Source organism: Tinamus guttatus, unplaced genomic scaffold (genome assembly GCF_059628265.1).
Source record: "Tinamus guttatus ecotype Peru unplaced genomic scaffold, ASM5962826v1 Tinamus_guttatus_pri_ptg000472l, whole genome shotgun sequence".
NCBI classification, from domain to species: Eukaryota; Metazoa; Chordata; class Aves; order Tinamiformes; family Tinamidae; genus Tinamus; species Tinamus guttatus.
This window is the reverse complement of record NW_028289006.1, coordinates 7542636-7686814: the sequence shown is the minus strand read 5'-3', so window position 1 is coordinate 7686814 and position 144179 is coordinate 7542636. Positions and strand designations below refer to the sequence as shown.

General features: G+C 36.8%; 1 protein-coding gene across 2 annotated transcripts; it reads right to left on the bottom strand.

Annotated features, from left to right (window-relative positions):
* Window positions 1–44990: 44990 nt before the first annotated feature.
* Window positions 44991–96533, bottom strand: KITLG (KIT ligand). Of its 2 annotated transcripts, none has more exons than XM_088532936.1 (10): window positions 96269–96533; window positions 72097–72210; window positions 63466–63528; window positions 58717–58896; window positions 56600–56762; window positions 55639–55734; window positions 49345–49454; window positions 48835–48911; window positions 47602–47685; window positions 44991–46353 (listed from the first exon to the last, which is right to left on the bottom strand). In XM_088532936.1, exons 1-9 carry the CDS (start codon window positions 96281–96283, stop codon window positions 47646–47648), a joined length of 858 nt encoding a protein of 285 aa, XP_088389062.1. In that variant the 5' UTR covers window positions 96284–96533; the 3' UTR covers window positions 44991–46353; window positions 47602–47645. The 2 variants fall into 2 exon arrangements, with proteins under 2 accessions (XP_088389062.1, XP_088389063.1); XM_088532937.1 differs by having other exon boundaries at window positions 44991–46350.
* Between the last annotated feature and the right edge of the window lie 47646 nt (window positions 96534–144179).

Here is a 144179-nt window from a genome sequence, read left to right as displayed (position 1 = left end):
AACATTTCCTTAGTTAATATTAATCTTGGCGTTATAAGAGGGTGAGCACAAGAGATACTGATATTCATTTACAAACAACATTATTTCATTAAGAAAATGGGAAATTGATCAGTCATATTTTCCTTATTCTGAAGGAAGGATCCCTCCCAAAACTTAAGTGTATATAACTGCTCTAAATAGCTTGTCTCTTCAAACACCCATCCAAAAAAAAAAAAGGGAAATCCAGTAACATTAGCTTTCCTCTTTTTTTCATTTTAGATTTTATTACAAAATAGCCATTAAATGTATGCTCTCTCTATATATATGCACACATATATTTTTATATAGATACATATGTATAAATGCCTGTTTTTCTGTTATTTTAAAAATATATATTTTTGAATGTTTTTCTAGTTCTATAAAATGAATCCCAAACTAAAACTTTAAGCTCTTTTAAAACTATTAGCATTCTTTCTCTTCTTGTGGTAAGCAAATATTCGCTTTTAAATTTTAACAATATCAGCAATGATTACTTGAGGTTAGTTGTCACCTGGGATATTCTAGCTGAAAATCCTTCACAATACATCAGAAATACTTTCTGCACTGACTGCATTAAACAGTTGTTTCTTTTTTGAACATGTCCAATTCATCATATAGAAAATTTAGATACATAAAAAATACAGATTTTTTTGTCCAAAGCAATGATAGATTAATTTGAATTCCCGAAGCTAATTTTAACTAAATTGTTTAATTAGTGGAGAAAAAATGGTTTATGGTGATATTTGGAATAATAAGTAGTTGCATGGTAAACAGGCAATATGATAGTTATGATCTCCTGGGTCAAGTATCTCCTATGAACAACTTTAAAAATGATTTATTTTCACTTCTTGCCTTCCTAAATGTTTATCTGTCAGAATATGGGTATATTCATGGCCATATTCTGTCTTGGACAGACTTAGAGAATCATATGCCTTGACAAAAAATAAATAACCCCCACTAGGTACTATCAAGCCTGGAGGAACGATTTCTTGACAGGAAGGGAATTCATTAGGAACAAAACAAAAAAACAAACAAACAAAAAAAGCTTTACTGTGCAGGCAAATAATACTTAAAAGAGACATGCAGGGTTGTGCAGTGCTGAGACATAAGAATAACCAACCTAACGCAGAAGTAATCCTGGTTTGATTTATTTTTTTAAGAACCATGGACCCCAGGAAAGTTGTGAGTTTTGGTTATTTCAAGCATGTATAGTATACATTTCCTAGCAGCTAGAGAAACCACCACCTTATTGCCTCCTGAAGGATCTGACATGGGTTGTAGAATCTGCAGCTAGCCTGATCTCATTCCTGCTTGTCTCACACAGTGAAGTGCAAACAGATGTCGCACTGTGTTCGGATGCAGTTCAAAACATTTTGGACACATCAGTGTGAGATGCTGTCCAGGATAAGTAGCTCTGATGAGAAAAAAATGAAGTATTTTGTTGATGTCATCTGCTGTTTATTAGTACATTAAGACTTTGTCTCCAAAAAAATGCAATCATCATCAAAAGTGAATTAGACAGAGAAATAAGTTTTATGAACATCTGATTCTTGAAGAGCAGTTCAAATGCTGTGGGTCATATTGTACACCACAAATAAATACTCTTTGTATTAATACACATTTTTGTGTGGGGTTAGCCTCTGAGTATTCGTTCAAAATAAAACCCATTTGGAGCCTAACACGAGTCTTTTCCTATCAATCAGCCATAAAACCACAATTAACCTATAAAGAAGTTACTGTCATTTCTATTTATTTTATTTTCTAATAATTAAGACATAAAACAATTCTAAATGCATATGAAGGGGACATTTAGATTGTATGAACTAATTGTTCTGTTCAGTTTTGGTACATTCTATATATAAGCAATTAAGATATTTGACATTGGGGCTGTTTGCTCTAATTATGGCAGACATCTTGTTGGGCTCTGCCAAAACCTCTTACTGTTTTTCACAATAATACTCATAAATATCTGAAATAATAAGCTAGAAATGGAAAGTAAATAACTACTTTGTAACAATTCTGTTTGTCACCAATCTTTTCAGTTATATGTCCTTTTTCCTCTGCAGGATATTGTAATGCATCAAGAGTAAAGTGGTCTACTCTCAGCCATGCAGCATCACTGCTCAAGTCCTCAGAGCCTGGGCATTCACCTAAATTGTGCAAGTAGATGAACAAAGTTATTAATTATGATTTTAATAGTCTACAGCTAAGGCTAAGTAGTTACAGATCAGGACTGATGTTAAATATTGCACAAATATTTAAATTTAAATATTTAAATATTTAATTGCACAAATTTAATCACACAAAACAGAATAAAAATATTAGCAATTTCTGAAGGCAGTGACTCTTTAAGCACTGGGACAGATATATAAAATCAACAGTGCCAAATAAGCGGTGATATGGACATTAATGAAACAGAGACTTTTACGGAAGAATTTATAGGGGAAAAGAAAGTAATTTTATCTATATTTACAGAGATTCTGAAGTGGCTTTACTGCACTGAATGATGATAAGAAATGATCTTTTAAAATTGAATGAGACAATATAAGAAGGGAAATAAATACTTGAAAATGAAAACTTAAGCTTTTCTACTACTACATAAACAGCTACTCTCATGAGAAAAAAGAAAGAATACTTGGTACTTGGTAGAAGCATGTGTATACAAGTAGAAGAGATGTAGAAGAGATGTGACAAGGACAGAGAAACAGACTGAGGAAATTATTTTTGAATTTGTATTTTGTTTCTGTCATTTTGAGCAACACAAGGCTGTTTTTGTCAAGAACAAAGAACAAGCCATTGCAATGATTAGCAATGGCACTCTTTCACTTAAGCGTATCCCCTGGCCATGAGTCCTTGAATTCTTTTGGGTCATTTGCTATATTCAAGTGAACATCTCCAGTGTACTCCCAAGGTATCTGCCTGATACACCTTCTCAAAAAGGGGACTCTATTGGATGGAGCTAGCTTATTTCTAGGCCTCCTCTGAATAACTATGGTCACAGGATTAACCCTTCAAAAGCACAAGAATGTTAATGGAAATTGATTCAGACTTTGAAAATGTCTTATCTCTCTTTGTCTTTCTAGGTAGTTAGAAAAATACAAGTAAGATAAAAAGCACTTATATGCTGATTTCTGCCTCAGTTTTCTTGACAATTCTGAGCATGCTGGACAAGTTTGCCATCAGTTGGCCAATGAGCCCTTGCAGTGCTGAGATGTCCTTCTATATTGCTGATATCATGTTAATTTGAGGTTTATCCACTTCCTACCTCTCCTTGAAGAACTCGCATCTTGTTTTCTTCAAGACAATATAATCTGCAAGTTCTCTTACCTTTTGGAACTTAAACATTTTTGAAGTGCAAAGTGTATACCTTACTTATTAAGACTCTTCTGTGTTTTCTGCATCAAAAGTCATCATGAATTGATGACCTTCTTATAGCACAATCTTCAGTTCAAGGATTACTCTTTACCCATCACAAGTTCATAATAGGGTAATGGCTATAACGGTATCTCCAGAGCTGAGCAGCCAGAGTCAGGCAAAGCTTATCTGAAACATAGGAAGATCTGTCACAAAAATCACTTTGTTACATGGGCTTCACCTATTAAGGTCTATTACAGACCTTAAAGTCCCGTGTAAGTAATCTAAATGCTATATGATATGAAAAATGGCATTTGGAGAAAGAAGTGAAGACTGTTGTTGAAAGAGGATCGTTGTTGCAACTGAGACAAAAGGAATAACGAGAGTCTCTACAGGGCTATAATTCACTGATAATATCATAGAACTCTCCATCATCTTTGAAAGATCCTGGAGAACGGGGGAGGTGCCGGAGGACTGGAAGAAGGCCAATGTCACGCCAGTCTTCAAAAAAGGCAAGAACGAGGACCCAGGCAACTACAGGCCCGTCAGCCTCTGTTCCCAGAAAAGTGATGGAACGGCTCATACTGGCTGTTGTCTCCAGGCACATGGAAGTCAAGAAGGTGCGCAAGAGTAGTCAGCATGGATTCACCAAGGGGAAATCTTGCTTGACTAAACTGATAGCCTTTTATGATGGAATGACTGGCTGGATAGATGAGGGGAGAGCGGTGGATGTCGTCTATCTCGACTTCATCAAGGCTTTTGACACCGTCCCTCACAACATCCTCCCGGGCAAGCCCCAGAAGTGTGGGATAGATGAGTGGACAGTGAGGTGGATTAGGAACTGGCTGGATGGCAGGGTCCAGAAGGTTGTGATCAGTGGTGCAGAGTCTAGTTGGAGGCCTGTAGTTAGCAGTGCCCCGCAGGGATCGGTCCTTGGTCCAGTCCTGTTCAATTTATTCATCAATGACCTGGATGAAAGCACGGAGTGCTCCCTCAGCAAGTTTGCTGATGATACAAAGCTGGAAGGAGTAGCTGATACCCCGAAGGGCTGCGCTGCCATCCAGACGGACCTGGACAGACTGGACAATTGGGCGGTGAAAAACCTCATGCAATTCAACAAGGCCAAGTGCAAGGTTCTGCACCTGGGGAAGAATAACCCCAGACACCAGTACAGACTGGGGACTGACCTTCTGGAGAGCAGCTCTGCAGAGAAAGACCTGGGTGTCATGGTGGACAACGAGTTGACCATGAGGCAGCAGTGTGCTCTTGTGGCCAAGAAGGCCAATGGGATTATGAGGTGTGTTAAAAAGAGCATCTCTAGCAGGTTAAGGGAGGTGATCCTGCAGCTCTACTCAGCACTGATGAGGCCAAATCTGGAGTATTGTGTCCAGTTCTGGGTCCCAAAGTACAAGAGGGATGAGGAGCTGCTGGAGAGAGTCCGACACAGGGCTACAAGGATGATCAGGGGCCTGGAACATCTGCCCTATGAGGAGAGGCTGAGGGAGCTGGGCCTGTTCAGCCTGGAGAAGAGAAGGCTGAGAGGGGACCTGATCAGTGTCTATAAGTACCTCAAGGGAGGCAGTGAGGAGGATGGTGCTGGCCTCTTTTCAGTGGTGGCCACTGACAGAACTAGAGGTAATGACCACAAACTGAAGCACCAAAAGTTCTGCATGAACTTAAGGAAAAAAATTTTAACAGTGAGGGTGACCGAACACTGGAACAGACTGCCCAGAGAGGTTGTGGAGTTTCCTTCTCTGGATATCTTCAAAACCCTCTTGGATGCAGTCCTGTGCCACGTGCTCTAGGTGACCCTGTGTGTGCAGGGGCGTTGGACTAGATGACCCGTAGAGGTCCCTTCCAAGCTTGAGCATTCTATGAATCTATGATTCTATGATTCTAACTCTGAGAAAAAAAAAAAAAAGTAAGGCTTTGATGTCTAGATGGAATTGGCTATACTTAAAGAAGAGGGGAAGGAATGCTCCCAAAGGACAGCAATTGTCTTGATTACTGATGGATTTGAAACCACCAGTGAGGACAAAAATGTTGAAAATGTTTTTTACAACTCGCAGAACACTTCCCTTCCAAGAAATATCAGATGTGCTGCAGACTATCCTTTAGAACAGCTTTTGCTAATCTTAACTTTATTGCTGGAAAAGTAAAGATGATATTCTGTCAGGATTTTTTACAAAAGATCTCGTAGTTGCTTGAATCAAATGTTCAATGGAAAGGAATGATTGCTGGAATGTGTATCATTTTCTAAGCCTAAGTCTGGCACAGGCTGTATCAGGTATCCACCTCTCCCCAGAGCCCTGCGAGTCCCTGTTTAGAATCTGTGAAACACAGGCAATGCTGTTTACGCAGAATCCCGTCCAGTCCCATCCATTCCGTTCTATTCCATCCCATTTAAATATAGTAGTCACCTAATAGTAATCTTTCTCACCAGTCAATGCTGGATCATCTCCAGTGTTTTCTACCTCTTCCTTTTTATCTTGTGTAAGAGTAAGGGGAACTCCAGAAAGATTCTGTTGACTTTTTCTTCAGCTCTTTTTCAACTTGCCTTTTATATTGGAAATTTTCATGGCGTATTTAGTTTAATGTATGTCATAATTAATGGAGGCTAGCCAAGGGTTTCATAATGCTGCTTAATCTGTCCTTGACTTCTTTGTACCACACCTTGTTTTTGCAGATTTTTTAACTGATCCTAACCCACAGATGCACAGAAAATCATGTAGTAATGTGCTCACAGACAATAAATGGAGGAACTTTCTTGACAGTCAGTTTTTCCGTCTGCAGTTCTTTGTTTCCTTAACAGTTTGCCTGGCTTAGAGACACTCACGACTCTTACACAGTATTCCATCTGTGTGAGTCAAGGCACTTCAGTTAACAACATTATACCTGGAGGTCTCCTTTGTTGTTAATGGAGCAGCAAAACATGTGTCATATCTTTGATTAACCTTCCTTCCTTAGTGCCTGTTTAGGTGTAATTTCAGTGGCTTTAATTGGCTGTAGGAATCTGAAAATATGTAAATGATGAATCCTCATGCTTTTTTGGGGCCTTGGTCCCCATATAAAGTAGGAGAAAATCTGAAACTGATAGGAATCCGGAGATAAATTCTCTCCTTTTTATTCACAAAAGAATAAAAAAAAAATAAAACCAGATTCTTAAGTCTGGATTTGTTACAACACAAAATATGGAACTTCAACATTACTTACAAAGGAAAACTCAAATCTGCTGATCCAGAGAAACTGGAATGAAGTTTAAAATAAACTAATACCCTACGACTGGTGTCTTTTAACATGTACCCTTTCCTTCAGCCTTACTGCTTTTTCCAGCAACTTTCGGTAGATTCCTGGTTTTCCACATACTCCACACAGTTCTCTCTTTCTTTCGCTTCTGAGTCTTAACTTTAGACTTACGTCCTGCTTCCAACCAGCCCCTTGCTCCTTTCAGGAGGCTCCTGGTTTCCTCCATGCCGCCGGCTCCCTTTTGCTCTCTGTGCTTGGCTGCTTGCCTTTAGCTGCCTCCCAAGGGTTTTTCCACACCTCAGTTGCTCTCAGGGGAGGAACAAACCCTTCATCCCTCTTCCTTCCCAGAAGAAGGGAAATTTGTCAGAAAGATGGCAACCAGGTCAAGGAGCTTTTCTCCTTTTTACCCAACCATAGACTTGTAGCAAATGAGTATCAAATGATAACACAGACATAAAAGGACACAGTCAAACTGTCCAAGATAGAAAGAGAGATGAAGCCAGACATATGGCTTAACATTGACTCACAGAAGAAACTTTGCTTGTTGAGTAGAACAGAGATCATTTAGATGATGCTGCCATGTGTTTGAATTCCTCTTTTCTTCTTTTTTTCTTGCCCTAAACAAACAGGTATAATCATAAAATTATTACAGCTACAATAGTGACTCATTTTTCCCACTTCAGTAAGGGAAAGATGGACTAAAGAAGAGCTACATAAATCAAAAAATTAATTCAAGAGTACCTAAACAAAGAGGGAACTACTGATCTCTAGGCCATTCAATTTAATTTAAGTATCAACAAAATCTACTGAAACAAATAAACTAATAATTTCTAAGCACATGATTAGAAAATGACAAGAGGGTAAGTAGCAGCCAAATGGACATCTCCAAATATTATATGTTAAAAAAACAAAAACCAACCCCAAAAAAAAACAGTCCTCTGACTAGGTAGAATTTTTTCTTCAGAGGTGAGAATCTACAAAAGTCATTAATCTTGTTTGACACTAATCTCATGACATTCTTATGAGGAAAGAAAATAAGGACTAGATGAAACAGTTACACAGCTGACTGGAAAAAATGTGTTTAGGAGAACAATCATTCATGGTTCTTGGTCAGACTAGGACCAAATAAGGTAGCTATCTATAGGAGTCTGTCCTGCACGTATGAACATTCAGTAGTTTCATCAGTGACTTGAATGAAAAGTTGCATTTTTGAGGCAGTTTTGTAATTCAAAATCATATTGACAAATCAAAGAAATGGTCTGGAAAAAGTGTGTTACAACTCAAGACGATAAATGTCTAATTCTACCTTCAGGAGGAAATACTTGGCTGTGCAAATAGAGCATAAGAAGAGAGGAGGCACAAATACTTCAAAGTGAGCTGTACAGTTACCATCAATCGTAAGATGAACATAAGATAACACTGTCATGGTGTTATGAACAAAGCAAATACCATACAGTAATAAGTAAACAGAAATATTTTCCGTGAGATGTAAGAAGTAGTTTTCTGCTATCTGGTGCTGTATGGGCAGAAGTTCAGAAAAAAAAATGCAGGGAATTGTTGAAAGAACTTCATCTGTTGAATGCAGAAAGAAGAGTGAAGGAAGGCATAGCAGTCTTCGTATATGCAAAAGAAAGCAATAAAAACATAAATTATGTATGTAAACCACAGTCAGATTAGACACCAAGAAAAACTAATCAAAAAAAAAAGACTGAGGCAAAGAAATAGTTCTCCTATATTTTAGATTTTCTATATCTTGGAGAAATTAAGAAAAGTTTGGACTAGTGTTTGGCATGGCTATGGCTAGGGAAGAGGCCTTACATGAAGGTGAGGAGAGATTAGACAGAAACCTACATAGTTAATAAATTTTGTTTCTCTTTTCCCAACCGCTATGTCAAAAGAAAGTTGGAAAAGTTGGCTCAGTGTTTTTAAATATCACATTTTTTTTTCTCTAATGAGTTCGTGTTGTGAAATAATATTGCAAGTCCTTTTTTTTTTCCTTTCCTTTCCTTTCCTTTTCTTTTTTTTTTTTTTTTTTTTTTTTTCCCTTAAGGGCTTATTTTGAAATACTTTGTATACAATTGTTTTGATGATTGAAAGAGGAAGTAATTCTCTTAAGTTATTTTAAGAGTATCATCTACTCTCTGGAAGGGTTTTAAATACATAAGGAATGCAAAATCTAGTTACAAATTTATATACTTGCAGAGCTCAAACTTGCTTGCTTAAGAGCTGTTTCCAGATGAACATAGCTAACGGGAAGTCAGAAAAGACTTACTCATGTCACTATGGTCTAGCTAAGTCTCACTAGCAAAAGGTAATGCTGAGCAAATGATCATAAAATGATCATTTAAAGGTAATACTTTTAAAGTGGAGATAGCTTTTAGAACATCTAACTTTCTTGGCTATTAATTCTAGTTGCCCTTTAACATATATTTGGAGCAGTTAATTAAGTTAACCTGACAATCAGGTTTCCAAATAAGTAGGTCAGTTGGGACTGGTTGACTGAAAAGTGCAAGTTACGGTTTCTGGCTTGCTTCAAAATTTTATGTTCTATAATCAAGGAAAATAAAAAGGAAAGCACAGGAAGAAGATAGATTTTTAAAAACTTTTTTTTTTTTTTTTAATACAGTAAATAGAAACAGGAATGTACTGCTAATAGTAATATGCACAAGCCTGGTTCTACTACCTTAGGGAATCTTACTTTTGTGAGTATTGTCCATTCTAATAAATACTTATTCTTTGTAATAAAAGATATTGCCCTGCCTGTTGAACAGTGACCTCTATTCCAACAAAATTCATTTTTTTTATATATATAATTTCACACTGAAGCCCTTCACAACCTATTAATTTGTTAGGAATATTTATGGTGAATATCACTAATGAAGTCTATAAGACATAAGCTTCATTTTTTTTTCTAATTATATATGTCTCTAGTGAATATATTTTAATCTCATGTCTTCCTAAAGACAATTATTTATTTTCATTCTTCAAATTCCCTATATGTTAATGATTAAACTTTAGCATCTCTAGTGTATAATGAAAACATAAAAAAATGAAATTTAACATAAATTTTATACAACAACTTCTTGTAACACCAGGGAAGCAATAAAAGAACATTGCTTACCAAGTGAACTATGCACCATACTTCTACTTAAAAGTTCTCATGAGGATTGTTCATAACATGTTATTAGACATTCATCACACTGGAGTCCCAGTAGAGACAATTACCCTTTTGTTTCCATCAGAAAGCAAATTATTCTTTTATGGAGATGATTCCTATTCCTTAGTCATGTTCCCATGTTGGATATAATTTTGGTATATATCAGTTTGCAGCAAAAGTCAGAAAGAATATCAGCAACTTTTGCACTTACCCCTAGGATACCTGGGAGACCATTGAGACAATGAGACAATTGTCAAATTTAGGGAAAATTCATCTGACCTGAGGCCAATCCCCTCATTCCCTGGAACTCTCTATAGTTCATTTTTACTCTAACATGATTTTTAGCCGTGAGTCACATATATTTGCCAGGGAAAGGGGTAAGTAAGTCACCAGAAATAAATGTTCTCCTGTTATGTAAAAAGTGGTGTGGCCCACCTTAGCTGAATATTTTCTGATCATTTATATGAAGTACACTTGGCTGTAATTTTCTCAAACATATCTGAGGGAGCTATTCAGTTTTGCAGGGGAGTATTTGTTGAACTGGAAAAAATTTAAGAAAAAATATATTAAAATATTAATTGGAGGCATTGGAGTCCACTTCTTCTCCTTCTCAGGTGAATGTCCTTAAGGTCTTACTCTTACATTCTCTTGTCCTATGAATATTTAATTCTACCATGCAAAGTAGAACAGCTTCAGTGAGAATAAGAAACCTAATTCCTCAACATGCAATAACTATGATTGTCACCCAGCATGGCAGATAAGATCTACGTAAAGTAGTTCTCCCAGAAATGGGAGTTCTAAAAGTGTTGGTGTAAATTTTAATTGGTCAGTCAAAAAAGTAGTCAGGAAGAGGAGCAGGAAACACCCTGGGAAGGTGGAGAAAAACAGGGAAGCAGAAATAGCCTCTCAGGGAGGGTAGGGCAAGATCAGTTTTCTCATGTGATTCTGGTCTACAAAAGGCTTGAGAATTGCTAATCTGGTGGTCAGAAAACTATCTGGGAGAATGAGACTGGCATTTCATGCAGAAGAAGGAGCTGACCTCTAATCTCTTGTTTCCCAAGCAATAGAGAAGCTATTGGGTGTGCTTTTATTTATGGATAGATATCTTAAGGTGAAGAGACTGCCTACAGGATTTGTAAGGGAGAAGGGAGACAAATAATTGGTTTACAAATTTTGAGTTGGTTTAGGCATGTCTCAGCAAAGGTGAAATGGGGTACATCACCTCTAAGTTTCCTATGTATTTTATTGTCTTGGGAATTGGGTAGTAACTGTAAAGTGATTTAGAGGTTTTGGACTTACGTGTTTATTTCCCATTTTCAGAAGTTGTCTTTTGTGGTTTTAATCCCGGGGCTATTGTTTAAGTGCCTTTGCTCTAGCCCATGAGAACCAGCAGATCTGTCTGTATGCCTGTAATATAGTTTCAAGAGGAGCACCAAAGGTGAACTCTTTGAAACAGCCTGCTTGTAATGCTTTTTTGACAAATGGTGTTTAATCAAACTGCCTGTAAGGCAAAAGTACAAAGAAAACAAACAAACAAAAAAATTGTTAGAAAATTCATTTATGGGATACAAATTTCAGAAACCTGGAAGTTTTTCAAATAACATTACTGATACACTAAAACAGGACACAATGCTTGCCTTGACAAAGTTACTTTCTGAGATTTACAGATCATGCTGAGTGTTATTAACTACCATAGTGTTTTACATAGCTTTAAAGAGACCTTAAAAAAATCCCACCCCCCCCAATTCTTCTATTACAAACAAAAAACACAAGAAAAAATAATAAGATACAAAAGTTTGTAACAGTTATTAACTTGAGGGCCAGTTGGCAACAATTTTCACTCATAATTACTTAGAAATGGGAGTAATATGGAATAATTTCCCAAACATTTCTTTACTTCCAGGCCTGCCTCTCATCACCTACTTTGGGAAATGGGCCAGTAAGGACTGGAAGCACATCTGATCCTGGTTTTGCATAAAAGAAAACATATTTTTGGAGCGTCAGATCTTACAATTTTAAGTTGCTTGGTGAAAGTCAGGCTGTGACATGTTGAGCTCTGGCTTAACGGAATTCATTTGTATTTCCTAAAGCTGAAACTGATGTTTCTGTAATTTCTCACATTCCTCTAGAAGGGCAACAGTGAATAGCCAAACCATTCATGTAAACTGTGCAAAGACCAAGATTAACTCCTGGCTCCATCTAATTTAGAGGACAAACCTAAAACTGAATTTTCACAAACTGAAGAGCTAGCCTTTCCACTAGTTAATGCATATGAAACACAGCCAATCATGAAAATGGGGCAAATACAGTTATCAGTTTTAATTCACACAACAAGAAGTTAGAACAAAGTAATGAAAATATGAGCTACTATAGTCCATACAGTTTCATAGCTATAGGAGTTGCTATAGTCCTGGTCCATTTTAGTAGGGCTAGTTGCCATAAGCAATCTCAGTCTAGAATTGAGTAACTTCATGAAAATCTTGGCTCCAGTCAATCAGCATCTTTCAGCAGAAATCATTTCACTGGAAAATTCTTGCATCAACTTTAATTATGATAGATTAAAACTGTGATACTTGTTTGGTAGACTAAGTGAAATAAGTCTGTGTTTGGTACTGTTTCAAATTCTGTCCCTGGTTATCTGTAGTGTAATAAACTGGAATATGTTTATGCAAGTTTGGGCAAAATTACATGATTCCAACACAAAAGAAAGATAAACAGAGGAAGAAATAAGAAGGAAATGCTTACACAGTAAATTGTAAAATGTATCACTGGCATCAGCCTTCAAAGAGGAATATATTGGTAGTTCAAGCTGAGAGTCTTTTCCTAAGAGGGATGACCAGGGACTTGTTCGCTTTCTGTATGGGTGGGATTTTTCAAGAGAGAAAGAATATAGGCTCAAAGACTAGTTTTATTTTTTTGGATTCTCCCTACAATTAATGAAAAGAGACCCATTCAAATACCTACTCAGAAACCCAAAGCTCTTGTTCTGAGTTAGCTCTTGGAATAGCCCATCTCTTTCCATGAACTATAGGAGGAATGTTGCAAGATCTGTCTGAATTTAACCTTTGTGTACAGTCCTACAACTTTTATGATTTCTGGAACCCATCACACATTCCAATTGATCAAAATTTTATAGAGAGAGGGCAGATTTATTTAATATTTACTTTTTAGAAAAAAAAATGATTGTTTTCTACAGGAATTCTCAGACTCCCCCTCAAGTAATATTGCTATTCAAAACTGTAATCAGAGTTGTTCACAGGTTAAAAATAATGGCAAGTGCAGTCCCAGCCTTCTATGGGATCCCACTGGGAAATATAAACACTTTTGTGTGATTTCCCTCCAGTACTGCTCTTTTTTTCTTTTAGGGTTGGCTCCTGGCTTCCAGCTGCTGAAATGAATGGATGGGTTTTTTTGTTTAACATTTTCACACAGACAGACAGAAAATACAAGTGCAGATCTATCAAAGGAATGTGATGGAATACAGCATCTCTGATAACATTGTGTAGTGAAGTATCTATTCCTTGACATGTCATGGGGATGAGCCTTCTCTTCTTAGGAAGAATACTTCTTTGCCTGTCAGGTCTACTCCGCAGTCTCTGAGAAAGCACGACATAAGCTAGTAGTCAAACATCTTCTTGTTGTTTAAAGCTGATGCCCAGCAGCACATCCCTTCTATCATGCCTAGATAGTGTCGGCAGTAAGTAGGCTGTTGTAATTTGCAACTGGTTGTCCTGGTGCTTCAGTTAGATCTTTGATGCAGCCTGCAATGTCAGTGCTAGGATGAGTATAAAATACAGGTGTTCCCAACTTCAGCAGACTCGACATCAGTATTCATCTTCTTAGTGAGCTGCTGGGAACAAGCACTTTCAGGACTGAGAATAGCAAGAAGAATCTGCATTCTGTAATCTTTCAAAACACTGTGGAGGCCTTGGGCACACGCATTTCAAAGAAATAATGAGCTATCCTGGTTGTGGACTCAAGCCTGGGATTTTGTTTTCTTTTGTTTTGGTTGTTCTTTTTCTTCTCTTTTTTCTTTTTTTTTTCCTTTTTCTTCAAGATGATGTTCATTGAACCTCAATCTCATCTGCAGTAAAGAAGGTACACTTTTCTGAAATTGGTGGAACTGTGCCAAATTACAGCAACAAAATATCTGACCCTCCATTTCATAGATACAGTTATGCAAGTTATTTGTTAAAATCAAAACATCCTCAGATTCTAAGAATTCCCTGACAGATTTAGCAGAAATATGACAACTTAGCCTGTCTGGTATTACTCCGATTCACTGTTCGGTTAATTGAGTGTGCCAAAGGAATCCCCAAACATAAAAGCTGTTTGACTTTTCTCTTACAGCTAGAGATGTTTTCTTCCCTCCTGCTTCTTCTCAAGTAGAAAAGACATTCATCCCTGTCCCATCGGTTTTATTCCCCATGGTGTAAAATGTGTATCTTTGCTGCTGTACTTTAAAATAACCCACCATATTTACACACCCTCTCAGGATTGTTGAAAAATTTGCAAAACTAAGGTAGAGATCAGCAAAATGCCAAAGTTGCCCAAATTCCAAATTATCATCTGAAATAATCAGCAATCGCATAACTGCAGAAGTATCCAAATAGGTGCTGTCTTCCCTCTTGACCTGACCTTACGCATACTTATCAGTATTGTGTTTTGAACGTATTGTATTCTCTTGATCGTGGTGATGAGCCAGCCTAGTAGGTGCTCATGAGTAGTGTGCTTTGCTAGTTCTGGATATTTCTCAAATTGAGCTTAGAGTAGATTTTTTCTTTTGGTGCCCCAGAAAAACAGATACAGTGAGAATGAAGACTTTCTGATGTGATTAAAAATACTTGCACAGGAAGTGAGAAACCAAAGTTTAATTATCTTTCCTGCCTGAGGGAATTCACTTATTTAGCTTCCAATAGAAGCATGTCCTCCATTCACCAAACCTAAGCTCACTGTTAGATCTAGTCATGAGTCTGTGCTTGAAAAGACAGTAGATGTTTGATGGGGAATTTAGATGATTATTTTTCTGCGGAGAATTTTCTTTCTAGGTGAGTCATGTGCACTACAAGAATATAATGTTATCAACATTTCCAAAGTTATAACTCTTTCATTTCTAACTAACTGCAGAGTAATCAGACAAGATTCTTAACAAGAATCTTATTCTAATCACATTAAGGTCTCCTTGTTATTTCCTTTACTCTAAAAAGTATATTAAAGAAAATGAAGTATCAGCATCACCATTCTCAGTTAAACAGCTTTGACCTCAAATTTCCCTCACTCTTATCTCCAGTTTCTACTTAAGTGACTGGAGTTTTTTTTCTAACTTTTCTGACCAAGTGTTCAGTCTACCTGTTGTGAATTTCACATGTACACTGATACATTCTTCATAACTATCATTGACCACTCTGGTTTCTAGGTAACACCACTGGAAATGTAAGAAAATCTTTTCCCTTCTAACCTACCTAATCAGATGCCAGAATATCTCAAAGATATTTAAGCAACATTTTACCGTTGATTGTATTTTACTATTTAGGAGAGCCTTTGTAAATATTAGCAGCACATTATTTCTTATTTTAAGTGGTCTTCCTCAATGGGACACCTGAAGTTGTATTATTTGTTGCGTTGAACATGGTTTCCAATGTTCAAGCTGTCAGCCATTCCATCCACTTTACTGAGGGGTAAAATGCAACATGATATGTGATTCTGCTGCTCTATTCAAAAGCAGGGTAGGTGATTTTTTTGTTTTTTGAGTCTTCACAAAGTCTCATCCTATTTAACATATATGGATTGACCTTGTCTAAAAACAATTTCTTTAATCTTCAATACAAAACTGCAGGGTCCTCTTATTTATCTCCCTTGATTTCAGTGGAGTTAGATGGAGAGCACCCACAATCTATATGCGTTTTTTTGTAATGTATTATTCAGGATGTCTGCCATTAGCTACAGTGTATGTATTACAATGCCAAATATTGTTGAAACATAGAGAACCGTCACTTCTCCACTATGTGAGTACAAATAGGAGCTTTTTAAGGTCCCTTCTGTCAGGGCTGCTGGTAGAAATTTGCAGAGTGTAGCACTCCTCACTTGAAGTGCAGGGTCTTGAAAGATCAAGATTTTTCCTGTATTTCAGAATCTTTTAGACAGGACAGGCTAACTGTGTCTGGCTTATGGAAATGAGAGAGTAGCTGCAAATGTAAGAGAGAGGTGTGAGATAGGACCACAGTGTGAAAATGTCAGGGTGGTAGTAGGTACAAATGGGAAGGTTGCAGGCTCCTAATCCCCTCACATTAACGCCTATTTCTGTGCCGCATTTTACAAACTAAGCCAGACAGATACAAGTGGCATTTGCTATAGTATTTTTTACAGTGACCCCTGTGGTCGTCCTCAAGGCTATATTCCTTGACCACTCCCACTCATAACAGTTTGAGGGATAAAATTTTACCTAAGGGAAAATATTTGGACCATTTAGGTATTGTACCCTCCAAGCTCTCTTCAGTAACACCTTGCATGATGCATGCAGAATTTTGAATGACCTCCCGTAAAGCTATTGTCCACATTATCCACACTGCCTGTTCAGAGTCCTGCAGGAGGCTTCTTTTCATGAAAGGAGAGGGATGCGAAGGGCTATAAAGCTATTTACAGCTATTGAGATCTCTAATCAGACAATGGGCTGTATTGTATGAAGAGACAAGACCAGTGGGCAGTTCTGCAGCTAGATCACTGACGAGAACAACCACTTGGAGGTGAGAGAAAGCTGAGAGAGGAAGAACAGAGAAAATGAAACTCTTCTATCTCAAACAGGGCGTGATCCAATAGGCTCATAGCAGATTCACTGAAGGTAAAATATCCATGAATGTTCCTGAAGAGTTTGGCAAGAAAATCAAAATTAATTCCCAGTGCAAAGAAGATGAAGGAAGAGAATAGCATTTAAGCTTCTGACTCTGACATGAAAAAGGACAATATCAATAAGCTTCATCTCTTTACAACACCAGACAATCTGGCACTACACACTGGCCTGACTGGGATACCATCTAATACAGTAAGATACTTCCTTCCAAAGGCGCATGACTTGGCAATCTCCTAGAAGGACTTCTTATGATTAGGGCATGGCAAAATCATGCCACCCAACTCAGTGAAACAATGACATCTTCTTTTTTCATATTGTCTCCAAAGAATTCAGGTTAAACCTGGAATTTAGAGAGTCAGGATTATATGGGTTCCTTTCTTCCAGCTATCCATCCAGGTCGCAGCAGACCTCCTGCCTACTCCAAACGTGCAGGAGGCAACCTCACAGATCCACAGATGCCCATACCTGCCTCTGTCTTTCCCTGCAGCGGTGAGGCAGCAAAGCTAGCAGAGAAATTTTCTGGCCAGATTGATGGCTCTGACAATTAAGAAGCATCTGGGAATCGTAGCAGGCAGGTTGGGCCTACAGCAGAGGCCCATAGGGCTTTTCTACCCTGTTCCAATGGACATCTTTTCTCGATTGCTTTCATAGGGAATCTACAACCTGCTTGTCACAATTCATAATTATAATTCATTATCATGAGAGCAGAGAGGAGTAACAGCCCTTATTTTTATTAACTGCTCTTTGGCCACAGGTTACTGCTGAAGGTGGAAACGACTCTTCAGCTGCCTTGAAAGGCCAAGTAGGAGCATTGCCTTGGCTTCCTCCCAACAGTCTGCCCAGACCACAGCCTGAAGAGGAACTCTTGATACATAAATCTCAAAGACTTTGACAGCATCCAGATGGATTCCCAGTAGGAAAGGGTGGCTCTTCTTGGTGTATTCTCATTGCTTTCTGACTAACGTGTCCTGGCCTATATGTAAATATTGTTTCTGTCATTTTATTTTAGTTTTCCAAGAGGGCAGACAGTCCTTGAAGTGCTGTCAAGTATGGACTAGTTTTCAGTTTGTACTTGCCAAAAGAAAAATATTTTCATATTTGTCAATAATAAAATATTTCTGTGCTTAGAAATATTGTGCCTGTTCTCTTACTCAGGAGAGCTTTTAGCTTCCCACCTTCTTCCTCTTCTCCCTACTCCTTACAGAGTGTAGGAGCCAGCAGAACATGCGTTGCTCTGGGCAAGGGGATGTTGGCTTCCTCTGCAAGCTGGGGCTTCCTATGCCTCTCGAGTGATGTTCTTAGGAAGACAAGGAACTCCAGCAGCATCTGTGTTTCTGGGCAGCAAGCATTGAGAGCCAGAAGACTAGCCAGCCTCCACAAGTCTTCAGCACCATGGAAACCAAATAGTAAAAAATACAGAAGACAGTAGATGGGCTGTTATTTTTGTTTATCTACGTACTTACTAACAAGAGAAGGTTTTTGATAAAAGGGAGCAGGGGAGACCTTGCATGGACTGTGCAGCCTTAAACCACTGTGGCAGCAGTGGAGGGAAAACCTCTGCAGACAAAGAAGAAAAGGGAAAACTGCTTCAGAAGGTGCAAAGGACTTTTTGGAGAATGGCAGGGTGCACAGGGCACAGGAGCATCCTTGTGGGGGGCCAGAGCAGACACCCTCCCCTGGGCAGAGTCATGCTGGTGCACCAGCCCTACAGGAGAGGAGCACCCAGGACCTTACTTTAGATTTTTTTTTTTTTTTGGCACACTTTTTTTTCACAACATCCTCCCAGGCAAGCTCTGGAAGTATGGGATAGATGAGTGGACAGTGAGGTGGATTAGGAACTGGATGGATGGCAGGGCCCAGAGAGTGGTGATCAGCGGTGCAGAGTCTAGTTGGAGGCCTGTAGCTAGCGGGGTCCCCCAGGGGTCAGTCCTTGTTCCAGTCCTGTTCAATTTATTCATCAATGACCTGGATGAAGGCACGGAGTGCTCCCTCAGCAAGTTTGCTGATGATACCAAACTGGGAGGAGTAGCTGATACCCCAGAGGGCTGCGCTGCCATCCAGATGGACCTGGACAGACTGGACAACTGGGCAGTGAAAAACCTCATGCAATTCAACAAGGCCAAGTGCAAGGTCCTGCACTTGGGGAGAAATAACCCCAGGCACCAGTACAGACTGGGGACTGACCTTCTGGAGAGCAGCTCTGCGGAGAAAGACCTGGGTGTCATGGTGGACGACAAGTTGACCATGAGGCAGCAGTGTGCCCTCATGGCCAAGAAGGCCAATGGGATCCTGGGGTGCATTAAGAAGAGCGTCTCCAGCAGGTCGAGGGAGGTGATCCTGCCCCTCTACTCAGCCCTGGTGAGGCCACATCTGGAGTATTGTGTCCAGTTCTGGGTCCCAAAGTACAAGAGGGATGTGGAGCTGCTGGAGAGAGTCCGGCGCAGGGCTACAAGGATGATCAGGGGCCTGGAACATCTGCCCTATGAGGAGAGGCTGAGGGAGCTGGGCCTGTTCAGCCTGGAGAAGAGAAGGCTGAGAGGGGACCTGATCAGTGTCTAGAAGTACCTCAAGGGAGGCAGTGAGGAGGATGGTGCTGGCCTCTTTTCAGTGGTGGCCACTGACAGAACTAGAGGTAATGACCACAAACTGAAGCACCAAAAGTTCTGCATGAACTTAAGGAAAAAAAAATTAACAGTGAGGGTGACCGAACACTGGAACAGGCTGCCCAGAGAGGTTGTGGAGCCTCCTTCTCTGGATATCTTCAAAACCCTCTTGGACGCAGTCCTGTGCCACGTGCTCTAGGTGACCCTGCGTGTGCAGGGGTGTTGGACTAGATGATCTCTAGAGGTCCCTTCCAAGCTTGAGCATTCTATGATTCTATGATTCTATGATCACTCAGCTGAGAGACGAAATATGTCATATGAAAGCTATGCTATTTCATGAATGCAAACTGTCTTATACCAGCACTGGGAGCATTTTAATGTTTGGGGGCAGCTGTTGTTTACTTTGGTTAGCTGTACCTAGGATTATTGCCACTTTGCTTGAACTTTATAGGAAGGCCAATATAAAAAACCTCCATTAATATTTCTAAAGCAACTTTCAATAACTAATTTTGAGGACATCATTTTGCACATGTGTTTCTAAGTCTACGTATTATATTGACTCTAAAAATAAGTAGCTAATTATTGTAAACCTCAGGTGGCATTTATTTTTCAACAATAATTCAACAGTTTTTCACAATGCTTTATGAGTCTCATAGTTTTACTCTGACAGACTTTTTAAGAATAGAGGTTGGTACATAGCTGTTTCTGTACTGGCCAGGGGCTCTATGTCAATCTTTGATCACCTTTTCTGAAAGAAAATATGTATGTTTTTAAAATATATATGGGATGGTCATGTGCTTCCCATTCTTACAAACTCTTTAAACACATTTCCTGATACATTATTTTATCCCTGTATCAACTGGGCAGTAGGGGCAATAACTGGAATTCCTTTCACAAGACATTTTTATTGAAGAGAAATCCCACAGTGTTCTCACAGTAAAACATATTGATTCCTAAAGTGGCTTTTGCTTAAACATACTCTATTGGCCATATATTTCCAAAATAAAAAACAATAGGCTATTTTTTATGGTGAGGATTCCAGTGACACCAACTTGGGCTTTCTTCAGCCATATAAATTGGAAGTAAACCATATGTTTTTATTTAATCCTATTTATAGTAATGAAAATATGACAGAGTAATGGGTGAGAATCTGTGATCAGGGGAAATTACAAGCAAATATAATGCAAGTAGCATTGTATTTGTTGAGTAGAATCAAGACTAATGATGGAACGAAAAATATTCATGCTCACCATAGCGAAGCTGAGATGCAGATTTAGAGAAAAAATGATCTTTTGTCAGGAATCAGTTCATATTAGGACCTCATTTAAGTTTGTCTTTCTGATCATCTGGAATACTCTGCATTAACAGCTTCCAAAATAGCTTGTTGAATTTAAATGGATGAGTGTTCTTACTGCCCTTGGATCCTTTGGAGAAGCATGTTGGGGACCTGGATGCTGTCAGCACGGCCTCACAGTTGCTTTTGAGCTCTCTGTACCTGCAATGTCAGAACACTGTGAGGTCTGGAAATGCAATCAAATCATCTTCTGTCTCAATCCAAGATACATAAAGAAAATCAAAAGAAGCATTTGTTTACCTAACCAAAATGCACAATGCTGTTTGTGAAGGTTGTTCAGAAAGAAAAAGAAACAACTTACATCTACTTAACATTTTAGTTTTAAAGGTCCATGTCACCCTGCAGAAGTCAGCTAGGGAGCCAGCAGATGCTTCACAGCCTTTCTGTCTGAACCTCGCTTTGCATGCAACCCTACTTTGTCCAACTGCATTCATGGAGGTGGATCCTTTGCAGTTTCTGCTTCAAAAATGTTGTATTTCTCTTACTGAGGTTTAACAGATTGAAAATTCTCTCATCATGACTCCGGATTTCAGGCAAAATTTCAACTTCACTGCCACCAAATTAGTCTCTGCTCTATCTAACCTGGAACAGTTAGTGTCTCTTGGACACAGTCCAGAGCTAATCTTATTTTCCCATATAGTAAATTAAGGATCATTTTCATGGTTAGCTAAGCCAGTAGCGAAGTCATTCACTGCAGGGCAAAAAAACATTTCCTACTGCTGAATTAATGACTGATATCTCTTCAGCCATTTGCTCTTACATTTCTGAGAAACATACAGCTTGCAAACATATTTTACACTGACTTATACATTATACTAATACTATGTCTTTTTACTGACTTTTGACTGAAGGTTGGTTTAAACACATCTGAGATTAACTGGATATTAACTGAGATTAATTGGATAATTATGTATTTGGAACGGACTTCTTAAAGTGATATTGTGATATCTGAAAACATTATACAGAATGACAGAATATGTAAATAAAGACAGTTTCTACTGAGAAGTATTCTGTGCCCAGTTATTAATTTCTGGTTATTTATGTGGAAATTTTTAAAAAAATATTCTGTATTACCTTGCAGTCTAGAGGACACACTTTCCATAACATTGTCAGTGAGTGTGTTTTTGAAAGACAATCCACAATAAATTCTGTGAATTATTGCCCTGGATTTTAGTAGCAAATAAAAAATAACAAACAACATCAGAAGATGCCTCTCTGTGCCTGACTGTGACATTTGCCACAGATAACATTTGTAAACATTTTGGTCATGTTAAAAATGTGGCACAGTTTGTTTAACTGAAAAGTATCAGCATCAGTTAGAGCCCTTTCTACCTTACTGACAGCTGATCTCTGCATCCCTCACGCTGCTTGAATACTTGGCTACAGCTCTGGGTTTAGCAGCTTATGCATAAATACATTACATAGAGATGAGAAGTGGCAACCTATGCAAAACTTGCATCTAGTTTTCCATCTGCTTTGCTTCTATTTTGTGTCTTCTCCCAACCTCACAAGGTACTCACAGGTTCTGCCTCACTTTAGGCAGAAAGCCATTTGCATATGCAAATGCAAACAGGATGACACCAGGGAGAGGAGGCTACAATTCGATTATCTCTGCTAGCTAAATGCTGAGAAAATCTGTGATCTGTGGGGATTACTCAGAACGTCTCAGGAGGCTGTAAATACCTTACGCTGAGAGGAGTCACTTTGAATATATCAGCTAACCTTCCTGCGTGAAAAGATTTCCTCTCTGTCGCCTCCCCCTCCATTAAATTCTGGCAAGCTCTTTACATTATCTAAATCCACGAGCGTTTCTGCAGCTTCAAGAGACAATCTACAGAATCCTGAGGAATCTGCATTAACATCGCTGGGGTTTTGCTCCTTTTTGGCTTCCTTGTAGATGGCTCTGTAGATTGTATACTCTTCATGCCAGCATGCTGATGGATGTTTCATCATTCCATATAAATATTTTCCTACTTTTTTGCATTATGTTAAACATCACAGGTAGAGAATGGGTATTTTGCATCTCAACTGGAGTGACCATGAGAGCCCTTATCAGAAAGGCCAAAATGAAATGACTGCTTATATTTTAAAATTTGCTTCCATTTAGCACACTAAAATAATAATAATAAAAATGCTAAGATTGCCACGTCTACTTATTCGTTATTTATAAAGTTGTGTCTGTGCCATTTTCCCTAGATATTCCATTAGGAAAGGATGTGGATGTCCTCAGCTAAATTAGTATCAAGCTAGAGGACACAGCTTTGTTCTAATTCAGTTGCAATAAGGTGCAATTGAGGTAATAATTCTGAAGTTAAGAAAGACAACACAATCTATTTTTGTGGGGCCACAAGGATAGAATTTTATAGAAAACTATTCCCAAAGGGAGGCCTGTGGGAAAATTTGTAACAAACTGGCTCCCACCATTGTATTGTCTGGCAGAAAAAAAAAAAAACAAAGAAACAAAAAACTAAATCTGTTCCTTTCGTTTTAAAGAAACACGTATCATCATAATACTGTTGTTTAATCTCTGTACATTACAAGTAGCATATGAATAATAATAAAAAAATCCTATTCTGATCACAAGCAGTGCCAAAAAGTCAAAAAGTGAGATTGCTTTCTCCAAAGAAAAGTTCTGAAATGACACAATGATGCTTCAATTCACTGCAAAGAGGCTAATGCCCCTGTGCCTTTAAAAATCTTTTTGAGTGACCTTCTGTTGCTTCTTTTACTTTCAATTATTTTATTTGAAAAAGCAGCTCTAACGTAAGGATGTCCACATAATAAGACATCATTCAACATTAATGATATTTTGTGTTGCTGTAGATTTTTTTTGTGTCAGGAATTTGAGTCAAATTTCATCTACCCTTAAAAGCAAGGTGAGAGATTATATACTAAATAGATGTAGAAGGAAGTACAGAAAAGGAAACATTAAAAGAGATTCTCCAGCTTGTATGTATCTGTAACATCAGTTCATGGTTATTAAGACAGATAATAAGGAATTCATGCTGTAAATTATTTCAGAATACATACAGTAGATATTCAAAATTTAAATGATCTCATTTACTAGATAACCAAATAAGGAACAAAATATTCATTTTAATTCACAGTCCATATCTTTTAGATGTTTCTCTTTATATATTTTTTCTAGCAAATGGGGTAAAAACATGACTAGAGCCCTACCTGCTATGAAATGTAAAGAGATTTAAAGCTGCTCCTTGAGAAGGGCTACCCTCACTGGGAGCAAGGCCCTTCACCTCTATTAAAAATGGATTAGGAATGGAAAGGCAAGAAAGCAACCATCTACACTAGTAAAAAGGATCACAGAAAATAAGGCTTGAAGAGAAGCAAGGAGTCATAAGGCTGATCTGCTGCCCTAGACTCAAATACCATGTCATCCCTGGTGAGCAACAGAGATGGGCCGCAGGGCAGGAGGATGCCGAGGACACAGTGAAGAATACAAGAGACTGAGCAGCAGCTGAGACAGTACCCATTTTTACATATACTTGAAGGATTTGGGAGCATAGGAAAGATTTTGCCTCTCCTCAAGTGCTGGTGATCGAAGTGGTTAGAGAAAGGACTGATCTAAAATCAAAGGAACTGCGTAGGGGCTAGGACACAGCACTGCCCTGATTTATGCAAGATTTGAGAGAAGATGTCTAAGTCTGAATATGAATTTGGAACACAAGCTGTAAGTAGTGACAGAGCCCTGCTGAAAGCCAGCTGGCTTAGAAGCTTTTGGCCCACCAACAGGAGGCTTCGCAAGGTATCGAGACAGCTGTGATAGGCAGGATGGTGGCTTTTTAGATCCCTTTTCCTGCCCAAATACTCTTGGCTGATTTTTACTCCCTTACTTTGTCAGGGCTCTACAAGGAAAATATGTCTCAGCTAAATAATACTAAACTGAATTTAAAAAAAAAAAAGACACTCTTTTTCATTATTTAGGTTGGTTGAAAAATGATTTATTAAAAACAGTTTTCCTATTTAAAGAGATTTAGTATTATCTTTAGGCAGTCTCAGAAGGGTATTCTTTATGAAAAGATACTAAATATAGTAAAACAGTAGTTAATAAGTATTTCTAGAAAGCTTTTTTTATATAAATCAAATTTTAAAAGAGGAAACATTAACAGAAATTGTGGCAGAAAATGCAGTGTGTTACACAGTTCTTGTGCTATGGCTTTGTAAGAAATATATAGGTTCCCAAATCCTATTTGGTGTTGGATGTGTCATCTCCAGCTCGGAACAAGCAGACAGCCAGTGCATAATTCAAACTGACATTGACTTCCCTCTCTGGTTCCTGCTCAGGTAATGGCTTTTCATTAGTGCAGAATGAATGTCACTTCTCTCTTAAATTCTCGTTCAGAACAAACTAATTGCTTCTCGCTACGTGAGGTAACTCAGGAAATAGTTTGCTCTGAGAACTATTTCTCTTAGTCTTGCTATGGACAAGATCATGCTAAGTCTGAACCTCCTTGTCTGTGCATTCTTTGACACTATCTCAGCAAGTTTTGAGATCTCACCTCTCTCTGCACACCTTTGCTGTGTGTCTCAATGCATCGACTGCCTACTATAGAAACCATAGTGGAACCTACTATAGAAATGTCATTCTGTTGGGCTTTGCCACATTCTTTGTACTATTTTAGGCACTTTTGACAGAAAAATCACAACCAAATGATACTTAAGACTTTGGATGAGATGGGTACTATATAAGATTCAAAAGGCATTCAGAGGAGAGCTTCAGGCCAAGTGTTTATTCAGTGTGTGCATAGCTTGTGTGCTTCAAAGACCATTGTCATCTGTGATGAGAACGTGACCTGCTCTGCACAACTTGGCCAGGACTTCAAGGGATGTTCCCTGGAGACAATGTCATTGGCAATGTAGATGTAGACAATTTATAATCCAGTGAAGTAATGCATGCTTTCAGTGACAAGTACCACTTAGCAAGCTGGATGCTTTTTTGTGGGCAGCTTCAGGGTATAGGAGAATATGCTTTGGGACTACATGCATCATGTAGCATGGCTCAGACTGGCAAAGTCACAGGCCATGAAGACCAGTTGCTGCAACAGAGAGCAACCACTGTGCCTCAAACATGGGCACACCTCTTTTTGAGAACAGAGCCTAGGCTGGCTAATTTTTGTGACTGCTTAACTTCCAGAAAGCACAAAGCTCTCTACAAAGTAATAAGTGTGTGCTGGATCAGGTGAGACAAAGCAGAAAATTCTCCAAGGAAAGTATATTTTCCTACAAATTTGATGACTCACTTGTCCCCTTGCAAGGGAGACAGACAGATAGAGGAGTGAAAGTTAAATCTAATTGGACATAAGAGAGAAAAATGGTTCTGTACCAAAATGGGAGCCATCCCATAGGCTAAAGTGAATAATTACATTTAAAACTCCCATACCCAGGCATTAATGACACAGATCTGGACCAGCCTGTTCCCTCTCTCTCTCTCTCTTTCTTTTTTTTCCCCTCATTTGCAATACCACTGAAGTGAAATTTAATCTTATAAAACTTCTTTTGTATGTCTATTTTCTAGATTTAACTCTGTATATATGTGAACACCCGACAGGGGTTCCCAGTTCTCCTAAGATTGTGAACAAATTATTTCTATTTGGCGTCCTTAGATTAATAGCCAATATACTTTAATGGGAAGCACATTTTGGGTTGCAAACTTAGAATTAGTAAAGCCATGACTGAAAAATTGCTCATTTGATAGGCTGAGTTCATACTTTTGAAAAATACTGCTCCTGTGTGTTTCAATGCCAAGTTTCATTTAGTGAAAAATGGTATCATCTTTAATTAGTATGACATGGATTTTTTTTTAATCAGATATGTTTCTGTGCAAACTAAGAGCTCCAACACAGTCCTTGCATTCTTTCTGATTAAGATATGATGATTTAGCTTGTCAACAAGGAGCAATACTTGAATGAAAAAATTAATTCTATTCAAAAACTATTTATTTTTAGTGTGCCCATATCCTCATCTAATTTTACTAAGCTTCATTCATTCAATAGAAGTTCCTAAAGGCCTTTTTAAGGTGAAGTTGGAATGTGTGATTGGGAACAGTTAGAAGTAAATTCCTTAATCTTCTGTAGACTTCCTTTCCTATTGAATTGGATCTATCTGTAGTTATCAGTTTAATGCATTATGCATTCATAGAAGAAACATGTTAATTGAAAAAGAATCAGACTGTGGAAACAAACAAACAAACAAAGAAATCCTTTCTAAAAAGGAAAATACATTTATGATGTTGACATATATAATCCTTGAGTTGAGCCAGAGTAAAAAGAGTTAACAACCTAAATATGTCTGGAGGCTACTGTTGGCTCTTCCTCACAATATTCCAGAAATGTTTCATATGGAAGAAAACAGATCTGATATGTTTTTCGAGAGAAAACCAAAAATAGAAGGATGAAAATAGATGGAGAGTCTTTTGTCATAATTAGAATCTATTAGTCCCTAGGGTCTGAGAGCTGGAGTTTTCTGGAAGAGAAGCAAGTTTTCTAGGGACAGCAATAGAGAGGAAATAGAGATGACAGGATCTCAGATATGAAATAATGTAATCAGTCAGAATAATAGGAAGTGTGAAAACATTTTTTTGACTCAAACACTTTTAAAGAATGCATACTATAGTGTGCTCTGTAATTGCCTTTCATCTTTGTTTGTTTGTTTGTTTATTTGTTTGATTTTTTTTTATTTTTCCACAGGGAAGGTTGAGATTTAATGTTTATATACAGTGTATATAAATAACTGAGTAACTCCATATGTGAATGCTCTTCTACAAAAAGCTGTCAGTTTTCATGTTAACACCTTATGCTAAGCAAATTAAAGTTTCATTACAAATTTTTTTTTTTGTATTTGAAAAGAAAGTCATGTCATTGTCTCTGTGAATCTAAGCCTTCCTTTTCCACCTAGCCTGCTCTCTTTTTCTCTATCTTTTTTATTCTTTTTTTCTCTTTGACCTGTTGATCTTACACAACACTTGTAGTACTAGGAAGTACAGCAAACGCCTGCTGTCTGAGACTTGATGTCAACTTTCTGCTGCCTGCATCTTCCCTGTGGTGAAGTGGTATCTCCAAAACCAGCTGAATAGATCTCATGACCTGCCAGAGGTGAGGTTGTCTCGCGCTTTGCTAACCCTCCTCCCTGGTTCCTCCTTACACCAGCCCTGCTGCATCTGCTGATACTGGGGCTTGCTAGGTCCTCCTGACCACTTTCACAGTGCTGGAAAAGGTTACATGTGCAACATGGATAAAGAATTAGCAAAGGAGAGCAGGGTATAGAGAGGAGCAGAGCTGTGCAAGGAGTGCGAAGAAATGGTGAGGAGCAAGGTTTGGTCCAGCAGCTGTCTGGGACAGGGCAGAGGATGGCTGGCAAAAACCTGCTGGAAACTTCCAGAGACTATTTTTTTATTGCTTGTGTTCTTGTTCCCGTCAGGATGGAAGCTGTGTGCATTCTCTCTCCCCGACTCCTCTGACTTGTTTCCCAGGGGAAGAATTCATTTCCTCACAGATTTCACTGGAATAAGTCAGGACTTGGAGATGGGCCGAATGGACTGACGTCTGCAAAGTGTCAGCTGCCCTGAAATATAGTTATGGTCCTGTGAGCTTAGTGAAAGTGGGGGCTAGGATAGGATTGCAGAAAGACCTTGCTTTTGTCTTGAAATACTGATCCTAAGTGTTATCTCACTAAGTGTAGTGACATTTTATGGACTCCCTGGTGTATTATTTTGAATCAAGTTTGAGTGTTTACAGCCTACCTCATCTGGAAATCTATTGTCATCCCAGTGTTTGTCTTATCTGCCCTACTTCTGTGTTTGCGACTTCTAGAAGTAAGTGATGTATAGGTATTTTTTATCTAAACAAAAATATATTGAGTGACTCATAGTTTCCAAAATTTTGACCCTAAAGTGACAACTACGTTGTAGAGTGTCCTGCTCTGGAGATCTTCACCCTTTGCCATCCATGTGCTCTAGGTGTTCCTGCTTGAGCAGGGTGGGGTTGGACTAGATGATCTCTAGACATCCCTTCCAACTTCAACCATTCTGTGACTCTGTGACTCTGTAACTGACTGGTATAATTACAAAGGAATTGAAATATGAATTAAAGAGAGTTAAAGTACTCAAAATCTCTAATCTCTGCCTTGTCTGATTTTATAAGTTATGTAGAGGAAAAGTATTTGTGATTTTCAATGGGTGCTTATGGGGATGGGATGCTCGGTAACTGAATATGGATTTAGACATCTAAAGGAATATCTGATGGATTCTTGCAATCAAGCTTGTCAGTTAGAATGTGAGATTTCTCATCATGATATGATAGTGAGTTATACAATACCCAGATATGGTCACTTACTGTGTCTGTATCTATAGAGATGGTGTATTTATATATGTAATTCTAGTCTCCTTCAGTACAAAGAACAGGTTGAGTAAATGTTTTGGGAAATAACATTGCACACGAATATTTTGCTGAAATCTCATTCCTCATCACTAGTTAGTGCTCTTTATTTATATTTACATTATTAAAGAACAAATTTGATCTCTGTCACTTTGTTTCAATTAGGATGGAAAAAATGATTACACATGTTCTTAGTAAAATATCTTTTCACAGCATAATTTTCATTTTATTTCTTCCCACTGGACCAGAGAAATGAAAACCAGAAAACCATCACATTTGGTTGCTCAGAAATGCTCAGATATGCCACCTGAGGGTTTCTTGCAGGAAAAAGCACTGGCTTCTTTTCTTCCTTTTTTTCTGAAGTCATTCTTTAACTCACCATCTGCACCACCTTCAGCTGATGATATCCTCAACCCTACACTTGCTCGTAGATTAGATTTAGGGAAACTTGAAGATATGTCCTTGAACAGTAGCTCCTTTTGTCTGCATCTTATTTTATTCTGAGCTAACTGTGCAGTCATGATGGAATACAAAAGTAGATAGAGACTCATGAAAATACTAACCAGAGTGTAGTCTCTAATATCTCAGGACTTTGGCATTTCCTTCAAAACTGGCTGTGGTTTTACTATCAAAAGTTCTTAGTTGGCCCTTTGTTGAGCCTGAACATGTGCGCCTGGGAAACTCAGCGGCTGTGTGACTTGTTCATCTTGGTTAAAGACTCATGTCTTATCACAGATGTTTGCTCCCTTCTGCAAAGATGGATGTTGTAAAAACTGTATTTTTTGAAATGCTATTGAGACTAGCTAACATTGGAAAATAGATCAGAACATAAATTTTGATACGAGCTACCATGGTAGCTGTCCTAGAGTTGTAGAGTGGCTTTCTATATAGACACTCTTTTCCAGAATATCTGCCAGTGGTTTCCACTGAGGAGGCATGAAAATCAGAATTTTATGGAATATGTTGAATTGTTGTTACATAAGAAATTATCCAATGTTTATTCTAGGAAAAATACATTATATTGAATAGATATTTTCTCTCTTATTTTTGCCTCCTTCATTAAAGATTAGTCTGCTCACACATTTTGAGTCCATCTTGCTACTTAGAAACAGTAAGTTACTTCACTTAGCTCCTCTTTTTTCTTCCATGTCTCCTATGGCACAATTTGTGTGATACACATATCTTCATGTAGTCTTTCTTCCAGTCCAGTCACTAATAGAGGAATGGAAACCAGGCTCCACAGGGATTAAAATTAAACATTGCGTGGCAAACATCTGAGTAGTTTTAAAAGGAGGCAGAACGTATTTTTTCTCGGAAAAAAGTAATGTTAACCTCTTCTATGCTTTCTACAATCAAATGGATCACCAAAGAATGCTTGTGCTCTGAGAAAATTAATTTAATACCTGGAAAAACCCACAGGCTCAGGGTTCTAAATCATGGCATGTCCACTCATGGGTCATACAAGCAGCAAAAGGCTTTGCCACCAAGTCATGTTAAGTCCCCCCATTAAGAGATTTGAAACCCTTTGTTTTTCAGTCTCCTCAGCAAATTACAGAAAACTGTTTTATGTCTCTGTGTCTATGCAAAAAGTAAAAAACCCACAGTAAACTGATTTCAGGGTAAAACAGATTGTGTGTTGGTTCTAAGCCTTCCAGTCACTCTTCTCAAGAGTGAAGCAATATAGTGCATGATATTCCAACATATTTCCTATTTAAATGGTAGAACATAATTGCTGACTGCATATCGATACCATACATTTAATGAAGGGTGCAGGACAACAGAATAAGGGGAAGAGAGCAAGATGTTTTGAAGAAATGACAAATTGTGAGTATCGTGCTATTCAAAAAGCATGAACATTGTTCTCCTCTATTTTTGCTACATCTTATTCCATTTCTAGGTGCCTCATCGTTTTGTGTTTCTTATTTGATCTTCTTCCCATCAGTTCGGTGTGCCTTTTCCTCATCCTGGCCAAATAACTCAGATGTTAATCCTAACACTGCCACTTTCCATCTTAATCTTCTTTGAAGAATATATCTTTGACATTAGAGCTGCTAAAAGTTGCCTAGTATGGGACTGCCTGACCTCCCTGCATCTCTTCCAAACTCATGTTCTGCATCGTGTGGTTTTGGATTTAAGTTGGAAAGAAGGAGGAAATATTTGCTGATTGTACTACTTGGGGTGCTAAATGGCACTGTTTATGGGTCAGCTGCTGGCTTTTTTTTTTTTTTTTCTCTACTTTTTAACACATAGTAAAAAATGCCTGAGAAAATAGATGTTCACTTACATCTCTGCCAATACTTTTTCTTTCTGCTTTCCAAATGTAGTATAGGAAAAAAAAAAAAAAAAAGAGCAAAATAACCCACATCCACCATTCTGCTGTGCATCTGCCAACAATGGAGAGTTTGTTCCTTCCTCCTTCTGCAAATCCTGTCCATGGATGTCCTGTCCTGTCAGCTCTGCTTTTTTATTCCTTCAGTTGAGACCAGCCCATGGTGTCCAGCCATTGCAGGCTGGCATCTGCACAAGAATGAGACATGTTCCAGTGTGCTCTGCTGCGCTTGCGTGCCTGGCTGTGTGCGTGCCTGGGGAGGAGCAGGCCACTTGCAAAGGGCAAGTTGACACTTAGCTAACATATTCTGAATTTTGAATACTGGGAGGTATGCACATGTGGAAATAACTGGAAGCTTAAATTTGACTTCAGGACAAGTTGGCAACCCACAGCCTGCAGATTAATGACAGACACCTCCCTCCTTCCTGCGTTGTACATCAGCCTTGCATCTGCTTGCTCTGTATTTGCTCCATCGTACATGCGCTAACAGCTTTTCAAAAATAATGGGAGCACGATTATTTTTCCTCCAGGAGAAAAAAAGTGAAAAAGTGAAAAAATAAGGAAGTCAGTAAAGTGTGCACTGAATCAGACTGCAGTCCTATGAGTGCAAGGGTTTTTGCTGCCAAATGCTGTCTTACTTGCCTTCAGAGCTGTCTGCATTAATGAGTACCTCCAACTGGAGCTTATTTACATAAAGTATTGTTCTCATGTCACTGCCATGGAGAGCAGCTCCTTGCTAGGTGAGAGAGGAAAAAGAGAGAGCAGGCTGCAACTGGATGCGTAGAAAACTCCATTTAATGCAATGTTGGGAAGGATAAACTATTCTGCTGATAATGCCAACACAGGAGATGTTATTACATGGGTGCATCGGAGGCAGGTGTGGATCTCTGTTTCATTAGTTCCCTCTAGCTGATCTGCTTGCTTGGTTCTCAGCCCTTCCTAGTCTACATGGCCTAATGGGAAAAGGAGGTGATCCAAATCCTAGCGCAGAAACTACAGATGTGCTCCATGCCCAGGCTTGGAAAGCACTTCTGCTCATTCTCTCAAGGCAAAATGCAGTGGCTACTCCAGGTGGCTGGCACTGAAAAACTTCATATGGCTACTGAGATCTCCTGCCACACCTGCTATTGCCACACTGCTCTTGTCCCTGTCTTGGACCAGTGTGGGGTGACTCAACCACCAATGTTTTAGACTTGCAGGAAGATAAGCAAACACAAAATAATCTGAAACCTTGTATCGTCCTCCCCACAAACGATTAGTAGTGTAAGTTCTGTCTTTAAAGACAGTCTGAATATAGTTTGAATAGGCTGCTATTCCAAATTGTGTTTGAGTCCGATGCTGTCACTGATGCTAGACTAATCGTGGTCTAAATGCAAGAGAAACTGAATGTAAAACCTTTGAGTATATCTAAAAACAAAGATTTATTTGCAGTTCTCTACTGCTGAAAAGCTGAATCAATGCATTCAAAGATGACTCAGAGAGCTCTTTAATGTTTTGTTTTTCTGCCCTAAAATATAAAACTTGATGACTTAAAACTCTAATGTCTGGAGACCAAAATTCAATACCATTTTTATTTAAATGAACAGAGACATAATTACTATATAACTTATATAATGTGCATTTACTGAAAATGATGTCATAATATCTACTAATGTTTTGAGAAACTCTGGTAATACCCCTAAATTATGCAAATACACTAAAAAGCTGAGTGAATAATTGTTTCTCAGGCAATGTATGTTTTCCAGCTTTGTGGAGCCCATTTGACCAATGTGTTTTGATATTTTTCAAGTGCTAGCATTTACATTCCACCAGAAATACCGCTGGACTGATGGTGACCTGTTTATGTAGGGAAATTAATTTCTACACAAACAAGGTTTAAATTAAAGCAGAAAAATATTCCTCATTAACTTAATTATGCAGTTAATTTGTATATACTTTTGGGCATCCAAATTAAAAATGAGATTGTTTGTAGCAAATGAACTTAATCCCTTTTCAAAGAGGTTTACATATTTGGAAGCAGACAATGATATTTCCAATCAGGAAGGTCCACTCCTGGATTTAATCATGAATAGCTATTCTGAAGCAACTGCAAAGAAAAAAACTTTTCTTTCAAAGGCAAAGTTTAAATTTCTTTCTTATGAAAAATGCTGAACTATTTTCCAAAACTGCCTAGGGTTTAGAAGTCATAAACGATAATCACGTTTCATAAAAAAATCTAAGAAGGAAAAAGTGCTGTGGATATTTTGGTTCAAAATGTGTGATGGGCTCTCAACAAAAAACTTCGGTAGCACATCAGGTCAATTTTGGTAAAGCTGTAGGATCTCTGATGATGGTCACAATGTCTTCCCAGATGGAAAATTCTCAAATGGCTCTGTCTAATTTTGACAAAATGCCCTCAAAGCAGAAGGTATCTCAATATACAACATAATGGTGTTGATGTTATCTGCTGTGTGCTACACTTTTTGACTTAATTTCACCTTTTTTTTTTTTTTTTGCAAAGATCCCAGCTTGTTTTGTTCTGGATCACTACTAGCTCTAGGACAAAGTTATTTTATTTCAACATTTTGGAACTTTGAACCATAAGAATAAACAGGCACATCTACTACTGTGCACTTCAAAAGAGATACAGTTTCTCAGGAAGCACTCTGGCCCACAAAGCACATGAGCAACAGGAGCTTAATCATCTCTGTATTGCATAGGAGAAAAGTGAAACCTTTGGGGGAGTCTGATACAAAGTTCAGTGAATATTGTTTAAATCAAAAGCAAGAAGAAAAAGAAGTAATAGTTTCACCCTATTTCCTAAAACAGTCACTTTGAAAATATATTGCTAATTACAGACTATAGACATACACCAAAGCTATATGTAAGTTGATGAGTCCAGAGGACAGTCGCAAGTGGTGCCTGCTGTAAACATGGTCTGTGAAGAAAGACTGGAGGAAGTGAGGTTGTTTAGTCTAGAAAAGACTGAAAAGAGGCATGTTAATAGTTTTCAAGGATGTAGAAGGCTTCTGTAGAAAGGAAGGGAATATGAGGAAGGAAAATGAGTAACTTTGAATGCAGTAAGGGTGTTTAGTAACTAGGGCATCAAAAGACAAGTTTTTAATGCTGAAGATAGATATTCACTGAAATAGACATAGGGACACCATGGGCTCCGTGCTACTAACAGGAAAAAAAAGACCTACTTCAACACTGACAAGACACAATTGACCATACTGGGCAGAAGGATGGACTCTAGACTTTTTTTTTTTTCCCTAAGATACTAAAATGAGAATTTGTTTAATTTTAAACACAAGAGTCTAATAGAAACTTCCTATAACATAATCCAGACAGATAGTACTTCTAAAGACATGGGAGAGAAAATGCTACAGATACTTGTAATTCGATGAAAGAAAACAGGTGATTCCTCACAAAAACGGAAATGTCCATCTTTTATTACAAGCTTATTATTATTAAGCTTATTCAGCTTTTTTTTTAATCTTTGATACACTACATATACTACATGTTTAATATAATGAGGTTTATCCAGACTCATTTTCATATGTTAAACCTGATTCACATAACTAGATCCACATAACATTAAAAACTAGGTCATTTCAAAAATTGGTTATCTTTTTTTTTGATGAAAAGCATTAAGTATCTTTGTATCCGCTTCTATGTGGAAAAAAAAAAAGGTTTATTATCCTTAGAGTGATGGAGAAAAGGTCAAATACAGAAATAAGCAAGCAGAAGTTTCATGATATATTTTAGAGAAAAGGAGGGCAAAAGACTATAAGGTTTAGAACTTAAAAAAGTGAGGTACAATATTCCTTGGAATTAACAAAATAGGCACTGTTTGGCTGAATTCAATGGGAAAAAAATCAATTTATGGACTTCAGAACTCCTCTTTCATATCTATTTCCAGCTGCAGCTGGAATTGGTGTGGATTTGGTTATATTTGTCTAACTGATTCTTAAGGTTTTGGCTGCTATTAAGAAAAAAAATGCCTGGAATTGTAGAAAAGCAAATAGTGATTGAAATAACTGGCAATTAGGCAAGAAGGGAGGGTTTCATGTTAGCGATTTTCATAAATCCAACTTCTAGGGAGTAACTCCAAAACTAAAACTTATGCTTTGATGTTTCTGGAGAGCATATGGTCTGACCAACTAGTTGAGTGTTGTCTCAGTTAACATACTTTCTCTTTGGATGGATGATTTGCCAGCTCTTCTTCTTGGCACGTTTGCTTGTTTGCTCTTAATAACAGACTGTGGTCAGATGGTCGCCACAGGCTATTATGTGATTTCTCATGTATTCAGGTGTCCATTGACTGCCCATTCCTTGAGTTTGTCTCTTTCATTCCTGCAAGGGCAGAAAAAATGATGAGAAAGGTGCTATTCCCTTGTAGCGACATATCTGAACTACCTTTACTAAATATCCAATAGATAAATGTTTACTAAAAAAATATATTGTTTACTAAATAAACCTTTGGTAAATAACAACACTTTCTAAAGTGTTCCAAGTTGGTCTGCCTGATTTTCCACTGAAATGGATGAGGAATACTCACCTGAGTTGTTTTGCTAGCTCTGCTTCTGAGAACAGTAACCTCAGGCAGAGGCGCTGTGATAATCGGTGGGAAAGTGTAATGCTCATAACCTCTAGAGACTTTTCAACACTTTTTTTTCTTTTTTTTACTAGAGTCATAGTTTTGGTTGATTTCCAGAAGTACTAACTTCCAAAACATATGCCGAAATATACGAAATAATACAGCTTGTAACAGAACTGGAAATAAATCATGAAAAATCAGTCATGGATGAAGATGAAAAAATACATTCAGAAGCATATTTGGTGACTTTAGAAGCAAGTTAATTATCTTGCTGCTAAAGCAAAGAAAATTTTAAGACTTGGAAAAAATGGTGTTGATCAGGTTAGGTGCAAATTGTTAGATGGGATATCAGCTATTCTTCAAAGTAAAACTTGTGTTTTCTTGTTTTGCTGCTCCCTCCTCAAATATATTTCTCACTTTCTGTGAGTAAGCAACATCTTATCAAGTAGACATGTTCTGATAGCTCAAGTTCTTTATTTAGATGCCAGAATCACTTGATAGCTCCCTCTGTCTTCTACAATTGAACTCTGTCCTTATGCGAGCACTGATATCACTTTGGAGAACCACATAAAAAGAAACTGAAGTCAGAAAAGTTTGAAATGGAAATGAGATTTTTTTTTCTTTTTAAGTAATGATAATTAATAATGTTCTGCATAATAGATTTGCTTTCATTTGTCTTTGCATTGAGATTATATGCCTCATTACAATGCTCACAGTCCATCATAAATTGGCAGACTTAATTCAGAAAACTTTGGGTGAAATTCTGTGGTTTACTTCATGCAAGAGTTTCTTCTAATTAAATAGTTGATGTGAATTAATCTACTGTTACTTTCTTTTATTTTTTAATGCCTACTTTTTCCTTCTTCCAAAGATGTTACAGATTTCCAGAACTTGGAAATAAATATTTACTTACCTTATTCAAAAAACTAGATGCATCTAAAAAAGAATTGACCCAAGCCCTCTAAAACCTGACTTCTTCAGTGCAGATTTGCTGTATAACATGACTTCCACTGTTTCTTTAATATTGCTTTCCTATATTCATGGGTTGTTTACTGTAACTATTTTCAGAGCTCTAAGGATCTAACAGAATTTAGAAAAAAGTAGCTTTTGAGAAGTCTGTCTAGCTTTTTACTAATCTACTGTTTCAGTCTTACTTTCTAGCCTTAAAATGCAGAAATGTCAAATTTTGCAATATATTTTTAAGCAGCACACATGATATTTAGACGTAGCATTTACAAAACCATTATTAAATTTGAAAACAATCTTGGGCTGCATTTCAGTCAGGCTGACTTTCTGTATTGTCACTTATCCATACAGTTTCTTCAAAAAGTGTTAGTATTTTTTTTAACATGTATCTTCCTGCTCTAGCTACAAATATTCTGACTGTTTTTTTTTTTCCTCTTAGGAGCTATAGTGCTCCCCAGATATAGGTTACTTTAGGGGGACGGTTCAACCATTGAAGAGAGGCAAGTGTACCTAAAGGTTCATAAGGCTGTACATAACAACACTCAGGGTGCTGAGCGACTCCTGCCTCTGCATGTAACTGGCTGCCAGGAAGGGTCATCAGGGCACTATAAGGTGCCCTTATTCATCTGGGAACCAGAAACTTGCCTTCCCATCTTCATGCACACACGGAGGGAAAGAGGTAGAGATCTTCCTTTGGTTAAGAAATTGTTAATCCTTATTTGTTAAACTATCTGCCCAGAAAGGAGGAAATCACAAATCGAAATCCTTCTCAAACCTCCTGCTTGGAAGCTGGGAGCAGGGTGATGCTCCTATTGAATTGGGAACGCCGTGCAAAATAAAGCACAGGTTTCCTCGGAGACTGGAGCAATAGAAAACTAAATCTGCCAACACCATATACCTGCAAGGCAACTCTGCTTCTCTGGGCAGCTCAGAGACAGTGGCTGCTGGCTGCCCTTTGAGGACCCGTGCTTCCCTGTTGGCATCTGGCAAGCCAGAGCATGCTAATCTCAGCGAAAGGCAGATGCTATCTGTCCTCAGAGCTGTCTGTCCTTGGTGATGGACATGGAGGTGAGGGGTGGGAAGAGAAGAATGGGTTGGAGAAGCAAAGATGATGGGAGGGGAAGGAGAAACCCAGCAAAACAAGCTCATGCTATATTTAGTTCGAGCACCAGCAAATTCACAGCTACGAGAGGTTGAACTTCAATCAGCCCCTTTAGACAGCTTTGTCCACAAGCTCTACATGAGAACTAATGGCACAGACAAGCAGCTGATTAACTTGACCAGCTATTGCTATATTAAATCTGAAGGCCAGATATTTTTAGGAGACGAGGCTGACATATCTGCACTATATATGCACACACATACATATATACATATATAATTTTTATCTGGGGAAATGCTTGCAGCATATTTTTGTGCTCACAACCCATGGCTGTAGAGGGGTGCAGAAGACCATACAATCAGAGCAACAGTGCCTCAGTCATAGCTGCGTCATGTCCAAGATGGGTTTGTTCTGGCGATCTCAACCTTCACTCAAGTTACAAATATCACAGCTTTGCAATTAAGCCAACTGGGACAATTTCAGCAGTTTAAACTTTAACTCAGCAATTTAAAGTGTTTCCTTTCTAAATACTAAATCAAATATTTACTGTCTACATAAAAGCTATTACTGGTGAGGATGCCAGCTCAGCTGTGCTACACAGGGCTTAATTGCAGAACATGAGTCAACAGGAAAACAGAGCGAGGCAAGGAGTGAGGTTGCAGCAGGGACGGAGTATCTGCAGGGCATAAACATGTATAAAGAGGCTTTATCTTCAAGACAGGAGACCTGGGGCTCTCAGAAGCTCTAGCTGTGGTCCAGGCTAGTATGCTGAGTCACACAACCCAGAGCCAGATTTTGAAGCACAATGAAATAACCTTGGTGGCCTGTATGGAAACACAGGCTCATTTTAGGTGCCTTCAGATTTGGGTAGGTGCATATGTCTGGCAAGGACTGGGCAGGTGAGATGGTGGTACCAAACTGCAGATGGCTGAGGAGCACAGCACAGGTTGGACAGCCAAGTCAACCTTTTGATCAGTGCACAGGACCTGGCAATCTTGAGGCTCGATCTTGCCAAGCATGGGGATTTTGAAGAGATACAGTCATTCCTTTAGGATATATGACTGAAGTTCACAGGAGTTATCTCTAAAGTTTGCTAAATTCAAAGAGCTCCTCCCTCTTTCTCCCCTGTCCCACACACATGCACACACTGCATTACAGGAATGTTAGTACACTTGTTTGATCTTTGTTGTGTACCAGCAATTCTATTTGAAATGTAGTAAACACAGAATTACAGCAAGTAACAGCATTATTTGTTTGCAAAACTGTCTGATGTGAAGGTTAAAGCACTTAGAACAAAATCAAGTACACATAGGTCTTGCAGGATAAGGCAATTAGATTCTCCTGGAGCAATATGAAGAAAGAATTAAACTGCCAAGTAGTACGGCAATTTCTGCGGGGTACTTTCTACCCAGTTTCTGGAAAATCAGTCATTGTTTCAAAGAAGTCACTGCATTATTCTCAGGGATGTGTTTCTAATGCTCAGATGCTCTGTCTCTCCCTTCACTGATGCTATTAATTGGTGTAGAGGCGCATCCCCACTTTGTCATTTCTAAAGGTGAAGGCTGTTCTGTGTTTTGTTAATGATGACAGCATTGCCAAGAAAAAGGAAGGTCTAAAATATTTAACTTTAAGAACATGACAGATTAAATAACTTGCAGGGTCCTAATAATCATCAATCACAATGCAGGAGATGACAAGGCGAAATTTCTAACATGACATTTTGTCACTTGGGGTAGTCACTTAAACTGACAAAAGCTATACATTCTGCTCTGCTGCTTCTTTACTCTAATTGGGCCAATTTTACTATCATGCTATTATCTCGCACAGAAGAACTGGTGACAAACAAAGAGGCTTTTGTGATCTCAGTGGAATATTTTTCCGTGAGCTCAAGAAAGTATCTTCTTTGCCAGAAAAGAAAGAAAATTGTCCCTGCATTTTGTGACTGGCCAGAAGCCCAAGTCTCACATCTATCTGGAAAATTAATCTGTATTTTTAGTTCCTGCTTCCCTATCGTGGGATCTTGCAGAAAAGGCCACAAGTCAGGGGAACTATAATTGTGTTTGGGATTTCTCCTGTTACGTGTTGAAGTAACTTTCCCCAGGATATGATCGAGGAAAAACATGGATAAACTTCCATTCCTTGATTCTACATTTTTGGCAGTATGCTTTAAATTAGCCCTATTTTCTACTATGCAGCAGCACATGTTTTTTTTTTTTTTAAGCATGTAACAATCTGAAACTTGGGTGTTTTAGCACATGCCTCACTTATAGGGCATCTTAACCCCTTTTAGAAAAGTTTGGACTTCGGAAGAACATTTACCAGAAACAGCAGCATGAAAGAGGCAAGGAACTGAATCTATGAATTATTGATGTAATGTAAAATCCTGTAACAACCCATCTCATTAGAAACAAAATAAATCTTATTTGTTACCATTCAGAAACTTTGGGTAAAAATACATTTACTAATGCACATTTGTTAACATGAAATAAAATTACACGAGTCCCTGGGCACATATCCAGCTGATTTAAATTTCTGTAATTTCACAGAAGTGTTAAGCTGTTCAAATGTATTGCTACCAAGAAACAGTAGGCTATAAAACAAGCGTTGTTTCTCTGATTGATGGAAATAGGAAAATGTCACTATCGATGCTCTCCATGTCTGGAACAGAGATTTCCTTTGTTTTCACCCACTGAATAAAGTGTTTATATTCATTGTTTTGGAGACACTGAATTTGGAAAACTGAGGCTAAATACTTCTCTCAATTAACACATTGTAGGCTTCACAGTTCAGATTAAGTATTTGGCAGGTGGGAAGAGTTACTTACCGTTACTTGAGACATGAAGTCAAAAACTGTAATCTCACAAAAAAAGGTTATGAGGCTGTCTCTTTAGCTAAGGAGTTTGGTCTCTTTTTTTTTTTTTTTTTTTTTTTTTTTCTCATTTTTAACGCTCCTACCCTCTCCCCTCTGTGTGTGTTTTACAAATATCACGCTTCTGGCTCTGCTGAGAGCTTACTGTAACTGTTTTGCTGAGCACTCTCACATGTCATTCCCACACATCCTGCTGTTATTTTTGGCTTTCCTAACTTCCAAGTCAACTCTCCTTCCTTGTTCCTACATCAGTTCTGATGTCTGCTGAAGGATGCTCATCTCCAACCTCTGCAGCTACTCCTTGTGAAGCTAGCCCTAGCTGATCCAAACATCCAGTCTGCCTCCATCCCAGACACCCCAATGGTGTGACCTGGGCTTATGACTCCTGCCTCAGTACAAGTGCAGGGCCCGGCTGCCCTTTGCTCTCTCCATGTCTCCTTCTGGCCCATCATCTTTGGGCATCATGCCTTGTCTGCACCACCAATTGTGGCTCTATGACTTGTTCATGCTGTTGGTTCTGTCCTCACCAAATCTGTTTTCTTTGCCTCACTGGCTCTCCTCCGCAGTCTGCATTTGGTTCCCACAGCTTGGTCACTCTTTCATCCAGAGATCTTTATCTCCCTCCTGTGTGGGCTGAAAGGAGGGAAAGCAGGAGCTGCTCTCTGAAAAGCCAGAGTAAACTACTGAAACCTTGAGGGTAGGTTGCCCTCCTATACGGATAAGCTCTGGTCTCAGCTGAAACCCTATTACTTGCAATAAAATTTTCTAGTCAACAACTGTCACCTACTGCAAAAGAAGTGCAATGATAACAGAATCACAGATGGTTGACGTTTAAAGGGACCACTCGATATCACCTAGTCCAACCCTCCTGCTCAAGCAGAGACACCTACAGCACATGGCACAGGGTCACATCCAGGCAGGTTTTGAAGATCTCCAGAGGAGACTCCACAACCTCTCTGCGCAACCTGTTTCAGTTCTCTGTCACCCTCACAGTAAAGAAGTTCTTCCTCATACAGAGATGGAACTTCCTGTGTTTTAATTCATACCCATTACCCCTTGCCCTGTCACTGGCCACTACCGAGAAGAGTCTGGCCCCATCTCCTTTACATTCTTCCCTCAGGTATTCACACATATTGATAAGATCTTCTCTCATTTTTTTTCTTCTCCAGGCTAAACAGGCCTAGCTTGCTTAGTCTTTCTTCATACGATAGATGCTCCAGTCTCTTAAATCATCTTCGTTGCTCTAATCATCTTTGTTGCTCTGAAGTTTGGACTTTTTAGTAGTACATTAAAATAAAACCCAAGAATGCCTAAAACATGGCCCAAACAAGTGTGAACTCATTTAGGAGCTACAAAAAACTTATCATTCAGATGTTGGAATAATTCTCCTAATCATTAATGCACTTTGTATCAGCACTGGTGGCTGATAATGAAGGCATGCTTTCATGGAACAAAACTTTAATATGCATAATTAAGAAATGAAATGACTACAAAGGAATATGTAGAGCTAGAAATACATAGAAATATGTATTTTGGCAGAAAACTCTTCAAGGAGATGACAGGACTTCAAAAAGGTCATAAACAGGACTAATATAAAGCAACATACTCATTATCTGGCAGTGCATAATATCTTTATTTAGAACAATAAAGTATATGTTTATAATGTAAATTCCAAATTTAAACTGGTATAAAAAAGGATCAGGGAAAACATCTATCTTTAAGAGGACACATATATACATACACATCACATTTTATAAACTTTGTTGATTACCTTCAATCAGAATGTAACTATGTAAGACTGTGCTGACATTTACATCAAAATATATGAATTTGCCCATGATGCAACCAGCAAAAGTCTGCGTCTCTATCACTAAAGAGTCTGAAGTTTTCGCGTTCCATCGATTTTATAACATAATAGTAACATGCCACCATTGCTGTAGATCTGTACTTAATAAGACAGTTGAACCAAATTCCTGAATTGAAGAATGTTGGCTAATTCTTAAATGTAAATCTATCTCAAAATAGCTATAATTTATATGTGGTTAACTTTTCGTTTCAATAGTTGTGTGCTGTGTACTGAACAGTTTCAGCATATTACACAGACAGCAACAGAAAACAGAGCTGGTGAATGTCAGAATCTAAAAAAAAAAATGTGCAGGTTGTAGACATACTCCATAGTATAGCACATTAGTTGTTTATAAGCTTATTTATAAAATGACCTTGTGATTAAATAAGTACCATTAATTTATTCAAGTAAACACACATCTAAAATAGCACATTGAGTTACTCAGTATATCACTATCTGCTTTTTATTCTCACAAGGCCACTACTAATTGCATGCAAAGTTCAACCAGTCCAAAGGAAACTTAAAAATGTCAGTTTCTCACAAAACCACAGATATCTGGACCCAAATTTGGTTGACTTCCATAGAAATAAAATGCCTCACTTTCCCCAATTTCATTTTAAGAGAAAGGGTATTTATTTTCTATCCATGATGATGCATGGGCTGTGTCTCCTCAAACTGCAGGTTTAAAATTGGATCATTCTTCAGAAATTAAACAGTTTAGAACCGGATAAAGAAGTAAGTAAGGGACTATTCCTGCTACCACTGCCCACACAGGAAAATAACCTATTCTATTGATTTCAAAGATCCCTCACAAGTCAGTAGTCTTTCAAAATTTCACCATGTCTGAAGTAAGGGTCATTGCAGTGGGTACACAAAGTGGGCAGAGAAACCTTTCAAACAATTTCATAATTACATTTCCAAGTGCCATGCAATCTATTCTATTCAGAAATGTCTAGAAGTGTCCCTCTGCTTTGCAAAATTATGTTCATATCAAATGGGGTTGGGAACACCGGAAAAACCATGAGCTGTCACAACAGTTCTGCTAAGCTGATGTTATGTGGTATTTGTTCATTTGATGCATACTCATGGTTGTGATGTGAGGTCAGAATTTGCCTTTTGTACCTACGTATCCTTAAATTTGCTGCACTTTCTGGTAGAGAGGAAAGTACAAGACGTTATTTAAAAGTGATCACAGCTGTTGTCACAGCTCCAGACTGCTCCTCTTGAAGCACAAGCATTTTGTGGCAGTCTATCTGTGGTTAGTATACTTCAATTCACACAATCTCTTATCTTTTCTCATCAAACAGCAGATTCCATATTAAAGAGTCTAAAACACCATGCATTTTGAATATCAAAGTATAATTTGAGGCACACCAATGTGCAATGTTATTGTATATTTGATTTTCTGGAAAATACATATTTAGGAAAATAACATTCTTATGAACAAAGAATATTAATACTAGATGTTTAAATGAATCTATGAAAAACATTATAAGATTTCAAATTCATAAAACTGATCTGGGAACATACCATATAGCAACATGAAAAGTTTAGTATTTTTGTAAATTATATAAGGATAATTGTTTTCATGTACTGTGGATACATTTCCTTTCGTCAAAACTTGTAGGCAGTTATTTTCCACATTATCAGTAAGGTGCACATTTCCTATCAAATACTGGAGCATGCTGACTGACATTTGCTTCAGGGTAATTCTTAAATAGGCTTGAAACATAAAGTCTGTGGGTCTAGCGATTAAAGAACTACACATTGTAATATAAGATTGAGCTACAGACAGAGAATTCTGTTGTTTGATTTTTGCAGAGCTGAAACTTGCTTTTCAAAAGTTCGGAGAACTTTTTCATTTCTCATTGAGTGGTGAGTGCCCCAGTATCTTCCTGTTAAAAATAAAACCAAACTAAACATATTCTGATATAGAAGCCTATAAGAAGTTGCAAACCCCAGAGCTCTGCTAACATGGAATTTACACAGATTGAACTTGGGGACTCTTTATGACACTCAAGCAGTATAAAATGGCCTCAGTATGAATAAAAACTAGATCCACATGATCCAATCCTGGTCTCAGGGAAGGCAAGAGAAGGTTTACTATTGATTTCAGTTGGACTAAAATTCCAGGTAAAGTAGCCACTTTATATTCACATATAAATTCTGTGGTCAAACTTAGTATGGTTTTGAGTTTTCTTTTTGATAGTATAAAAGACAGATCATTTTTACCAGTAATACACATACATATATATGCCTATGATACTCTTTTAAATTTGGTTTCCATAAAATTTTGTAGATGATGATTAAAACATCCACAAGGATTCTTAAAAAATTAAGCAATTATATACTTTAAAGATAAATTCAACTTTATGAAAAACACTAAAGGAATTTTTTATTATTTTAAGTTACTTAAATTAAAACTTATACTGACCTAGTTACTGGCTGTCAAGAGAGTTTGTCATTTGAGGTGAGCATCCTCTACATTCTGAAGTACAAACTCCTAAGATAGATAAATGATTCATATCTATTATCTGGAAAAAGTCGGGACAAAAAGATGCACAAGTGCACTTGCAACTTCTACTGTCTAGGGTTTACCTGAAAATGCGTATCTGTACATCAGTCCTGTACATATTCTGTGTATGCAATAACAGCAATAGATGCAGAAGACAAGTGGGAAAGTTTTTCTGTTTCAAGAGAATTAAGAGTGGAAAATGACAGAATATTAAAGCTTATTAATCATTCAAAAAATGCAAACATTAATTACAGCTGATGTAGGTAAAAGCTAAACACATCCTCTGGATCTTTCATTTTTTCCATGCTATATATGTAAAGACAAGATATCAATGGCGTGCATCTTCAGAATTTAAAATGCATATCATGGGTTTGCCTTTATTCTGATGTTCGAACGCAGTTCAGACTCTTCACTCTCCCCTCCGTTTCTGTGACTGGAGATTTCAGCATTGTTCACATATCCAGCAGTTACGCCTAATTCCTGTACTATCTCCATGCTGTACTATCACCTCCTGTTTACTTTTTCTTCATCCAGTATTGCTTCTCCTGAACAGAGACCATCAACCCTGATGAATTCTTGAGGCTTTCTGGGCTGGGCATACAGCCACTGGGCACCCAACAGAGACCACGTCGCTGTACACAAGACCTTTGCCAGACATAAACCCAGTTCCCTGTAAGTAAAATGCTGGTTCATGGCTTGACTTTCAAGTTGTATATACAAAATTGAAGAGTATGTTATCTGTATCCATTTCTGCGTTTTCTGTCAGTTCAGAGAACTCCACTTGAAGACATCAAAGCAAGGCAGCGGACACAGAATTTAAATTAAGGATGCAAATATATTTATGACTTTGAATGATCAGCCATAGTTGGAGGCATTTGAAAGATGTTTTCTGTTCAGGACTTTGTCAGAATCATCTGCAGATATTAATGTAAATAAAAATCCACAAACGCCACACAAGGTAGATATTCACATAAGATAGTCCTGCTCAGTGCACACTTAATGTTGTTCAATTTAGTGTTGGTTTCACAGTAACAAACACAAATTGTCCTTGTTTCTATATCATGTCTATGGAGTCATGGGCAGCAACAACAGATGCAGACTTAGTCTGTCACTCCAGAAGGAATACAAATGTGCTTAAAGCTGCTTCATTTATGAAGCGAACATGGAACTGTTACCTGCTTGGAGACAAAAAGGGGAAATCATAATTCTGCTGATTAGTTTTCCTCTCTTCAACAGTGAACAGTACAGCTTTTAAAAAAACAAAGGCTTTTTTATTAGAAATTTGGAAATCAGTATATGCAGTGGCACTTGCACAGACATTCCTTTATTTGGAAATAAAAATAATTATTATGAGACCCCTCTTAAACTTCATGCTACTTATCAACCCTGATCTGAAACGCATTTGCCTGCAGAAGCCCACTGACGTCATCTAGCTGCAAGTCAAGAGATTATAGTCACGTGTTTTTACTGAACTGCTATATTTGTGCATTTGGTACCTGGCAATCTTTGACAATAAATTCCCTTTTATGCTCAACTGGACAAGCCAGCATCAAGTTCAATTTATACCTTTTTGAAAGTGAAATTGCTTGTCCCACACTGTGTTGCTTTCCTTCTCAGTAAGCAGATGCCTTTGTGGCTAGAATAAAATAGCTGGGAGACTGATGATGGCCCAAATCATCACGACGAACGCTTTGAGACAGAGTAAAAGGTGAAACCAGGCTGGCTGGCTGTTTTAAATTTGCTCACCTAGGTCCTGAGATAATAGGAAATATTCAGCACTTCTTGAAACTTCCAGATGTTCATCAAAGATTCCCTAGGTTAAATACTGCATTACTCCCATTGCAAGAACTCCCTTGACAGGGAAAAGGGCCCTTCTGCACAGATGCACTGGGAATGAGAAAACTCACTCACATTAGCAGCTCAACTGTATATAGAAAAGCAAGAATGATGAATCTGATAAGGCTGTCAAGGCTGCAAACTGTGCTGAGTAAACACCAATTAGCAGAAGGTCAGCTCATCCTTTTGTACATATTGTGGTCCTGTGGGAAGCTTTCTACTTGGCCTGTTCTCCTATGCTCACCTGTTATTTTTAGAATGTTGTTTTTTTTAGATCACTCTGCTTTGAAACAGCTATAGGACAAAAGCTGAAGAAATCTCAGCATTGGCTGACACACCAGAAAAAAAAAAAAAAAGAGAAATTATAGCTGTCCTCCATTTTTGGAATATTTCACTTTGTATCATCCAGGCTAAAATCCTGAGGCCTAAATTCATGACACAGGATTAATTACATTAGTAGTTAAAGATCTTAGGAGCAATATAAGTCCACTGAATGCAAGTTTTATTTCATTTTTCCTAAAATGGACTCCAAATTCCAGTGGACAAAGGTTATGAGCCTGGTAGTAACACTCTCAAGCATAAGAACTTACCAATTCATGAGAGGGTAACAGTGTTTAGGGAGAAAAAGCAACAGCTACACTTGTAGATGGTCTTTTTCTTTTTGCTGCAACATACTGAAATAAAAAAATAGTTATTTTATTTTTATGAATTGCACTTGAAGAAAATGTAATCTATGAATGTATTACTCTAGAAAGTTGGAATACAGAAAATTTCAGCTCATACATATAAAATAGCTAAGTTTGGGAACTTGCTATTTTATAAGCTTGTCTATTCCTAGCTTCAACAGTGGGCAACACAAGACACTTCACACTAAAATGACAAACCTAAAGTACAAGGTCTGTATCTCTGCCACGTGCCTTAGACATGCCTCTGATTCCTCACAGCTAAAAACTGATTAAAGAAAAATAAAACATTTTAGCATGAGGTATTATAACACTGAATATTCCAAGTTCTTTTCTGAAATTTGCAAACTTCTTGGTCTAAATCATGTCATAATGCAAGTCTGACTGTCTTCAAGTATTATTTCTGGCATTTATTTGATCAACGGAGTTATACAGAATTATTTCTGCTTATAATCAGACAAAACAATGCTTACATATAAAGAAAGCAGAGAATCATTGCAGAATGACCTTACGAAGTTGCCAGGGTTTGAATACATTCTCATTAACTTTCTATGAATATTAAAATAAACTAGGAAGAATAGATCCTAACACGCATAGGTCCAGGAAAGTGTCAAAAAGGGAAAGAACCTCAAAAATGCTAATATAAAACAAAATTAAAATGAGTTAATTGCAGCACAGCCAAGAGATTTACTGCCATTTATTCATGTAATATCAACCCAGCTTTGTACCATAAGCCAAATGACAAAATTCACTTATTTTTGTTGCTTCCCTTACAGGTCTCAGCAATCCTGGGTTCACTTCACTTCTTTGCTTAAGATACTCATTTGAAACTACTGTTTTTCAGCACTTCTTCTTTCACTGATTTGTGGAAGTGAAGACAAATAAGGGAAAGGTATTTTTCCCTTAATAAAATGTTACATATGGAAATCTTCACACCAACACTTATATTTAGAATAGGAGCTACTTCAAGGGACAAGCTGTAAGCATATTTTCTATCTCTTCAGCAAATATCCTCATAATGTGTTATTTGTTTGGTGTTTTCTTGGATTTGTCTAAGAGCACGAGAGTGAGACTTTCAAAAAGCAAGTCTCAAAGATAAACTAACATTTGGATATATGTGCATAAAGTGAAAGAAAATACCTTATCTCATTTTCTTCTTGACAGTCATTACACTGTGTAGTTTCATCACTTTCTGCTCTGGACTTGGGATGTGTTTTCTAGGAAGAAAATGAATTAAATACAATTATTCTAAAACACTGTTTTTATTAGTGTATATTTCAGTTCACTTTCACATTTTCATTATCAACATCACCTTGCAAAATATAGGCTAAATCTATCCCTATGCTGGTATAGTTTTATAGTTAAAGCCTTTGCATTGTAGACAAAACCACAATGTGTAAAAGCCACAAAATCTGCTTCCAAAGATAGTTAGGAAACATAGATCTAGCATATTTATAGGACAGAGTCATACTTTGCTGGTGAAATTCAGGAAGAGGAAAACAGACCTTGATATTTACATGTCACACAGTTCAGAAAAAATCAGAAGTGCCTTCTGTTTTCATATGCATAATCATTTTGTTCTCCCTGCCTCCTCTGTTATGAAATTTAATGTGTATCACTATGTAAACAATTAAATGTAGTATTTCTTACCTTCCAGTATATGGCTCCCAAAATAAAGCCAATAAGAAGAGACAGAAGTGATGTCAGTGCTATGCTGATCCCTTGCAGGCTCGGACTGCTAACGAAGCCAAGTGCTTCTTCTGTAATTACAGATGTTCTCGTTAGTGAAAACAGATTTATGGCAGAAAACTATCTTCAGGGCAACACTGTTAGTAAAAGCATGTCCATGCACCACCTACATAAGAGCATCTTACACAGCTGTAGAGATACTTTCAACTGCTGCATTCATGAGGTGTATTTCATGACAAATTCTCACGGGAAATTTTGGGGGCTTTTATACCGCAAGGATGTTCTTCCTATTTCTGAGTGAACTGTGTTTCATAGTGTCAATACTATCTTTTTTTTGTATTTTTTTTTGTCAGAGCATTTTGTCTTTCCCTGTCTTAAATATGTTGGATTTATTAATTTTGAAAGATCTTATTGTGTTAAAAAAAAAAAGAGCATATATCAATCACTTCTAAATAGTCACTTTGTGCATTTGTTTAAGATCGATAAGGCACATACCACTGATTTTAAGTAGATGCTTTGCCTTGACACTTGGACTAGTGAACCACCTACACAAGGCCCCTCAAGAGAGGTTAATTTAACAACATAAGCCTGACTCCACTTTTAACGCCTGCCCGGAAAGGTCCTGCTGACTTCAGTGAGATCAAACTCTTGTAAATTGAAGTCTGGCTGTGTGTTAGCTTGTTACTACCATTTCTTGATAGCTTTTTACATCTTATACAGAAGGGCCCAAAGCCTATATAAACCAGCTATTCCATTCCCCTCACAGGGAGCTGAATGCATGCTGAGAGTAAAATCTGGCCTTCCAGTTATTTAATCAAGGGCAGGATGTGCAAAATCCTATGGAGTTACCCTAGGACCATGTTCTGAAATGCAAAGTGAGCCACAAGAGACTGCTGGTACAAACACCATCCACTTAGATTTGGTGACTGCAACTCAAACAGTGGGTGTATTGCCAGATTACAGGAAAAAAAAATCTTCAAGCTATAAGCACTTGAAAAAATCTAGGTGATAGAGTAAGAAAATGGACTCTGACAGCACTGGAAACTGCTATGCAAGCGACTCATATAAAGAACAAACAGTAAAGCATATATGGTATGATAAACTGGGTCAATCAATGTGTTTATAAGATATTATTGAAAACACTTTTGTTAAAAAAAACCCTTTCTCATTCTTAACTAAAAACTTATTTTTATCTCTGAGATTATCTGCTTGTCATGCTACTAGCTTGCACACAGAATTCTTTTTATCTCCCAAATTAAGCTGTTTCTAGAGTCAGTGCAGGCAAATCTTAAAAAAAAAAAACTGTTTAAAAATTCTAGATAATGACTATAGTGACTTGAATTTTACTTGCATTCAGAACACTTGTCAGATTACAAGGAAATACCAGTCAAGCAGAACGGATGCTAGCTTACCGTGAAGGACCTGACTGTCTAACGAGTGGGGGAGGACAGCAGACAAAGTTTTATGGAGAAAAACATAAAGTGAACAGAGGCTATTGATTATTCTTTTTTTTTGTCTGCTCCGACATTAAAACCAAGATCAGAAAACAGGAGGAACATATCCTTCATCAAACTGTCTGTCTGAGGTTGGGCATTGGGCAGTTTTTTTTTTTTTTTTTTTGCAGACCTGAACTTCAAGAAATCTGGGCCAAACTGAAATGGTATGGAACTGGTCTGAAAATCTTAAATAAAAACTGCCTATTTTTTCTTTACCTGAAGAACAACCTACTCTGCAGTACCAGCCAGAAAGTAATGGCAAGCATGCTGATTTTTATGTGAACTTCAAGAAAAATATTACACAAAGCATTCAGAGATATCGGTGAAAATCAAGAACCCTCAATTTTGGAGTTTCTAGTGGAAAAGCTTCCTATACAAAGAGATATCTAAAAAAACTGCTTTCTGATACTTTCAACTATAGATGCTTTCTTTAGCATCTTTGGAAATCTGAAAGAAAAACACAGTTATTGTTCCATGTGGGCATCTGGAAACCCAAGGCAGAGCCTAAACACAGTCAAAAAATGAAACAAACCTCAACACCCAAAGTTACCTTAGAAAGCAAGCAACAATTTTTTTTTATATATATATAATCTGATTGCATTTAGGCTAATTTGAAAGTTAGTTTGACAGAAAATCACCAAACCAAAACTACCTTAAAAAGCAAATGATAACATATTATTTACATTCACTTTCAAGTCCAGAATTAAGTGTCTTGAAAGATCTGGAGAGAATTAAATGAGTCATGGCAGGTTTTATCATGTGCCTTTTATTTATAGTAACATCTAAAACAGAATAGGTTGGAGAATTTTCAGTCTGGAGAACCTCCCAGGGATCTGTCTCCTACTGAAGGAAAGAGAATTAAGAAACGCAAGCTGCTTGTCAACAGTCTTTTATCTATGCCATAGGAATTCTGTCCTAGATTGGAAACTAGAGTTTCACAGATTCCCGGTGCCCACAGCAGTAATGGCAGAGTAAGGGAAGGACCAGAAGGAACCAGATACATCAGTACATTTGAGAACCTCTGGGGCAACACTACAGAAACTGCTGACTTTGCAGTTCAAGTTATTTCTTTGAAATAGACACTATCTCACACTGCTATAGCGGGGAGAAGCAGGCCAACACAAAGTACTCCTTTTGCACCTTATAGAAGAATCCCTTAGGAAATGAGTTCATCTCCAGTAACTTATGTATAATTCTTCACGGACATTGTGATGTTAAACTGAGAATACGAAATATTTATACTGAAAGTCTCTCAGCTACACAATTAAGTTACCGAGCAGATCCCCACCTTAAGCCATGTATGCAGGTTTAGCAGGCAACTATGATTCAAAACACTGGCTAGATTTTATTGCCATTTATGTCTCAAAGGAATTTCAGTTCTCCTCACTCAGCTCCAGCACAATTACCACCAGATTTTATCTATACAAATGCAGAACAGCTCTCACCTGTTCATTAGTATTTTCATGAACTAAAAAGGTGGAACAAAGGCATACAGTGCAACAGCAATTGTATTAAGCCATAGTTTAATATTTTTTAATTTTTGTGCAATTATGGAATGAAACTAAGGTATCTTTTCCTTAATTACGAAAGTCTATGTTCTTCCTAAAACACTTACAGAGAGCTCTGTTTATAGAATATACACATTCTTGTACTGTTCATTACTGAAGAATAAAGCCACATTATTATGAGAAAATTGTAGGCAGAAATGAAAGAAAACAACACTGAACTTTCTATGAAAATAGGAACAGTACTGCACTAATGTGAGTGAGAAGAGTTAGTAATAGCTAGTATGTTCAATTTTTAAGCAGAGCAATATGAGATTCCTTCATTAGGAAGAAAAATACCATTTATTCATCTTGGTTCAACCACAGAAAGCAGAGATCATCACAACTCAACTCCTCTCATCCTGATACTTGTTCTTTTAGGAACCACCTCATCTGAATTCTCTAGATGATATACAGCGTAAAGATTCCTGAGAAGTACCAACAGGACTTGGACCAAAACAGTCACTTGGAAATTAAATTGGGCTAGACTTATGCAGTACAGAGAAAAACGAAAAGACTAAAGAAATTTTGGGAGGCTGGTGGGGAGAAGTATTTATATGTGAGAAGCTGACGTGGGAACAATCTACAATCAATATTAAAAGGTTGAAAATAGCACTACTGCCATTTCCAAAAGATAAGAAAGAAGGAGACCACTTATTCAATTCTGCATGTAGTTTGGGAGAGATTTCTGATGTAGATTTTGTCAGAGTTCCGCTCTGCTATAGCAGTTCAATTTCATCACTCAGTAATAACGATAAACCATGAGATACAGATGCTGAAATAAATGTAGCTTCAAGAAGAAAAAAAAATAATGTCGCTAATTTAAATGATATACAATTCCTATGACAGCTATTATTTCAAATGATTTTATTAGCTGATTCCCTTCAGGTTTTACTACAGTTCGAGTCATCTGATGCAACAGAGACTTTATTAACAAATTCAATATTTATTATTCAGCTGGAAGAATATGTCTGTGAGTGATGAATGCTGCTAAACAGTCTAGGAAACATTAATTTTATAGTTTATGTTAAAACTCTTTTCTAGTAAATACAGTCACATTCCTTTAAATAAATTTATCCCAGTAGTTTATGTGTTGATACACTTTTTCTTTCTTTTAATTTTCAAGTTTCCCATCTTATTCAAAATTAAAAATTTGAATGTAATGGTGCTATTTTGCGACCAGTACCAAAGAAGGCAGATGGCGTCCCCCTGTGCTAGGGAACCGTCACGCAGAAAACAGTAAGGATTATTTTTTGTTGTTCCTTCACAAGAAGGCATGGATTAGCACCAAAGGAAAACTTTCTCAGCAATAAAGCCAAGACAAACCTGCAACCAATATTGAAGACCATTCTTAGGGAGTAGGAAATTCCAATAAAGATGTCACATGTCCCATCCTCAAAGACTCAAAATAAACTAGTAAAATGTCAGCATCCAATGTCCAAGTTAATGTGTTTTAAGCTGATTATGAGTTCAAACTGTCCCCAGACACTCAGTCCTCATGTCATTCGTACATAAGGCTGTTAAGTGATATCCAATTTTCCAATAAATTGCTTAAGGGAATGATAATCAGTTAAAACACACCTGTACAGCATATGGTCAGCCAAGCAATTTCTTTGACTTACTGCATTATTTTAATTAGGCTTTTTTTCCTACTTGATTATCGGTTGTAGTTAAAAGACAAGATTAAATAAACCTGCTTCTATCCTCCCATTCCCCGTATACCAGCACAGGTGCCATCTTAGAGGCTGAAGCCCTGGCTTCCGCTGTGCTGTCTGGCATTCCTCCCCTAATAGGTCAAACTCCTTTCATCTGAACTTCTCCTGTAATCTACCTATCTCTTCCTTTTGGCTCCGTGATCCATTCCTATAGCTGGAGGCTGCACTTGAATATTCTTCCTCTCGTAGCTGCAATGAAGGTTATTGCATGTTCAGACCTGAGACAGGCACACACGCACTCTTTAGCTCCCTCCTGGTGCCTCATAATTGGCTGTGGGCAATCGCAGCCAATTCTGTGACCTCCTGGCTAGGAATTTATGCTAGTGAGATTTGTCTTTTCCAGAGAGGTGGGCTGGCAGCCAGGAGTTGATGATGGATTTCATTCCAGACTTAGACTCAGAGGATTTGGGGGAGCCATGACTTAAAACCTCTTAATTAGAAAGCAATCAGGGAGAGCTTCAAATCTGACAATGATTGTGAGCAAGCGAGCAGAGAGGGTGCATGGTGGTAGAAACCCAGAGAATAACTATCACTTCAAACTTTCCCACAAGAAGAAAGAGAAGAAGAAACCTCTTTTGTCTGTCTCACTGTCTGGAGCCTCTGCCAGGTACAGCAAGATGCCTCCATGACCATGCTCTCTTAAGCAGGAGTCCTAACTACACACTTAAATACCACATACTTTGCTAGCACGAATGTTTAAGTGAAGGAAAGAAATGGAAGGAAAAAAACAAACAAACAAACAAACAAAAAACACATTGTCATCCTGATGCCTCCGGGTAAAAGGCAAAAGGGAAACAGATTATACCATTTAGGAATTACTATGGGAAAACCACTTCTTTCACTCACAAGGAAAGCTCCAGGAAATATTTGCTTACAAGACAGCGATGTAATATATCAATCAAGATAGATAAGAAACATGGAGATGACCAAGCCAAACAGAAGATTACAGCCTGCCAAAAGGTCAGTACCCGTCCTTGACCTCAACTGAAAACATAGTGACTATGGAGATATCCCTCCTGCTACTACAGGAAGTTTTCAGTCTTCAAATTTGGAGTAAAGCTTAGGATCAAGACTAATCTCAAAATACGATATACAGACAACCTATCTATCCATGTGAGTATTCTGAGCCCATTTTAGGACAGCTATTGTGTTAGTCTGCTTCCCTCTGGAGAGGTAAAATGAGTGTCTGGGATAATCAAGTTCACTGAGATTACACAGGAGAGCTCGCAGCAGCAGTGAGGCAAAATGAAGAGATTTGACCTCTCCAATTTGCAGAGAGCCATCACATCATTGTAAATATATATGGCATCTCTAAATTTTCATTAGATAAGTTCACTACATTTTGGTATAACAGCTGAGAAACACATGGTATACCATAAGGCCTAAGTAACTTCCCATTAATTTGCACAATTAAGACATTCTTTTCGTCTTAGCTCTCATAATAATCAGCTACTAGAACAAAATGGAGACACATATATTAATTCAATGACTTGTACTTACTGTTACTGCTAGTGTTACTGCCAATGCTGTCATTCCTAAGGGAGCTGGCAGCAACAGGAGGAAACAAAAATGTTTTTGTGACAGCGACTCTGGAATCTAAATAGAAAATGAGTGTGTCAGCATTACGTAACTTAAAATACAGTTGCCTCTATAAAAGATGCTGGGGTATAGGGCTATCCTGATCTGGCTACAGGCCTTCTTTAAAAGAGGATTAAGCCAAGTTAAAAAATAAATAAAGAAAGAAAGGCAATCTCTTTAACAGACTGAGCTCTGCTACTAAATACCTATTCTGGAAGAGCAATTTCTTTGCACAATTTTTTAGGTTATGACATCGATCTGCTTCTAGTTATTACTGGTGTAACTGCAAATGAGTATGTTGCCCTAATTAAAACTGCTAGTAGTTGTCCCTCAAGAGAGTAAAAGAAAGCAAAAAAACCCTCCATTCACTACAAGGATGAGAATGAACCACAGGAGCTTGTGCTGAGCTTGTAAAATTTTTAAAATCAATTAAATATTGTCCTTTTCAGGAGAAGTGGGGCAAATGCAGAGCTGACTTGACACTGCTGCACTTTACAGCTAACTCTAGTACTGTACCCTTTAGGTAGTGCAATCTTAGGCTTCTTTACTGCCTTATAAAAATTAAATAAAACATCAACAGAAGACTGGATGAAGAACAAGAGCAATGTAAAAAGAAATTCAGGTTATATTTGGGATGAAAAGAAACAGAGCAGAGTATTGTGAAGTAATTTTGGATTATGTTAAGGAATGATGTCACTAGGAATGATGATACTAGTTTTACTGCCAGATAAAATTCTACTTAGAACAGAAATAAAAGTTTTGGTGTTGGTAGTCATTTTAACTGGCAATAAAAAGATAGAGCATCAGATCCATAATATCTCTAAAATCAAAGGAAAATTTATATCTACTTAGTCTCTGTTCACAGAAAGAAAAAACATCTTACCTTTCTCTGGTGTTTCTACTGTTGAAGGCAGAATGCACTCATTCTGATTCAAGGTGTCTGCAAACTCCTTATAGACCTCAATGGTACTATTAAAGTGACTAAAAAAGTCCTCAGGAATGAAGTGACCCTCTTTATAAAGATGACCATTTTCTCTTACAAAATCCTAGGGTAAAATATAGAATTCAGCTTGAAAGAAGGTCAAGAGAGGTGCTTATTTTAGCATATCAACAGATGATGATAAAAATATCCAAAGATGACACAAATGAGATCAAATTTATAACCTGTAGAAGACCAACTTTACTGTATACAATCTTAATAAAACATGCAAACACTCTGAGTTGACGACTTCAAAATCACTTTGCAAACAGAAATGAGTTATTAATCCATCATTGTAAAATTGACAGAGAAATAAATGGCTAAGAAATGGACTACAGCATTCCATCCTATGCTAAAACTGAAGAGATTTTGGTTTTTTGTTTTCCTATTAACAAATTTACCTTGATTTCATGTTATTTTGTAATGTCATTCATGATCCTTTTGATCTGAACACAGGAACACAAAGCAATCAGTGCTATTTTCATAGGAGTACAAGGAACAGAACACAATAACTAGGATATAATTCTACAGAGAAGTTGGTTGAGATCCCTGATAATATACCTAAAAATAAAAGCAGGGCTATAAACAAGGAAGCCCAATCAATCACTGTGAGGTCCAATGGACAGTATGTTACGTCAAACTAAACAAAAGATTGAGATCCATGTTAAGATCATTATTAGTATTTTTTTATCCCTATTTCCTTTTTATCTGGCTTTCATAATAGCTATTTCTTATGCCAGCTCTTCAGATTTGGCCTAGCATTGCTTTTTGCTCCCAGTAAACACTGGTAAGCATATGAGTTAAAAGTGTACCAAGAAAAACTTCCTAAGACTTGGTTCCAAAATTATTTTCTTTTTAATACTGCAAGTAGATCTACATTAATTCCTCTGTGAGTACAGACACAGATAGCTGTTTCTCTGAATTACAGGATGTTTCCTACTTTCTTTATTCTCTGTCTTAGAAATTAAATCCTTCTTTCAAGACAACTCAGTTGAGTGTCAGTGCCTTGATTCATCATGACAAGAATTAAAAAAAAAAAAAAAACACAAATATGCTGAAGATTGGACAGGATTCATTTTGAAGTGGAAAGCTAGGGAATACCTTATTACAGAATCACATCTCAGCAATATAATGCTAAAATATTAAGCTAGGGTTACTGGCTTTTGCCACACCAAGTGACACTGGATCTTTCTGTGCACTTTTTTCATTCTGCATGTAAAAGGGAACAACTGAACAGCTCTGTAAGCAACCTAGAACTGCCTGATAAAAATAAATGTGTGTAAGGATGAAATCTATAGAACATGCTAGTTTTTTTTTTTTTTTTTTTTCAATAGGACAAAATCTTCAACTAAAGAACTGGTATTTAATTACTGAGAGTTTAGTTAGAGCTGAGTAAGGGTGTTTTTTTTTTTTTTTTCCTCATCTCCAAGAGAATCAAATATCTCTAGAGTCAGATTTCAGGAATCCTTGCAGCTACTGTTGGCATTAGGAAACAGAAGGAACTGAGGCGAGTGACATCCTCTAGTGTATGCTGTATCTTTGCATACAAAAGTTCATTAAACTACAGTGAAGTTTTCTGAGGCTCACACATGGTGATACATATTGAGGCTATATTAATATATACCTTTCAACTGCATCATATTTAAATTTACATTAGGAATTAGCAAGATTACTAACTTAAGCAGGATGCACAAGAAAGATTTCTGTCTGTTTGAAACAGGCTAGATTTAATGAATAATTAAGGATGACAGTTACATTTTTGACTACTCAAATAACTCTATACAAGTCATTGTAAATACTGTAAATCCTTGTAAGCTATTTTCCTTTAAAACAGTAGATAGGGTAGCTAACTATCACTGTGCATCACTAAGCAAAGCTGAATTTCACAAGTAAGTAACAGAAATGAAGAACAGTTGTAATGAAGCCTTGGACATTTTGTGATTAATACTGACTTCTGTGCTAGAGAAAGTTCAAAAACAAATATCCAGCATAAAAGTAGAAACTCTGTATTAGGAGATTACCTTATTTTTATCAAAAGCTAGACATGCCATAAGATCATTAATTATCCTTGTGAGATTATTGATGATTGAATAGTTGCTTAAAACATCAGACATATCTGAAATATCTGAAAATTTCTGGAGAAGACTGTGTAGACTTCTTGAAAATTCAGGCACCATCAAATGCAACCAACAGTGAATAGGCTGTCAGGGGATAAAAATAACAGAAAGGCGGGTTAAGTATCACACATGCAAAAACTGATTAAGCAACTCAGTGTGCAACAGTAAATTAGACTGCTCTTTCCACTTTGGATTATCTTGAAATTGTCTAAATTAAAATTCATCTTCCCTAGTGCAGCTAACTTTCTCAGCAGTCTTTTTGGTACAATCTCCTTTCTCTCTGATACAGACATATTTATGTTTGTCTGTTAAACACCATCCCCTCACTAAATTTTTAATCAATGTTAAGCATCAGTCTGTTGAGCCTTTGAAGCTTGGGATATAAAACTGTAACCCCCCTTCCATGCTTTCATTAACTTTTTTGGTTTGTTTGTTTTTAAATAACGAGTGCTTTAACAATTTTCCCCTAGACTTCCTTTAAACCCTTCTCAACTTTAATTTTATTATTATCTTATATAACTCAATTAACCCAAAAGATCCTTGACTTAAATCTTTTTTGAAGAATTATTCTGTAAACATATCGCTGTGGAAATCCATGTGTCCTTTTATCCATCTCTGAGCAGTCTGGCTCAGTTAATTCTTTCTCTTCATTATTTTCTCTAAATGCTATTTCTGAACATAGCTTCTAGGGTTTCTACACATCACATCATGGTATCTGCCACATCTGTGCCACTGGAATAATGCTCAAAGCTTTTCACTGACACTATACTGCAGTTGAAGTTTGCACAGCTGTTCAAGGGATTGAAATCTGGTATTCATTTTGCTGACGTAAGTCATTAACTTATTTTACTTAGATAAGAGCAGTCAAGTAAATAAGAAGGCCACCAAACTCTACTATGCCCAGAAAAACTTAACTCATTATGGTAAGCACTACAGGTAGTGTGCATGTTAGTCATTTTTATACACCATTCTAACATGCACATGGAAATCCCTTGCCAATAAATACTGCATTTTTAGCAGTAAATGATATGAAAAAAATAAAGAGCAAGTAAAGCTCAGTATTGTAATACTATATTAAGTGAAACATTAGAATTTATTTCAAATATGAAGCTATTTTTGACTGTTTTCTGTTGTCTTGGGATAATTAAATCTTTCAAGATCTTGGCTCTGCAATACCTGACAAATATGCACCTTCAGTGCCTCCTACCATTTTGAATGACAGCAACCATGCAATCCATCAACTTCATAATCTACAGAACACTGAAAATATTTGGATTGTCCCAACTTATTGACTAAATCTCTTTTTACTCAATTTATGCAATAAATTATTTATTCAAAAATGTATTTTCTACTATCTACATCATGTGGGGATAAGTTGGTTTCTCAGTGATATAGCTATTGTTCTGCCCTGATATGCAAATATCTTTGACGAAGAAACATTCACACTCTCAAGACTATTTGGCTTCCAGGATTAATGTCAGTGAATCTAAGTACATTGTTTAGCTCCACCTTAACTTTCACTTATGTGTTTAACTCTCTCCCTTGCCCTCCAGCAAATGGAAATTTAGTATCATCTCCTTTGCTAACTATTTCAGCAATAACTTAAGAAAATATAAAACCAAATGTGAAGTGAACATCTGGCTTGGTTCTCTGCTCCCCTTTTTTTCCTAAGGCACAGGAGGGGAGAGGCAGAAGTAAATATAGCAGGGAAAGCCTGAACTCCATTGTAGCAACATGTGCTGTACTATACTGCATTGCCTTAACAAGGCAGGCAATGAATCTTCTGCTTTGGTGTAGGTTTGCCAATACAGAGTCTCAGCGCTTCTCTGAACTGCAAGCCCGGAAATCCTTTTTCTCCAAGGTTTTAAGGATGCGTGTTCTACTATGGCACAGATTAGCAAAAGCTTGCTGCTTGTCTACTGTGCAATAGCAGCATTTGGTGATTTCAGCAGGGATTCTACTTTGCTGCTCCTGCAATTTAGCATGTGCGTGGGAGTCTCTTCTGACTTAACTGTTCTGACCTACAAAGCTGAACACATTAGCTTTAGGTTTCCCGTTCAGCAGTGTCAAGCTGTGCGCTTCTTGCTTTCTCTATACCTACTAAACATAGGGATGAAACTATGCAAAAACTGGCAAATGTGATATTGTTTGTCAAGGAGAAATGAAAGTTCATCTCTGCTCTGTGCAAATTTTTGTGTAAGATTTGACTGAAATTTACATCTGTGGGTGCTTACAAGCCTGACTTCCCTCTTTTCCCAGGTAATCCTCACTTAACCTTTCCATTCTACGTCCATCTAAAAGTTTACAGTTTATCTCCCATTAGAGTGCAGTCCATGCTACTGTCATTTTTGCCTTTTAACCTCCAAGTTAACCAAAACAGTTCACTCAATCTACTTTTAAAGCCATTCAGATGCCTTGAGCTAGTGCATAATGCAACAACCCTTCTGTTTAATGGATTGGGTCAGTCTGTTCCTGTTACATGCACTACACTGGCTTTCCATCTGCTTGGGATTCACTCTCCCTTTCTACCTTTAGTCACCTACAGTTGAGTCTTGCTAATTTGGATGGATTTCCCACTTTGTACATACCCTGAAGACTGAAATCTATCAAAAAAAAAATCTGCAGAGCTCTATTTTCATCCTTTTAGAAGTGAATGAAGAGCATTCACCTTATGCAAAGCCACAGGTTTCTTAGCTTGTAGGGATCTTTCAGACCCCAGCGCAAAACCTATTTGTTCAGCCAGCCTTTGCTGTGGTATACACGACCTGAAATCCCCAGAGAGTAATCTGGCAAAGTGGGATATGAGTACCACTGAATACTTCCTCCTGAGAAGGCATGTGGCCAAGAGCTGAACCTTCCATCACCACTATTGAATGTGGCGTACAAGCAAAGCAAATTTGGAAATCTCCGCTCTCAATTTTTCTTCCTACTATTTAATTCTTGGCTGCTCATTGTAAATGTAAACTGGATCTAAGTTTCTGGGTATGAGGCAGCAAGATGACACTGCATTTAGACTATAGAAAAAGAAACTATAGTGGAAGCCAAAATTGAAGCACAGAGCAAGGTAAGAGTTAAGCAGCAGGAATGATCATGAGTCCATTGCTCAGGCAGGCTCCCTGGCCTTCTTCATTTGCAGTGTAAACATTCCCCAAGAGAGCAGCAGAGACATGGCTCCTGACAAACTCCTGCCCTCGCCTGCCGGCGTGCCTCGCTGATCCGGAAGGCTGAAGGAGCAGATTCGGCCTACGGCTGTACTCCACGGGCCTGATTCTCATTGAGACAGAAATCACATACAGATTCATAATCACTGAATTTCAAAAAGCACCGCAGACAGGAGGCAAAGGCAGCCTGTTCTATTCACATCTTTTTTCTTTTTTTTTTTTTCTGGATAATGGCTATTTTTAGACACTTAGATTTTCCATTAGTTTTATTTATGTTATAGTATAGACTATTGCACAGATCTAATACAGACTTCTACAGCATTGTTTCTGAGTTTTCCTGCCTAAGGAGCCAAGTTTAAACTGGATTCTCTAACTTTCGCTAAGTTTTAATAAAAGCTTTTAGCTTCCAACTAAACTCATTACACCACTACTAGCTTTGCCACAATGAAACCTCGTATTTCAAGACCCTTCACTATCCTATAACTTCCTTTTCCTCCAGCAATCTTCTTTCTTCATGTTCATTCGGAGCTGACAAAATGTTGCTTCTTGCATGATTCTCCAATATCGAGGGGGAATACTGATAGAATTGCTAGAATGTATGTTTATATGTATACTAATATAAGTCTGATTTTCATACTGACAACTTTATACAGATATACACACAACTTTTACATGTACTGGATAATTTCTAAGTATTGACATACGTGTACAATGATTCAGTTTATATGCTTAACCCAGATACAATATCATCCACTTGTATTGATAAACCAGTATAGACCAATGATGGTACAGTGTTTAGCATAATTCCTACTTTCACTTTTTTTTTTCATTTTTCCTTTTTTCTTTTTTTTTTTTTTTTTGTTGCAGCATATACAACAACCAAGAAAGCATTTTCAACAGAATTCTCAAAAATGTTTAAAGCAAATTCGGGAGACTTTCAAATATATTTAGCAGAAAAAAAGCACTATGCTAATATGAAGAAGTTTTTAATACAAAATGCTTGAAAATTTTAAAGAAAACATAAGACACTTATTTAAAAGTATGACTATGAACGAATTGTGGGATTACATAGAAAGAATAATACAGAGTTTGTTTGAATGAAATAAAATGATGTCACAACTTTTCACCAACTTGACTAAAGCATAATTTGAAAGGAACTGCTTGTTCAAGTAAGCAACAATTTTCAGTTGATATGATGAAACGATACCATAGTTTGACTTTTTTCCAGAGAAAATGCTAAAAAACATTAAGAGATATTCTTCCAAGAATCCTGTAAATAAAAAGATTTTAAATGACTGCAGGAATCTCTCTCTGTATTTCTGTCTTTTAAAATAATTTGTGGAATGCCTATTTCATATAATATAACAATCATAAGAATAAAGTAAATGTTCTTGAACTGTAATAAGCCATAGAACAACATACAAAATGTTATGACCATCAGTGGCTCCAGTGGATTATTTTATCAGGATTAATTTAATGTGGTTGTACATACCAGGCTATCCATCTTCGGGACATATTTAAGGGTTATCAAATAATCATTTGGGAGATTTCCAACCTACAATAAATATATAATAAAAATGTTATTACCAACCACTGAAATTTAAGATTTAATTTCCAGCACTGTATTCAACAAAAGATCTCCCAAATATTCAACACACATTTTAGGTAACGTATCAGTTGCAAAACTTACATACTCATTTTCATTTGGAACTGCACCTTGCTCAAAAGTGCAGATATCTCTGCATCTCACTAACATTCCCAGAACCAAGCTGATGTTATTTACGCTATTTCCCAGCAGAATGCAAGTCAGTGGTGAAAGAGAAGCAATGTTATGAGGCTATTCATTACTGCCCGAATGCCACCGCATTTCCCTCTTTTAATGGATGTCTTGAAGTGTTTAGACCGTTTACGTGACAACTTTTATGTCACCTGTACCTGTCCCAACAGGCTTATCTGACTAAGCATTTTTCCTTCAAGCAATTTTTTTGGTAAGCATTTGAATCTAAGTAAATATTCACCTGCTCAGTGCTCACTAATGTACTAGGTCAGAAAAAAAACTTAAGTACAACTTTAACTTTGAAGCTGTACTTCAGACTAATGATGAGCAACATAATTATCTGACAGCCATGTCCTGAGGCAAAGGAGGGCGAGCGAACATGCGAACTCAGTCTGGCACTACAGAGGTCGGGAAGTATGGGATAAGCTGAAATGAGAATGAAGAGTGGAGCAAGGGGTCTTACTGCAATGCAATCTCCTACAGATGGGATCCAACTCTCCCATGAGATGGGACAGATCACTGGGGAATGTGCTGTGAGGGCAGATGAGGATGAGGAGAGAGACTCCTACCATGATTCAGCTTGAAGTACTTGTTTTGAAAGTTTGACTAATATTATGGTGCTTCATGATATAGCAAATCTTTGTGTACCTGTGAAAGGAAAGATTCAACTGATATTTCTAATCCTATTTGAAAGCCATTTTGCTGAAAGGTGATAAGCACATACTCTCTTTTCATGGACTAGCTCCTTTCATGAACTAGAATCTATACTTTGTTCCAACAAAGAATTTCTACTTATTTGGGTTATCATTTTGTTGTGGGTGCTTTTGATTTTGCTGCTATAGCAACTAGCACCATGGGGGGTTTTTTCCATGCAGTTTTTAGGTAATACTTTGTTTAGCACAACAGAATGTTTTACTTTTTAATTTAAATTTAGTTTCAGTTAAAAATTAAAACAGCAATTTCAAAATATTAAGGTTCTAGAACTGCTCAAGGATAATACTTATGTACAATAAGTCACCAGTGAATTCCAAACATTTTTGTATTTACAATGTAGGCTGAGCCACGATCTTTCAGTTCAATGACCTCGAGCTTTGTTCTTACAGCATTAGAAAACAAGTTTTATACAAGTGATTTTGACGAATGTTGTTCTGTAGATCATGTGTTTGTTTATTTTTTTTTACTGTTATACCTACATATACTTCAGGCAGAGGTTGCAAAAGTGTCACTAAATCCTCTGTATCAATTTCTATTTTCCTGCACCTGCTCTGGGGGTGTTCTGATTCAAGATATTACAAATACTGAATATTCCTGAAATGCATCTTTCTTTAAAGCATCCCTGAAGCCGTACTTTTATTTCCTTTGGAAACTGGCTGATTTATTCTGAACCCTATCTACAGTTTTTCTCATTTTTCTCCCTTCTCAAAAAACATCCTGCAATACAGCACATTAATGGGTAATCCAGTTTCTTTTCCAGCTTGCTTTGCGTGCCTACGGAGGTTAAGATTAGCAGCACTTCAAGCAGGAAAGAGTGAAGATGTTACTGCAGGTGCAAAGTTTCCCATACTTACTCCGTAGGGATTCAGTACTTAGCAATGTCAGCAAAAGTACATTTCTTTAAGAAAGGTCACTGGAAGATTAAATTTGTTCCAAATCAATGAACACTACAAGAACTGAGATGCATTATGTATACAGTCTACTTTACCGACAACAGTGCCTGTCAAGCACTTTTCATGCACAGTTAAAAAAGTGTAAGTGCCTAAGAGCTCTTACAGCTCTCAAAGAAAGCTGGAGATAACAGCTCAGTCCCAGATATTTTTCTTCTTGATAGCCTGTGAATCAGAAAAGATATTCTTGATTTTGCTATTAAAATGAAGATCACTAGGGTGACCAAACCCAACATTCTTCTCATGAAGAAACAAACTGATAGAATCTTGATTAAATGACATGACAAATATTCCAGTGGTGGTAAATGGCATAGCTCAATCCAGATTATGAAGTTATCCTTTGTCCCAGCTGGAATTAGCAATAGAGAGGAAGGATTACCTCTCTCAGCCTGCTAGCAATGTTATTTCTACCTCAGACCAGGATATCATTAGTCTTCTTGGCCATACGGGCACAGACATTGCTGCTCTTGGTCACCTTGTCCACCAGGACTCCCTGGTCCTTCTCTCAGAATGGCTTTCCAGCGCCTAAACTGTACTGGTTCATGGGGTTATTCCTCCTTAGATGCAAGATTCTGCACTTGTATTTATTGAACTTGATGAGGTTTCCCTCTGCCCCATCCTCCAGCCTATCAAAGTCATTGAGGTACCAGTGAGAAATATGCTTGTATTAAAGTGGTACACTTGGTTTTTGCTTCCTCTCAAACAACTCTTGAAATTTTACTGAATTTTGCTGAACTACCAAGACTATAATTTAAAACTAATCATTCCTTTTTAATGCTAAAGTATTCTCGTGGAGTAATGTTAATGGGTCAAAAAGAGGGATAAGCATGGGTGCATTGCGTTTTCCAATTGAGCACAAAGGCAAAAACAGATTCTGTATTTGTGTGAGGTGGCAGATAACAATAACCCCCAAAAGAACTTCAAGAGGCAGAGGACAAGAAAACTAATATCTGCCTGAGAAGTGATGGCTTAAAAGTGAATTTTCTTTGAAAATTCCTCTGTGCTGAAACAGCTTTTTGATTCTTGTAATCAACTTCTTAATTACAGTGACAAATTTGGGTGCAACAAAACTTCCACCTGTATGACCTTCCTTATACAGAACATCAGCTGATGATCTTGGAAAGCAATTTATAGAGTGAACCATGCATTGCAATTAAAATGCCATAAAAAATGCCTGATTTAGTGCATGCGTATGGCTGTAGAAATCCTAACAGGCTCCGAGAACATATTATTCTTCCAAGAAACGTAGAAAAGGAAATACAGACTTATGCCTTTAAAATCTTACAAGACATATATTAATGACTATATTCCCAATTGTAATAAAATCTCAGGCTGTGGAACGCAAGACTCCTTTTGACATAAAGAAGTCTGAATATTTAATACAGTTCTGTTAACATTGTATAACCCAAATATACTTTTAAAAATATGCTGACGATCACATAGATGAGGAGATGAAAAAGAAATGAATAACCACAGAAACAGTTGTAAGTGATGTAGAACTACTCTCTCATAAACAATAGAAGAACAGAAAAGATACGACCTATCCCTGCAGTCAGGTGCTCAGATATGAGAGGCTACTCTCATGTAGAAATTCTCTTTATTGTGAACTGCTTTACTGTTTTGAAAAGTTTAAGGATACAAACATAGATACTGACATTGTTATACATGGAAAGAAGGTAAAGTCTTTAAAGTAAAAATTAACCATTTGCTATTGCCAGTGCTTTCTTTTTTATTCTGAATCATATAATGGAAAAAAAAATGTACTTTACTTTTGGCTACCATTTCTACCTTGTGTCTTTCTTCCTCACTCTCTTTTCCCATTCTTGAATGCTTCCACATCTCCTATCCTTGCCTCTTTGACTTTTCTTTTCCTGCAAGAAAAGTCCATCGTCTCTACAATCTACTCTTATCTCATCTGCTAATGAAGCAGTTAATAAAATCTGCATCATTTGGCTTAAGACAACATGTTAACGAGTACTGTTCACACTTTTCACAACCATAGTGGCAGCTGATTTCCAGGATAACAACACTGGATCATTTTTATAACCTCTTCACACATTAGAATTAGACCCACTTAAAAATAAATATCAAATGTTGTGGAGGGTGTAAAGTACACATTTACAGCAAAGATGCAATGTGAAGGTAAGGTATTTGAAACTACATTTTCAAATGACTGGCCTAATTGGAAAATGTTGACTACTGCTCAGGCTTCCAATAATAATAATAAAAAAAAACATTGTTTTAAAGACGTAGACCACAGAAAACAGAAGTATCTTACATTTTGTTAACAGAATAAACTGAAATATTTAGTACATTCCATATACGTGGCACAGCTCACGGAAAATCCTACTTTCATTCAGGTTGGATGATGACATTTAGCAAACATACACTCAAAAATTTTAATTGGTATGTTAAATTGGAGACACAATTCAATGCAGTGCCATAGCTTTCTGCTGACTTACTGTGCTGAAAAGAACAATGGGGACAGGCTTTACTGGCAGGTACTGCAATTACAGTCTCATAATATGGAACATCTGTTCATCAAGCAGCATGTTTCCCTCCAGACATCTTCATTAAAAGAAGAAGCTTGAGTTCAAGTGATTAACAATGCAGAAATTCTCTAAATACTTGCACTCTCTATAGGCATGAAATTATGCTCTTTTAAAGTTCTGAGAAAACTCATTGTTGAATTGTTCTTTTTTTTTAAAAAAAATAATTTATATAACTTGCTTTCTTTATGTTGCAATACTAGGTTATGAAAACTTCGAATACATTTAATCTTATGGAATATACTAACAGTCATTTTTGTTCAAACAGACATCAGTTGGTCTTAAGTTTGTTAGGGCTCATTAACCTCAGTTTTACTGAAACTGCTCTTTCTGATTCTAGATTCTGTAAGTCATTAGACACCAGTGACACTAGTAAAAATCCGTATTAACACCACTGAAAACAAGCTACAACATACATCTGTTCCCAGCTTATTGTTCAGTATAACACTGATTGAGCAAATGACCATCATCTTTAAGCACATCACAGAGTGCCTTATTTATTCTGCACTAGATAGACCTGGTTTATGTTTACAGAAAGCATTAGATGCAGCATGACCATCTCAAATTGCTAGAATACAATATACTTTAACAGCGACAGCCATGTTCAAGGCACTTCTTAATATGTGAACTGCATGTCTATTTTTCTCATAACCAAGTGTTTTGTTAGCTAAATCACTATTATTACTCCTCAATATTTACATTATGTTAGTATTTTTGCAGGACTGGGGCACCTTGTGTCGGGCTCCACACAATCATTAATGGAGTTGATCCTAGCCCTACAAAGCTTACAATAATTAAAATACAACCCCAGAAACAAATAAACGAAGATGAAGTAGAATCGAGTTACAAACAAATGAGTTTGGTTGGGAATTGTGTCACTGTTTTCTTAGCTGCATGTGATGTGCAGTAGAGGTAGAGGGAGACCAATTTATGCTGTAAGATTCTTAGTATGAGATACAAAAAGGATGAGGATCTGCCTGGAATTTATCAGGGAGGATCTCTCCCATGTCCCAGGAACAGCATAATAGAATCCAAGGAAATATTTAGGATAAGCTAGGACAAGAAGGCTATGTCAGAATGTGTTAAGACAGTTCACAGACAGTGTCAGTGTTAGTAGGGCCTTTGAAGGCAAAACTTGTCATCGACAGATGACATTGACACCGATCGACTTGTCATTGAAGGCAAAGCCTGTTATCGATAAAGAGACAAAGGAAGTACAGGTTGAAGTAGGCAAATGGAAACTCACAGGGTCAGAGCAGCAATATGAAAAAAAAAAAAAAAAAGAAAACAGAAGGGCAGAATCACAGAAATTGAGGCCAGAAAAATGCATGTCGGCGTACTGGTTTTAAAACCACTGTAAATTTAGAAGAAAGTTGAATTTGACATTTTGAAGTCTATATCCTTAAGATATCCCCATATATCATGACAAATTATAAATGTAAAACTACCAGAAGTTAAAAGACCATTTACAAATATATCAATATCCTTCCATTTTGAAAAGTCTTTCCCTTTAATTAATCCAGGTATAATCACATGGTAAAATATAATCAGATGTTATCTCTGAATGGCATAGTGCAGGTATTAGAATAAGAACAGATACTTAACTACACCAAAATGAAAACAGCCCTGCTGATAATGTCTAACCAGTATCTGAGCGTGGTCTTCTCTAAGTAGTACAGGTACCTCTACACCATACTGCTTTGGTTTATGTAAACATTTCTTAAAGATCTATGTGGGTGAGGGGGAAGAAAAATATCACTTATAAATATAGGTTAAAAGAGTGACCTGTTGCTTTCAGTGGCAAAACTTTTTAATGCACTCATGTTCTTATATCAGGAATTTGAAAGCAAATTCTTACTGAATCAATACAATTTTCATAGCATTGCTAAAAAAAAAAAAAGTAATTCTCAGTGAATCAGTACTCACAATGAATTTCTCCCTACTTTTAGGTAAATTGTCACATAATGATAGTTTGTCTTAAAATTACAGTACTCAATTTTATTATATAGAGCTTTTTCATTTTTGATGTCAAGTTGTCATGGAACAATCATGGGATTGTTCAAAAGGGAACAATCAACTTGTAAGTCAGTCAGTTTAATTAAAAATAAGAGTTCTTGTACTTTAAGATACTACACCTATTTTCATGTTATCCTTTTTCTTCTCAGGTGGATGAAAAATCTATGCAAATACTAACACACATATACAAAATAGGGAAACAGACTTTCTGCAGAACATTCTTAAATGCACAGTCCAAACCAAACTGAATCCAAGCACCTGTTTTTTAGTCTTTATATTCTGTGCATCTGTCTTATTTCTCCAAATGAAAATATCTTCAAACCTGCTAGCTAATTTCACTCAAATTTTGCATTAGATGGAGAGATCTGTAAAGTATACGTGTTCCTGTAAATTCTGCAGGAATTTTCTTCAGGAGAAAGATCATAATAGCACCCTCGCTGAAGAAATGGCCGACGAGCTCAGCCCTACCCCGTTCTGCTCAACCTTGGCAGCAGAAGTGCAATGCAAGCTAGGCAGTCAGGAAAGTTTTCCTCTCAGGCTAAGCAGCACACCCACCAAAGCAGTCACCAAACTCCTTCCTGCCCAGCCAGCAAGCCGGACAAAATGGGATATGAGCCTGGAAGGAAATGGAAATATTGTTCCGATAGGCATCATTCCTAGGGAATATGTAAGGGACCTAGTGATGCTGTATGTGGAACAAGAAGTAGGTATGTGAAAGAGGTTAGAAATACTAACACAGAGGGCTGCAGGATATGTACAAGAATTGCAGTTACTGGACTAGATTGGAAGAAGACAAAGGACGCTATATAGAAATTCATTAATAATAAAAATAATATTTTTATGAAATTAAGTTTGTCTATTAATTTCCCACAATAGGAAAGGGTGATTGTTCAAACTGCAAGGAAATTTTTGTCACCAGTGTTTGTCTGCTCTTAAGGTTCAAACATTTGTTCTGACAATATATAATTGGTAAGAAGTTGGTGTTGAATCTGCTCCAAATAACTTCACTAACCCTCACAGGAATTCTGTTATTTTAAAGTCATGCTTTCAACACGTTTAATCAAAGATTAATACCTTTTTAAGAGATGTATGTAATATCACCTTCAATAAATATATCGATATTTCAGAATTATGCCTATAGGGACTAATATGAAGCACTAAGCATTTCAGAAGGACTCCTTCCTTCTCATAGAAATACACTATGTGCCAATTCATATAATACCCAATGAAAAGAAGTTAAGAACATTTTAAGATGCACTGCCATCAAATGCAACTGACTCCAAATTAAACGTCTGATGACACTAATTTCAGTCTTGCAACTGTTTCTCCATTACAAAGCCACAATTTTCAGCTGAACAGAATATGTAGATGCAGGTATACTCGTTAAGTGTTCAGTATGCATTATTTCTTAAACCTTTGGTGTTAGAGGAGTCAGCATAATCAGACACTTAGTGGAGTTACATGCCAAATGACTTCAAATAAGTACACATAGTTGTCTAAATTAATGCAATGTTCAACTAAGTTAGACTCAAAATGTACTTACATTCATTCAGTCCTTAAAAAAGCTGCCAGTCCTTCAGACTAAACTTCTAAGTACAATAGAACAAGTAGAGAGAAAAATACAGAATATTCTATGTAACCTACTCACATAAATGATTAGCTGTGAGAAATATGCCTAATATTAAATTATTTTTACATATGGCATGAATTTCCTGTAAACTTTGGGTAAAGACTTACTGTTCATTTTAGTTGTGTTTGCCATCAGTCTGCTCCACACAGACCAATAAAACAAAAATAGTAATCTGACATCTGGATGGTAAAAAGCATTCTGTTCCCAGATAATGTTTTAGGAAATAAAGACTTTTCACAATTTTCAGGGAAGTTTAAAGGGAGGGAACAATATAAGTCCACACACATCATTATGATCAAGAAATTCATCTGTTCAAAGAACTCTGAAAGTTATTCCCTAGTCTCTGCATTTAAGGATTTAATTTCATATATTTTGATTTTTTAAAATATACTTTTAGTTCTAACATGTATTTGCTAACTTTCCTTAAAAATTTAATTGCCATTACCCACTGATCATCAAAAATATATGTAAATTAAAAGCTACTTACCAATTTTGCAATGTCATTCGCATCATCTGTCACTGGATTCCCACAGGAATTCTGGGCTTTGACAAGAGGATTTAGTAGGAGCAGTTGAAGACAAAAGCAAGTGATAATCCAAGTCTGTATTTATAAAAAACAAACAAAAACTAGTAAGCAATCTCCAAAAAAGAAGTACAAGAGACTGCAACAGTATTTTTCTTATATGAAGTCTGGATGTCACCATACAGTCCTGTGCCATGTGCTCTAGGTGACCCTGCGTGTGCAGGGGGGTTGGACTATATGATCTCTAGAGGTCCCTTCCAACCTCAACCATTCTATGATTCTATGATACTCTATGATCAGCACGCTTTTACTGCCATAGTACAATCTTCGCAGCAGATATCCAAGGAAATGCTTATCTGGACTTTTCTGGAAGAAAGCACCTTTAGAGTAACAACGAAAAAAACAGTATTGAGACATCAGATTATTTGTGCAGAATCCTGCTGCACCTAATTGTCTAGGTATATTTCTTCCAAGTTAAGAGGCATCAAGTAAAAGAAAGACTCAAACTTCACAATATTGTTCATTATCACAGCTAATTAAATGCTCACCACTCATCCAGTAAGGTAGCTGATAATTCCTCGCTTCTAATGTTAAAATGGATAATAAAGTGATAGTAGACCACAAGAAGATAAAAAGAAGAAAGTTCATCATCACAGCCATTACAGCTGAGTACTTAAAATGTAAGCAGAATCACAACAGGCCTCTGCCAAAACACCGAAATCTGAAGTGTGAATATAATACAGTTTCTCTAAGTGGCATGCCCTGGCCTATGAGAAGCAGTAGGTTGGCTTTTGACACTTAATTCCCTTCCTATATCCTATTATGAACGGCAAAGCAATGTACTGAGATTCAGGCTTCTCAGATTCAACAAACATACACCAAACAACTCGTCCAGATGCACCTGGGCATCTCTTATGCTACGCTGCCTGAACTTCCAAGCCATCTGCTCCTTGAGCCACGCTGCATGCACACAGAGCCCTGGGCCAAGTTTAAGCTGTATATCTTTATTTTCGGAATGCTAAAGCATCTAAGTTATGGGTAATCAAGAGTTGCCTCCGGTTCTGAAACTCCTTGTGACAGCTGAATGGAAGTGTCAGCGGGAGATGATGCTTGCATACTTGTACTGCAGGCGTGGAATTTGCCTCTGCAGGATCCCAAGTCTTCGCAAGGGAAGGCCTAGGACTAGAATTTGTTTTTGCAGGAGCAAAGGTGCATCCTAAGCATTTCTGTTCTCTGAGGCAAGGAGAAAACTCACTTCTTTGTCCTGGGTTTCAAATGGCATAGAACCCTTCAATTAAAAACCAAACCAAATCAAACAACATACATGAAGCGGTCTAGGAAAGTGGATGAAGAAAATCACGTTCCAAAAAACACCTGTTTGTTTATCTAGACATGCTAAGAATGGGAACTAACTAAACATTACAGAACAGTGACAGACATTTTACCTGCTAAAAGATGGCCGATTCTCCTTCTTGTATCTTGTATTTCTTGCATGTTATACACATTTTATATTTCAAGTAAAACTAGTTTTCTTTTTTCTCCAGAATATGATTTCCTGACTGATTTAGGTCCAACTTAAGTGTGAACTGCTGCTGGAAAAGACTATCCTCCCTTCTGCCCCTTGCCTCTCTTGCATTCGCCCTAGTTTAACTAAATGTAAGAGGCAGGCAGTCAAACTACTATTTTTTTTTTCTGTGCTAGTTTTTCAGTTGGTACACTCAATGAATTATGAAAATAAAGAAGCACCCATACATGAAGAGAGGAGAAATAGCCAATTAAAGATGGCAAAAGCCACTTTTCACTGAGTTGACACTTAGTTTGGCCTAAACTGTTTACAAAAGTACATCTTCAAAATCAACAGAATCATAATGGTGAGCAGACTTATGTGAAAACATATTAAAATATTCCGAGCAAAACAAACATTCAGCATGTAGCATGTCTTTTGAGAATGCCTCTTGCTTCAACACACTAGAAATACTGAATTAATACATTCAATATCTAGAAATACTTTTCATCCAATGTCTATACAAATAATTAGCAACAGCATATACTAGAAGTAGTATGAAGTTAAATACTTAATGATGAAAAGAAACCATATTTCACCGTATCAAATGTATCTTAAGCCATACAAGGTTTTGCAGTTAGACAAACACTGCATGCTCTCAGGAGACATGATGAGGCCACAAGGCTCACTGTCACACTGCAGAGACAAGAGGCAACAGCCCTGGATCTGTTCCCTGCTTCCCTATGGAGATGTTAGTAGAGAGAATGAGAATGTCGGGAACCAAAGATCTCTATGTATCTCCTGTTGGACAACTTGGCCAAGCTCTATTTGTTGGTATTTTTGCTTCTATATCTTGCGTTTAGCAGGGACTGCTTCTCTGAAAAGACCCTTGAGAGTTCCTGGTAAAATCAGTGTATAAAAACTCAAAGTTAGTGTTAAAAATAGCTCTAACTGGTCATAAAAATATTTCCCTCTCTTCACATAAAGAAATGGTAATTCCGAAGTAGGATGTTTGCAGAGTAGTATTTTAGAGAAATTTGTTATAAAAAAAAAGGTAGAAAAAAAATCCCAGTAAATAAAACACATTTTTACTTTCAGAATTAAACAATACACTAACATTATACTTATTAAGGCCTGTTTCTCCTTTTTATTTTTTTTTTTTGAGAAAGAAGCTTAAATCACTGATTTATTCATTCGGTTGTTCAATATTTTGTAACATGTAAAAAAGATCAGGTTTGTTCAGTGACTTGTGTCAGTATCATAGGACAAAATTTGACCCAACATGTCTAATACTCAAGAAAGTAGCAAGACACTTTCACTGAAAAGATTTTCTGCAAGATCAACTGATAAATATGAATAAAAACAGCATCATATACTAGACAAAATGAGGATTCTGATGTATCTTCAGTATTCATGCTTCTCAAATGATCTAAAAATACACCCTACACATGAATTTTAAAATTACTACACATTTTATAATTATGCAAATCAAGCAGAACACAAGATTTTTTGTCCTAGGTAAATAATAGAATTTAAAAGCATATTTATTTTAATAACTGCTATTAAAAACAAATGTTTTGTAAATTCTGAGATGATTTGAGGTTTTTCTTGCATATTTGTTCCCTATGTCATCCAACAGGAATTGAAAACCTGCAAAATGCTGCTAGTTTCAACATGTCTACTATCCAAAATCTTTTAATTATTTGTACTTACAGCATATTTATATTGCACATGCCTACTGGCACATTGTATTTAAGGACTGTATAGATCAAAGAGCAAAGCTATTTGTGCTATTCACTAATGACCAAACCTGCTGTTTGAGCAAAACTTGAATAGACTGAATTAAATCAAGGATGGAATAAAAGAGAAGCTTAAACAACAGCTTTATAAATAGAGGTTCCAGTTTTGCACTTTACTAAGCATAAATGAAAGTTACCCACACAGTACTCATAAGAGATTTCCATATATAATTACTTCGAAGCTAAAATTGAATCTTCAAAGATGGCCACAGGTTTTAATCACACATCATCTACTGACATTAAATTTAAAATATATGGCATACTGGAGGCACCTGTACACCAAAGGGCATCTTCCTACTTTTGGCTCAAAAATTAGAACCACTAAATTGCTTTTGTATTTTGAAAACTCTTAAATTCTTAATACTTAAGTTGCTTTTGTGAAAAGGGCAAAACTTTAACAATTATACTAAAAAGGTTAATTTGAATTAAAGATTTAAATTAATCACATCTGATCATTTTACAAATGATTTCTATTATTGCCTATATGCCACAAAACAATCTCCCACTTCACCTAAGAGCTTCCATAGGCTTAGATCCATAGGCTTGTGATCCTTTTAGAAGCTGTACATCATGAGACATTAATTTATGATCCAAAATACTGACAAGGGCTGGTAGAAGATTGCTCCAGCATCTTTTTCATAGTGTGATATGAAAGGTACACAGTTATGCTTGTTAATGTTCAGCTAACTCCTTAAGTGGAAAGCAGCAGGGGAATACCACATCACTAAATAAACACTGTTGGAAAGTCTGGACATTTCCAAACCTCTAGTTTGTACTGATAAGAACTCTAATCATAATTATGGAGAAATCATTAACAAACAGTAAAATCCAAGCACAGGGAGTGATAATAGCTGCATAGATAAACAAGCTCCTTATTATACAATTTCTTGCATTCATATCATATTAGCCATGGACATTTTAACTTAAGAGCTTCTTAAGCAAATCATATCCAGTTAAAAACAAATAAGCCACAGCTTATTTGTAGCGTTAGCTGACAATACAGAACAGAATTCACCCTGGGCCAGGCTTCCCAAAATTATTTTTTCTTTTTCCTAATGCTGGGAACAGGAACATGTCTCAATATTAGATCCTCAGGCAATGCTGGCATACTACTTTGCTGAGAAGCAGCCTGTGAACCTCTGCCATGGACAATATGGGTCGGTTGGCTATGGATAACCAATTTAATTTTCCTAATTCTGTAAAAAAAAAAACAAAAACAAAAACAAAACCCAGAAAAAAAATGGATAAAACAAGAATAGATTGTTCTTGCCTTTTATTATACCACCAACTGCCATCCAAAGCATATATGCACAATAATTATTTCATGTGCCTACTAATTTATGCAGTTATTTAAGCTAAGATAGAGATTATTAAAGTCATGAAAGAAATGTTTTTAATCAATTAAGAAATTTACAGTCAGCCTAGAAAAAAAATCTTAAAATGAAAGATGAGCATTTATATGGCATATAATCTTCCCATTCTGCAATACCTTCCTCCACGCCAATGAGCGACAGCACTAATTTTGGCATTCTAAAGGGGTGTGCCTAAATATTGCTTAAATGCTAAATACTGCATACACCCTAAAAGAGTGTGGTAGGGATGAAAAAAAAAAGTCACTCACCTGTGCCTGCCTAGCTCTGGAGGCACCAAATTATTTTGGCAACTACGTTTTGAACAGGAAAGTTCCCTACGTGCTTTCTGGTACCCAGGAGAAAACTTCAGTGTAGTTAGAGGAAGCACTGCACACACTCTGAATAATGGATAGTTGGAGCATTAAGTCCACTGTGCATTCATCACTGCCCTTTAAAAGCATGGTAGTAGTCTCATTCAATATAGTAGCCTACTGCTCAGGCTGCCCACTAACAAGGGACAGATTGAGGTTAAATTTCCTCTCACCAAGGTAATTTCAACGTGTAGGAGCTGGGATCTGTTCCTACGGTAATTATCCCATAATTAACACTGAGAGGTAATTCCCCACCTATGTCAGCTTCCTAGTCAGAAGGGCTAAAACAGGGGAATTCATGCTTCTTATAGTAAAGAATGTGTATGCATTTTATGCTGGTGAGCTATTACTAGAAAAAAAAAAAGAAACATTTATTACACAAGCATCAGAATGGTTATGTGTATGCTAGTCTTGCACATGCTCCTCCATCTGGGTACCCTAACGTTTGGGAAGATCCCCAGACGCCATGTGGGTTTTCTTGAACAACCTTTTGTCAGTCCATTGACCAAAAAAAGAGTCAAACTTCAGCTAAATGAATCACCCTGATAGGGTGAGATACCTAAGCATTCCTGGATCACACCCTAAATGTTTTTTTAAGATTACAAAAAGCAATGCCTGCTTTCCTAGTGATGGATACTAATTCTAATGTTTTTAACAATGATAAGTAGTAGGGAAAATGATGATAAAAGCAATCACAATTCATCAGGAGGTAGTCTGTTTTAGATTCTGATTTAAATACAGAGACTACAGAAATTCTGGTTACCCTTTTCAGTTTAAGTCTCAGCGTTTTAGGCATTAAATATTTAAACACATATTTAGTTATTTATAAAACGCACAATACTTTAATTCTGTATAAAATATATAAAACACTTAACACCAACATACTTCATGGGAAAAAGCGGAAGGAATTTGCTACAAACGTAAGCAGGAAAGCATTGTGCCCTATATTCAAATATGAGTTTAATGGGCTACCTTATTTCATAGCTTTATGTAACACTCTCTGGTTTTGCATAAATTTGCCAACTGTAAAACCTCTTCTCCCTAAGCTTCCCATGCTCACTTATTTTCCAGTGCCTAATGGCAACCAAGAGGAGTATTTCTCAGGTCATTATCCATTTAGTGCAGAACCTAGAGTGGAGTTTGCTGGAATGCACCTAGTACATGTAATAAGGAAAAAAACATTGCCATAGTCTGATAGTTACAGACCTTGCTCCTTTACACTGAATTATAAATTACTTCAGTCACCGGATAAAAATAGTCCCAAACCTGTTGAACATTAATAAAGAATTACTTTTTTTTCCACTGTGTCATATCTTCATCTAGAGGGAGATCATTCTCTAGTTCTGCAAAGCTCATCTTTTTCCTGAGACAGACATATTTAAGATACATGCTCTTAATGTATTAGGAAAATAATTAATCACAATATTCTTCCCCACTGCCCACATTTTAGTGAAACTACAAAGCTTGTTAGACTCCATGCCAACTTCATTTCATGCCATCTCACTGCTACTCCATTCTTTCCAGTTCTCCTTTGACAGATGCAGAAGCAGCAGGTTGCACCAGCCAGTAGGTTATTGTTGCACTTCAGCAATAAGTATACTCAGTCTGTGTGTCTTGAGTGCAACTAAGATGGACACCATAAGCATAAGGAAGTTTAACTTGATAGCAGAAATTGCCTTGCAAATCAAGGCAATACAGCTATTTTATAATTACACTCAGTAGACTACAAAAGAGCGTTTTTAAACATGTAAATTAATGTATTTATTTGCCAGCCCTGTAAGGATACTACTGTAAAAGATTTGGCTGCCCTCTTTAAAAAATATTACTTGCTCCACAAAAATTTTTTTCCATGCTTCAATCTTGCCTGACAGTCACGCATTCAGACAGTTTCCTTATATCCTAGATCCATCCTGGATGACAGCCAGTTAGTTTAGTTCCCAAACACTGGAAGTGAAATTACCAAGAGATAAGTAATTCTGGAAGGATGTTGTCTCCAGAGCCTATGCTAACAGTGCCCACTTAAATATTTAATGGAATATTTAATTCCATCTGATGGAATTTCAGATCTGTCAAGAACTACGATTTCCGTGAAGAGGAGTTTAAATTGGAAGAAAGGCCAAAGATAAAAACATACTTTGAAAAAAATCTTCCTGCTTCCTATAGAATCCTTCAGGGGTCATACAACTAACACAGTTTTTCCAGGCTATAGATATTAGCAAGAGATCTTTCTTTTTTCCTTTTTTTTTTTTTTTTAAAGTCTTTTTAAAAGTTCCATTACAATCATCTAAGAATGAATTTTACATTTTATATTCCACTAAAATGTGATGAAGACTGTCATTTATTTGTTTCATTAAGGGAGACTCTGAGATCCAAAATACTTAGAAAATCTAAATACAAATAGGCAGAAGACCAGACTTCAGCTGACTCAACAAAACCACCCACAAACTCCAAAGGGGAAGTTGTTGGGTTATTTATTTATTTATTTATTTTTCTTCCCTGGGAACTTAAGAAAGACTCTTCCAGCATGAAGCCAAAGGCAGTTTTAAGTAATCTAAAGAGGAAGGCAAAGTAAGCCTTAAGATTAGCTTAACACGAAGACAAGATTCTCACACTGTATGGAAGCAGATGATCTGACTTCCTCAGGGAATGAAAGATATTCTCTTAAGCATGATTCGTAGTAAAAGATTTCAGATGTTTCTGCTTGATGGCCAAGTTGGTGCAAAAAATCCACTACCCTGGTTTTGAATCATGTTTTTTTCATCTTTGAAAATATATTCAAGGCCATCTTTTTTAATCATAACCCTTCAGGCACCAGTAAAGCAAATTGAAGAAAAGTTCTTATGTAAATTCAATACTAGATCTTTAATTCTTACAATGCACTAGAATTCAGATTGATTATGGATTGGGAGAACTACCTCACTGACAAAATATAAAAAATAAGATCAGCTTAAGCATGAGCTATTCTGATACTTGCCATACAGTAATGCTTATGTAAATGATGGAATGTGTCTATCCTCTCTAGTATTTCCTTGGTAGTACGAAGCAAAAAAGGCTAAATTTATTAATCTTTTTCATGCCTTACATAAATTTTGTGAGATAGAAATTGTAGTATAAATCTAAACAGTTTCCAGATCGTGGTTGAGCTTGTGGGAAAAGAACAGCAGGAAGAAGAATATTATTACAAAATTTAAAGGTTTTACAATTTTTTATTTTTGTCATTCCTTTTGTACTTTCTCGTATAAGTAGACGATGATTTTTGACATATAAATCACAGACTTGTCAGCCTGGCCCTAAACCTCAGAAATACACTTCTTTGTTGCTAAACTCTGATTTTCTTCTCTTCTATATATCCCTGATAGATCCTCTATCTTTGTAGAGATATACCTTCCCAGCTGATTTGTTTGACCTAATCAATAAGAAACCTTAGACAGACACATCATTAAGAAAGCGTAATTGCTCTTTGCAGACTAAAACTGTGCACCAATGCAGCTGAGATCATATTTTATCACATAACTGTATTAGTTCTTTACAATTACAGACGTATATAGATGTGATTATAGACATGATTACAGTTGTATTGCAGAAATGATTACAGAACACTTTCGATCTCTCAAATCTGTCAACACCAAGATAAGCTTTGAAAATAACTGAAGAATGATACTCTGTCACATCAACATTGTACTGTGTATACAGGATGATAAGACTAGTAGTTTCCTGGGTGACTGGCAGTTTTTATAGATACTGTTTACATTAGTAGTCTTCAAAGTGAGAAACAGTGGTTGCATAAATAATGAGATTGCATCATGCTAAATATCATGGAGTTGAGCTTTCTCGTCAGTCCCACTGTCTTAGTGATGATCTCATGAGCAACATAAGGCAAAAGGCTGAAAGAAAGGCTCTGATACCATCTACTACCATAGCGGATGGTATTTCCTAGTAATCTGAATTCCAGAATTAATAAACAGGAATAGGTCTAGGCAGTTTCCTGAACAGAGAATCAAAATACTTAGGGTCCTAGAGTATAAGTCTTTTGACCTATTTTAGTTGGTTAACGGCACTAAATACTACTTTCATGCTGGAGGCAGCTTATCTTTGTAATAGAACTAGAAAACCAAATAAAAAGTCTGGAGTGGCAAAGTAGGAGTGGAAGAACTAATAAAACTATCTTGGGAAGTTGTTCTAGATCTTCACTGTTCTGATGGCCTTTTTTAAATTGTCCTCTATATCTATGACACCTTCTGTCACCTTGTTCTCATGACAGCACATTGCTTACATTGTTCGATTCCATTTCTGAAGTCTGTTCCTTTGATGTATTTATGGATATCAGTTCTCCCACCTCTGAGTCTGCACTATGCCTGACAAGCCCACGTAACTTCCGGTACTACATGACAAAGAAGCAACAAAAAGAAAACAAAGACTCATGGAAAATAAATAAAACATTCCTTTCCTCATATCTTCCTCCACTAAATAGCTTTACTTATTTACTCTCTATAATATCTTGTTTCAGAGGCTCTCCTCCAGTGAATCAATGACTTCAGTGAATCAATCTTTTACTAAGTATTGTTACTGCAATTTAAATGGATGTAGTATGCAACCAGGTGGTTGTTTATCAAGTCAAGAGGAACTAGTAACTTTAAATCAAATCTTTATGTCATGCAACTTTCAAATGAGATTATTCCTCACTAGTCAGAAGAGCTTCTCCCACTGAAAAATAACAGCTGACATAAAAGGTGTTCACAATTTACTCACACAAAAGCTGGCTCTCTGGATATATTTCAGATAGTAGCACTTGCATCAACTTAAAAAAAGGCTTGAGACAGGAAATTTCTATGCACCAGAACCAAGAAGTTTTTAGTTTGATCCCCCAAAGCCTCAGTTCATAACTTTTCCGATTGTTACATAACATCTGTTCTTCTCTTGTAAAACGCTGGCGATAAAACTGATAGAGCATTTAGAAAACATTGAAAAAAAAAAAAGAAAATTAGATGCCTGACCAAAGTTGCAGCCAAAGCTTTCAATAGCAAGAGTTGGCTTTTCCTGCATTTTAAAGCTTGGCTCTTTGGAGGAATATTTCAAGGGTATTTTAATTTCCCTCCTGTAATCAGTGATGACAGTTACAATTTTAAACATAGGTGAGCATATGAAAGTCTCAACATATTCTTTTGGATTCAGAACATGTTTTTAAAAACAGCTCTAAACCTATATGATTACCTTGGTGCATTACCTTGGGCTGAAAAATATTCTTCAGACAATATTCCACTGTAGGATGATAAAGTGTCTTTATAAAACTCGTGGGTAAGGTCATGTCGTTCCAGAGCATAATTTTAGTTCCTGCTGCTTCCATCTTTAACTTCACCAAGAGTTTACTACATTAGATACGTCTTTTTGTGATGTTCGTGACGCTCATGGTTTAGAAATGTGAGTTTTATACAATTAACATAGTATTATATAACTGTCTTCCTTACAAAAAATGTATGCTAGGTTAGCAGAATATCTGTTGCTTGACAGATAAGAATATGAAAAGGAAAATATAGTGTTAAAACACCTAGTTTGTTAGAATCCATTTGAGTTTCAGAACAAACAAATAGCCTCTTATACCCCATGTTGTATTTTCACCAAATCACTTGTTGCCCAGCAATCAGTTAGCTACTTAACCCTATGAGCAGCCACAGCAGATCTTTTAACCATAATCAATAAGCTTCTGGAAGACAAGTTTGCAGAGAAAAAGCCTCAGACCACATACAGCAAAGGAAATTAAAACTCAGCATTCTAGAATGCAAAAGAATTGAGAAAAATGAAAGTTAAATGACTTGACTTTGATGCTTGTGTTGAAAGATGCATGAAGATGCAGGAAATACTCTGAGGCTTTTGCACACGTTGACGTTGTCACAATAACAATCTTGTTGTATGTTCATTTAGACATTTAGTAGTTAGCTTAACCAGAAGGTCTGTCAGAATACTGCATTTGGAAATGTATGAATTTGTTTACCATTCAAAAACTTGGAGCCTATCATTCCACAGATGTCAAAAACCAAAGGAAGACCATGAGAAATGACACTGTCGGGTTTACATTCTCATAAACCTGTTTTAAATTATTCATTTTCAATATTTCAGTGGGTCTTGATTTTGTTCTTCTTATCACTGTAACTGACAACTTAAGCTGTATATATTAGGTTTGCACCAAGAACTATTTGTAATATTCATGTACGTTTCTCTCAGCTGTTCCCAATAAAAGAATAAAATCTTATTTTAAATATTTTTTCTGGTGGGAAAAAAGAAGTTTTAAGATCTTGATTTCAACTCAGTTCTCAATTATTTGCATTTTAAAGCTACATAGTAAATATTTCTACTTCAAAAAATTCTAAGTTCTTAGACAATATTTTGCTTCCTGCACATTTAAATCAGATACATTCTTACACATAGTCAAAACAGAGAACAATTCGCCATTAGAGTAAAAATTTGTGCAAAAATAACACAATCATATAATCATACTTTTACTAAAAGATATCTGTAGCACATACATCTTCTTAATGTATGCTTCTTAGTGAAGCACGAATTCGGAGCAAATAAGTATTTTATTAATGTTTGCCTTCAAAAAGTATGAGAACGAACAATTTTTATCCGAAGTGATACACTGATGGAGGAGATTCAAGTTAAAATTCCTGTGACTGAAGAAAATCCAGGTACTGGATTTTTAATCTTCAAAACATTTACGTATGCTCATAACACAATGCAAGTGCTGGGCATAAGCCATTTACCTTGGCTAGCTGGAATTACCAATACATTATGCTGTGTCTTAAAGCAATTAACTTGATATGTTAGCAAGAAAAAGGCAATTATACTTTTTAAAGCTCTCCGTCTAAATTGAAAACATTTCCACATGTCAAAAATATCTCTGATTGTTATTCAAGTAGCGTATCTTTTCACTGCAGAAAATGAAGAACAACTTTTTCGAAGTAGTTTACCAAAATCTATCACAACACTGCTAATTTTAGAAGTTCTTTCTGAAATTACTTTCCTGAGTCATATTATTTGTTTTTAAAGAAATTTCCAGAGCAGCCATTTCAGGAATCTGAAGCACCATATCAAGTCCGGAAAAAAAAATTAATCTGAACATGACAAAAAGCTAGTGGAGGAAAGGCAACACTTTCAAAATGTTTCCTTCAACATAAAAATCTACTTTCTGTATTACAGTTATATATATATATATATATATATATATATATATATAAACATATATATTTTGGATTCTTGTGCATTCCTAAAGGGGAGGATGCTTTTAAGTGATTTTTCCTGCTAATGTCGATGTGCTACATGCAAGTTTCTTTTAGGGATGTTTGAAAAAAGTAGACATGTCAGCATTTCATAAAGTTTTGGGAGTTCTAACAATTCATACCTTCATTTTAAAAGAAAGATCATTCTCATTTGCCATGACTTTAATATATATAATTGAGGCTCCAATTTAAAAGGCTTTTCTTTGTCCCACTATTAAATACTAAATTGTTACAGATGGTACTTTTGGCAGATGGTTGTATATGAAACTGAGTTTATAATAGGCCAAATTTGACTTGTGCAATTAAGGCAGTGAAGATTTGGAAAGCAAAAAGTGCCAGACCCAAACAAGATCAGTTTGGTAGACACAAAAATATGAAAGAAAATTGATTTTTCACAGTTAACAAATACATTGATCATATGAGAAATGTATTTCTAAATGCATGAATTAAAAGAAAAGCAGGCTTTTACGGCCAGAGTATAAACCAAAGTGTAGCTTTTTGCCTACATATGCCTATAATCCTTTTTATTCTTCATCTAAAGTAATGAGATGAACCAATGCAACAGCTTAGTGCTGCTGAGAGGCCTCTCAGTGACTCCTTTCTGCAGCTTCCCTCACTCTGGTATTTATTTGACCCCTCTGCATGTCAGTAAATTCACAGACAGTGACTAGCCAATTCAATTCAGAGAAAGCAAACTAATCCCTGAGGAATGAGGGGAGGACAAAAAGAGATGTAGAAGGATAAGAAGACTGGGACTACTCTTGGTGGCAGCAACCTTTCCTACTGCCTCTGCCATTTGTCAGCTTGCATTTGAAGCTGTGTTATATACAGTGTCAACAGGGTTTCCAGATTGATCACTGTGTTTGCAGGTAGCATTGCCTGCTTTTGCATCTTATGGCTTTCAGTTGTGTTAAGTATTTCCTTTCTCTTGTATTGTACTGAGAAAAGATCAGTGATATCCAGTAACCATTCTCTCCTCTACTTTTTATATTCCTCTCTTCCTACACCTCTTTGGAGCTGCCCCAGCTTTCAGTCCATTTTCCATATATTCATTGTTTTCTTATAAAGTATTTGCTTATCTTAGGACTAACATTGCTGTTACATTCTTTTTCAGATGGCTGACTACCACCACCATAAAAGCGTTTCACTTTTTTAAAAAAACATTCAGTTTCTGCTGCATATCAGTATGTTGGGTGATTTGTTCTACTGAATGTGCAATGTCGATATTTTTTAACCTCTTTTCCATTACTTAGGATAGTTACATTAAAAAAGAGCTTGCAAAGAGTTTTTACTAATAATGACAACTACCATTATTTATGTAGTTACAATTAGTTCAAAATATTCCTTCCAAAATGCATCTCCTTTACTTTAGTATAATGAACTTCACTTGCCATCATGCCATCTGTTCCCTTATCTTCAATAAACCTTTACAAAGTTCCTCAGAATCTCTTTTAGTTTCAATTAACCTGAGTAATTTATGTAGCCTGCACATGTTGCCATCAATCTGCAAACCCTCTTTCCAGATTGAACTACATGAGGTTGCTGACACTTAGAGCACATTACCTCCTAGGTTTTTGCTACGTTATAAATTAACCATTTCTGTGTAGGTATTGCTTTCTGTCCTGAAGATACAGGAGATATAGAAGAGGACTTAGTTTTCTTTTTGGAAAATCTAAACAAGGATTGTTTAGATGATTTCTCTTTATTCACCCATTTTTGACACATGAAAAATTCTACTATGTCAGAAGCATCATTTCTTCTATAGGAGATATGTTTTTATTCCTTTCAGAGAACTCTAGTGTAGAGTTCCCACCTTCTTTCTATTGACTGATTTATAAATACAGTAAGTTGTATTTACAAGAAAACAATAAACACAAGGTGTCTATGAAATATAGATGTCTGTAAAATAAAATTTTAAAGATACCAGCAATTCAATACTTTGAATTCAGTAAGTAAATGATAACAGAATGTACGTATCCCCACATATTTGTAATGATAAAACAAAACAGCTCTTTGACAAACTGAGTTAATTTACTGAGTAAATACTGAGTTTACTTCCAGAAAATTTGCTCAGAGGCATGCATTGGGACAGCTGGAAGGAACCACAGTTTTCAGTACGGAAGCTATTGCTTTGACACATGTACTACAGCATCCTTGTTATAGATGTGCTGATACAAAAACTCATTATGAAAATATATACATGATATAATATGACTTCCTAGATGACTTATGTAGTTCTCTTAAGTTTCCCAGAACTCCTGTTATTAAAGATGACATTTGAATTTGCCTGGCCTATCATGAAATTTCCTTGTCTTATATAGTAAGCCTTAAGGAAAATGCATGGTCTCAGAGAAGGTAAGTACAAACCTTCTCGCAGTACATGCTTTTCAATGCACATACTGTAGCATTCCAACAGAACTTTTGTTAGGATTTTTCATGAGTGACATAGTTTCTCAGCAAATCTGCTACAGTGGTATTTGTCAAATTGTACAGGAAAAAAAAATCTTTCTAGTTTTAAATGTATGAATTGTGCTATGTTCTTGGATGCAAAGCAAGAAGGATTTGTTTCAACAAAAATAAACCAGTAATTCACAATTGGATTAACTTTACATATGTCACCAGCCATTTGTAAATGTCAACAGCATTCTATGGTGTGGAATGACCAAAAGAACTAGATAATCTGTCTATTACAGGCTAATGCTCAGTAGATCACCAGAATCTCTTTGAGAGGTTTTAAAAAATGAGGAAGACATAAGAAAGAGAAAGAAAACATGAGAAAGAGATGAAAGTAGGGTTTATAAAGATCAGAAATTCACTCCAATGAATTTAAAGACCAAATGAAAACACTGAATCAGATATTTGTAAAATGGTCAAGTAATAAAGCTATACATGAGATATAGCACAAAGCAATAACAAGACTCTCCTTTTATCTTAGCAAGTAGCTGACTCTTCAAAAACTACAAGAAAATTCTTCAGTAATTATTATTGAGTGAAAAGCATTGTTACTTCTAGAACTGGCAGACCAGTATTTCAGTGAGTACTTCACAACTGCCATAAACAATACATTACTACTGTGAGTATGATGGAATTAAACATAGAATGAAACATACTGCACAAAATGGTGCATTAATTCTAATTGTGAGATTTTAATGTTTATACGCAAAGCAAAATGATGTGAATAGATGTTTATAAGAAGATTCGTATTTGATGTGGGCCTTAAGAATGTTATGTGAAATTAAAAAAAAAACATCACTGGACAGATTACTACAAAATGTAGAAAATATTAAACATAAATAAATCTTAGAATTGAAATATGCAAAAATAAAATTTTTTTGGATGCCTTCTTGCTGAAAGTGATGATCCTCACCTAAATGCAATGCATGCCAGGAAAGGTGAACAGGGAAATGAAGGTACTTCCTATAGTAGGAATAAATTAATGACTTTTCTGTCTGAATGAGGAGAGAGAGAAACTAGAAAAATGAACAACTATCTTCAGATTTATCTTGGTTATGAAGATAGAAAAAAAAATCCAAAACATTTGGTCACATATATGGGAGAAAAATGTCATCCTGCAACCGAATCAGAAAAAAAAAAATGGAGGACACCAGCCTGCTTAACAACGGCAAGTCTAATCTTACTCTAATTTTAAAAGATAGCAAGAATCTTACTTATGCATGAGAAGAGAGCTTTAGGTGTCCAGTTTTATATTATTAAAGGAATAAGTATGGAAGAAATCCGTGAAAACAGACTCGGATGGATTATGGGCCTAATTTTTAAAGGGCACAGATTTAACGACTGGCAGCTAAAACCTAGGGCACATTCTTTGTCAGGGATTATAACACGTAAGATCAAAGCAGTTTCAGTGACAGTATTTAAACTTATTTTTTGAAAATAAGGCTTGTATTTCCTCAAAAATAAGAATACACTACACATTTGAAGCATTTAGACTTGTCTCAAATGTGGTAGTGAGCATTTTTGCTATTAGAAGAGAAATGCAATCTACACATTGCAGAACCACAGTTATTTTTTTAAAAAAAGACATCAACTATGACTATTGGAGATATTTTTCCTTGTTAAAATAACCACCAGAAAACTCTGTTTATTCAGGAACATATTTTTTAATCCAAATGAAAGAGGGTGCCAGGCAGCGTTATACAAGCTTCCTAAATTCATTTGGCTGACTAATGTTCCTATTCCTGTATGACTCAAAGTGTTTTTTTTTAAAAAAAAAAAAGAAAGAAAAAAAGAAAAAGAAAAACAAACAAAAACCTGACATGATTAATTTCAAGCAAGAACTGACATCCAGATCTATAGCAATTTAAAGACATAATAAACAGTACTGTACAGTTGTCATTTAATGCAAACCACACAATTTTTGCAAAGTTCACTTAACAACCAGCAAATAGAAGCAGAAGATTATAAGGCTGGACCTTAGGACTTCCTTATGATAAACCATTAGCATGCTTAAATTTCAACCTCCCTAAATTTCTAAGACTTCATTTAGTGAATTATTTCAAATTTTATATAGCATATTATTAGTGTAAATGCACATTTCTGATTCCTCACTGTCTTACTTCAGTCCACAATGACAGTTACACCATAAAAGTCAGTATTTTGATATTCTACTCCCATTGAATACACAATTATGAAATCTCCATAAGCTAACAGAGAATTCCAGAGAATTTTTTGATCATCATAAAATGGAGGAACAAACATCCACACCTCCCTGTACACGCTAGAACCTCTACACTTACAGGCACTTCTCAAAACCACATTTTATAACAATGAACCTGGTATGTCGGTGCAATACTATGAGCTTTCCATACATACTACAGCCATGCTAAGTTCATTCTTTGACTAGGAGGAACTGCGACATAGTAAATTATTGCATGATTTGCACAGTGTTCATCTTCTGTTTTAAAGGGAAACAGACTGTCATGACATGCACAGTTTAGTTTTATGGTCTGACTTACAATTCACAGAATACCATTTCTTTTAAGTAATTAGAGATCATGTGCTACTAAATAAACCTACAAATCCACCCAGAGACAATGTATCATGGTCTAATCATAATGAAAGACATATTTTGGTTCCTGCTACCAAGTGAACATCATACAGCAAAGAAAGTATTATATTCATCTTTCTATGAATATTCAAATAAAATGTATTTACCTTTCAGGTATCCACATACAGATCCTTTCAAAAAGAGAGGGTCAAGTATTATTAGGCTCTTCCTCAGAAAATAAGGAATTAATTTTACATGACATTTAATTTCCAGTTTCTCAAGACAGAACAAAAATATTCAAAGAAAAGCAATAGATTGTATCAGCAAAAATAGTTTAAAAATATCCTGCATTGGACTCAAATAAAGCTTTATTCTGAGGAAATTCTATTGTGCTAAAATACTCATTTATCTTTCACCATACTTCTTTCATGATAAAGCATAATGTAAATTCTCATGCAGATTATGTCTCTACTATAAAGGAAATGCATGCAGCTGGCACACACTTTTCATCATGTGTTCTTCTAGGTTCAACCAGGACATTCCCACAGCTCAGCTGTGCCCTCACTGTGTACAGATTTCCAGCTCTGTGTGGCAGAGGGCTTGCAGACCACGCTTAGGACCTTCATTGCATGTAGGTTTCAGCACAAACACAGGCTGACATCCAAATAAATTATTCGTATATAAAATACAGCTGTTTCTGCACTCTATACGTATCTGGAGACTGGGCTAGGATACCTGGATTCCTTCCCAACTTTCATTACTTGCAAGATAAAAGGGGTTACTCACTCAGGAGGGGAGCCACTGGAAGCCTCTAGGAACATGCAACTCTGCCTGTATCAGGTAGACAGATTCCAGTCAAAGCAAATGCAGAATTTGGATCCTTCCACACTTTAAATAGGCTGCTTATATAACTTAAGGTACTTCTAACATCAAACTGGAGGTACTTTAAAACTTTCTTAAGCTACTTCTACAGAGAGCAAAGACAACCAGGATAAGCTTATACCTGGCCCTAACACTCAGTGAGTTGGATGGCAGCAGAACCAAGAAAAGGCAGCGGCTGAAAGTTTCATTTGGGTCACTACATCAAATTTTGAAACAATTAACACTACTGCATTGAAGTTAGCTTCAGTCACATGCAATGGCCACACTTTGAAATACCAAGTTACATTGACAGAGGGGACTGGCAGACTGATGTGTTGAAACTTTGAGTTGCAGACTTCTAAATCTTTCTGAATGGAAGTTCAGAGGTTGCCACAATTCACAAACTGTGAATTAGGATTTGTGGCTGGCAAGTAATCCCCCCTCCTTCCTACTTCATGTGTCAAGCACACTCAAGACTTAACAAATAAGCCTAGACGTTCAGCCGATCTTAAAGTATGACCTTACCCAAAACAGTTAAAATCTCAACCTTTGCGTACCCATGCAGATTTGACTCTTTAGACTCAAAGTTTACACAGATGTGACACAATGAATAATTACGCACGCAAAGCAGAACAGCTTCAGCAAAACAGACTGGAGTGATTTAACCACTAGGCACCCAGGCTCAGGTGAATTATTAGAGATCAGACTTTTCTAGATGGACTGAATGTATGTGGGTTGCAAATCCTGAGATAACCACTGTAAACTATACGGTCACCTTCTTGTCACAGCCTACCCTAAACCCACAAGCTCTAGTGAACATCAGTTTGGGATGAGGTCTGCAATGCCACCCAAGGGCTGCTGACACACACCCTGCCCTCTGACTTTCTGCCTCTGCTGCTCAAAATTAGTGAGAAGCCAAGAAAAGCAGGGGGAATACCAAGATACTGAGCCAGATTAGAAACCCCACTGAAACACTAAGAAACATCAGGTGAATGGCTATAACGCAGGCTCTAAATCACAGAGGCAACAGGAGGTAGCTCAGGAGGCTTGGCCTAAAATGATCGTGATCTTGAGGATCATTCCTGAACCTGATCTTCTCCAGCCATTAGGTTTTGCAACAAAAGTGGAGCAAAAGAAAAATAACCAAATCCTACAGTTCCTTCATACTTAAAAGCCCTCTTTAACAGCAGTAAAGGGCTAGTAGATATGGAAGCTAGGCCTGTAGTGACCTGCTTGAGAGGTCCTTCCAGGAGCTTCCCAAGCCCCTGTCCGTTTTTCATGGGTAGTACTAGACCTGTGCAAGGGAGCCTGCACTGAGCTTGCCACCACCTTGTCTCACTTGTGCTGTTGCTTTGAGTGCTGATGGAAAGCCGGAGGCTCAAGACTTACCCACTTTTAAAAACCATGTGCTCCAAAGCACACTGTAAGCAGTGAGAACTGCAAGGGCCTACTTTAGGAATACTTGTGGTGATATCTTTAACCTGATGCCAGAAGCACTTAGAAAAAGGCAATAGTACTGTTAAAGCCTTTTGTCTAACCTGCAGTCTGCTCCACAAAGCAAAGATAGAGGAAATATAAATATACAGAGAGAGCAGAAAACTCCTAATCAGATTAAAAATGGTCATTCCATCTATCTACCTTGTACAATTTAAATACTGTTTACACAAAAAACAATCAATCTTTCAGCCAGTGGTTATTCGGTAACAACAGGAAATTAGAAGATAATTTATTCCTATGTTATTGTGATGTAATGTGTTCATCAATTTGAACTCCTGGACTCATATATTTAGACATACAGTAGGAATAATATCTTCATTAACATATCTGCTTTCATTAACCATGCATGCTACTAGTTTTAATCAAATAAAATACTTAACACTACTTTGTTTTCCCTGGGCAGTTTGCAACTGTAGTGTATTTTCAGTTTTCGCCATCAGAGTAATAAATGTATGATACTATTTATATTCGGCAAAAACTAAAATCATTCAACAGAAAAAAAGCTACATTTTATGTTCTCCCAGCAGTCAGCTACTTCAGCATTGATAGTATCTGTTATCATCAATTTTGCAAGTTTAAATATGATTCAATACACAGTCCAAATCACTGCCATTCGACGAAAATAAAGAGGAGCACTTTCCCTTGCCACTCACCTTACATTGGTCCATCTCCCTTTTTCCACAAGTGCTCAGGAAAGCTGTGTGTTTAAAGACTGACTAACCTCAGGTTTGGCATACCAAAAACCAGGGAAGAGAACAAACGCTTTCGTTTTCATCGGTCAGCTCCCACAGCACTCAAATGGAATTGCGTAGAGATTTTTCCTGCCTTGCTTCAAATAAATGGGTGTTGTGTTTACATATCGCATACTGAGCATTGCCCACCCTAAGCCAAGGGCTGTGTCTTGCCAACTCTTAACTTTTGTACAATATGGCGATTACATGAGCCAGCATACCATTAAGTCGCAAAACAAAACTTGGAGAATGGCACTGTTAGCTTGCAGAAACGTGCTTGCGTGCACCTGAACAACTGAAATGCTTTGCACTAAAGGGGAACCTACGTTTCAGCTTGGAAGCCGATGCAGGTCATAACCAGACTGGGTAGAGGCCTCAGTCTACAATACAAAATCACCTGCCATAGAGCACAGACATAAAAGCTTACGGATACACTGTATAAGGAGGCAAGAAAATCACCAAACACACTGTATAAAAAACCTCCCCATTCCTCCAAGAGCCTTCTAGATTTTCTGGGTTTTTTTTTTTTTGACGCTATACTTTCTTCCAAGACGAACATCCAGGTGCAGTACTCACAAACTGGTCTCCCATAATCAGAATCAAAACCAGACAAAAGGAAAAAAGATCTCAGTCTGTTACTGAATGCGTACAGAACTGTAACTTTCTGGCTCCTACAGATTCTCTTTGCCTATCTGACAAGCAGCAAATGCCTATCAGGAACTCCAAATGTTTTCTAGTGCCTAGTGGTCTTTTTCTTACTTAACTGGGAGAGAAATATTAGAGATCAGAGCTTACTATTTCCCAGCAAGCTCACACAAATATATCAGATATATATTTTACATTCCCAGTTTAGCCTATCAGGATGAGATGGGAACTGGCAATTTTTACCCTCTTTTTTTACAACGACTACATCCATAATAATTTACACAGACGCTTCCACTTAGGCCACACAAATATTCTATGTGTAGGACAACCTAAATAGGTCAGTTAGCTACTAGCAATGAATATACACATTCAAGGCTAAAAAGTCGAACTCAGATCCAAGACCTAATACTCAAGTTTCTAAGAGATTGTACGTATAACTCCTTGCTAAAGATAAGTGCCTTAACCACTTATCTGACAGCCTATACCACCATCAGTCTTCTGAGTCAGCTCCATGTGTGACTTCTCTTTACAGCATATTTCTTAGTAAGTAACTTAATCCTATTTATATTGTCTTCAAAAGGAACAAAAAACAAGGAAGAGACGACTACATGTTTTTTCAAGATATTTCACACCACCATCACTCACATTCTTCAAAATGTAAAAGGCTGTACAGACATCAGTGCTACTTTATTTGTTGCAACATTAACATGCTAAAGAATATAAACTCGCTTCCAGTAATAGTTTTAATTACTAAGTATATAAGCCTGCAAATCCTCTCATACAAGTAATCCTTCAATAAGATTAATTCATGGAAATAGTCCCACTGAAGAAGGATTTGTAAGACTGGACCCTAAATGTATAATCATAATTTTAAAGGCATTACTGCTTAAAGAAAAAGGTGTTGACGCATTTAAGATAGGGGGTTGCATGTCCAACAAACTGCATAGTTTCAGAAATAATCCTTCTAGGACTAACACAGTTGGGTAACATGTTTCTGCAGTTCCCCCAGTTGATTGACTGGTCTCCAAGTCAGCAGGACGCTGTCTTCTCTTCAGTGGCACTGAAGTATGACTCAGCTATTCCTTCAGCTGCACTAGTTATACATTATCCTTGTGTAACACCAACACAAACATCATTGATTGTTTGAGGTATGAAGGATCCAGCTATTATATATACTTTCGAGGCTTATCAAGGTATGGTTCTCACTTCCTCTACTATGTCTAATTCTTATTAGAATTCATCTTAATTCTTATTACGATTCTTATTTCAAACTTTCCTAGCTTTTCAATCCTATTTTTTCCTCTGTGCCAACTACTGGTTGATATGAGAAGCAGGGGAACACAGATTAAAATTCACTTTAATGCACCAAGTGCCACAATGTGCTTATATTCCCCCCTTCTTGTATCCCTGTCATTTGCTTTCTCTTTGCGCATAGGTCTTCATGGTTTAATGAAAAGTTTTCCCTGACATTTCATCTGCTTTACTCTCTTCGGAATGACTAATGGTTTGGTATCACATTTGTTTGCTAATCCTTAAAATGAAGGAAAAACAATTTGGAAAGCTATGAGTCTGTCTCCGTCTTCCAAAGGCAGGAAGCGTAACTACTTGAAGGCTGACAGATGCTTCGCCACCACGACAAGAAGCTGTTCCACAGGCTACAGTTTGTGATCCCTTGAGTCAAGCCATATGGTGCTGAATGCCAGGACTGCCTGTCTTTCCCAGTTTATTAGAAGAGAGGGATTATTCCTGCTTTGCCCTGAATTTGGAGAAGTTCTCCGTGGGTTTTAAAAGTTTACAGTTTGCATGAAATGAAATTAAACACTTGATCACTGGCACTTACAAAACTGTATTTACCTTCAGAGGTGTTTTTTTTTTTTTTTCTTGTCAGGAAACAGCCCAACATGCATGCTGCCATGGACCAGGATAACATCATACTACTTTTATCCACTCCAATTTTAAGTGAATGTATAAACGTTTACTGAATACACAAAGATGACTATTAGTGCATAAGAGACCCTTCCCAATTAATAATCTATTTGGCCTGTGTGACCAAGATTTCATGTAACGTCCAGAACAACAATGCTGAGGTGCAAGGCATCTTTATCACGTAAAGGGGACAGCACGAGGGAATTGATGCTTTTAGACTTCAGAACTGCTCATTTCAGATTATTCCTCACTGCATTTCAGCATCACAAAAATTAGAGGTAATCAAGTTACAGCTCCTTAAGCTAACAGGCATGTTCTCCAGTGTGCTTGCCACTTGCATTTTAAATACTGCAGAAAGCAAGTGTTGCTAATCCCACTTTTCTCTCCTACTATTTAATTGTCCTAAAGACTATTTAATAGTCCAGCAGATTTTAGCAAGTAGCTGCTTTAATGCATTCTATGTCTTTTCCCCATGCTGAAGTTGGGGAGGATGGGGGGACATCTAGGAATCCCCAAGAGCAGGGAGAAAGCAAAGCCCCTACTTTGCTTCTGACCAAGAAGGGAAAGCAAAAGCCCTCGGCCCTGGGCACGCTGGTCTTGGCACGGGGGCTCAGGAGACGGCGCTGCGGGCAGGCAGGGCGGAGGGTGCCGCCGGCACCTCGCGCAGCCCGAACATTAAACTTTCTTTCAGCACTTCCGTACGTTATTTTTTTTTATTTTATTTTATTTTATTTTTTTTAATATGCGCAACTGCAACCTATAGGGGAGCTGGAACGGGGCAAGGCGCGGGGGCGGCCGTTGGGGGCCGGGGGGCAACGGGTTTCCACGAGGGCAATTCCCGCAAGTGCCTCTCCGGAGCGCGGCGGCTGCGGCCAAGCCGCCGTCGAGCCGGGCCGCTTGCTGGAACTTTTCCACTGGCGGCGACGTGCCAAGGATAAGACCTGACGGATTTATTTATTTATTTCATTAGGAAAAAAAAAAAAAAAAAAAAAAAAAAAAACCCTCTCTCCAAAATCGCTAATAGCGGCTGCGGTTCCCCACGGCTCCCCGATGCCGGGGCAAGGCAGCAGCCCGCCCCGCCGCAGCCGGGACGCGGGGCTCGGCGCCTCCGCCGCGCAGGTGCCCGCCCGGCTCCCGCTCGCCAAGCGCGGCGGTGCCCCCCTCTACTCACTTGTGCCTTCTTCATAAGGAACGGCAGCGCTGCAGTCCAGCCCAGCCAGCCGCGTGCAAACTCCTTTCAGCGGAACCGTAGCTCCAGCATAATGCAGCAGCCGATAGTCCACGCATTGGGGTTGCCCAGGGCGAGCCCCGCTGCCTGCCGCGCTCCCGCCGCCGCCCCTCTCCCCACAGCCCGAGCGCAGGCACTGACTGGAGCCGCCGCCGGCGCCCGGACAGGTCTTTTATACCTCCGATCTGCCTCCCGCAGCGGCGGCGGCAGCGGCTGCAGCGACGGCGGCAGCCCCGGCAGGACACGCCTTTCCCCGCCCTCCCGCCCTCCCTCCGTCTCCTCCTCGAGCGCTCGGGAGCCGAAGCAGATCCTGCAGGGAGGCGGGAGGGGAAACCCGGGTAAACTTCAGGGAAGGGTAACGTGCAGCGCGGCCGGCAGCCGCCCCCGCGCGCTCCCACCGCGGCAAGCGGGGCGCGGCGGGGCCGGCAGCGCCGCGGGGCAGCGCCGCCCCAGTGCCGGCCGGCGCGCGGCCCTCCCGCGGGGCCGCCCCGCGGCGCCCCCTGACGGCGGGGGGCGGCGCGCGGGCCCGGGCGGGCTCCTTCCCGCGCTGGGCGCGAGGGGCCCTGAGCGACACGAGCGGTCGAGGCGCGGCCGTTGGCGGCCCGTGCCTTTGGCTCCCCTGTGGTGCCCTGTGGAGACCCCCGTGCAGCCCTCGTCGCTCGGAGTCAGTTGCGTGGCGGTGTTGGACAAGCCGGTGCTGTTTTAAGCGCGGCTCCTATATGCCCTCACTGGGAAGTGGATGATCCGTGATTTCCATGTCAGTGCTGCCTTTCTGTATCTGGTTACCGAAAATTAGGCACTGTAGCGAGTGTCTCAATGAAAGCTGAAAAAACTCTTCCTACCTGCTCCCACCACAGAAAAGTTGTGGAGCAGTGCCTCCTAATGCTTATGTAAAGGTGTGCCTGCAGGTGTGCCTTTTTTTTTAAAAAAAAAAAGCTCTGAAAATCTGTGTACTGTTGAAATAATGTAGTAGATTGGGGATTGGAACGCAACGCTCTTGCTCTGACAGGGCAGTGTCCTGTTGGCATTTCTGTCTGCACTGCCAGGTCTTCATCTGAGCGGGCAGCTGTCAGGCTAATGCAGGCTGAATCTCAAGCGTGCGTTAAACGGAAAGAAGAGCAGTTCGTGGGACTAACATTTCCTGAGACAGCAATTACTAGTGAGGATTAAAGATCACATTAGCACTGAGAGGAGAAAGAAGAGCCTGTCCAAATCAATGGGCATTTCCTAGGAGACACAATGAGCTATTTCATAAGAAAAGTTGCCTAGTTTTAACCTAGATTTGCTAGTTTCATAGCCTTCCAAATTGTCACAAGATTGGGGTTCTAAACAAAGTAAAGATGAACTGTTCAAACACTGAAATGTATTTTATGAATGGTCAAACCCATCCCATATCTAACCCATATCTAACTCCACTAGATATCTGGGTTTTGATTTAGGACAGATCATCTAATTGCTTCATGCCTCTGTATCCAATCCAGAAAAATGGGTTAATAATTGTCTTTTAGAGCATCAGACAGCTGATGAATTCCTTACAGTTTTTGCATTTCTCCATTATTACCATGCTGAACTGCCTTGGCTTTCTAGTGTTACCTTCTGAGCTTCACCAGAGCATATATATAATAATAGCACGGGGGTTGGACTAGATGATCCCTAGAGGTCCCTTCCAACCTCTACCATTCTGTCATTCTGTGATTAGTCCCTGCCTTAAAAGGTTATAATTTAAGCAGATGAAGTAGGCAGTGAAAGGGAGGAAGTCTGCAACAAAAAAAAAAAAAAAGACTGCACTCACTGAAAGGTTATTTTGTGTATGTCCTAGTGGTGATCAAGCCATACTGCTTCCCCAGTATATGGCAAATAGGGCCAGGAAATTTAAATGTTATGGCACACTTCCTCCTCAGAACAGATGACCGGTTTAGTCTCCTAAGGAGAAGGAGTGGAAAGTGTGAAAGAGAAGTCTTGCAATGTAGTTACCTACCATATGGAAAACACTGACTGCATTTTGAGCTTCAGCACAGTCCACCATATTGGATCACTGCTGGGAAGAAAGAAAAGAAGGGAGTAGAAGTGAGCCTTTTAAACGATTTTTTTGAGTATGTCTAGTATATTCAGCAAGTTTTGTATTAAAGGTATCTCGATCAGAAACAGAGCCATGGGAAACACTCATAAGAGACTACGTGCAATCAGCTTTCATTCTTCAACAAGTTTATCTTATTTCTTTACTGTAAAAGGATTTGGAGCATGTGGCTGTTTAAAGATAAGTTCTGTGGGCTTCATTAGTCATGCCAGGAAAGTGTAAGTGCATGCCCTGTATCCAGTTACTTTATGGATAGCCATGTCAAGCAGAGATGTATGACTTAAGCCTCATTAAATCTCTGAACCACCCAGAACCATCATATACCTTTTCTGTCTGTCCCTCTTTTGAGTTCTTGAACCTTTTCTTCTGCTTAACCAATTCTACCTATAGTGGAATAGGTAAATGCTGGCTGACTGGCAGTTTGAAAGTATATTACTAATGTTACTGGCTTCAGTGGTATTTGGGAAGTCTTTTTTTTTTTTTTTTCCTGAAATTCCAAGTGTAATAGTTTTAAAACATTAATTACTTATGTCCGTAACATATTAGAAAATGTGTTTTTATTAGCTTTGGCCCTTTCCAGCATAGTGCAGATTGTTGACTTACCAAGGAAGAGAACTGGCTGGCCATGGACCGTTAGTATGTTGGTTTCCAAAGCACAACTGCAAACCGCATCGGTCTTTTATGGTCTACCTTGTTTGCATTTTGAAGTGCTTGAGGGTGTACGCAGGCTCCTTGTGCAGCTCTGTGAAGACGTATTTCTTCACAGGAAAGCCACAGAAATACTACTGCTTATCCTCAAAGGATTTGATTCCACCTACCGAGCAGAATTGTCCTTCGCCAGGGCACTGCTCTGCATATATGGAGATAGCAACAACTGAAGCCTAAATGAGGTCTTTCCAGTTTGGTGTGAATGTAAGAGCCTCACCACATTCTGCAGTTGAGAAATGGCTGCTAAATGCTAGAGTTTAATGGATTATCTGCTGCATAAAACTCCAGCCACGCGAAAGACGAGCTCGCTTATAGTGTCAACGGCTTGGTTTCTGGCTGGAAGAACCAGAATTTAGCAATAAATAGAATCAGATTTGACTTCAGCTGCAGACACTGCAGAGCTAAAAGTGTTTGGAAAAGAAGAAGTTTTCCTATGAAAACATCTAAAGTGTGAGGGCAGAAAACAGTTTGTATGTATCGGGTATGTGCCACACTATTCCCATTCTCAAATCTGTTACACTGATAAAACAAGCTAAGGGCACAGGGGCCTTGGTTGGCACAGGGCCTCAGTCTGTACTCAGTTAATTCAGTTAACTCCTCCCTGCAGCACTTCTTAAAGATACAGAGCAAGAGACACAAGCTTTATTAGTTTTATTTCTGACGATAGAAATCATAAAGAAGTTAAAATTGAAGTATGTAGAGCCAAGAAGCACAAAAAGTGCCTTAAAACATTCTGCAGTTTTATCTACAGGAGTATTTGACTGTAGAGGAATTACTTTTCTAAAGCAAAAAAAAAAAAACCCTAAGATTATGAAAGATTTGCTGAGATCACATGAATTACATTGATATTAAGGAAATAAATAACTTCTTAAGAAATCTTCCATATCTTTTGGTACCACAAGCTTCTTCATGTGTTATTCTATGATTGAGAAGTCATGTATTTTGACTCTGCATATGTCAGAGCACAACCACAACTGAATATTAATATTTTAATATTGGATCAAAGTACTCCTTTTGAATTTCTAATTGAACTTTCTTATGCTGAAGATTACCAAAGTGACCATATGTTCTTTTAAGCACTGTGAATCCTTTGTGCTTTATACGAATGTCAGAGATAAATTTTATAGTTATTCAGTATTAATAATTAGGAAGTGAATGATTCAGTCAAGATTTAGATCCATGGGGACATCTAAACTGCTGAGGAGCCACTTTTATTTCAACAAGCATCGTAAGGACACAGCATCTAGTTGCATTTTCTTTTCATTCATGCAATCTAGTTTTAAAAATTAATCTGAGAAAATCAGTTCTCATGTTAATAATTGATTCTCCATAATCCATAATGATTCTCCATAATATTTAGAAATAGTGACATTATTATAAGGTAAACTTACTAATTGGCCAGTGTTTGGCTGCCTGGTTGGGAGGGAATGCAGTATTCTAATAAAAAGAGATGCCTTCAAATTTTAAAAAAAAGTTTATAAAAAAAGGTTAATTCAATCATTGCTTAAAATGGCAGCATGAGAAATTCAGTACCTCATTATGATGGTTCTCTTAAAAAGTGCGCTCTGAAATCTAGTTGCAGGAAAAGTAAGCAGCAAGTCATGCAGCATAAGACTGGAGACGGGCAGCTTTAGAATGTTTGAAATCTGCTGAAAGTGCCAGTGAAGGAGACTAGAGCTGTGAAGTTGTGTGAGATTCTTTTGCCCAGCAGAAGGTATGTAGATGAGCAGGTAGACAAAGCCAGTAGGCACTGCTTTCATTGACGAAAAGTCGGTTTTGAACCATCTGACTGGCATCCTATTCAAAAATCCTGGTGACTGCAAGGAATGACAGATTTTTACTACAAACTTAAAACTGCTTTTGTCCATTGGTGCCTTTGCGTATTTACTTTGCAGTAAAATTACATAACTATTTCCATTAAAACTTTACAGCAGGATAGTGAGTGTACAGTAGATATGCTGGGCTTCTAAGAAAGTTTTTTTTTTTTTGGCACTGAAGACAAGGCCAAAGTAGGAAGTTGCACTGAGGCTGCTAAAACTCTTTCAAAGACAGTAAAAATATAGTTGCAGCTGCTAAAAAACAAATGGCTATTTCCTGACTTACGTAAAGGCTTCTTTCTACTATTCATTCAATACACAGAGGTTTTAAAGCAGTCTTAGATGAGCAACTGAAGACCGCACTCATATGAAGGAATTGTCAGTTGGTGCAAGGAGAATATAACTAGGGAAAGGTGCAGGGATAAATGGTGCTCATCCAGCATTCAGGCAGGAAGGGTCCAGAGTCCATGCATCTGGAGTGACAAACCAGCAATTCCCCAAGCCAGCAGTGACAGCTGCTGTAAATAGTTGATTGTAGGTACGTGTTCAGCACTGTTTGGCAAGATTCAACCTAGCAGAGTCCAAACAACATCTTTGTTCTGTAAGGACCAAGATGCAATACCCAAACTGCAACGAGAATTTACTCTTTATTTGCAGAGTTTTGGTTGGCACTTTGGAGAGCAGTGCTCAAGTCTCTGTTCAACAGACGTGGTTAATAGTCCTAATTCTGAAAATACTAACTTTCTGAAGAGAATGCTGCTTGCCAGCTCTCTACGGTGAAATACCCACTGACACAGCGGGTGTATTATGATTCTTAGGCATGAAGTTCCATCCCTACATTTCTAGTGGGGGACATTTCAGTATCTGCGGGCCTCCAGTTACAGAGGAACTCAGGCAGGAATACAAGAGGCACAAGCATGGTTATTCAAAAGTACTGGAGCTTATGCTTCTGAAGAGCATATCACAGATAATGCAATCTACACTGCCTACGACATCACGAAGCACTATAGTCCCTCTGTTAAATAATAATTCTCTCTGCAGTATGCATATGTGCATATATATATATCCACACGCAATATGTATACGTTCGTGTGTGTGTATGTGTGTGTGTGTATTAATTTGCTCACATTTTTCCCTGTTTTCCGCTTTGGGAGAAGAAGAAAGCAATTATGCACTGCAATCACCAAGCTACGCACTGTTTGAGGTAGGCTGATACATAATCATGGAGATCTGCAGTGCAAGTAGATGGTTATTACAGGACAAGACAACCACTCCTTATTATGTCTAAAATCCAGTTGTTTTCTTGTCATGAGATTGGTTTGTATAGCCTAACGCATTAATTATATTATATAATCTACAAAAAAGCATGTTATTTGGCTTGTACAGTTCTGTTCCCAAACACAACAAAATAATATATTTTATTATTTGTACTCTGTTTAAGTAGTTCCTTGTTATATTCATATTTTGATTCCAATAATTTAAAGGTGATAATGCATGAGAAATAAATATATCTGTTCCCAAATTCCCAATTCCCACTTCTCTCGGCTTGCATTAGTCTATGTCATTCTGTTCACAGTAATTACAGCTCTAGAGAGTTTTACAGTAAAATGGATTCATTTGAAAATAAAAAGTTATTTAGGTGGGATTGGATATATATATTCACTGTTTACAGGGAAAACTGGGTAAGACTGTTTCACTTCAGTGAAAAATTATGAAATCAAAACCTTTGTATAGTGCATTTAGTCTGAGGAGAGCGAGATGTAAATTATGAGGTACAGTGGTTTCAAAGTCATCACGTTTTGTTTGATGAAGTCAGATTGCATTAGGAATGTCGGAAGTAGGAAAAAAAGGACCTCCTAGATTGAGTCTACTCCCCCGCCATCGAGTGAAGTGCTATTATTTAATCCTTTTCAGGGTTTAGCCATTTCCAGTGTGAAAGGATGTACGATTCCTATAATCCATATAATTAATCCTATATATGAAATACCATTCCGTGGGAATGTTGTTTTTGAATTTGAATCATCTCATGGTTGAAAACGTTCTTTTAATTTGAAGCCTAGCATATTCCTGGTTAGTTTATACATGTTTGTTCTTTGGCCAAAGTTATCCTTTACCAGAAATAGATCTTTCCTCTTCTTACTACTTTTTGATCCTCCTGCCCAACCTTCTGGCACTATGTACAATAATAAGTAAAACAGAGATGAAATGTGGTGTCAAGTACTGGCATGCATTTGTGCTGTTTAATTTTGCCAAACTCCTTTTGGCATAACTGGCCACAGTTTTGGTCCAGCCCACTAGCATTCTCCAAGGCAGTGCCTGAGCTCCATCTGAGGATCAGTGCAAGCCAGGAACTGTTTCTAGAAGGCAAAGGGGTGGCACCTGGTTCTGGGCAACACAGGGTTTAGTTGCATGATGGCAAGCCATCCTGTGCCACTTACCCCAAGGCCAGAGAATGGTTCCAAGCCCAAAGCTGTGGTTTGGATTACTGCTTGTAAGGCACTCACTAAAAGTGCTATTTGCAAATTTTATTAAAAAAAAAAAAACGAGAGTTTTGCAGAACAGGTGTTCAGGAAATGTGCAACCGCAGCACCTGTGCAGTAAAAGTCAGCCTTAAAACTAGAATTTCCTCTCTTTTGAGGTTTGGAATTATAATCAAAGCATTCTATTAATGTGAAAAAAAAAGAAAAAAACAATGCAGAAATTACCTTCTGTTTTCTTCTTGAGTCATTTCTCAGTCCGAGTCATTTCTCAGTCCAGATTCATGTGGGATTTACAACTAGATTGCTCTTCTACTGGACATGAAAGAATTGCCACCTGTATGGTGAAAGAATGATGTGTTTTCCTGTTCTTTTTTTTTTTTTTTTTCTTAAGATTTTGTAAACAGCAGCGATTTTCATCTGATGTAATCAGCCTCTTAAGTCATTCACTAATTTTAAAAACTAGTTATAAAAGGGAAATATAATTCAATCTGCTTTCCTTTATGAAGTAATACGAATTTAAAGTATTGTTTTTAAAAAGACACATTCATTTGGCAACTACTTCCCCAGAGTTCCCAGTTGTTGCATAGTGTGCTTAATGATTCTCCTTTCCTTTCTTTCTTCCTGCATCATTTTACCCTGCCAGGCAGTCATTATTATCAGCTGTTTCAGAAGGGTGATTTACCATAATTTCTCCCTCAGCCCTAGGATTAGTGAATGGGTTATTTCAGAAAATCTTAGAAAAGAGAATGGGGGGAGGGGTAGGGATGAAAATCTCATGTGGACATTTTTGGTATCAGTTTAATTCTATTTTTTGAAGTGTTTTTAAGTCATTATGCTGAATTGGGTCAAACTACATGAGCTAATAACCCTGTACCTTATAACATATAATTACTTTTTTACTTGAAACAAACTTTTTTTTTGTCTTACAATACTTTTAGGTACATTGTGCTCTTGAATTATTAAAGAATTTAAATAAGAGCACTTATTTTATTTTTTGTACTACATTATTTGTCATATAACACGTTTCTGCTTATTTGCTTCTCTAAACTGAGAAGTCTAAATTTTTTATGCCTTCTTTTGTAAAAATCATATCATGACTGAAAAACTCCATTCTCTATATTTTATCATAGCTAGATGATAAACCCTGTTAAAAAGAAGCTGAAGAAGACATATGTATTCTGAGAGACAAGAACTGAGCTTGTACAGAAGGGAGGAGAGAACACTTCAGACCTGTACTGGAAGCAACTTAGTTAAATCTGACAGGAGCCAGCTGCTAAAAATTGCCATCAACAAGTTCTCCCCATAATGTTATTTTTTCCCCAGAAGCTTCTGCTCTCTGTAGTTGGCTGGCCCTTCCTCTGCCTCACCGATAGACGAAGAAGTCTCCCCTTCACTGTATGTACATTTGTATGTACAAGAGAAGGCTGAGCATCCTTGCCAAGTTCTTGCCTTCTGGCCCTACCCCTAAAATAGGTTGCTATTCCTTTGGCAGCATGATCCTGGAACACTGCAACTGTATGGCAGTGCATCTTCAAGGCAACTTCAAGCTGCCTAGTTCATCTTTTGTAAAACATTTACTTCCTCAACAAATTCACTGTCTTTGCAATCTAAGATGTTAAATTTACTTTGAAAAGATAGAATCATAGGTTAGAAAGTAATGATTATCTTTAGTGTTTGTGATAACACTTTTTCAGTGAAAGGCAGTTTTGTAAGTGAAATGGAGGTCTTCTTTTTTTTTGTTTGTATTTCAGAGGCACTTGTAGTTGTAGCTGTGAAAAAGGCAGATATGTTCCACCATTCATCCACTGCAGCAGAGAATTGAAGCACGAGACCCTTGTAAGATCTTGTCTTTAAAAATGAATGAAGACTTCTGTTAATTCTTGCTTGAAAAATGTTAGAATAAAGAGGGCTTATTTAGGAAAATGGAGTCTATTTTGTGGAAAAGCTAAGAGGATCTGGGGTTGCTTGGCTGGATAAACCAAAGCTAAAATATTTAGAGGTTAAGGAAATAAACAGAAAAAGCAGAAGCAGTAAGATAATGTTATTTACAATATGTAGATATAAATTGACCAAAAATTGATTTAGACTAGAAACATGCAAAATAAATAAGACTGTAATTCTCAACATGACTGAACAGCCTTCTAAAAAGACCAATGGGAAAAAAATCATACTAAAGTAGAGTTTGACCTGTATGTGAAAGGGATGATATTTTGTACTTGTAGAAGAGACTGACAGGAGACAAGAGTTGATGGTGAAGCATGTCTCTTGCTGTCCTGCTATAAGGAGAGTAATGGAAAAAAACCTATTATCCTAACTTTCTGATGAATGCAAGTGCATTTTAACGATTCTTTAACCTCTTTATTTCCTAACAAATGAGCATCCAAATGCACCCCTGTACCTGTGTACGTGATTCCTCTACAGCAGTAAAACCCACCTTTCCAGCGTTGTCATAAATTTCCTTTATAGTCTCCTGTTTTTTCTTTCAACAATAAAAGTTGCTTTTTGTATGATTTTAAATGAGAAGTAGTGGGTGATACAAAGGACATAATGTCAAAGAGAGTTTTCTCTACGTAGTGCAAGTTGGTGGCACATTTCGTCATTACTGTAAGGGTAAGTAAATAAATCATAAATCATAATATCAGAAAAAAATGCTTACATAGTAAAGATAAGGTATGAATTGCATAAATTAGGGACAGTCAGGAATGCCTTAAGGTGATCTTTAATGAGAAAATAATGCCTATAGCAAGCGATCGTTCAAAATATCTGTGATTCTGAAATCACACAGATTTATTATAGCAGAAACTGGTCCTTTGCTGGAAGTAATCCAGATCCTCAGCAGTGTAAAATCCTTTATCGCTATGCTTTCCTTGTCCTGTGGAAAAATGGCTTGTTTCAGGCTTTGGATGTTTCAGATATGCGTGCAGATACTCCCCAAAAGTTCTGCCCATTAAAGTGCACTGAGTGCACCCAGGGGAAAATGTTATGGAGCAGATTTTGTAACGGGTCTCATCTCCTTTTTTAAAAAAATGCACTACTTGTAGTTACAAAGCACAGGATTAAAAGTTTACCTTCAGATTTTGGGAAAACTGTTTTCATAATTATCAGGTTTCCTGAGGTAAGTGGAGTGGTGGAAAAAAAAGACTGCAAAAGAAAGTTTGAAAGCAAAATACATTCTCTAGGCTAAAAAAAATTTTGTATGAAACTGAATTTTTATGTCCAGTAGTTTAGGCTCCATATTGGATTTGCATGTATGGTGAAATAATGGAAAAATTCCTTTGAATTCATGCTCTTTTCCAGTTTACTTTATAAGAGAAATTTAGCCATACAATGATACAATATTATTGTTATACAATATTATTGTTATATAATGCATAAATGCATCTGTGTATTTATCTATCACTATTTCTGTGGGTGCCACATTATGCACTAAATTCTGTCTTTGACCAGCAATATCATTTTACTCAATGGAAATATTCTTAATTTATATACATAATCACATGATCAGAATTTGACCTTCTATTTAGTTTTTTTTTGTTATGCTGTGTGTACAATAACAATATAGTGAAGTTGTGCTGTTTCAGTGGCTGTGCTGACATTAACAGATGGTTCTGGAACACAGCAAAGATTCTTCAGCAAGATAAGACACTATAAATTTAGCTACTACAGCGCTGCAAGTGACAATGCTGAGGTCTGATTTTTAAACAAAATAGCTGTGTTAATCCAATCTCCATTCAATGCACAACGAAAGAATTCAGGATAATTAGGAGAGACAAATGGTAGCATTCACTTCTGGAATTCTGAACCTACATAAACCTCTAGTAACCACTTTAGGTCTTTAGGTTTCTTACTCGGCATAAAAGGATTTATATACAAGGAGAACTTGCATGCTAGAAGGAGGCTCCGCTCTGTCTCCAGATGTACAGAACATCTACAGGATAAGTGGAAGCAGGTTTATAATAATCATACAGGGAACTGACAGCAGCCTTGGTGCCTAATGCATTCCATTTTCATTTTGCATTTTTCTTCCTTCTATCTGTATTAAGCATTCTAATATGCCCTATAAGGCTGTTACAGATTGACAGTGCAGGCTAGAAGAATGTGTTTTCCTTTTTCTCATGAAACTCTTCAAATTTGGCTAAAATAGAAACTGCTAAAAGTTCAGCTTCTTTTCTGTGTCTTAAATTCCTCAGAAAAACTGTATTACTCTGCTCAAATATTAATCGAAGAAGAGCAACCTGAGAGTAAGTCTGTTCTGCTCTGTAGATGCACATGCAGAACTATGAATGCCCTGGTGCCTCCAGAGGCTTGATCGTGGAAATTGAAAATGAGAGACAGATGGGCTTATTCTGTCTGTTCTCAAACCTCACTGAAGCACCAGCTTCTAAACCGTGTGAAAAAAAGAGGAAACAGGATGGACTTGGCTTTTTGGAATGGTTGTTCATTTTCTGTTCATTTTGTGGAGTAGAAGCTGGTCTTAGCTGCTAGCTTTTCAAATGAGATCTGCAGGTCAAGCTCAAGTCTCTGTGTATGATGAAAAATGGAGTAAAGAGGTTTTCCTTGGACATATAATATTTAATTTATAAACCAGAAAATCTTTCCTTTTCTTAGAAAAATCTAGCCAATTCTCCGTGGAAAATCATGAATTATTAGGCCACTGGACTGTATTTTATGAAAGCTCCAGAACTAAAAGAGGTGGTACATAGATGTACTGTGTCTGGTGAAAACGCCCAAATGTGTCTTTGATGAATTAATTGTATAGACTGTCTGATTTGATGTTCATCTGCTGTTTCCCCTGTCATTTAATGTGAAGGATAGATGTATAAAGAGATAAAATTACATGAATAACCAATGCAGAACTAGCCGTTAATTTGGCATTTCCTCAGATTCTTAGTGCTTGTCTTTGCATCCTAAAAACATTTTATTAAAAGCAGGATAGTTTTAGTATTTCACAAACTTGAAAATGCATATCAGAGCAGCTCTGATCTCTGCAAATAGTTTGAAAAGATAACTTAACCTTTGTAATTCTAGAGGTTCCTTATATAGAGCTATATTATAAGTGTTTCTTGCGAGAGCAGTGATAATAAAAATACTTCACCCAGAACATACTTTCCCTCCCTGTGTGTGTATTTATAATATTTAATCCAATATCTAAGTATGTATCACTCACTACAAACAACAGTAAAAAGCCTGTTAATTATCACACAGATTTGTTAGTGTTTTTAAGCAGAGTAAAAACATCAGAAGAGAGGAATAGCCAGAATGAGACTCCTGAGGAAGCAAAGCTACCCCCCACCTTTTTATAAGTTTTGAAACAGCAGTATTTTTATTACATTGCATGTCACAGAGTAGGACATGATAAAGTAAATGATCCAAAGAGATTAATAACCTTACATGGTTAATGTTTTTGAAACACCTCTTGAATACAAGAGTTCTATACATTCTTTGCGAAACATTATTGTGAAACACTACATTTTGAGTTTTGATTTTATGCTGATATTTATATACACCTTTATGTTTAAAGGCTTTTTGTTTGATCCTGGTGTAGAAATGGCTTGTTTTTTTTTTAAAAAAAAAGCAAAATAATAAAAAGTGGAGTTTTTAGGAATTCTGTTTGGGTTTGTATTGTTTCCTATATGCCAACACAGCCCTTTTGTCTAGCACTTCCAAATACTTACTTAGAAGTAACGATTACTTGCATGTGGTGTATAAATCATGTTAATTCTGAGTCCTATTTGCAGTTAAATTTTGAATTATAAATGTCTCAGAAAACCAGATTTGGAATTCAGGTCTTTATCCCTATACTTTTCAACTTTTATTCACAGAGGAGGAATCCTTATGTAACTATGCTTCAGGTAGAATAGTCGCATAAAGTGTTTATTCTGTGGGATCCTTGAATTATGTTTACAAGTCAGTTCTGGTACTGATGTAAGTTAAATTCAATCAAATTTTAGTGCAACCTAGCTGTTAATTGTAGGCACTGAAATAGGTCACTGGAGGTGGCTTAACCTTACAAACCTTACTTTCTGAGAACAATCATTTTTTTTTTCAGAAATTCACTCTGAAAAGTAATCATCCTAACATACCAGTTGCCCATGTTTAGAAAAGAAAATGTTCTCACATGAATATGCTTTTCAAGCTCTGCAGTGATTACAGCACAAGAGTAGAAAAAAAGAGGCAGACTCAGAAATGCTTCTCCTAGATCTGCAAATGTCTTCTTGTGAAGCACAGTGAGAATGATTGAGACTGATTTTAATAGCAAAAAATTTTAATCAGATGCTGCTTATTTTGTTCATACTAAGTCTTCCAAGACACTTTATTCATGTGGAATTTTAAGTTAAAATACTGAAATCACCAAATGTTATTCAGTGAAGGACTAATCGATAACTTAAGTGTTGGTTACTGTTTCCATTGAAATTTAACTTCCATAGAAGCAGGAAAAAGCTGATAACACTGACTTTGTTTCCTCATGCAATCAGGTGTATATTTCATTGATTTAACTGACCTTTGAATCAAGTCTTAAGCGACGGCTGCAGATCTAGATGTAGATATCTAATATTTCACTCTCTTCTTTTTCAGTATCATGGCTGCTTACTGCGAGAGTTACTAAAAAGAGATTTCTGAGGTGGAGTAAAACTTCCCAAGAACTTCAAAACCCTCATTTGTTAACCCAGAAGAAACATTGTGTACATGTTTATGATGGAAGTAGTGTAAGTTAATCTAATATTCTTAAGTCAGCTTTAGAAAAATGTTCTGATTAAATTCCTGAAAAGTCAGAGCTGCTGACTTGCTGCCTCTGTCCAAAGGACAACGATAGGACTTCTAAAATCATTTGAGAGAACTGTCATGTCAGAAGCATGAGTGATTTTCTTTTCCTAGTGATTTTTAAATTAGGTCTTTTTAAATTAGGGCATAGCACCCTAAAGCTGTGATGCTGTTTTTGCTTTAGCAGAGAGCTTGTGTACAGATTTATGCACAGCCTGTCTTTCTATTGCAAACCTAAAGAAACAGGGCACCTATCATTACAAGAACTGGACTTCAACTGCCTGTTTTCATTGTCTTGATTTATGGTACTTATGAGGTCATTCCTTCTGGCAGAGACTAACAAGGAACTCTGCATGTCCTCTTTCAAGATATATTTCTTTAAAAATGCTGTAATCTTTTTCCTCTTCTGGAATTTTGCAAAACTGGGGGCTGTAGCTCAGCCAGTGTAAATTGGCCTTCTGAACTAGCTATTGTAGAACTCTGCTAATTTACATTAGCTGATTATCTGGCCTATGTTTCTTAAACTTTGAAAATGCAAAGAGCTTTTTCAGAGACCAAGAAAGCTGTGCTTGACCTTTAAAATTACTTACACCCAAGGAGACAAGAAATGCCTGTGTTTGTTCTTGATCCCTTGCTGCTTTAAAATTTAAACAAGTGCTTTAAAAATAGTTTAGACCAATGTTAAGCCCTTTGACAGGATTAACGGCATTCTCTCCATGTTTTTCAGTGCCCTTTTCCAGTTTCATTTTAGCCAAGGTTAGTTTTGAGGTGCTATGCTAATTTTGAATTGGAAGTAGATGAAGTAAAATCCTGTGTACAAAACTGCAAGTTTGTCTTATAACTGGTCAAGTAAATATATAAATAAAAAATATTAGGGCGGCTGATATGTAAAAAAGACTCACAAATATGTTGTAAGTTTATGTAATCATTTCACACAACCTGAGAAGCAAACTGCTCTCCAGCCATCTCCGGCTTTCGCTCTTCTGCTTTTCACTCTGTCTTCCTTTCAGTTGCAAACATTTCTCTGCACAGTTGGCCTAAAGTGCCTACGGCCATCACCCTTGGCCATGCCAGTGGTGGTTGTGTAGCTGCTGTAATAGTTTGCAACAGGACAACAAATAGTGGGAAGCTCCAGCAGTGGGATGCATGGAAGGTCTTGTGGTTCCTGGTGTGAGCCACCCATCCCCTTCACCTCCCTTTTAGTCAGCTGTGTTGCAGCCACATCCATCCTTTCACTAGGGCTTTGCCTCTGCGTGCTGGGGGCATGTGCACACCTCATGCAAAATGAGATTTTGATGAGGGTAAAATTCACTTTTGCTTGCATAGTCGAAATCATCAGTGGTCTTTATACTAATGTAAATGTTAGTTTATTCACAGTCAGATCATCAGATTCACAGCCCATCACCCCTTTGGTGCTGGATGTATACTTTATGTGCACAAATGTGTTGATTCAGGACAATAGCGCAGATAGGAAGCTAAACCCTCAGTCATCCCCAGCTATGGCACATCAGCTTGGTTTCTAGAGCAGGTTTTGTACATGCATATTAATTTCTACCTGAGGGAAACTAAACCAGAAACTTTGCTCCAGGTATTTGCAGATATGTTCTCACCGCACCGCATGAAACTACTGGCTACCTTTGGGCAGCTTTAAATCACATTCAATGGGACTTCAGTTCAAGGCATCACACTACATTTTGTCTGAAGATCTCTGAAACACATGTAATGTGGAGATGGGGCATAAGCAGCTTCATTCATCCAGTATGGTTTTATTGCTGAATAACTTGCTAATATAGGCTGAACAGTCCGTGATAAAATGTCTCTGGGAACACCTAGAGGCTTATTTTATACAGGTATTTAGTGGGAATGCAGCCTTGGTGCCATAATTTACTGGGAAGAAAAAGTACTCCACAAAGCAGAGAAGATCTTTAGATACTTTTCCTTCATTGGACAAAAAGAACCTTAACTTTGATCAGTATTTGAACTCACATTTGAACTCATAGGCAGAGACATACCTTTTAAATATTACTTATTGGTTGAGCTCAGAGAGATGAAAGTGAAGAAATTCATTTCTCAGAATATAAAAGACAGGGAGTTCTAAGATAGTATTTTTACTGAGTCTGTTCTTAGGGAGTTCCTGAATAGCGTTGGTGCTCCACACCTGAATAGATATAGAAATAATGCTATTTTTCTACCCTTCTATAGAAAAAAAAATTAATGATAACTTTTCATACATGTGCAGAACAAAGAAACAGACTTCTTTTTCCTTATGTAATTTCTGTAATAATGTAACTATTTTATAGACAGGAAAAATGAATCCAGACATCTAAATAAATCTTAATTTTTTAATTTTTTAAAAAAATATTCTAGATTGTTTTGAATTTTTGTGTATCTGGTGAATGTAGTCCAGATGTCATCAAAGTCTTCCCACTATTTCCCATACTATGTTATGTATTTAATTAGGCTTTTTTTTTTTTATTTGAAACTTTTTCTCCTTTGGATTTGTTTTTTTTTTTTTCTCTCTTGAGTATAATTTTCATCCTTATAATACACCCATGAATGAGAGGAGAATCACATACTGTAATCTCATTTATGACATGTGACATAAAATTTCAACTGGTGACATGCATATAGTCCAACAAATTGTGTTTCTTTTATAATAGATCTTTTAAATAACAACTAGTGTTGATTTTTAAAAAAACAGAAGCTTTTAGTAGTCTATTTCAATGAAAATAATGCATTTTATTCCCATGCATTATTTTGTTAACTTGCTCTTTGAGCCATGGGATTTTGTAATTGTTATTGTTGTCAATTACTAGTTACAAATTAATTCTGTGAAGCTCAGTGTGTGGTAAGTTTATTGATATTCATTTTTTTCCCTCTATCTTTTCCAAGAACTGTGATGGGTTTGGGTTAAATTTAAGGATGAATGTCCTTAACTATTTGTCAGTGTTCCCAAGTGGCATTCTTTAATGCATGTTACCTACCCTTAGAACTTATCTTAAAAGTGAGGCAGCTTTTATTTTGTTTTAGGTTCATTTCTACTGTCAGCAAACAATAAATTTTAGGACTAAATTATTCCAATCTCTGATTTTATTAAGTCATGGTTGTGGAGGCAGTGTGTTGAATGTGGAGAGTAAGTCTGTCGTTTGGGGTAAAGAGATACTGGTCTTCATTGGTCTCCATAATCTTTGATTTAGAACCCTGAGTTTTCTATAAAAATGTGTTTATACATGTTTGTGCATATACATATTTATATTCTATTTCTTTTTTCACTAGTATACTTAATATACAGGTTATGTGTGTAGTGTATGTTTGTATGTATGCACATAAAAATGTTCCCAGTACTTCAAACCACCTGCTCTTTTTGCTCATTTGGTTTGAAGGGTGAAATTATTCTCTTTTAAGGGAGAATATGTCAAAGGTGAAAACTTTAAAGCTTTCTATACTGTGTGGACTTCTAAGTATGTGTCATGTTAAAGTGACAGATCTGAGTTTAAACTGTTCCATCAATATAATCTATTTGAATATTGTTGAATAGATATTTCTTTCAGTCAAAATATTATGTAACCCTTAAATAAATGTTAAATAACTATTGAAAATAAGAAAACATGAATGCTGTCTTTCTAAACCTAGCTCACTGGAAAGAAGAGATTTATTCCAGGGAAATACCACTTTTTCTTTTATGAACATTAAATGAGCTGATTTAACCAAAGTAATGCAGTCTTTTTTCAGTTTATTAAGAAGATCATGAATTCTTTGGTAAACTCCATACTAATAAGAGTTCATTTTAGGTTATGATGAATTCTTTCCGTTCGAGTTCAGTAAATGTTGTGACCTGTGTCCTGTAGTAAGTTGTTCCAATGCTTCCCAAAACTAAATATGCAGTCATTAGAGTTGCATTAAGACTATAAGTAAAATTGCTGGAGTCTTACCTGTTTCACACTATCATTCTTGACAGAGTTCCATCTGAAAGTTGAGACCATTCTTTTTTAATTTTGAAATTATTACTAGACAAATGGAAAGACGGTAGAGAATTATGTAATTGAAAAACATTTTGACAGCCTTACTTTCAAATTGTAAATCAAATAAGCTTAGTACTATACATAAAGTTATTTTGTCAGAACTTTTTCACAGGAACTCAGATTTGATAGATTTCCTGAAGACTGAATCCTGCATTTTTAAATCTCCTTCAGGATCTTAAAATGACAAAGAAAAGAGGTGTGTTTGTGTGATGCTAACAAGACCAGAAATTTCTACATTTCATAAGTTAATTGCCATTATTTTGTTGCATTCACTCCTTCCCTGTCTTCCTTTCTTAGAGGTACTCTGTTATTTTCTGATTACTTGTATACAAATAAGCTTCAATTTTCCTCTATTCAACAAGTTCCTCTATCTGTTAGTCTCTCCTAAAGCAATAGCTGCCTAGTAGACCCCTCTACCTTTACTTAGCATATTGCAGTATTTTACTGGACAGTCCAGGAAATGGAAAACCTTTTGTCTAAGTAATCTATAGTAGTCTCATACCATGGCATTATATCTATTCCTTTTTCTCTTTTTTTTTTTCATTTATAGACATTCATACATTCAGCATTTCAGCTCCCCCTGAATTTCATAGAATATATTTTATATATATCCCTATATGTCTTACTGCCTTCATTTACAGTAGAGTGCCTTTTCCCAATTCTTCTTGCCTATTCTTCCTAAACATGTCACATTTTTTTCAGCAATATGTCAGTTTCTCTGACTGACTTCTGAAGTGCCAATTAAACTACAATTTTCTTTGCTTATCCAGAATTAAAGTCTTCTTGTTTATTCTCCTACTGCTCAAAGCATTATATATTTTTTTTGAAAATGTTATAGTCTGTTAGACAAAGAATAATGGTATTATATGGTGAAGGTTTAAAGGCAATTTTATCTGTTCACAGTGTTCCAGAACAGTGGAGCCTTTTTCCTCAATTGGTATTTCTAGGAAATCTGTTCTATAATAAATAATAGTAATGGGATGGAAATGTTATGAATATGTAATTCCTATGTTCAGGCTACATTGTTAAAAGAATCTGAATGTCTCTTGAAAGGTTCAGAAAGGATATTTGAATCGATACCTTACATCAAGACTTAATTAATTTTTCTCTCAGAAATCATGCAGTAAAACTCAGTTTTATTTCCTATATAGGAGACATTTGGCTTCATGCAGTTTGCAGAGGTGGTGAACTGTTAAATGAGCTTGAGTTTAACTTTGAGTTTCTAACAGCATGTTTTAACATAAACTTGTATAGGAAGATAAGAATGAGTGTATTGCATTGGGCAATAGGACAGTGTCCTATCTCCATCAATGACCAAAGCCTAATGAATTATAGAATATAAAATAATTCAGATTAAAAGGGGCTTTATGTTATCTCTAGTCCAACCTCCATCTTCTCAGTAGCCTCTTCTTAGTTATTGGAAGGATGCTATTAGGTCCTTCCTAAGCCTTCTGTTTGTCAGACTAACAAAGAAGTAGAGCGATTGTACAGTGTTCCCCAGAACACTTTTCTGACTTTGAACAATTTGTAACTTTGAGACTAAATTTCTGAGTCAAGAATGATGTTTTTTAATAATCCATAAAAATTTTGTGGCAAGTAGATCCATAGCTTAGCTATATCAGAATTTGCTTTGAGCAAGATACCCATAGTTTTATCTGGTGACTCTTGCTTCTTCTACTGGAAGAAACAGTTTATCACGCTTATCCTTTCGTGATGTTTGTAATTTAGTATAATTTAATTCCATCAGAAGTCTTTCCTAGGCTAAAGCAGCCTGCTTTAGCAGCCTGCCTAGCCATTCCCATGCAAAATGCCACTGAACATCTCTGATCACTCTTCTTGCTTTTCCCTGAACTTATTAATGAGATAGAGGGATGAGAAATGCCCCAAATAATCAAGATGTGGGAGCACTATGGATTTATTCAATGTCAAATGACGTTCTTAGTTTTTTTCCTCTATTCATTTCTTAATGCTTTTTAACATGCTGAACATAGAAACATCCGTTGCAATCAGAAGATGTTTCAGGAAAACATTCCTAACGGATTACTAGTTAGAGTCCACTAGCACTTCACATTTATCTTCATTGAATCTTGCCTGCCATTTTAGCATCCAATCACTATGTCTCATAATTTCCTTATATGTGTCATAGCTGATGCTCTTAACTATCCTTCAATAATGCAGTAATAGCGGAAAACTCTTTTACCTCAGTAATTTCTAAAATTCTGAACTGCACGGTCACAGCAAGGATACATATAGACCTTCTATGAATAATGAAATTTACTCCTGCCCATGTTTCCTGAATTACCTGAATTTCCTGAATTCCTGAACTGCGAAGAAATCTTCTGTCTTCTTATAAGTCCCTACTTTTGCTGGAGGACTTTGTTGAATGCTTTTTGGAAATCCAAGTAGATTGCAGCAACTTTATGTCCTGTAACTCACTGATCTGTTCTGGGACCCTTTTTGAAAACAGGCATCACATCTGCCCCCTCCCAGTTCTCAGGCAACAAAGCAGCTGTAAATCAGAGATTACATATGACGGTTAGTAGGTGGGCTATTTTATCCTTAAGTCTCTTCAGAACTCATGGATGAATGCTGTCTGGCCCTGGCTATTTGTTCTTGTTCATTTTATCAACTTCTGCAGCCTCTTCTACCAATACTTGAATCTGAAATGGCTCCCCTAATGAGTTCCCAACAGAGAAGTTTCCTGGCCTGAGAACCTTCTCGCAGGCACCCAGAGTGAACACCAAAGTAGAGGATTCTTTTTGTTTCTTAGCTATGACTTTATCTTCTTTGAATGCTCCCTGTAACTCTCTGGCTTGTCTCTTTGGACTCTGTGAGAGGCTTCCTGTGCCTGATATGTTTGAAAAAAAATATTTATTATTATTTTTATGTCTTTTGCAAACTTTCTTCAAGTCATCATTGGGCTTGCCTTAAAGTGTTTTATATTTAACCTGCCAAAGTATGATCCTCTATGTTTTCCATATTTGGACCCCATGTCAACATTTTCAAATATATCTTTAATATTCTTTCTTTCACTATTATTTAGCCATGCTGGCTTCTTTTGCTTTTCTTAAATCTTTCGTGACAGGAAGCATGCATATCCATTGCACCTTTCTCTTTGAAATGTGCTAACGCTGCTGGTAGATATTTAAGTCTTGTAGTCACCACTTTTTAGAGCCTTTTAGCCACCCATTTAGAATATTTTTAACAGGCTTCATTATTCTTAGGTAACTCTTTTTGTATTTGAGCCCAATTGTATTTTTTTATGATTTTTATTGCTATCATTGCTGTTGCCAGCATATTTAAGCACATTGCGGTCACTTTTACAGAGTTGTTCTCTGACAGTAAATCATGATGAAGACAGCTGAGCTGAATTAAAATAGAACATATTTCCCAGAGAAGAAAAACACACAATTTTTTTGTCCAGTTTCTAAAGAATCGCTGCTTACCCTGAAAGCTTTCTTAGAATTCTGTGTTTTGGAATGAAGCTTCCCTCTAAAGTTCATGCTGGAGAGAAGCTAAGTGATGCTGTGCAATGAAATCTACAGCATCTTTCTGTTTAAGAGTGTGAGTGAAGCATGCAGGCAATTATTTTGAAATATGTTCTAGTCCATCTGGTTAGACTCTGTTGCAGAAGCACACTGCCTATGTCTTGGCACCATCGTGTGCTAATAAATGTCCGTATAAAGCAGGCTGGTTGGTCCCTAAGGATTCATCTAATCCAGAGGTTTCTTCATATGACTCTTCAAAACAGAATTATTTCCCATTTTGTCTCACTGCATTCAATCTGACTAATCCTTTTATTTTGGTATGACTAGAAAAGTATGTTCAAAATAAATAAAACAAGTTTTGCATTTCCTGAAGGTTTAATTAGATATGCCTTTGCCCTCTCTTCATAATTCTTCTCTATAGCCCATAATTGACTTGGTGAAGTAATTTGCTGAAATCACTCAAAGTCCTGTGACACCCACCAAAATGGCAGTTTTCGCTGTGGGCTCTAATTAACCAGAAAATAATTGTGTTATTAGGGATGATTACCCCTGTCTTATTTTTATTAATACGGGCTATGATTCACTGGTGGCTGAACTCAGGATACAAAATACAAGAGCTTGATTTGTTTGGAGTTTCTTATAGCATTAATAGTCTCTCTTATTTTTTTCTTTAAAAGGTAAGCAGCCCCGCTCCATCTTTTTTACAAATATGTTCCAAGAGCATTACACAACAAAAAGAAATATATGTAGGCATATTAATAATTTCCTGACCATCTTGCTCTAAAGTTTCTTCTTTTGATCAAAATATGACTAAGCATTTTTAACATGTCTTCCTCAGATCAACTGGTACTTAGATCAACCCTTATTTAGATACCCTGATCAACCCTGACTTAGATACCAATATGTAGTCCCAGAAATAAAAATGAATGGAATGGTTCATCTAAGTTAAGGTGTATTAGACATTTAATTCAGAGGACTTAGGCTAATCTATATTGCCATTGCCCAAGTCTTACCGTTTGTCCTTTCCAGCTATGTACTCTGCACCCCCTGGATGAAAAAAAAAAATTTCCCTTTTTTTTTTTTTTTTTTGTAATGGAATTAGTTTTCTGCAGAATTGGTTCTAAGATAGCAAATTAGATCTCAGGTCTTAAAGGAATGGAAGAATGTGATAAGGGCAGAGAAGAAAAGAGCAAAAAAAGAAGTTTCTAGACAGATCTTTGTGATAATGGACATTACTACAAACTCTTAGACTTCTTATGGCCATCTTACAAAGAACCATCTATACATTCTTAACAGTAATTGCTATAAAGAAACAGATCCCCAAATAGTGAACAATAACTGGGATGAGTAGGAAAAATATTTTTCTGCAGTGACTGTATCCCTAAATTGTATTTTAATGAGTGAATAAAGAAAGAGCTGTCCTGCAAAAAGAGGAAAGGAATAAACTTTTTTTTTTTTCTAAAGTATCTTGTCTTCAGTTGTGTATTTCCCTACCTCTTTAATAAAATTGGAATTTTTCTCAATTTCCACATACTCCCACAACCTTACTAGAACTGATATATTCACTGAGGCATTGCAGTTACTTTCCCTGTTACTGCAGATAGCTAGAGACATTTTTAGATAAGTCTGTGTGAAGGGATTGGCAATGCAATGGTTTACATTGCATATTATATTTTTAGGAGAGAAAAATAAAAACATTTTCTTTCAATGAAATTACAAGCTATGAGAAAACCACCAGAAGTTGTGCAATTCTGGTGCTTGAGAAATTTTCACATTTTTACCCAAGTCTGGAACCCGTGTCTTTTTGTACTTTTGTACAGAACTTACTTCAGAAAATGTATTCAAAACGGGACTCTATGGTCTAGAAATGCTGTTAGATGAGATAGGAAGCACTGATGTGTAGTAGCTAATAAAATATCAAATCTCTGTTATTTCCCTTTATGTGCTATTGTTATAATTAGAAATGACAGGTCTTTGAGGTTTACTTCAATTTATTGCCTATTGAATCTGTCCCTCCTCTTAAAAAAAAAAAAAAAAATCTTATTCCTGCTTTTAGTGGTTGGACCACATTGGATCAGAGCCTACCACAGCTGCAGCTACTCACTAACAGCAGAACAGTGAGGGAAGAGTTTACCAAAACTTCCTTCTTCCCACTATTCCCCCATGAGGAGTACACATAAGACGTAATACTACATTTGCCCTATTCTTAATGGACAATTTGGCTTCAGCCAAAGAACATTACAAGTAACTGAAGAAAATTCATAGATGCTCTTTCTGAAGTACGTTGCAGTTACATAATGAACCTATGTACAATCTCATTAACCACTGGTCTGTACGAGTGTTATCTGCATGACTATTTCGTTTTGGCTGCTTCCACTCCCAAACAATTTAGATTATATCTTTGCATGTGAGAATACAGATCCTTTTCTCCAGTAGTATCTTACTTCTCTCTCTCCTTCTTTCTATGTAATAAGAACAGCTTGGTTTATCTTCTCAATTCTAGGATTTAAAGTTGACAGAAGATACCAGTTTGTTGTCAAGACGCCTGTGAGAAACACTTAAACATTTCAGTTTGATTAGTTTGGTTGCTTACCCCAAATGTACTGTAATGTTCTGCAACTTTATTTTGAAATGTAGTGCTGAAAATGAAACATTTTTAATTTTCAGCTAACATTTCCTTTTGATATTTATTTAACAATTGCAATGCAAGTAGTCTGGGGATGTTAAATGAAATTCATGGGGGAATGCATTAAAAAATTGCAAAGCTCTTAACATGATTTTGTTCAATTTTGTTTTAGAAATGAGATAAGACTGACAAAAATAACAGTCATTATTTGGAGGATGTAGTAAGCAGTGCCTCAGCTCCCTAGCCTGTTATCAGTGGTTGGAGATGGCTACTGTGTTCAGTGGTCTGCTAAGAAGACCTGGTCTTGTGGAGCTAGTAGTTGTACACTGTGTTTCAGAGATTTAATGGAGAAATCTCTCCTGGAGGTAGGGACAAGAGGAGACCGTCCTAGCTAAGGGGAATAAGGTTTATGTGTCAGACAAGAGGAATTTGGGAGAAAAACTGGTGATTTCACAGAATCACAGAACAGTTAAGGTTGGAGGGGACTTCTGCAGATCACCTAGTCCAAACCTCCTGCTCAAGCAGGGTCACCTAGGTCAGGTTGCCCAGGACCCTATCTAGACGGCTTTTAAATATCTCCAGGGATGCAGGCTCCACAACTACTCTAGGCAACCTGTTCCAACGCCCAGTCACCCTCACAGTATGGAAGTTTCTCCTCATGTTCAGGCTGAACTTCCTGTGTTTCAACTTATGCCTGTTGTCTCTTGTCCTATCTCTGGGCATCACTGCGAGAAGTCTGACACCATCCTCTTGACACCCTCCCCTCAGATACTTATAAACATAGGTAAGATTCCCCCTCAGTCTTCTCTTTTCCAGGCTGAATACTCACAGCTCTCAGCTTTTCCTCATTTTTGAGATGTGCCAGTCCCTTAACCATCTTAGCAGCCCTTTGCTGGACTCAGTCCAGTAGCACTATCACCTTTCCAGAGATCAAGGTGAAGCTGACTGGCCCCTAGTTCAGCCTTTTTTTTTTTTTTAATTCCAGTCCTCAGGCACTTCTTCTGATCAATATATCCTTTTGAAGATAATTGCGAGTTCCCTTACAATGACATCAGCCAGTTCCCTGAACTCTTGCAGATGTAACTATCCCATAAGAGCCCATGTACCTGTGGATGTCAAGTTTGCCTAATACTTACCATGAAACCAAGGCAAAATCTCTACCTTTTCTGTACCTGTTGTCACCAGGGCCCCTGCACAATTCAGAAGTGGTCCCACACAGACACACATATATTAAATATTTGTCATGTGCATCATGAAAAGAAATTGAAGCTCATATTCCACTGAGAAATTCTGAGATTATTTAAATTTGTGAACCCCACTGACAACAATGGGAGCTGGTTATAAATCTTATCATTAGAATCCTTAGGTCTGCTCTTAATCCTGTTGAATATATTCCATAGATATGTTTCCATTAAGTTCAAATTGTCTCTGAGCTAGTTCTTTGGCATACACTTGAGAAAACACAACGTGTGATTTCTAACTTTGAGAATGAATTTGTGACACTGGCACAATTACAAGAACATTTATTATTCGTAAACTGAATAAATGCAAGACAAAAAATTAGAGGACTAATGCCAGTTCCACAGTTTATTTTTTAAGGACAAAACCTCAGTTAAAAGACTAAGGATCTATCTTTCTAAATAGGCTTAGATAGGAAGAAAAAAGTTTTTTCTTTTCAGATATGTAACATTACCTGAGGTGAATTTTAACAGCTGCTGTACCTAACTTTCTTTTGCGAAAGGGAGACCAAAATTCCTGATGTTGTCAGTGTAACGAATTACTTCAGTTCCTTCCTCCTAAGAGAAGAATGACAAAAGTAGTATATATAACCTCCAGATATCAGAGAGGGAGGAAGTTACACATATTAGTAGTGTGAAGAATGATATGATAATCCTTGGCTTTTCCTCCCTGGAAATGACTTCAGAGAGAGAAAACTGTAAAAATACTTATGACTCTGTGGATCTCTCCTTTCACCATCTATAAGATTTAAACAGTATATAGTTCTACTTCTGTTGCTATGCTGATTATATAGAATCATGCATTTTATAACAATACTAAAGGGCATCTTTAAGATGCATTTATAGAATAGCCACCAGAGCTGTGCTGCTAGAACTGAAATGAGATTCAAGCCACTTCATTATGAGATTTTTTTAAGGTTGGACAAGAGTATCATGAGCAGATCGTGTAGCGTTCTGTTTTTAGAGTTTTTGTATAAACATATTAAATAGATTTTTAATAAGGATGCTTCACGATATAGTCATTTATTAATAACAAACAGAGAATTTATGCATCTGTCTTGTTAGTGACTTTTAGAAATTCTGATCATGAGAAAATTTTAGGAATAATTCTAAACATTCTAATTCTAACAATACCAGACCTAAGTTAAGCAAGACTCAACATGTCAGCTCCAGTTTAGGCATTAAGAAGAGATGCCTCTTGTGTATATGAACTGTTTTGCCAATTCTTGCAGAGCACTGTATCATTTTTCTTGTGTTTTCTAAGCTTGTCTCAAGACCATTCCTATTTCTTTCCCACCCTCGATTTCTCTTCTCAGTCCTTTTTTTTTTTTTTTTTTTTTTGTGTGTGTGTGTGTGTGTGTGACATAGAAGATTCCATTTTTTTCTTCCTGGTTTTCTCAGACCTTCCCATGTCTTTGTGCTACACTCCTCCAATTGCAACTGTAGATCTTAGCCTGTGTCTGTGCCAGACTTGTGTGTACTTGTCCTAGTAATCTTCTAGGAAGCACCATAATCAGCATCAGCTGCTCCTTAAAAGCTTGGATATTTACACTCTTTGTGTGCTTGCTTTTGTGTACTTACATTCCCCTGAATGAAGTTCCTTAATACTCATCTTTTAGGATTGCCACAGCACTGGATGGAGTACCTGGGTACCTAAGCTCATCTGAAATCATCGGTCAGAATGCCAGTATGTGTATCTTCCCTGCTGAGTCCAGCTCAATTTGCATTTTCAGAACACACCTCTTGGATTTAGTCCTCTGCACCACAACTCCTCCTCCATATATTCGTTATTGGAGAGGAGAGTATTTCAATTATCTTCCAGGGTGTGGGATTCCCACTTCTTCCCTATAAAGTGCTCTCAAGTAAGGCTCCACAGATATCCACCCTCATTTTGTTAGACTTGCTCGAGCACGATTTGAGCTATGCACCATATAACCTGAGCCAGTTCACCTCATGTGTGCTTCTTCTGTCTCCTGAGCCAGTTGGCTATCACCAAACCTGAGCCAACTCCAGCTTCATCCAATGCATCAACAGTATGAACGATGGGAGAATTTGGACTCATATGTCATCTGGAAGCCTGTGCTGACATGACAGCATAGATGTATCCTTTGAGTCTCTCCTGTTGCATCTGTTCCATTTGGTATGTATTGCATGGGCAGAGGGAAGAGAGTGAGTGAGTGAAAAAGAGAATATCTTTCAAACTTAAGAGGCTGCCAATTGGAATGGCAGCATATCAAAAAGAATATAATATATATGCAACACAATATAAATGACTAAAATGAATTTTCTCTTTAAGTGCTCTCTTTTTAGTATATGTCAGAACATAGTTCCAATTTAATGCTGCAGCAGAACACTTCTTATAGATATCACACTAATTGGGTTTTAAAATATTTTCTTTGTGCTTTTCTAAAGCATGATCACCTGTTCTTATTTGTGTAAATATCAAAATAAAGTAATAATTCCAGAGACCATAAAAACTGATGCTTTTATATTGAGATCTAAAAATGTGTATAAAAGTAAGAAAAACTTATTTTAAAACACATTAGAGCCTTCAAATCTTCTTCTGAGTTTTTTCTGATCCTAGAAGTTTGAAACAGGTCAAGAAGAAGCTTTGATCATGACTGGTGATAGTCTTTATTTGTGTCATTGCATTACACCTTATATATAATTTTCTTGATCATAGAGGTCTCAATCATTCAAACAAAAGAACAAACAACAACAACAACAAAAAAAAAAAACAGTAAAACCAGTAATTCTATAAGTTCTTTTGAGAGAATGCTCTGTAATGTAATGGTTCTTTACATTTGAAGATACTCTGCTAAAATTCTCCTGCACCATCCTCATATGATCTTACATTTTGCTTCTTTTCCTAGGGGCTTATCCTCTACTAATAAAAATCAGCATATGTTCACAATTAAACCACACAGATTTTACCAGCTCTTGCTCTGTTTCCTAGAATTAGCATATAAATAATTATGTGAATTATGTGAGCTGTGAATAATATTTTTTTTCTCTGACTGTATCTTAATAAAGAAAAAATTCCATTAATTTTATTTTAAGTCTTCCTCCTTAAGCTTTTTTAGTAGGATTTGTGATTCTCTGGACACTTTCCAATTTGCCCAGAGTTTTATTTTTCTAACATACATTTTATTCCACATGTAGTGCCACCACAGTGATGGAGAGAGTAACTTTTATTTCCCTGCTGTGTGACTCAGTTCCGATTTGCATGAAATCTATATCATGCTAACATGTTTTCTGCCAAATCTGTCACATTTAATTTGTTCAATAAGGTATTTTTAGAGATTCAGCACCTCTCAGCAAGTATCATCTTTAGATTTTCCTTTCCAAAACTTATTGTAGTTACTTGCATTTGGATCAGATTCTGACAGTCCTAATCAAGCTGGAGAACTGGTACTTTTGTTTCAACAAGATTATTAGTAGCATAAGATGCCACTATGTCATTTTAGTATTTGTCAATGTTAATAATTCTAGTAGAGTTTGTTTTTCATAGTCTATCCACATTTCTACTCAGATCCTTATAATAATGTAGTAACTCAGTCCTATATAGTAGAAAAAATATAATTTACTATAGTTGTTAAATATATATATTCAAAAAAGTTTGCAATTTTTTTATTAACAAACGTATTAGAAGTGAGTATAAGCTGTGATCTTCATTCATATGCTAGCAATTTGTACTTCAACTGTTATATTTTACTTGTATTCCTGTACATAATGTCCACAGAGAGTTCAAAGGTCTAAGAAGGATAGAGGATGCAAAAGCTAGAGAAAAGAGAAAACTGTAAAACGGTACTGTTCAGTACATGACAAAATAATGATACGACTGTCCTTCAGGCGCTTCTGAGATATCCACACTCTTCTTAAAGATATCATAAGGAATCATAAAGAAAACTTTAAAGAATTATTTTAAAATAATTGATATTTCTAATTAATTTTAAGAAGAATTACATTTGTAGGTAAAAATGTAGAAGATGATAGAAAGACATTTACAATCAAATGTTGCATTCCTGGAGGAGCAGGAGGGAACTTAAGATATGGCTAAATAACTTTCAGCATGGTAGATTAGTAGAGAGGAGGAGATGTTGAGTAGAAACAACTTGAATTTTATTTAACAGGGAATTCAGAATAGGCTTAGCAAGATCAGAATGCTAGAAAAAATATGTATGTCTGTATTCAGAACAGACTGAGCAAGGCAGCTGTAAGAAAATGCAGAAGGACACGAAGTTTTGAACAAATTTCTGTGAATTCAAAAAGAAATAAAAATTGCCTTCCCTACATCAATTGAATCCCTTGTGCAATAAATGAACAAACCCTTTTAATACGTATATATATATATAGAAAGCAGTGGTTTCAGTTGGAGTAATATTTTTTTCTTAAATTATAGTATTATAATTTAAGAAAATCTACTTCTATAATTTAAGAATCTACTTCTTATAAATAAGAAAAGTTAAGATGAAAAAAGTGAGTGCTCAGAAATTATGAAATGATGCAAGATTTCCTGTGGAATTTATTTCACCTTTCTCTCTCGTATAATGTGTCACTGCACATTATACGTAATATTCATATTACGTATAATAGAAGAGCATGCCTTTTCTCTATCTGATGATTATCAACTAGATGAAGGATTTATGAAATTGAGGTGAGGCAGAAAATAATCTTTTTCCAAGGGAGTAAAAAAACAAAAGTAGTTTTATACCCCTAAAAAATTCCTGGACCAGTGTGAAAGTCTGTTGCAAAAATAGTTGAGGAAAAAGCATATCGAAGAATATGATTGACAGTGTATGGACTGTATATGGATGACTGAAAACTAAGAGCTGTAGCTAGTTGCGCTCTCATCATTGATTTTGATTATTGATGAATAGCAGGAGATAATGAACTGTGAGCAGCAAGGAAGCTTCAGGAAAAAAAAGTGTACAAAAAAGTCTGCTGAGATGGAAAAAAAAGCAATGACACATGACAGGGAAGAGCCAAAGCATCACAGTCAATGATGACAAAGTTGTGTGAAATATGAAAAAAGTAATCCTTGATATCTTGTTATCAGTTTCAGCAGCACTGAAAGTAAATTGGAGATCTTAATACATTAACCATTTTATTATTTAATTGGCAAAAAAAAAGAGATTTGTAGTGTTTGGTAATAATAATACACGAGTATCAAAGTTTTAAAAATATAGCTTGTTTAAAAAAACTTTAAATGAGAGGAATTATAACACTGATGAACAATTTTGTTTTTGTTTTTCTGAATGCATTGAGTCTATTAAGAAATACTGTTGAAAATATCTAGATATTGATCAGTGGTGTGGAAAACAAGCACATGTATCCCCATGTACAATGCAACTTTAAATCAAGAAGGTCTTTTTTTTTTTTTTCTTTTACATGTGTGCCTGTGTGTAGCAAATACAAGACCTAGTGTTAATATAAAACTTTTAAGACATTTGCTGTAAAAGGCGTACTTCCTGGGCATTCTGCCTATGTCAATATGAATAAATTAAACAGTACCAGGAATATCCCAGGACACAAGAACTCAGTCCACCGCTCTGTGGAAATTATTTAAGTGGTCCTAGGCAGAGTTTTGCCCAGAGGGTGGCTAGAAGCGTTCTTTGATGGCCACTCCCATCCAAGCCATCCCTGCACCCAGCCACATAACACACTGTTGTGGAGTGCAGCCGAGACGATAGGTGAAAGAGGGCATGATAAGGGAGGGAAGGTAAAGGAGGCCGTCTTCGGTTCCACTCATCAGCTTGCAGCTGTGAGGAAAGGGAGAGATGGAAACATATGATGAGCATGCAGGGGAAGGGTTATGGTTGCAATTACAGGGGTGTAGTATATTCACAATAAATAGCATCTCAGTCAAGACTGCAGCTTTAGAGAATCCGTACCTCCCGTGGGGATGGCGTGGCCCACGGTCGACCGGCAGCGGCTCAGGATGTGGCATGTTTTGTTGCCAGGAGGAAGGGCCGGTCAGACCCTGCATGCCGGTGCCTCTTGGCCAGGCTGGAATTTCCCCTTTGGTGCCAGAAGGGAGAAGGGAGTGTCGAAGAAAGGCAGAGGGGAGTGAGGTGTGTCCAAAACTTTTTCTCTGTGCAAGGGGGCTGCTGCTTTTCATTTTCTAGGTTCACTGATTCACTTAGTGGGTGTCCCTGAAGCATAGCTTTTATACCATCAGCTCTTTTTTTTTTTTTCAACTGTCCTAGTGTCCTTTATCCTAGTAACAAAAGAATTTACCCTCAATATCCTCACCAAAACTTGCTTTGCAGGAGTCCCCTATGTCTGTGTTGTCCTGATTAACCTGAACTCATTCTTGAGAAGAAAAAGGTAAGTGAAGGACCCCATTTAAGCTTGTGCTGATCCCTGGCTGCAGGCGGTGAGGAACGCCCACCCTTGGTGTCTTCAGTTCATTCTTGTGTCAGGTCCATGGGTTTTATTGTGAGGTGAATGGGCAGATGTCAAAATAGAGCTAAATGGAGTTTATGTCTTTTTTTTTTTTTTTAAAGCAGCAGTAATTTTCCCTACTCCATGTGCAATTCCACTGCAGACAGATCCACCCTCCTTGCTCTGTCCCAGAGTCCAGCTGGTAGGTCAGAAGTATTAAAGAGCAGCAAGTCAGACATTAGCAAAATTTATTTGCTGTTAGGAATATTTTTTTAAAAAAAAAGATAGATTATTAGGGAAGGTAGAATCTATGTCACTGACAGTTCTTAAAACCAGGTTAGAAGAATATATGTAAAGAATGTTTTAAGTATTGATTCTGCCTCAGGACAGTGCACTAAACTAGATGACACTTCGAAGTTTGTTGCTCTTGTTTCTATGGGATGTGTGTGTATCTTAAATATAGATGTAAATTATCCAAAAAAAATCATTGTTTTTCTCTTTCTTTATTATTTCATTTAAATGACTCCCAAGAGTACTAGCAAGAAGCTGCTGAAAACACTAATTCCTTCCAGAAAGAATATGTCTTGGAGTGACAGTTACATGAAAAGAAGCAAAAGGTAATAGAATATTTTAGTAGAGAATAAAAAATAAAATAAAATAAAATAAAATAAAATAAAATAAAATAAAATAAAATAAAGTGCAAAAGAACAAATTTAGAAGCAGTTATTATTTGCTGTCAATAATATCCTGAAGGAAAATATTATGAAACAAAAAGTTCAGTGTTTTGTTTGCATAACCAAAGTTGGCTATCATTTTGCTTATTCAATAAGCAAAAGCTTAAAAGTGTATAATACCAACACCCTTTTAAACAAGTTCTTGCAGAACCTTTGATAAAGAAGTGTATAAGCCTGCATAAGCCTTTGGATATCTACAATTAGCTAAACTGAAGAAGATTAAATAATTAACACGGAACAAAATATTGCAAGTCTTTTCTTTATATGTTTGAAAGTGAACTCAGTTTGTTTCGCTTGTTTGTACTAAGTTTGTACTTAGTTTTTTTAGTTTGTGCTTTTGATGCTAGACTGTTACTGTTATCAGGTATCTAACACTTATACAAGAAGAAAATATTAAAACTGTTACTGTTTTCAGGTATCTAACTGTTATCAGGTATCTAACACTTATCCAAGAAGAAAATATTAAAACACAACAGCCTTTTTTAGCCTCTGTAGGCAGTATCTGGAACAAGTAGTACATAGGCTAACAGACATTTTTATCTTAAAAAAAAACATTTCTTGTTTAAAATTCAGTGGCTTCAATAACTATAGAAGTATAAGAGTTATAATGTAATTATCACAGAAGTATGATGTGAACAGGCATAGCTAAAGCTTTGTCTGACTTGTTTCATACAAGACATTCTCTGTCCTGACCTGCAGCAACCCTACTTTCATATTTACCCAGTTTTTGCTTATTTGAAGAGAAAAGCCCATCATTAAAATCCAGAATATAATTTTGTGCATCAGACAGAGATAATGAAAACCAAGACCAGAGTCTCATTCTTGGTATTCAGTAAAGGCAGAGCAGGTTTTCAACTGTTAAGTTCAATCATCAAGCCTTGGAAGTACAGCCTGCAAGGCCTTCCCTACAGAGATTTTGCAAAGTGTGGCTGTGTGGGACATGAGGGCATTTCTCAGTCTATAGCTAGCAGCTAGCATATGGTAAACCATATTTAATTTTCTTCATAATGATGAGAAATATAATAAAACAAGAATGCCAGAAGTAAAAAAGGTCATTTATTTATGTAGGTTGTGGAACTCTGTGGAAAGAGAAGTGTTTATATTCTAAGAACGAACTGTATTTCAATTAAAAAATATTTTCTGGATGTGAGTCTCAACAGGGTTTACAAAGAGGTACTTTAAAAATGACCCTTAAATATAAATATTAATGCCTTAAACTAATAAGTCCCCTACTACTCTGCCAAGGAATATTATCAAAATGGAAAGTAGATGGCTTTCCTTCTTTAGTCCTTTCCAGCAGCGGACTAAATCACAACACCAAAAGATGCATTGCAACAGAATGACCTTGAAACTCCTATACACTCTGTGATTTTCTCATGTAGCATTAGGCACCGTAGAACAATGATATCAGCCTGCAACACCATTCTCTTCATCTTTCTCTGGGTCTAAACAGCAGTAATCTCCCCAAAGCAGGGACTGCAATACCTGGTCTGGATAAAGCTGACTTCAGTACAGACTCTCTTCATTTGCTTTACAGGAAATTAGCCTTCTAAGTTAGGTATCAACCTTAGGTACTTAAAGCTTGGAAATTTGAATAACTTTCATGTAAATTGTTATAAAAAGAAAGAACAAAAGGTCCATAATAATAGGGTTTTTTTATGCTTGTGACTAAGTATATGCAATTTGTAATTTCTGTCTATTTTGTTCCAAGTGTGTTATGAATGCGTTTCTAGTTAAAATGGATACTGTTACTAAAATTACAATGACCAGTGGCATTGTCCTTAAGCAAGATATTTCTGAAGTGCAAAGTTCTCACCTATGCTTTAATGCTAAATGCAATGCAGATTTCGTAGAAGGATGAATCCAGTGAATAATCTGCTCTCCTACCAAAGGGGACACGTAGAGGAGAATGAGGAAGAAGGGTTGCCCATCCTGAAATGCATATGCTCATTTTGAAATACGTATGTGAGTCTGGGCATCATATATTGTCTGCATTTTCTCACACAGAATGACTTTTTCTATTTAAATGATTTGATCTAAGAGAAGAACAGCAGATGTTCAAGGAATTATGTTTTCTGTCTATTGATAATTTGATTTCATAAAGGAAACAGGAAATATATCCTTTTATTTAAAAGAAAAACACTGGTTCAGCCCTCCTGGTTCAGCCTCAAATGCTCCTGATTAGAACGTTCTCCCCAGAATATCATCTGAAAGTATCTATGTTTTTTAATTTAATTTCTTCTTCCCTTTCATACTAGAACAACAGTCTGTTATATACTTAAAGATGTATGTTTCTTCAGAAAATGCTAAGATTAATAGTTAAATAATTCATTAAAGTTTTTATCTTAGAATGAAATGAAAGAAATTGCAGGAGGAATCTGGAAAGCATCTCATTGTTTTATAAAATAAGATTTTCCGTTCATTTTAATGATTTCCTCTAACTAAATGATGGTCCTATAGCTAGTGCTTTTAAGTGGAGAGAACAAAAGACATGGTCAATTTTGAAGTGCATTAGTTCCTGACAGACTCTCATCCTTGTAGGAAGCAATGTTTTCAAAAGAAATGTTTTCAAAGGAAATCTAAGTACATTGGCAAGTTTATATCAGAGATCAGCTCATACATACAGAAGAAATTAGGTGTAGTACATAGCTCTATACTGTCCTGGACTTATGAAGGAAGCCTAATTCAATGCAGGCTTAAAATAAAAATAAACAATTAATATCACTACGGTTATACAGCACGGTTTTAACAGTAGCTTTTAAAAGATTTTCGTGATGTTCTTCTAAGAAAAAAGTTTAATTGTGTTCAATATTGACATGCTATGAAAAAGTAACTGATTTGTTTTATAGCAGAATTATTATATTGAAAATCCAACTATGCTACTTATACTAATCCTAGATGCTTTGCTGCAGGTTTAGGTACAGAAAGACTACAATATGTTTCAACTTGCTGTGTTTAGTGTGATAATAATGCAGCAACTAAAAATATTTTTACAAAAAAATTAAATGAAAATATTTTTGGTACTTGATCAGTACAGTTGCCTTACATATTTCAACTTGATAAAAGTGTAAGTCTTGAGTACAAAATTATCTAGGCAATAAAGGGTCTGTCATCAGTCTTCCCAGTAAAAATAATGAGTTAAAAAACATGAACTTATTGCTGAATCCACCTTCTGGGCAATTATAACGCATTCTCTGTGAGGTAGGAGGCCAAAGGCAAAGGTATTCATCATTTCGCAGGATATCTGGAAGCTTCTTTTTCACCTTTGACTGAATGTTACATCTGCTCGAAAGTTTAATAACCAGGTAGATGAAAGACTTCATAACTTTGGAGCAGCAATAGTATGAATGATGATACAAGTAGCTTGAAATCAATATTAATATTTTTCAGTTTTAACTTATCTCTCATCTTCCCTTTCAGAGAGTCAGAAGCCCTGCTCCACATCTGCCCACTGGACATATTGGTTAAAGAAGGTTGAGATTCTGACGTTTTTCAGGTGTGGAACAGGAAACTGGGAAAAGTCTGACAACTTACGTTGACAAAGGCTTTTTATGCTACTTGTGTGTTCACCAAAAATGTCTTGGGCTTCTCTCATCATGTCACAGCTCAAAATTTATGGAATCCTTTTCTTGCTGTAGTCACACTAAAAATTATTGCCAGCTATTTGACCATACTGATATTTCTTCTCTGTGTATCTTTCAGCTTCTTTTCCCTGTATTCTATTGGTGACTTCCAAAGATCTTCACGGTCTACCCTGGCTTTGGCAGTAGAATTTCATTTAATCCTGTAAAGGTGGTTCTTCTCTCTAATCAGTTTATGCTGCCGCCCTCCATTTCAAAGTTGCTCAAATTTTTAAGAAGCACTTGTGTTTCTTTGCTAGTCACACACAGAGGTTCTTCTCCTAAATTTCTGAAAATCAAGCTAATTCTTCCTCTTCTAGACACATGTGCAAGAAAGCAGAAGCATTTCGAGATGAGTTCCAGCAATGATGACAAGATTAATGTGGAGGAAAAAAGCCTATACCTGAGTCTAGGAGCTATACAAATAAAGCATTAATGAGTTTTAGAAGGAAATAATTTTACAGCTTAGTTGTGCCCCATAATGGAATATGATATTCAATGTTATATGTTTTAAAATATTTTAAAAATCAGAGAAGGTACAGCAGCAAAACACCAAAAATATTCTAATATTAGAAAAAGCCCTACACTGAGAAGATCAGTCTGTTCAATTTATTAAAAATGAAGTCAAGCAATGACTTAACAAGACTTACTTTACCTGGAAGAGAATGACTTACATTTTGCATATTACTAAAATTTGAGCTGATATATTATATAAGAATAAAGCTCATGTATTTAAGTTAGTGGTAATGAACTGTTAACAATCTGTCCATCTTTTAGAATTTCATTATCAAAACTAAATACTTTTTTGATTATATTCTGCATAAAAATATATATAATGACTTATAAAAGGAGTGGCTGGATTAGGTCATGTATTATATAGACCAAATGATCCAATTAGAAGGCCTAATTTTGCTTTAAAAGTCTGTAACTAGGGTAAGTATTATCTGTAGGAACTGTACAATGATCACAAGTAGTTATAGCTAATCGCTACAGTTTTCTTTGTGCTCCAATAATTTCCACATGACACAATGGTCAAGAGATCATTCAAAAGACAAATGTGCACCAGCCATGATGCTGTTTTTCCAGATTGTTCTATACTGTGAAAAGTATCTGTGACTCTTTGGTTGTAAGAATATGGGTGGGCAATTTTTTTTTTTCAAGTTAAGCTATGTAGTAATTTACAGCTCAGTTTTTCCACACCATATTCTCATTCTGTAGAAACGTGAGAGAGCATATCCTTCAGAGAGAGAGAAATAACCTCCCTAGCGTTTACCGACATGTGCCTCAGGGAAAGAACACTGCATGTGGGTAGTTCCTGAAGAGAAATTGATGTGGCAGAGATTCAAACATTGGTGTACCTTGGAATAACTTGTTTGCCTGCTCAAGTCTTTAATTTTCTAATTTCAGAGAAGCTTTCTAGTGCATTTGTTCGCAAGTAATATGACGGCCACAACACTTGGGTGAACTTGAAGAGGATGCTTTTCACAAAATGAAAGAACATGTAGTGCATTTAGATGAGTTGATATCAGCAAAACTAATTTAAGACTATGACTTTTTTTTTGTAAAATAAATAAGAATAGAAAGCAACTTTCTCTTCATTCCCATGAGACCAATGCAAAAGTAGTTGTGAGAGAGGCAGTTGCTCTTTTTTCTTCTGTTCTTTCCATGATTCACGATTTTCTTGCCTTTTTTTTTTTTTTTGCTAATATAATACCAAACATTCACATTCACTGTTGTGCAATTAATAATCTGCTATTCTTTGTGAGAGCAGAGTGGAGTAAAATTCCTTGCCTTTTTTGTTTTTAAAATATGTCCACTTTTCCTTGCCTTTTTTGTTTTTAAAATATGTCAGCTGGAGTATTCAATTTTGTATACTTCATCTGTGTGCCCAATTAACTCCTTTTGAAATGTGATTTTTGGAGCTGGAGTGCCTTACATCTTTCTGTCAGTGCTAAGCAATTTCCTTCAGGCTTTTTTCCCTTTTAACAGAATTGTGTGTTGCAGATTCAGGATGTTAAGCTAATCTTTATTTAAAAAGGGTGACTGGTATTTTTTTCAGAATTGTGCTTTTATGTATCATTAAGATCTGCACTGAAATTACTTATATCATTCATTTCAATGCTTTCTGTTAATTAGTGCCCAAGAGATATCCTTTCCAGTCTAGTGTGCTGTAGAATTTTTATCTATAAAATTATGACCTCTACTGTAGGTCCACTTGGATGGAAGTAAGAGACATATAGCTTAGGGTTTTCAGGCTTAAGTAGATAATACAAAAAAAAAAAAAAAAAAAAAAGATTTTTCCAAAATAATCAGTATTCTTGTTGTTATTTCTCATAACTTCAACGGTGTTAAAAAACAGTTCAGCAAAAGTTTTAAGTTGGAATAGCATCTTACAGTGAAATCAGGCTTTTGGGTAATAATGCCCTTTGCAGCCTAAAGAATAAGAGCAACACACAGAAGTAAATAACTGAACAACAGCAGAAAAAGCAAATGTCTTGGGAAAATGCTACAAATGTGGCAAGACTTGAGAGTCCAGGGGTATGTTTGATTTAATGGACCTGTTTTGTAAAGAGGTAGAGGAAGAAATTCCCTAGTTTGATAGTTCAGTGGAGGCTGTAAAATAAGGAGCATCTCTCATAGACCACAGGTGTTCATCTCAAGTCTCCACTGCACACACTTGGAACTGCAGTTTTACAATATTATTTTGCTTTAATATCTGTGTAAATGTATATTGTGTAAGAAATATGTGTTACTCTTTTGTGTGTTGGATAATGTGTTCTATTGCAGTTTAAATACCTATGTAAGAGTGAAATAATTGACTGAAGTTTGGTTGTGATTTTAGAGATTGTCTCAAATTAGGGGAAGGTTCATCTTTTAAGAGCTACTGAGAATAATTTTTCAGTGATCTGCAAGGGAACACCTGGATAATGAAGGCCACCAAAGCCTAGCTTCTCTCTTTAAGGAGAAAAAGAAAAGAGAGAACAACACAAGAACAGCTTGAGAACAACTGCCCTTTACATATCTATCTGGGGAGTATAATGACTGAACATGTAAGGCACCCTGTTTAAAAACCTCACTGGTGAGTCTGGAGCGCCAGATCTGTCTCCCCATGATTAAGATGAGTCTTCGAAACTACTCACATAAAACCTTTTTCTTCTTGTCAGTACAGAAGAAATTCCTGGATTGGAGAGACCTGAGGAAAGAACTGAAAACAATTTTTTTTTGAGAATTTTGAGAAGTTTTTGTTCTGGAGAATTCGCCACATTAAAGTAGGTGCACTAGTTCTCATCTGGATGCGAAGTCAGAAAGGGAGTTGAAAGATTTTGCAAAACTATTGAGCTGCTTAGATCTAATGAGGTAGCTGTGGGAAAGGCACTGGAGCCATAGGAGGGTTCATCTTCCTGTCCCATGCAGAAAAAATAAATAAATAAATAAAAGATTTCAGCCCGGTCTTCAAGGGAGCAGAAAATAGTTCCTCTTATCGGTCCTCATCAACTCATTCATTTCCTGGAGAGGCAGGAAAAGAAGTAGTAACTGCCAAAACTTTTGGGGCATCCTGGAGAGAAAATTAGCTCTCCAGGGTAAACATGCAAAATCTCAGACTGTTTCAACCAAATTAAGAGCGCAGACTGGCAAAGTAATGAGCAATTGTCCATGATTATGGATGACAAGGCAATCCATTCTGTAGCACAGGGAATTCTCACCCTACATCTTCGTTACGCTGTAGCAAGTATTTTAAATTCATTTATTTACCTGTTTTCCTTTTGCATATTGATCAAAGGACATTAAAATACTTTTCTTAGCCAGTAGTTCTCTGTCTAGATTCCCACGCATACCAAAAGCGCAGTCATTACCTTCCCATCTAAGAATGCCTCATTTGTGTTCTTATTTACCTTAGACTCCATGTCTTGCCATGCATTTCACAGGGCTCATAAACAAGCACCAGAAAGCATGTTTCAAACTTCTGTCCTTAAAGTTTTTGTTTGTTTGTTTGTTTTTTCCTGTGTCCGTAATAATAATTTTGTCCCATCTGCTCAAATAACTATCCCATCCTCAGGTCTAATGTGGGTGCTCTTGCTGCAGACAACTGCAAACATGAGCAGGTACAACTGTGAGCTTACACTTAAGTGAAATGAATACCAAAAAAAAAAAAAAAATCCTTAAGAGGTAGTGCATTCCTTTTATACATTGAATAAGTAAGCTGTTGTTGCTACCTCGGTGATCTTATTTATTTTTTGAAATGTCTTATTTATGTAAACATATGGAAAGGATAAAATAATTGCATAGCAAAAAAAAACATCTTAAGCTAGTGTAACTTGATACACGAAAGATAACTTAGAAGGAAAATTGCTGTATTTCGGTATCAAGAATCTCATGATATGTTACAGCATTGATACTATTTTTTTTTCTGTTAAGTAAAACCAAAGAAAACGTGGTTTTGGCATTTTGATCTGATAAGGAAAATGGGATAGCACATAAGCCTAATACATAGCAAGAGAAAACAGAAATGTGATAGGAAACTTAGGAAACCTGCATGAGGAGAACTGAACATTTTTCTATGATAAATAGTATTTTCATTTCAAATTCAATATCATCTAAGTAAAACATCACCAAAATCATTTATTAAGGAGGAGAGAAAAAATCTTTTAAAAGAATAACAGTTTTTCTTAGACAAAAAATTAATTAAATCAACTAAAAATTAAACTTTCTATTAAAAATTAAACTCTTCTATTTATGTCTCCCTTTTAGTTCAAACCGACTATATTTGCTGTTCTGTGGTGTTTGTTCTTTCAACTTTAATGCTGATTTCTTCATTTATTTCAAGTTCTAATGGTCCATTTCAAAGAAAGATATCCAGCACTAGTTGTATATATTCTTTTATAAAGCATTTTTCAGTTCTTATTTTTCCCCATAGTTCTTGGCAACCCTTTGGTTCTTGGATTCACACATATCTGTAGATAGTGAACTGTAGTTGTTTTAGTATAGCACTAGATATCTAAACTGTATACAAAACTTGCTGTCCTTTTTTAATAGTTTATTTTCAGTATCTAACTTTACTTCTCTGACTAGCCATTGAGTTTATATTGATCCTTATGCACTGTTGTTATCACTGCAGCTACCTCTCAGCCTTATGTAAATCTATTCAAAACACTGCTATGAAGTATATAATAGTGCTAATATTGCCATTTTCAAGATCTAGTGTTTTCACCTTGTAAATCCCTCTATGAGTGATATCATCACCATTTTTCGCAACACCAGGAATAAATCTACCATTCTTACTGTAAATACCATTGAGACTGTTGATCCTCATTTCTTAATAAGTCTTACATTGTATCCAGCTACCTAGCCACGCTGTTCTGCAAGTGGTATAACTTTGACTCTTTGTTATTCTTTTTTGTCCCCAAATTCTTTATTTTATATATATATATATATATATACACACACACATATATACATACACACATATACACACAGACACATATACACTTGTATATAAATAAGTGTATATGTGTATATATATATTTTATATATACATATATGTGTGTATATATATATATTATACATAGAGTATATAAATTACATATATATATATATATAAAATAAGTTATTTGCTGCCCCTTATAAACAAATATCTCCCCAAGCTATCTCCAAAAGTTATAATGTTGCCCTGCTTTACAACAGAAATTATCCACATCTTTAATATTATTTATATTGTAATATTAATGTAATATAATATATATATAATGTAATACTATGTTTTGTAGCTATTGATAGGAATTTACTTTTGATTTTAAAAAACCACAAAACAGTTTTCGTAGAAGACTCCCCTTGAATTTTCCATCAATGAATGGAACTCCTTCAAATACCTTGAAATTTGAGATTAATTTTTAGAATTCAAAGATTTTCTCAAGGCTGTCTGTGTAGTCTCTCTGCACAGTATCTCTGAATAAGATACACAGGGTTCCCAGATCAGAGACAAAATGGGATAAAGTTTTGTTCCCTGTTATCTTGGAGACTGAATTAAGAAAAAAAGTCCATTGCCTTCATAGTCCTTCTGGGACCTTGGAAAATGACTGCCAGTTTTTAAGACCAAGCTTCAGAGGAAGATAGGTGAGAAACATAACATCTTGTTTTGGAGCTTGGTGAAGACAGTTCAAAATAGTCTTTAACTGGCCACAATATGTTTAAGAGAAAGAAGGGGGAAGCACCAGAAGGAGAAAACTGGCTACACAAGTGAGACAAGATCAGAAATCATGAGCTGCAGGGGCAGAGATCAAAAACACTGTAGGAGATTCTAATCTGAGATCAAAGAAGTGTGTCTTTGACTGCTGGGGAAACTGAGACACAGAAATCATGTAGGTGTTTTATCTACATTTGTATACTTCTCCTAAAGTAGAAGGTGTAAAACTTTGCGATCCTTCTGGAGCCTGTCCAGTTGATTGCTTTAAGTATTTGCCTTGAAGTGGAAAAGTATCTTTCTTGGATTTTCTCTTATTTCTCTTACTTATACAGAGCTGATACTAGTTTGATGACTCTAGTGATGTGAGATTGTGTGATCTTTGCTCTCTGAAGAGGAGCTGATGAAGACGGTGTTTCAGAAGGATTTTGCAGAGACCATGGAAACAACTAAGAGCAGGTGGACCTTGTGTGTTGGGTGGCATTGAAACTTCAGAGTGGCAGCACCTAAGGAGGGCAATCTGATGTATATTTATTTGAAGTAACAATATCAAAGCTCATTTAAGTCTGTATGTTTGTGGTAGAGCTTTATACACAGGTCCTGATCTAGTTATCTTCTACTCTGAGTCTTATTGCTACATCTCTTTCTGCCAACAAAATAAAACAAAACAAAGCCACCAAACCACCACCATTTTGCTGGTCAACTTTAATTTCTCTTACATATTACTGAAGCAATATCCCAGAAAGTCCAAGAGGTGATGCAATGCTTTCATTTCTTCTTTTCAAAGAGTATTAAATTGGATTGTTCATTCAGTAGTGCGCATATATAAAGACGTTTTCATTATATTTAATGAAAAGCATAAACTCTTTCTTCCATCTCATTTTAAAAAATGCATTAAAATAGAATATGTAACTATCCTTTCTATTTTTAAGTTAGATTTACTAGCTCTGGGAATTTCAACATTCATTTAAGCATCTGGTAGATATGAAAGTGTAAGAAACTTGTCAGAACCGGTGACATAGAGATGAAATTCCCTAAATCTGTTTTAACCTGTGGAATTGGCTTTTGATTGATAGCAATCTCTCTGTGATTTAGAGAGAGGTTATGGCTTGCAATAGTTTGAGCCTCTATCTGGGAACCCTGATCTGCTGAGTTCTACCCAAACTGTAAAACTGATTGTCTGTGAATTCATATTTCAGCCATCTCTAGGTACATTTCCTGACGTCAAGCCCAAGATCTTTACAGTATCAGAACAAACAGATAATGTGTGTTTGCAAATTATGCTGAAATTGCAGAGAAGTGTGCATAGAATCTCTGTTCCTTATGTCACAGGCCAACTAAGAAAGCCAGTTTAAACAAAATGTTTCCTAAGTATTTTGTAAGTTTTATAATATACAACTAAAGAAGAATAAAAGTCCCTTCTTGCACTGAAATACCAGCATGACTTTCTGAGAAAGAGATTAATTTCCTTCAGTCCTAACCTAATTTATGAGACTGCCTTGGAATAATTATCTAAGAACAACATTAATATGTTGTCTTCTGTCTACTAATATTTCAAATAGCCTTTTATAAAATAGTAGAAGTAAGTAAAGAAAAATTACTGTGGAGTAGCTATTCAAACAGAAAAAGAATAGTAGGTCTGATAATCAACTTGTATCAGTCTAATAACATTACTGGATTTCCATGTCAGAATTTAATATTTTATTTGCAGTCATAAAGTACTCTGAGCTTTTTTTTTTTTTTTTTTTTTTCTTTCTTTTTTTTTTGCTGTTTCATAGTGGTGCATTTTTTAAGCAAACTTTGTTTAGAAAGTCCTTGAAAGTGATGGGAAATATTTAAATATATAAGAAAGTCATATCAAGATGTCTTGAAAATGTGTCATTAACTACTAATTTTGTCACCACAAAGGTAAATATAGCACACTTTTAAAACGTTTTCCTTTGTTTTTTCATAATAATTTCAATAAAATTAGTAAAAAAATATAGTATTTAATGCTAATTTCACTGACTATGACTCATTTTGTTTCTTTATATCCAATGTTAGGCTGCAAAAGTGAGGAACAAAGCTGTTTATTGGAAATTCCAACCAAAGAAATGTGTATTCTTAATATTAAAGTTTATTATACCAACACTAAAAAAACCATTACTGCAGCTGTTTTCAAAACAGCTCTTAAACTACAGCCAGAAATGTATCCAGTATCCAAAAATTACAGCTAAATGTCTGAAAGAATCCTTTGGAAGCATATTTAAAAGTTTGTTATCATTATTGAATTATTAAATTATCATCATTAAATATATGAAGTGCTTTGAATAAATCATATTTAGAAATTACTTTGAATAGATGATAGCATGATGTTTCAGAGAGATTCCAGGGAAAATTAACTTCTTCACACCTTTATAGCAAGCTTCTGGACTAAGATCAGAAGTGAAATAAAAAAGATCACAGGATTCCATAGTTTAATTGTGTCCAGATATTTATCTTGTAGATAAATAGATTAAAATCTCTAATGGTATTCTGTAAAAAGATCTCTGCAAGTATATCATAAGTACATCATTATCATATTTAAGATATTAGTGGATGTACTTTTGCATTAATTTGACGGTGTTCATGTGTTAGAGGCAAATTAATTGGTTATTGAACAGAAAGATATCAGGATTATTAATAGGTCAAATCACTGGAAAGATTATCCATTACTGTAGCAGCTAGTTCAGAAGAATGTGTTCATGCTGATGCCCTCTGCAGAAATAGGCCTTCCCTAAGTTTGTACCCCATTCTATAGAAAAGAATTAGCAGTAGAAATCAAACTTTTAATGATAAAATCCTTTGTCCGATTTGATAGACTATTGTTGCAAAATATTTGTGATGTGTGAATGGGTGGATATTCAGAATGAGATGGCATTGATGTTTTACAAGCAGAAATTATTTGTATGCTGATTTTTATCTTCTCCTATTATTGTTGGTATCAAATATATTGAGAAACATTGCTGATTATTCAGTTTCTGGTTTGAGCTTTTTGGAATGTAAGCTCACATTTGAGCTCAGTGTTGAAGAATGTGTAGATGAGGCACCTAGGGACATGGTTTAACAGGCATGTTGTGAAAATTCTGTGGTAGGATTTGATGGTCTTGAAGGTCTTTTTCCAACCATAATGATTCCACAGTTCTATGATTCTATGAATGATGTCACGTACATTAGGATGATATTTCTCCTGTGAGGGGAATTTCTCCCGTGTAGAGGGAATCTACTGAGAAAAATCATACACACAGTTGAAGATAATTAAATCTCATTATTTTTTGTTAATGTTTATTAGTAGTAGTAGATTGCAATATTTTTTTATTATATGCATGTTACTTATCCACTGATATGATAAGTATTCCCTTGCAGTCAAAATGTTTTTGATAAAGTGGTTTCATTATTCATTCCTTCATGCAACTATTGAAATACAAAACCAGCGGAAAATATTTTATAAAGCGTAAGGAGTTTTACCTTTGTACTTTAGTCATCTTTTGTGATTTCCTGTCTTTTAACATATTCCGCTTTGGCTGCTTTGGCTGAAAAACCTGTTGCTTCATCCTTCTAAACGCTTCTCTGCATTCTGTTCAAGTGACCTCCATTGCTTAAAGAGGCTTCTGAGTTACAAGTTCCCCTTCTGTTCAATCTTTCTTATACCAAGGTATTGGGAAATATCAGATTCAGATAGCTAGTCCAAACTTAATTTATTCTTCCTTCCTCCTCTGAATATCAGTTGTACGGTATAGTCTTTAATTCGCTCTTAGCAGCATTTTTGAATATTTCCTGCCTCCTTCAGTGTGTAGAATGGCTGATATCTCTAGAAGTGGCCACCGCATGTTTTTTTCAGCATGTACTTCATGACAAGGACTACTTCTTGACTCTCTTCTAGGAAAGAACTTAAGATACTGAACCTTGATCTGTTCAGGGCTTAGGTGCCAAAGCCTGACATGCCAGAAATCTCCCTCAGGTGCTAAAAATCCTGGAGCACTAAAAACATACCTCAAGGAGCTCTCTGCTGCACATGGTGGTTTTCATGGCTCCTGAAGTAAACAATTCTTTGCCTTTCTTTTGAAGCACATATTTACCACAGCCTCTTCCAGAGATGCAAGCTCACCCTGCTCTTCTTTCCAAGGAAGCAAAGCCAAGTGAAAGGGAAACTAACTGCATCACCAGCCATAATCAGCCCTGATGCAACCTGGAGTGCACTGCCCAAGCTCAGGGTCTTTTTAGCAAGACCACATGGCTCTTATTTAACTCAAGTGTGTGTATTTGCTCAGTAGCAAGATAGCTTTTGAATGCTACTGCTATACCATGCCAGTATAAAGTCTGAGAGCTTAGCGTATAAGTTTTGCTCTGGGAGTCTGGCAATTAAAATTAGCCTGGGTTAGTGTCAAAGTGTTCCAGTCTTTCTGTTTTGAAAATCCTGAAAATTTGAGAGGCAGACACGTTCTTTCCCACTTGAATTATCCTATGATCCTTTGCCTAGTAGTACTGATACTGGAGAAAGAGAATCGCTTGAAATATGCACTTGAGCTTCACATTTCCTGAAGTCCTCTCCTTAATGAGTGTACTCTTTGTAGACACCAGTCTGGAACACCTGATTTTCCCTGTGTGTTGTCTGGGGACACTGAGCACAAACTACATATATGGCTTGCTTTAGAGAAGTTATTCTCATTTCAAGTGTCCCAAAATGTATATATTTGCAGAAAAACATGCACTTTTCTCATAACACCCTTGTAATAGTTCACATGTAGACAACCTGACTTGGCCTTTCCAGCTATTTTTGGGAATATGTATATTATTCTGATATCCGATAACTTTTGAACTTGTTCCATGGAGTGTGAAAGGAACACACTACAGTCCACAGTACCTTCATGTTTCTTTGCTAACTGGAAAAGAAACCAAGCCTTTGCATTATGAAATCAACATCCTGTAATGTTAGCTAGAAAAAAAAAAAAAAAAAAAAAAAAAAAAAGCTTTGTATTAATTAGGGAAAATACAGAATGTAAGGTATTCTAATTTTATTGCCACTTATTCTGCTCACCTTTTGCTGGAGAGCACATTCCGGGTTCAAGAGCCCCTCTAGGGGTGTCTTTGAAAGTACTTTAGAAGAACACAGAAATCATCTCAGAAACTTTCTGTAGATAAACTTTCAGAACTGCCCCCAAAGCCCAAACATCTTAAGTAATGTTGTGGGCCCACCCTTTACTTCCACAGGACATGTTCTCATTCAGGAAGTCTGCTAATTATTCTGAATCAAAGAGCCGGACAAGTGTATCCTTCCAGTTTGGAAGATATACATCTAGTGAGGTTAAAAAGAGCTTCTACTAATAATGTTCAGGTAACCGTTACATGTGAAAATATTACCACTTATTCCTCTGCCTAGGAAAAATTATTACTCATGTATGAGTCACAGATAAATGAAGAATATATGGATAAGATAAAAAGACCTTTTAAATCTTTATATTATTTTTCACATATTTCTCTACAGGATTTTCTGGTGTACTGGATCCTGTAACATAGAATTAAAAAATAGATATGTATATATAAAAAAGTTTTGTTAGAGGTGTTTGGTAGTGATTTGAGTGAAAATGGGTTATTCTAGAAAATGAAAAAAAAAGTCTGGTCTTTGTGAATTTTGCTGTAGGTGGCTGAGTCCTCTATTATTCTTCATTCATTCTGCTGTTATTATTTTTTCAGAAGTT

Coding starts and splice junctions, on each gene's coding strand:
- KITLG (XM_088532936.1), bottom strand. Junction 56,763..58,716: donor TAGCTTTTGATAAAAATAAG/GTAATCTCCTAA, acceptor ATTTTACCCTAG/GATTTTGTAAGAGAAAATGG. Junction 49,455..55,638: donor CAGTAACACTAGCAGTAACA/GTAAGTACAAGT, acceptor CTGTAATTACAG/AAGAAGCACTTGGCTTCGTT.